Raw genomic sequence first — 118,898 nt, 5'->3', positions numbered from 1 at the left:
TCTCTTTAAAATTGCCTGAAATAAAGCAGATTGAAAATTCCAGTTGCACGATATCCTTTAACAAAAGCGTGCAGGTCTCTGGAACACTCAAATGCCAAATTCATTATCACTATGAATGGTCTGTTCTTCAGATATAAGCAGTGCATTCCCTGTCAATAATTTACACTATTTCCACCAACCTTCATTTTGGACTAACTTTCAGAAAAGGACTGAAATATCATTTAGGGACCAACTTCTGTTTTTTTTTTTTCCACCAGAAGTATTTTTCTAGCAAAAGGTAAATATTTTAACTCAATAGCTCTCATAAAAGATACGTGAAAAAATGGAAGTTTAATTACATTCCCATTATTTATTCCTAAACAATAATGAGAATTTAGTATATTGGTATAGTTCAAAGGTGATTATTACATTATCTTTAAAAATCTCCCATATATAACATAATAATCATTAAAAAAATATAAGAAGGAAAAAAAAAAAAATGTTTCAATAATCTACAAATGTGCATATGGGAGCTACTAACTACTGTGAAAATGTTTTATAGAACTTAATAATTAAATACGCTGTGTATTAATAATTAAATAACGCCATTTTCAGTGGAAGGTGTTCTGCATTTTGGACTTGAAATATTGGAATTTAACTCCCTTAGAGTGCCTGCGTGTCTCTGTTCCATTTGTATCTTTGTTAACAATGCCTGTACAGTAGGAGAGATAAGTAAGGGATTAGTAATAGATTAAAGGAAAGCCTTTGATTTATACACACTGTGAACACGGCCTCTGCAGTTAATTTTTTGAATTTTTACATTTTGGCAGAAAGATAACAAAATACCATACCTGTTTCTTATTTCCTCCATCTAAACTAGAATTCTGCTTGTCTTATATCTTCTTTGGAAATGCTCTTTGGTTGCCTAGAAATATTAGTAGTAGTAGTAGTAGTAGTAGTAATAATAATAACAGTAATAATAATAATAATAATAATAATAACAACAATAATAAAGTATGAATACTCCTGATTTTTTCTGAGCAGTCTCTCTGATGCTAAAGAATTATGTTATTTCATTTTCCATCTTGGGGTTTGTTTGTTTTTTTGCTTTGAAAATTTTGAAGTCACCCAGACCTGTGAGATTTTCTTGTTTTGAGGAAATAGATTGTCATCTTCTGGCCAAATACCTCGCACCCAGTGAGTGTGTAAGTGCAGAGATAAAGGCAGGAAAAAAAAAAAAAAAAGTAAAACTGTAGTTGTGAGTAGGGACTCCACATGGGACAGGGAGGCTGCTGGTCTCTTAACCCGGAAATACCAGTTCACAGCTTAGGTGGGAACTGCACTTTCTCATGCTCCCTTTTCTCTGGCAAAGTTTGTTTCTAAAAATAGGTTCACTTTTTCTCCCCAACAAATATGTGAAGTGCGTTAAACGTATAAGCACACCTTATACCAACATTGCACTAAACAGTCTGCATGCCCCTCAAAGCTCTTTGAAATCAACAAACCAGCCCCAGCTTCCCAAGTTATTTCAGACTCATGTACTTGCTCCCTTTCAGGAGAGGTAATTTCATTCTTTTCTTTATATTAATGCAAATTCCCAATTATATCATGCTGACATATTTGTATGTTACACAAACCATATTTATACTAAATACTTGAGGTCATAATTAGAGACTGAAGGCTTCAGCTCATAAATTAATATAGTGGGTGAATTTTTGTCTTGTAGAGAAGCCAGTTTGATTTTTGCTATTGCCAGAAACAGAACTGTGAATTCAGAGGTACAAAACTGAACAGCACCAATCTGGCAGAGTGTTTGTGCCTCTGTAAGAACGCAGGAAGGCTGCCTGCGTGTACTGCATCCATCATCATACAAAAGCTGGGGACTCAGGGTGATTTTATGAATGGCTATCTGTTTCAGCAGAATTAGTTCCAATAAAATGGAATATGTTTAATATGATTTTTTTTTCTTTTAAGCATTGGGTACCCTCACAAGATTCTTTGCTCTACTTCCTACAATAGCAACCCATTTGTCACTGCATTACCATGTTTTTTGGAGAGTTCATAGTAAACCATATGTTTCACAGGTCTAAAGCATATTTTATTTCATTTCAGTAAGTGCTTGTTCTTAGTGTTTTTCCCAGATAAAAACCTAATTTAACAGTCATTAAAGAGCTTTTAAAATTACGTATACCATGAAATGCTAAATCTGATAGCATAGAAAGAGATCAGTCGGAGTACCTGCATCCTCATCTCACTAGGAGATATTAAGGACCACAATAAAGTTATTTTTCTACACTCAGTCTTTGTCATATATGCACAGTGCCTTGACCACTCAGCATGTGTGCCATCCCCTTTTCCTCCACCAACCCAAAGTGACGAAATCCCACGAAAATGACCAAGTTCCCCCAGCCTGCATATGCAGTCTGCTGGCGGGGAAAGACAACAGCCACGCTTTCCCTGTGCTCGGTCCCGATACGGCTGGGAAGGTGAGGAGGAAATGCGGTGCAGCAAAGACAGAGCATATGACTCCACTATTAGGAGAGAGAAGGGAAAAGTACAAAGGCTCGAAAGGAAAAAAGGAATTTTCATTTTGTGCTCATTAATCATGTAGACAACTGTACAGATCCACAAACACATGCAAGCAAACCCACAGAGTGCTGATTGCAGCATTTGTTCTTTACATATAACCAACCATTGCTTTCCAAATTGGTTCCTCTGATATGTTTCTCTATAAATAACGCTTAAAACACACATTACATATACTCTGTGGGTTGTTCTCCAGTGTCATTTTTTTTTTTTTTGGTACATCACTGTTGCACAAAGATATTGTGATTGACAAAATAACACACTGATATAAAACAAACAGAAATTCCATCTCATAAATCACAAGAGAAAGTAAAAAGAGATTATCAAACAACTAAATAATGCAGCTCACAGCAAAACATGCCAGTAAATCATACAAACCAGGGTAAATTAGATAACACTGTCCATATACAATTACACTGTTTGGCTCCCATGGCAGCCTTTAAATGTGATGTGTTATTTGACATGTATGCAATTAGGGCTTAAAATCAATTTTTTTCTATTCCATTTAAAATAAAAAATGTACCTTTTCCAAATCAAATGCTACCGTTTTAGTCAAGGTGTACAAGAAGTAGTATCAGGTTAGCAGCACCTCAGCAGTATAATGCAAGCCAGTAAGTGCTGGTTTTCTGGGTTAATATGGAAGACCAGGTCCCCAGGAATAATCATTACTGCACATTATTTATGCTCAATTATTATTCCTATTATTATTTTCAGAAGACTTATTGTAAAACCAAGATCCAGCAAGAAGCAACAGCACTAATGCATAATGATAGAAGTGACACAGTAAACACCAAGGCAGACTTGGATCTCTCCAGGTAGACCTGCACTATAACAGGGACCTAGCACCTCCAGCCAGTGGTCCCATGGGAATGTGACAGCGCTGTGCTGAGCCACAAACTGGGAGGAGGCACAGTGTTGATGTGATGCTTCCAGGTGGTGAGAGCTGTGTAACTACTCTGCCCCTGCTCAGCAGGAAGCCATGAAGAGCCGTGCTTCCTTGCCCAGCTGAGGGAAGCAGTGACTGCTCGTAGTGAAAGCTCCCTGAAGGTCCATAGAAATGTGCTCAGTGCTGCAGCATCACTGGGTGATAACTGCTAGCCCAGGTGCCAGCCTCCTCGTGCTTTTGGCTACCCATGAGCAGGTGTGGACATCAGACAGCTCCAAGGCTCTCAGCTGGCGTCAGGGTGGCACAAGTTCATGGAGGTGTGCAGGTGCCCTCAGACTGACCTGGTGATTGGTCCCAAGCAAGCCCAGTTTGGTGCTACCTTGTGATGCCTTTGCCGAGGCACACATGCTGCATAGCTGTTGAAAGGATGGGCTGCTTTTGTTTCAAATTCTCAAGTTGTTGCCCATTTTCCACACTTTTTCTACACTTTTCTTCCTGACTATTTAAAAACAACATGAAGGAAAATTATGTTCTCCTTTATGCATGAAAACTCTAATCCAGTATTAAAATCAGAGTATGTAACTTAATGCTTTTATCTCTTTATTCCCCATCTCAGGCTGTCTTCCTGTCCAGACACTTTAAAAAAAAAAAGAAAACAACAATGGTGAAGTTCTTTACAATTTCTACACAAATTCTTTGCCAGATAATCATAAAAAATTTGCCCATTTGAGGACTCAAACATTTCATTTTCTTCCATAAGGTCCCCATAGACCAGCTGTTGAGTATGAGTTTAACCTGGCTGCTATGGTAAAAGATAACAAAAAATGTTTTTACAAATATCTTAACAGTAAGAGGAGGGCCAAGGAGAATCTCCATGACTACTGAGAATAAGGGAAAGGCTGAGGTTCTTAATGCCTTCTTTACATCTGTCTTTACTAACCAGACCACTTATCCTCAGGGTACTCAGCCTCCTGACCTGGAAGTCTGGGATGGGGAGCAGAAGAAATCCCTCACAGTTCAGGTGGAAACAGTTAGAGAGCTGCTGCTCCACCTGGACTGTGACAAGTTCATGAGGCCAGATGGGATCCATCTGAAGGTGCTGAGGGAGTTGGTGGATGTGATTGCTGGGCCGCTCTCCATCATCCATCAGCAGTCATGGTCATCCAGAGAGATCCCAGATGACTGGAGACTTGCTAATGTGACACCCATCTATAAGAAGGGTCGTAAGGAGGACCTGGGAAACTACAGGCCTGTCAGAAAAGAGCAGTCAGGCACTGGAACAGGTTGCCAAGGAAGTGACGGAGCCACCGTCCCTGGGGGTGTTCAAGGAAAGGCTGGACATGGTGCTTAAGGACATGATTTAGTGGGTGACATTGGTGGTAGGGGGATGGTTGGACCAGATGATCTTGGAGGTCTTTTCCAACCTTAATGATTCTGTGATTCTATGTCTCGCTGAGACGGGCTGAAAACTGGCTGAATGGCCCAGAGGGCCCAGAGGGTGGTGATCAGTGGCATAAAGTCTAGTTGGAACCAGTAACTAACAGTGTATCCCAGGGGTCCAGTACCGGCTCAAATCCTGTTTAACATCTCCGTTAACAACCCGGACAATCGGACAGAATGCACCCTCAGCAACATTGCTCATGACACAAAACTAGAAGGTGTGGCTGATATGCCAGAGAGCCATGCTGCCATCTAAAGTGACCTTGACGGGCTGGAGAAATGGGCTGACAGGAACCTCATGCAGTTCATCAAGGGGACATGCAGCATCCTGCACTTGGGGAGAAACAACCAGTATGGGTGGAGGGGGAGCCAGACAGAAAGCAGCTCTGCAGGAAAGGACCTGGAATCTTGGTGGATGTCAAGGTGAACATGAGACAGCAACATGCCCTTGTCACAAGAAGGACAATGGTAACTTGGGCTGTATTAGGAGCAGAGTTGCCATCAGGTGGAGGGAGGTGATCCTGCCCCTCTACTCAGCCCTGTTGAGGCTACACCAGAGAGCTGGGTCCAGTTCTCGGCTTTCTAATATGATAGGGGCATGGACATCCTGGGGAGAGCCCAGGGGAAGGACCATGAATACGATGAAGGGACTGGAGCATCTCTTCTGTGAGGAAAGGCTGAGATCAGGGATTGTTCAGCCTGGAGAAGAGAAGGCAGAAGGGGATTTTACCAACACGTATAAATACCTGAAGGGAGGCTGAAAGATGGAGCCAGGCTCTTGTCAGTGGTGCCTAGTGCCAGGAGAAGAGGCTCTGTGCACAAACTGGACACAGGAGGCTCCCTCTGAACACCAGGAGCGCGGCTTTGCTGTGCAGGTGAGGAGCAGTGGCACAGAAGCCTGGAGTTGTTTTTGAGTCTCCCTCCTTAGGGACCTCCAAAATCTGCCTGGGCACAGTCCTGGGCACCCTGCTCTTGGTGGCCCTGCTGGACCAGGGGTTGGAGCAGGTGCCTCCAGAGGTCCCTGCCAGCCTCAGCCCTTCTGTGATTCTAAAAAAGTGTATTTTTATTGTACTGTTCTTTTTCCTTCTATTTCTGTCTTCTGTCTAAATTGTAGGCTGGTGCAGCATAGATTGGTTGCCTTTTATGCTGAGGTACATAATTCTTGCTTAATAAACACTAATGGTATAAAAGTGAATCATATGTGACAATTCTTCACTCTTATTCCTGTAGAGAACAAGAACCCTCAGGAAACAGCATTTACCAAAACAAACCTTTCTGCAGTGATAGCTGCTGTCACAGTTACACTTTGTGAGGACAGGGTCTCACAAGCAGGTTCCATCATGAATATTTCTGTGTACTGCCCCATCGCCACTAGTGCTGCGTCGTTGGCTCAGGCACAGAGATAAGATGAAATCTGGTGATGGGTGAGTGCTACATCACAATCTGTTCTTCACAATCTGTTCTTTAATTCTGTACATGATTTAAAAATTGAAGCCTTTTTAGGGAAAACTCACTCCATACTTTTAATGAGTTTCATACAATGCTCTTGATACACAGGGAAAATAAGCTGGAAAATTCTCTCCTTGCGGACTGTCTGTCGTTCTTGTCTCATGAGGTGCAAATGTGTGCTGTTCACAGTTACTTTCACAGAAAGTCAAATAGGACTGTGTGCCACACTTAGTGGCTGATTTTCCTGAAAAAGAAGGGAACACTTCACTCTCACTAGATTTCTCTTTTCTTTAGAAGCCTACCCATGCCCAAAACACCCATGCCCACGCTGGTGCCTCAGTGAGGGGGCGCAAACATCCGAACCCTGCACTGGGTGGTGATGGGGAAGAGCATTTTCTCGGGTTGCCCCTTGCAGGAAAAGGCGTTTGGAGCAGGGAACAGCAAAAGGACACGGCTGCCCACCCTCCCTAGTGCCCCTGCTGGGCATTAACTAAACTCGGGCTCTAGTTCCCCGAGTGGGAGCAGGGTCCCGGTTTCCTCCCTCCCCTCCGGCAGCGCCGGTGCCGCACGGCAGGGCAAGAGCCCCCTCTGCTGCTCTCCTCCAGGAAACGAGTTTCCGGAGAAAAACAGGCTTTTTCAGCTGCCGCCGGCGTTCTTGGGCTCAGCCGTTTTTGTTTTTGGGGGGAATATTAGAGCCCAGCATCCCTCCTGTGGGAGGGATGGCGAGCGGGTTTGGCCGCCCCTCTCCCCGAGGAGATGGGCGAGGGGCCATACGACCACCCTAAAAACGCTTTTTTCCGCTGTGCCCGCTGCTGCCCGGCCGTGCCACAGCTTCTTGTCCCCTCACAGGGGTCAAGTGGCAATTTTCTGCCCCTGCCTTGCTGCTGCCAGCGGTGCCAGGATGGGAGCAGTGGCAGGGCGCACTGTGTGTGGATAGCCCCTCGCGCCAGCCTGTGCTGCTGTGAAAGGTGGGCAGATCGACAGCCCTAATTTAGGGTGTTAGCGGGAAGCCAAGGTGCCATTCAATCAGAACACAATCAATTTTCACATCTGGGGGCGGACAAAAGGGCAAAACTCAACAGCCATTGTCCCAGCCCTATGGTGGCAAAGGACTGCAGCAGTTCTGCTTATGGAGGATCACTTAAAAGATCGGGTCACTTACTTCATGCATGGGCAGGGACACCCATCTCCACCATCATCACTGTGCTCTTGCCCTTCATAGGCAGTACAAGGAGAGAAAAGATATTTCAGTTTGGGTGAGCTTGGTTCTCATGTGCTAGTGTACAAAGTCACTCCAGGGTGATTCCTCTGGCAAGTGGACGTGCGCTGATGAGTCCGGCAAGCAGAAGAGGTCAAACCAGGAAATACACTTTCTCCTCTGCCTCCCTGAACAAGCTGCAGTCCTGCCTCAGAGGAAAATGTTTTTGTTTTGTTTTGTTTTTGTTTTTTAAATATTTTCTTTCCCAGTCATGAACAGTAAAAACAATCTGTTCTTACTGAGCTTCTTTGTCATTTTGTAATAGCTTTGGTTCTTTATCTTGATGCATTTTGATGCAAGTGACAAATTTGGGTAGCACTTGTCCCTGAAATAGACTAAAATCAGAAAGACAAGTGTTTCATTTATCTCCAGCAGAGGCCAGTGGATGTTTCAGATTAGGACCCCTTCCCAAATCATGTCCCACATGCTGCCTGGAGCCCTGGGGGAGCCCACCCATGGTGGCACCTGGCACAGGTTTTCAGCCGGTCCCACCCCATTGTGCTGCAAAGGCCTCCTCTCTTTCACAGCCCTCTCCGCAGATGTGTTTCTTTTCCTGCAGTTCTGCTTTGCACTTTCCTTTCTGACACCGAGTTTTGCATTTGTCAGTGCATAAATAGACCCGGGATTGTAAAAATATTCTGCTTGGCAGCTGGGCTTGGCAGTTCCAATCAATTAGGACCATTAGTCATGATGGGATGGAGAAAGCGTCCCAGGCCCGAGGCGTATAAATGTTCTCAGGGCCCAAAAATTCCCTTGGCAGCCCAAGCCCTGAGCAATTCAGTCTGCTTAAATTTCTCTGTTTTTCAGTGTGCCTGTGCTGGTCTGGTGTGGTTTGCCTCACATGTCTAGGGCAAGTGGGACCTCAAGAGCTGTTTCTGCGGTGCTGAGAAGGCATTTATGAACCTTGGGACCTGAGGATTGAAAAGGTGAGCAGCAGGGACAGGAGAGAGGAGGTTGAGCTGTTCTGTGGGCATGAATGAGCAGCCTGATGTGTGATGCAGAGGCACCCCCACCGTGGTCATGGGCAGTCTTCATGACTGTAACAAAAGTGGCACTTTTACCTCAACGTCACCTGCTGGTCTTCTGCAATGATGTAAGGTCCAGCTCAGACAGGCCAAGGATGGAAAGCACCATAGGAAACACAGCAACATGAAGAAACATGGGTGGCAATCCATGAGAGCTCACCTGTTCCCTCTGGCTAATCACTGATCCCTAGCACTGGTTTTAGAAGCACTTAGCGTGCCAGTGCGACACATGGCAAACAAATACAAGCTGTTTCTCAGGACTCTGCTGACAGCAACCTCACGAGTAAATAACAACCAAGATAACTCGCTGTTTACTCACACGCCTTTCACAGCCTCAGGCACAAGGAGAAGAGGTGCTACCCACAGCTATCTGCCCACCCAGAGCTGAGCAGCACAAGCATGGCACCACCACCTTGTGTTAGTCCATCTCAGCTGCTGCATGGTATGCAGGGAGAGACCAGCACAGAAATAAATGCATCACCCAGCAGCCACGGGTGCCTTGGTTTCACTTGGCAGCAGAGGCAGCCTGTGAAGCCCTGGCTTGGTTTCCCCCAGCTGGGCTGCCTGACCTGGCACCAGCTCTGGCACCAGCCTTCAGAAACAGCCCTGGGCACAGCAGGCTGCAGCGGTGATTAAGACGAGGACAGAACAGCTCAAAGTTGTCAGCTGGCTCCATGCAGGGTGTAGCTCTGAATTTAACACATACAAGGGTCAACAAGAAAAAATAAAGCTTTCTTTGTCCCAGATCTGCCTGCACTGCTGTGTGTGGGTGCCTGACCAGCACAGACAGCGCACTGTGCACTCAGGTCTGTCTGCATTACATACACGTACTGAGAGCTGATCTTTGCTAACAGACCTTAAAACATTACTTTGAGAAGACCACTCTGCTGGGGATGGTGTTCTGGACCAGCAGCTGTCTTACTGCTCTGCTGAATAGGTGGTTCAATGCCATCTTGCAGCCAGGTTAGCGTCCAGCTAGGAGGACACGCAGGCATGGCTGCACCCTGATCTCTGCTGCATTTCCCAGTTTGGTCACTGCACGAACCCCTTCTCCTGTTCCCAAGACAGATCCTACAGTTCCTGTGTCTTAGAAAGCCCAAGCCCAAAATTTTATTCATGGGATTCAGACAACTGTTTCTGATCACTTAGCAGATTAATCTGAATGGGATCCACCCTCCTGGTTGCTAACAGCAGGCTACCTTATAAGCATCTTCAGCTAAAATTCATAACAGATTTATTCACTGGAGTTAGGTGCTTTCCCAGCTCTGCTTCTTGCCCAAAAAGCATGCTTAAAATAAACATTTTTCTCTCTGTCATTGTGAGATATATTTGACCTACCCTTACTTCTTTCCCCCAACAAGGATTTCTACTTTGTGTTCCTGTATTGTGAGCATTTGTGTTCTTTGTTAGCTCCTGCTTCAGCTTCACTAACCCCTGGATTGCTTACTTGCCCAACAAATATATGGGTCTCATTTACCTTTTACGGTAACCAAAAATGAAATTATTGATTACCTGTTTCCTTCAGGACACATTGTTAAACTGCTTCACTTCCAAACCAGAGAAACTGCGCAGAGCAGAAAATCCCCCTGAAAATGTAAAAAGGTCAATGGTGCATTTGATGACATGAGTGCTTATGAAGCCACATAATTCATCATTTGTTACTACAGAACTCGTTCCTATGGGGATTAGCATTTGCCAATAAATATACCATATGCTGGATGCTGTATGGAGATTTTTTAAGCTACCTTACTAAGTCATTAAGGCTCTCCCATGACAACTATGACTAAAATGGGCCAAGCCCACCAGGGTTCCCTAGACCAGTGAAGCATGTGGGTTAAAGGATGAAGTCATGTCTCACTCGTGTACCAATCCTTCAGTGAGACATTTACAATTAAATAGTTTGCTTGTGACTTGTCTGTTGGGAAGAACTATTACCCCTCTGTGAGGACATGGATTTAACCTTTCCTTCCCTCCAGAATTTGGGGAAAGGAGAAAGAGCACAGAGGAAGGTACAGAGGAGTTTGAGCAGCAATCAGTGGCCGTGGCAGCTCAGGCTCCAACACGATCCATGCAGATCTAAGGGGGGTTATTAGCAGTTTCTATCAAAATGTATATTAGTTTTCAAATCAAAAGACTAAATTAATTAATTAATTAATTAATATAATTCTCTAAAGTTGGCCTCTCATAGGAAGGGCTCGTGAGTTCCACCTTCACGCTGCCAGAGGTCTTTCCTCACCAAAGTTGCCTGAAGGTCTGGAGAAGAAACAGCCTTTCCAGCAGCAGGGAGCTGTGAGACAGACACACACACGCCCCCAGCAGGCTACGCCAACCTGCTGAGAACATGTTTTTGCAGATGATGAGAAAGAATTGAACTGCTTCTTTGGATCTCAGCTGTCTCCCTGGCTCCTAAGGAGCTCAGTGCCTCCGTCACCTCCGGCCAGCCTCTGCTGGTCAAAGCTCACAGCCTGCCCAAGCATATGCAGACACAAGCACCTTTGCAAAACTGTTTGCTTTTGATATAAAAACATTAAATATATGCACACCCAACACCCGGGGGGCTGAACGACAGCCTGGAGCCCATAACTGGAAACGAGCTCCCTGAAGGAGCAGGGATCCTGGGGGCAGGTCTGCGGCAAGTGGGAAGCACTGAGGGTCTCTGGAAATGCAAGGCATTACTTAATTGCAGAACACTGGGAAAAATTCCCAGTGTAGCTGAAAATTAATGACAAAATTCCCATGGACTTCATTTGAAGGAGTATTTGGCTCACACGACATAGTACAGATGGCTAAATTTCTTCAGGATGGATACAGTGTAAATGACTAAATAAGAGAGCAAAATAGCAAAATAAAATAATAATAACAATAATAAAAAGTAAAAGTAATAGTAATGTATATTTTCTAAAGAAATCTTGGAATGGGTGCTCAAAAGAGGTATAAAGTTAAGCTTTTGCCTTCTTCAGAAACTTTTTGTCCTCAGTTTAACTTCCTGTTTGCTCTAACACAGAGATTTCCTAAAGCAAATTAAGCTAACACTGACACACAAACATCCAGCTCACATCATATCGAGGTGAATACATGAACTTCCTGCAAAATCACATACAGCTGCTTCTCCTTACCCGCTAAGTAGAATCCATGTAAAAACTAGCAGAAGCTTAGCTATATTAGAAAAAATATTAGAAATAATTTTATTTCTTTTATTTTTATTAGAAATAGAGTTAGAAACAGAAAAAAAAAAAAAGAAATATTCTTAGAAATTTGGAATCTGAGAGAAAATAAAGTAACAAAAGAATAGTATGTGCCTGCTGTGTAGGCTTATTCTTAAACACGAAAAACTTCCATGAAAGCCAAACCCAACCAATTAACAACCAGGTAACCCCGTTGGCCTGAATGATCCAGAAATAGCATTCACTTCAATGCTGCAAAATAAATGGTTCATAAAACCAGCATATGGAACACTTTTTCCAAACTCAAACTAAAGGAGTTGCAATAGCCAAAATGGATCAAAGCCAGAGCCATACACAAAGACACTTTTCTGAACAGAACAAAATTCCTGATTAAATGATATTTGTTACCTTACAGAACAATTGTATGCTGTGAGAGCTGGGTCTTTCTCCCCCATATTTTGAAGACCTCTTCATATCTCTGTGTTTGAATAGCCAAAAACTGTACTGCACCTGCTAATTTAAAGTGAGCGCAAAGCAATCTATTCCTCCCACAATCACAGGCAGGCACAGGCAAGAAATGACAGATTTTCTGCATGTGTTTTGTAGTACAGAGTACTTGAGCCTCCACGTTATCTTGGCTATTAAAGGATGGTTCTGCTCTGAGAGATGTCAGAGAAACCACACTGAATGGGCTTGCAGTGAAAAACAATGTCTGACAGCCCAGCTACTCTCAAATCAATAAGCTGCCAATTTTTCCTTTCCTATCAATAAGGTGTGATAGAAACCAGAGCAGAGACATTCAGCCAGCTAGGCAGTTAGCAAATCTCGCTTCCTGAGAGCAGAAGATGTTGATTAGCTTTGGTAGCTGTGAGAACCCATCTTATCCAGGTAATTATGACACCTCTGAGATCTGCAGGTCTATTGCCTGGAGCAACACCATGATTTTTAAATTAATAATGACAGATTATTTTTTATTATTATTATTTTTTTTCCTCCAGAAGTCATTGCCACTGTGGACCACTAAATCATTATTTTGGCTGATTATTTTGGCAGGGGAGGTTTGAGTTCATCGTTCACAGGCAGGTCTCACAGCTGGGGAGGTGTCAGGCCCTGGAGGTGATCCCTGCTGTCTCCCCAGCTCCGCTGTAGCGCGCACTAATTGCAAGAATCACGGTTATAAAAGGGAACGTGCAGTTCTCTGTCCCCCAGAATTTATGTTGTTATTAGATAAAAAGGTATCGAGGCAACTAAATATTAAGGCAGACGTGCCCTTTTTAGTTGCAACAGTTTCCCCCTGCCTTGAGGCAAGGCCCCTAGCATCGTGCCGTGCCCTGCTCTGTCTCCACCTGGTGGCTGCACGGCCCGGAGCAGCCCCGGCCGCCGCCTGCAGCTGCAGTTTCACTGCCTCCTACGCTCTACACGCAGGACACAGCTCATTTGCAGCTTAAAAAACGCGTGGCCGAATGCAAACGGTGCCTGCCTTCTCGCCTGCAAGCACTGCGTGCTGACAGCTCAGCCCCTGCAATTACCATTTTGTCAGCAGGTTGCTGAAGGTTGCTCCCATAACACCACAGTGCCAGGCTCTGGAGACCACGTGAGAGCTATGCTCTAAATCCTGGGCCTGGCTGCCCTGGAAGTGGCACACAAAAAGTGCCTGGAAAGGGAAATGAATGCACTAAGGATAGGTGATAATTGGGTGCTCATACCGCTGACATGATTTTGTGAATACTGAGTTTCAAATGTCGTTTGAACTTAACTTTTAAAAAGTTTGTAAATAAATTCTTTCCAAACTGATATTGAATCAAGACCTAAACATGTCATCAGGAAAATTCTGGCTCCTAAGAAGGCTTTTATCTGAAATATTTCCTGTACAGATCACTTGTGTCTTGCACAGCAGATCTTCACCGCTTTGAAGGTGCCATCGCTCTGAACACGCAGCAGCTGGCTGACACAAGCTGTGCTACACAAATGTATGTAATGAGCACAAAATGCCAGAGAACACCTGTTAGTTTAGCAGGTAACTGCCAAGTTGTGTCTTAGACATATGCAACATCTTGAATTCTTTTGGTATATACAGATTTATATATACATATGGAAGAATGCCCACCTTCCTACCAACCTATCCATCTGTAGGACAAGGATGGAGGCACAAAAATCTCTCTCTGTCAGAAGTGGAGTTCCCCTGTTCCTGGATGCTTGTGCTCTCTCTGTTCCCAGAATAAATTTGTTCTGTTCCCATGTCTGACTTACCTGCCCAAGAAATGGTGACTTCCAGAAGCTTCAATAGGTACTGTTACAGGAGAAGCATGAAGTGGTCTCTTGACAGCCCAGCACTTCTCTAACAGGGGGCAACAGAGATCTCCAAGTGGCATAGCTTCTTTGGTTTCAATCAACACCAAGCTCTCTCCTACTTAGTCTCTGCTGCATATGGTCTGGGCGTATTTTAAAGCCTGTTCAGAGCAGATAACACATCTGTTAAGCACACACAACTTCTCCCCTGAAAATTCTATGTTGAGGTAGAAATCTTTCCTCTCTTTCCATTGAAAAAGGCTGAGAAGGGATGAATAACACCTCATTAAAGATGACAATTTTTTTCCTCCCGAAGTGTGGCAAATTTCTGCACCAAAAGAAATCTAATTCAAAAAAAAGAGAATTACTCATTTTCTAGTAGCAGACTTTTATAAATAAAACTCCAAAACAAATTGGAGCACAGATAAGCATTTGATCTCCATATGGATGTTTTGCCGATTTAACATTGCCTGAAGTATGTGCTTCTTTGATGTTTGTTGTAGAAGTATAATAAAATGCAAAGAAGGAGAATGCTTTTTCTTTTCATTCCTTTTATTTTTTTTCCTACAGAATGAAAATGATTTGCTCCTTGTTTCTTCTACTGTGTCATCTGTTGCTGCATTTGCTCAGCTTTATGAGTTTTCTTTGTACTTGTTGTCTTTTAAAGGTTTGACGTGTACTTTATAGTATCTACCTTCACCACCATTACATTTACAAAGAAAGCACAGTTCTACTGAAAATGGTGAATTTTCCATCAGATAATTAGTGTTGCCCATAAATATGTTTGTCCGTCTCCTAAGTACTTCAGAGTACGGTGGGAAAAAATCTTCAGAGACAAAGCTTAGAAGGGGATGCCTGGGAACATGCTAGGCAAACACTTTCAAGAAATTGAGACTTCTAAGTGCCTTTTAGTTGAGAACAGTCAGAACATTGCACCCAGAAGCACTTGCACTTTATTTAAAAGCTGTGCATTGAAAAATACTTTCTTACAAAATCATTGACAAGGAAAAAGTTAGGCTAAGTATTTTGAGGATACTTCTTATTTCTGGTAAGATTTTATAAAGTTCAAGGACAATTGTGAACTGAAACATCATCTAAAAAGAGTGGCCTAAAGCATATGCTCATTATTAAGCACCTGAGAAAGTATTTTGTACAAATGCAGCTGCCTCAGCCGCTGTCCTGGGGAGCAAATCTTCACCCCAAGGTGAAGTTCATCGTTTCTCCTAGGGGAACCACCACGCATCCTGCTTCAGAAAACAAAAGAACTTGGATGGTTTGCCCACGTAAATAAAAGGCCTGGAGTGACATGTGCAGCCAGCAATCTCGTGTGTAATGCCAAGTGGGTCCTTGAGCAATGCCATTGAGTCAGCCCCGACTATGGCAGCAGGCAGTGAGAGGTGCAGCGTGTGCCACAACACCAGGTCCCAAGGGAGCTGGCAGTACCTGTAATGGACTTACCCAACAGCATCCCACAGGCATTTTCCTCTGAAGCAGAGGGAGAGGCTCACCACCAGCCTGGTTTGCACACACTTTCTCTGTCAGTGCAGCTCTCATCCTCTGCACAAGCCATGCTCCCATCACAGGCAGAGCAGACAGCCGTGTGGGCACCAGGACAGCAGTGTGACTGCCCTGATGCTGTTTTGCAGGTGTCCAGGCAGCAGAAGCAATAGTGGCTATGGCTAGGGGAGAGGCAGGAGTGCTCAGGGCAGCAGCTGTGGCTGAGGATGCAGCCCACCTCTCCTCTTTTCCTCCCAGAACCTGGCAGCAGCAGCAGCAGCCCCAGCAAGTCTGCCTTTCAAGGGCCCTTTGCCATTGCAACCTTTCCATGCCAATAGCCCAACCGTTTCTCACCAGAATGGAAAAAGTAACTTTTTCCCTTGCTGCTGGTAGAAGCCACATTTATCTTCTTGATATCTCTGGCTTGCTTTTTGATGGGTACCTCCAGCAAGGAAGAGACAGAAAACGCACTTCAGCAACAGGGATGAGAGCTGAAGGAAATGGGCACCATACAGGGCCAGGATCACTCTCAGCTCTGCCACTTTGCCATCCCACACTTGCTCCTATGGCAATGGCAAATTCTCTTCACCAAACTGGGCAACTTTAGTTGCTGCTGGAGGCCCTTTCACTAAATGTGGACCACTCTCAGTGAGCGATCTCTCTCCTCTTTTCTCCTGCACCACCACTGTGTGTACAGCAAAACCTGAGGATGCTGGAAAACAACATTTTCTTATGGCTCAGAAACCTGGTACCCAGCGAAAACCGGCCTTGCACTGAAGAGAAGGAATTTATCCGGTCTCCTAATGGACCAGAAACACATTTTAGAAGCTGCCACAGTTCAGACAGACATTCTCAAGGAAGTCTAAATGTATGCCACCTATTAGATTCCTTAGCAAACCCATATGTGGATATTATTTGATCAGTGCTCTCAGATAATAAATGCCATATCACAGACCTCTGGCAGAACTGCTGGTTGTCTTGACAGTGCTATAAAAGACACGAGTTGTAACGACCATAACAGCTTTCTCCTCTCTTAGGCTGATTCTGCCACAGCTGAATCACAGACCCATTAAAAGAGAGCAGCTTGAAAAGGATCTCAGGAGGTCATCGAAGTTCAGCTGCCTGCCCCATCACATTTCTGACAGTTTTTTCTCCCACTTGTTCTTAAAATTCTCCAATTATGACTCTCACACATCTTCCCTCAGACTATTGATTATGGTGCTATCATTACTGTGGAAAGTTTTACTAACACATTACCTCTCTCCCTTTTATTACAGTTCTATATTCACTGCTGCTTGGTCTACACATAGCAGACAATGTGTAGAGCAACAAAGAGGGGCAATTTATTCCCAACCTCTTTTTTAGTTATGTCCTGGAAGACAGTTGTTTTGCCTTTGTCACTCTTTTTATTATTAATTTATTTATGTATTTATTTTCCCCAGTAAATTACTGGTTTTCATTGCTTTCTTAGGGCTTCACATGTGCTTCTTTGTTAAATATATTTTTTAAGGTTGGCTGTCCATATCCACAGCTGTGACAAAAAGTGCAAAGATTGTCTTATTCTACTAATAGCACTTCCATATAGATATCTAATCTATCTGCATGCATGCACAGACACACATAAGCATAGCAGGACCATAGTCATTGCCAAACCTGTGACTTGATCTCCACACCGCAGTTTTTTGAGATACAACAGAAATCTCTACACCATCAACATTTATGTTCACATCTATACTTGAAGCAGGTTAAATTCATTCCAGGCCTCTTTGCTTCCCTTGCAGACCCACATGATTTTATTTCATCTTTTCTTGGAGCAGTACTACTGACTCTGACAAAAGAGATACATAAAAGCTAGCTCTGTGTTCTAACGGCCTCTGGATTTCTTATCAGTTTCCCAAATATACCCAGAATAAATCCTTTCCTTCCTGCCGTACACTGCTTGCTGGTAAGCACAATACCAAAACACCTAGCAGTCAGAGTGGGAAAGGAAGTGGCTGTGCAGATGTCAAAGACAAAGAGTAATGTTCTCTTCAGGAAACAGATGGCTTGAGCTGGTATTTATAGCAGTCCATATATGTTAGACAAAAACAGCCCATGGTACAAAAGCTGGAGTATCTGGAGAGCTGGCAAAGCATTAATAAATGTGTGCTAGGGGGATGGATGGTGGATGCTGTTTATGTACTACCCCTTCTGTATTTTGAAGAGGTTATGTGGCATATTAAGGATCTACCTTGTTTCTCCTGGCTGCAGTCTCTGATACTTGGGTCAAAGTTATGCATTCACTGGTCAATATAATGAAGAAAAGATGGGTAAATACAGTGGTAATATGTCTGGTGTATGCAAGGAGGTGATTTAACCGTGATACTGTGCAGAAACAGTGGATGACAACTGCAGGTTAGCCAGTGCTCATCTATGTTACTTGGTCCTCATGCACAATTACCTACTTACTTGCAACTTAGTATTTGTACCTCAATTTGTACCTGTATAAACAATGAAACAAGATTTCTCAAAATCCAGTTAGGTAACAAGTTATACCTGGTCACAGTTGATGTACGGTCAGACATTTCTGATGTTACAATAGGAAATGCACTATAATTTGAGAAATTATTCCCACTATGTCATTGAGAAACCACTTCATGACAGAAAATTAAGCCTACTAGTATGATACTATGAATGCAGAGACCATATTTTTTCACAGTCCGTTCTGTCAGATTTTCATTAAGTAGGTTTTTAAAAGGCAAAAGAATATTTCTGTGGTACTAGGGAGCTGAATCTCACTCCACAAGCAGACAAAAGTTATGGCGCCACAAGATCCATTCACTAATGTATTAATTCATGCCGAGCAGATGATGTGCTGTCATTTTACTTTCAACTGTGTTGCACGGCCATATTCTGATGTTGTTGTAATGGTAGGTGATAAAACATGCAGTGGATTGCCTCTCAGACAACACATTCTGAGACAGTTGCCATTTTATTATAAATAAGTGGATTTTTGAGTATTTTTTTATGGCTATGCTGTCAATCATATTTTGTCATAATATTGATCTTATGTCAGCTTGATGCTAGAAGAAGGTTTCTGAATGACAGTCTCAGTGAAGTGAATATTAAATCTGAACTGTTTGCTTGTCTCCATCTCCTTCATACACCAACTTTGCTGAACATAGTTATTTTATTCACTTGTAACCTAGTAAACCAACATATGTACCACCTAGCCTGGAGACTGAAAGGGAAATAAATAAAATATTACTAAAATGCTGCTTTATTATTACAGGACAAAGCATAGCCCACCATTCTACTGATGACAGAAAGTGTCACACTCACATCCTAATACTGCACGTATCTGGGTGTTGTCCATCCCAAATACCCGCAACAAAAAAAACAATCAGACAAGCACAAAAAACAAAGCTCCCAGCAAATGACTTTCGCTCATTTTGAAGAATGGTATCATTCTTCAAAAATTAGGAGAGCCATGCAATATGAAACTGTGAATTCAGGGCTCTCAAATGCCGTATCAATTGGCTTTGATACAGATCTACAGGACATACACAGAAAGGTCTTATTCTGCAGTCTTTGCGAGACAGTGAACATGAAAAGCCATTCTTTATGTCCACAGTGCCCACAGATAGAGCATTACTAGGACACAGGGAGGTTCACTAGCAAATGACTCCACTCCCTCCTTTTGACCAGAAATTTCCCAGTAGAACAGGGGAAGACCTTTTCTGGCAAGGGCTGTAATTTAAAACCTTTTGTGCTGCTGTTGAAAGCTGTAGTCAAATGATATTTTCTGAAGATGTTTGTTGGAAAATCCCTGATCAGCTCTTCTGGGAAATGCTTATACTTCGTTGACAGAGGCCTGACTTAGACCCATGCCAAGGGGATCTGCCTGGAGGATTATAAACCAAACAGAAGGAGTTATGGCACCTGGATTCTATAGCTACTAAGGATACAAATATACAGAGCACACGCTTTAGCCAGACGAAGATCACAGAATCAGCATTTCTCTAAGAGGAATGACATCAGAGTGTACCACGTGTAGGCTTTGGGGCCCTAGGTAGGAGACAAACTACAAATTAGGAACAATAAAACCAGCAGTTTATACATGAGTTCACCTTCTCCAGGGATAAAACCCTCCAGACACTACTTTTCATGCTTGCATCAAGTTGGCAACTGCTTTCTGCCCCACTGTGCTCAGAACAGTGGGGAGTCATAGGAGCAGCATGTGCAGCTCTCACTGAAAACACCCAGGCTTTCCAGCTGTATGCAATTATCCAATTATCCAGGACACAACTTTGATTACCTAGCAGATATCTTTAACCACAAACCCTGAATGTCTTCTGGCATCCCAATCCTATGTCATTTAGTAATCTCCTATTGCCCTACAATTTCTTGTGTAATTTGTTTTAATGTGTGCTGTATAAGAATACACTGTACAGAAACTGAAACCCAGCAAAAAGCAGGTGACTTTTGAATCCTCATTCTCCACATCTGGTAATTTATTTATTCCAGGATTTGACAATATTTACACCTTAACCTGTTTTAGATCCTTTCACAGTTGTTCAGATTTATTCCCTGCTGCAGCTAGAGCTACGGTGATAGCTATGGTGGACTTCACAAATTTCCAGTAACTCAAGATCACCAGGCATGCTTTTATCTTTTTGTCTGCACAGTATCCCTTAAGATTGAAACTGTGTCCTTCAAGCCTTTGTTCACTGCTCTCACACAAGAAAAAAAGAAAAACAAAACAAGTCAGGTGAGTCATTTTAAGGGTGATTTGTGAGGGTTAAGACCTTTCAAACTGTATATTTGCTTTTTCAAATTGAATATTTGTCCTTCACAAATCTTTATTCAGCTCATGCTTCTGCCATGACCACAGTCAATGATCTTCATGTTCTCAAAAATGCAGATTACAAATTTGTTCTGAGCCCATCCACTGACACCAGATTTCTCTTTCTTATGCTCTATTTCAGCACACAGGCAATTGCAGCACATGTGTCTCTTCTCACTTTGCATTTAGATTTTTCATGCACACACAGACGATGGGAGGCCCAGTTAGAGGTACTGCTGTTCCTGGCTGACAGATATTTTTGGAGGTTTGGTTGTTTCTTTAAACAACACAGCTCAGGTCAGCTACAGTGCTAAGTTTATTACTTTAGCTCAAAAACCAAAGCGTTGCCAAGTGACAGATAAGAACTGTGGAAAGAAACTCAGAATTTCATTTCTGTTAAGTGGATGCTTTTCTTATTTCAAGTTGTATTTTTTTCTGATCTCTGAATTGGCTCCATTTTATCCAGTAGTACTCTGTGCTTATCCAAAGCCTCTAAGTAGGGTGTCTGGGGCATTCAGTCATCTTGGTGTATGGCAGCTGTATGGCCAAACATGACATCACTCTGAAGAGTGAACCAAGTAAGTACATTCACATCACTTAATTATAGTTATCCAACTACTAAGTAACTCTTCCAACAGCTCTACTACCTCCACTTCCCCTGCAGTAAGTAGGAAGGTGCTGGCATCTAAAAAAGGTCAGATGAGTCATATTCAGGATGCCCCTGAAAACTATTTTCATGGAATGGAAGCCCAGAGGTTAAGGTGTGCACAGCAAAAAACAGGCAAGAAAAACTGCAAAAAAAAAAAAAAAAGTAACTCCCATCATCAAAATCCTCTTGGGTGCCCACATTATTCACTGACAAGTTATGAAATTGTAGGAAATTAATTTGCATAATTTCAGCATCGTGGTACATCTTCTGTGGAACATTTTTGAAAAAATGTCTTTGGCAAGCTTCCTCTGTCTTCCCTATGTTTTATTACAACAATCATTAAAAGAAATCCTCATGTATCTGGATCTTTCTCATCAAACCATAGCAGTCTTCAAATGGAAATGGCTCAATATAAATAAAACAAATACATACGTAATTGTTTGGTCTAAATAAATGCTTCAGGTGAAGATTGCCTCCTAGTCTGCTTTTGGATGTCATGCTGTATGTGACACACCTACAGAATGTACTGTAATTTATGAGAAACACAGTGAATTCAGTAAGCCACTGAAGATTCACTTTCTCTCAAAGGTTCCAAGTGCATTCAGTACAAGGATAATAACAACTTTGAAAAACTATGGTCGGGGTCTTAGCAGGTCACTTGGTGATTTGAACAGACCTGAGCACATTGCCAGTGTTTGGCAAGTTAACAGTAAATGATAACTTAAAATTTCATTAAAAAAAAAAAAAAAACTATGTCTTTTAAAACTGAAAAGAACCATTGAACATTCAAGCAATTCTTGACTCAACTGATTGTACCAAAATTCTGATATTGGACATTGCGTCCTTATCAAATAAACACGGAAAAGAGAAACAAAACACTTGAAGCTTAAAAGAGTTAAATATGAGAAGTATTTGCACTCAGTGTGTCCTATTAACACAGTTTTATTTCCTTTTTACAAAAGTAGAAATAACAACAGACAAAACTTACTTGAAAAAAATCAATGCTTTTGCCTCAGTCGCATTGAAGAGCTGAGTAGGCAGAGTCCTGGTTGAAACTTTGATAGTATATTTCATTGACAAAGGGAACTAAAGTTATATGACAATATATCCATGCAAAAGACAAAGTAAAAAACGTGTTCTGTGGCCCAACAAACATTTTGGAGGTTGCCTGTGTCATAACAATTTTCAAATTGTTACTTTTGCTCACCCATGCCTTTACACAGTACAGCTTACAAACAAGTTACATATACACACATATCATAAAAAAAGTCTTGTATATGGTCTAACTGCTACGAATTAAGGCATCCTAACAGCTGCTGTTTTGCTGGTGAGGGATATGTCTCGTATTAGTGTTTCAAAAGGATTTATTTCAGGCATTTCAAACAAAGTGAGACATCATGAGATGTGGTTTAGAGGAAAAATTCCTGCAGCTCTGGCTCTTCAGAACTCTTTTGACTGTAGGATTTCTGTCTTTTCTTACTGATGTCATCATGCCTGGAGAGAAAAAGAAGAAAATTACTCATGGTAACACTGACAATTAGAGGGATTTGTCTTGTGTTTATTTACCGTTTTATCTGATTTGCAAGTTTTGAACTCTCAATTACTCTTTTTCTTTGGACTTATTTCTCTACACAGATATTACATACATTACTTCTTAATACTGTAGATTGTTACTGACTTTCCCATAGCTCCTATTCTGCAATCATAACTGGAAAGCAATAAAAAGATGAGAAACCTTTTAAAAATAGAGCAATAATTAATAAAGTGTCAAAATGTTCTGGTAATAATGGATAGACTGTTCCAAATGCCCTAAATCCTTTAGGGAACAGTACTGCACTGATAAAAAGATCAACTACAACAACTATCACATGTATCCTGCTTGTTCCTGACTCTACCTGAAAGGGAATCTTCTAGATTCCATCAATAATCGTCAGAGAGAAATAAGCACTTTCACAAGGTGGTTCACTGGACCTCCTTTATGTGTCTACTTCAGGAGAAGATGGTGGCACATGCAATAGGAAAAAATGATAAGGACTATACTTCTTTCTAAGACAGGCACTATACCTTATTTAACATTGTAATTAGGTAATATCTTAATTGTAATGGTTAAGACTTTTACCAAATGCATAGATAAGGATCGTTTCTCTATAATGTCTTCATTTCCACATTATGTAAAATTTAATTAAAAAAATCTGTCTATTGTGTATTTGACCCAAATGTTACTTTCCAATTGAAGGTAGAAAAACTAAACATTAAACATTTGCAATGTTAAGTTTCTTCAGTTCCTTTCATATGCCCTTATTCTGAATCCCCAGATGGTTCCCCTTCCTGTCAAGTAACCTTTAAGATGAAGGATTTTGGATTAAGCATCCAGCCCACAGCAACTTTCATAGAAAGCTTTCATTTTTAGTTACTACTGCTGAATGGTGAAACTCCTACAATACAATCATGACTAGCTGGTTGGTGGCTGCAAACAACAGATCCTGATGGTTAAAAATCCACAGCAAAGGGCAAGAGTGTGTATAAAACTTTTGTCTTAGGCTTACAAATCTGTGAGTCTGATTCTTGCAAACCAGAATTTCACTCTAATTTATTCCAGTCTACAATCACTACAAAGAACCAAACATCACCAAAAGGCTGATTCTTAGTACGCTTAGATATCCTTGTGGTTACTTCAGGATTTAGCAGTGGCTGACCTTCTCAGGGACTATCCTTGCAGATGCTGGTAAGAGGGTAGGAGGGGGCATTTTACTTAATTAATACTTACTTAATACTTACTTAATACTTACTTAAGTCCCCTGCATTCATCTCACGTACTGTGGCTTACATACCCAACATTAGAGCAAAAGACATAGAACCGAGCTAGGGGAGGCAGAATCTGCAGGACTGAGTGGAGGAGGTAAAACAGGAGCACTTAACTTTTTGCCATAAAGTCTTGGCACTTAGCATATGTTGCACTTGTCAGAAATATGTTTAGTGTTAAATATGGAGCTTTATGAAGAGATGCTTTCTAAGGCTAAGATAATTTGGATCAATTAACTACTGAATTAGCTCAGGTTTGCAGTGGTGAAAGGCACTGTGTCCTCACATTTAGAGGCAGCCAGGCATTTCAAAGACCTCATTCTGTCATTCTACAGTTGCACTGTGATCTTAAAGAGGGTCACTTTTATATTACTAACTACTAATATTACTAATATTACTATTACTAATATTACTATATTACTAACTAGTAATATTACTAAGTAACCAAATTTCTAGTATCTTCTGGTGCCTGTAGGAACAGAACTATCCCCAGAACTACCCAACGACCCCTCATGCAACAGGCACCAATATACCATCATAACAGTTCACAAGAGAACAACAGTAAATTCTGTAGAACAAGAGCTAGATTATTTCTATATTGATTTTATATTGTATTAGTTTGAATCAAAACTGTTTTATTAGACATACAGATAAACATCCTTTTTCTAGAGCACATATTTGGGATGAAGCTGCAATTTATCCCGTACTATATCTGGCAGTGGGAAATCTGTTAGGTTAGATCCACTTACTATTTTAGAGGCATACCCAGTTTACTATCTGACAGAAACCTGATGGTAGATTCTGCTGATTGCCCCTGATGCATGAAGCAATTTTAGCTGTTGATAGCTGCAGCTAATACAGGGCTTTGTATTGATATGGTGAGTTAGTGCTTACTTTAATGTTCTGCAGATCTCAGATGAGTTAAAGTGTGGGAAAGAACAGTTCATTGGCCTACATGAAAGATGGATAAAACTACAAGCATTTGCTTGGAATTGTAATACACAGGAAACGAGCCGATCCTTCCAACAGGGGGAAAAATATCCCAGGATATCCCACACATCTGAAATTTATGCTAGAACCTTCAGAAAAATAATGAGTCTGAAATTTTATAAGGATCCTACGAAATTTAATAAGGTTCTCTATGATTAAGCTGTAACCAACCTGAAAAAATAAACTACACAGCCCAGATGTACCCGGGTATTTTAATGAAACAATAAAAAATGCAATAGAAGCTGAAGAAAAATCACCGAAAATGGGCTGAAAAGAACATCATTTGATTCCAGGTAGATTTTGTATAATGATTTCAGATTTCAGAAGATGCTAATACTATCCCTTATATAAAGGTCCAAAGTTAAAATGGGTTTGGGACTATGCCCCTGAATGAAACTGTCTACACAGGTTTAAAACACCAAAGACTGCACTGTTTCCAGAAAGGTTATTTTTTGAAAACTGCTCTGAAATTGTAATTACACAGCCTCCCCAGAACACCCATGGAAGAGTTCAGACTACATACAGAGACGCACAGCACACCTGATGGTGATGATTTTCCATTATTTAAGTTTCACAGGCTAGACAGCAGCATGCAGTGGACTAATGATAGGCACCCATTGTGCCCTTTCAAAAATCACAACACATGCTGAAAAGTACAACAAGGGTTGGCTTAGAAATTCTGAGAGGCCGGAGATCTGTGTTCTGGTTTGTGAAAAGCACAATATATTGCATAAAATTTGTAACTCTCATAAAACTTAATCTGGCACACAATTTGCCCACTTCTGTCCTACTCTGTTGGTACAGTAACAGCCCATTCAAGCTCTGCTCTAAGTGCACTCTGTTCCTTGTTTCCTGCTCTGATTTTCTACATGCTCCACTGCCATGAGAGCATGAAAAAGGACAGCAGCTTCAGGACACGATGCATGGATCAGCATTGCCCATGTGGATGGCAAGACGTGGGAGCTCAGTCCTCATGAGACTCCAGTAGCTGCAGCCAGACCTACACCATCTTTTACTGCCTCAGGGGAAATGCCACCCTGCCAGGGACTTCTCACACAAGAGCATTTACACAAGGCAACAGCGAATTACAGCAACTAGCTAAAATCTATGAGATGGCTCTAACATAAAGGTGAGATTAACAGCTGTTTTATTACTCCAGGACTGGACACACAGCTGGGCATTTTGACTGGAGACTGCCCGCTGATGTTACCTCAAACCGCTGCTGTACAGGCAGCCTTCTACACTGGAATTTCCCTGTTTTCAAGACAGAATGAAACTTCCTGGAACTTTACAGCTCTTTGTTTCACATACACTTTGCCAATGATTTCAGAAAAAAAGGCTTTCCTTTGCGTTACTGGAATTGATATTTTAAATATGGGAAGATCCTGGCATTAGCAAACAAGTGAACAAAAAAAAATATTAAACATTTTTAAAAAAGTAATTTGAAAGAAATTTAGGCTCCTGAACTGCAGGATGACTAATGTATAGTTTTTCCAGAAGTATCTTCAAATGTGTAACTTTGGTATGAATAACAAACATTTCCAGGCCTAATGAAAGGATTTGTATCAGGAATAGTGTAGCCAGCAGAACCAGGGAGGTGATCGTCCCCCTGTACTCTGCTCTGGTGAGGCTGCACCTCGAGTACTGTGTTCAGTTTTGGGCCCCTCAGTACAAGAAGGACACCAAGGCCCTGGAGCATGTCCAGAGAAGGACTACAAAGCTGGTGAAGGGCCTGGAACACAAGTCCTATGAGGAGCGGCTGAGGGAACTGGGGTTGTTTAGTCTGGAGAAGAGGAGGCTCAGGGGAGACCTTATTGTTCTCTACAACTACCTGAAAGGAAGGTGTGGGGAGCTGGGGGTCAGCCTTTTCTCATAGATAACCAGTGATAGGACAAGAGGGAATGGCCTCAAGCTGCGCCAGGGTACGTTTAGGTTGGAAATGAGGAGACATTTCTTCTCAGAAAGAGCAGTCAGGCACTGGAACGGGTTGCCCAGGGAGGTGGTGCTGTCACCGTCCCCGGGGGGTGTTCAAGGAGAGGCTGGACGTGGTGCTTAGGGACATGGTTTAGTGGGTGACATTGGTGGTAGGGGGATGGTTGGACCAGATTATCTTGGAGGTCTTTTCCAACCTTAATGATTCTATGATTTACATCTCAGTTTAACAAAAACAAAACAAAACAAACAACAACAAAAAAAACAGATAATCACATTAATTTAAAATTTACCAGTTGAAAAACAATGACAGGTAAATTTTACAAAGCATTTGCTTCTACAATGAACATACATCTTATAAAATGTTTTTTTCCACATTGTCTTTACAGACCTTGAGGGACTTGTCTCTACCTGCCTGAATAGTCCTTCCGGAATACATCTTCATTAAGCAGTTTAAATGAGTCAAAGTTATCTTAACAAACTTAACTTCAAAGTTTGAGGGACAGTAAGAAAAATCTGCAAAAACAGGAGAGCACTAGACTTGAAGTGCAGTATTCTGCCTCGTGTTCTCTGTACTCTCCATTTAGAGATGAACTGTGGTGTTTCTGGTCTTCTCGTGAGAGGAAATTTAATTTCCATTCTCATCTGGTACTTCACTTCCATTCAACAGAGGCTGAATACTCAGCCAAAGTGAACTATACTCCCTGGTGGATTTATGACTACTTTTTATACTCACTTGGAATTGAAATCCTGTAGCCAGTTCAATGGTGACATCAGCAAAAATCCATCATAAATTTCTGCTTTTCTAGGAATTGAGATGTTCATCTACTCATCTATTTCCCTGCTTCTGCATCAAACAATTCTATTATTTCAGTGATGAATAATGTTAGCAAATACATGCAATTTGAGAAGACAAAGCGACAGACCATGCACATACCAAGCATAGTTACACAGATGTTCTTCATTCAATGTGCTAGAGGAAAAACTGGTGTGGCTGCAGTAAGGCCCCTAAGGAAGTACAACATCAAATCAGTTAAAAACATGCACTGAGCTTATCACATGCATAACATGAAACACTATCAAAATAGCCATGGTAACATTTTAACAGATTTCTTTTTAAGTTAGTAAAAGATCTGAATCTATTACCTCTTCAAGATACAAGCTGTGGCCCTTTGGGCTGGTATCAAAATGTATACCTTCTGTGTTCTGATGTTCATAACATCATGCAAACATGCATGTCATAACGACATGCAAACATGATCTTTTCACAGATAACATGCATGTTACAGTGCAAGCGACAATACTGTTAGAATTACCTCATCTAAATCCTTAAATTTGTTCGGGAACTATAAAAAACACTCATAAGCTTGCAATCTATCAGAACATCTTTGAAGAAAGACCGTCTTTTCCTCTATCACTACAAAATCTGAACCACCCTTTTGAAAAAAAAAAATTGCCATTGGGTTATGAAAATGTTTCTATGGTAAATCAGCACTTTGATTAGACACTGTGTCTTTAAAGGCTGAAATCAGCAGTTCATACTGTGATTCTGACTAAACTTTAATAAATCAACTTCCACTTTAATTTGGCCCATTAGATCTTCTTAATTTCATTTCATGTTCTAATATCACACTGTTCTAGCAGTACCCATTAATATGGACTGCTTACTATTTCCCAGTTCTCTGATTTTTCCATACTCATTTTGCCTACTCTGTGCTTAAGAGTTTCCTGTGTTTTTCTTCCAATACCTCGTCATACTTTTTGCAGTATATAATTCACTGTTCCTCCTCCTACACATAGCCTGTTTTATGTTCTTTCTCTTTTTTTATCTTGAAATTATTCTTTTGCCTCATGTCTTTCCATCCACCCCTCCCCTTTCAGCCTGTCTTTCACAGAAGATGAAATGATCTACCGTTCTTTTTCACTCAATCCTTTATTATATCTCCAGACACCCAAACTTCTTTCTGTTCCACACACACACCATGCTCACACTATTTTCTACCTGTCTCTCCCATTCAATACGTCTTTCTCTTGGAAGACACATTAGTTCAAAGCATATTTCTCCCTTCTTTTGAACAAGAGAGCCAGCCTTCTAGATGGACATGTTCCTTTTTCTGTTGTGATTGCCAAAAGGGAGCTCTGTTCTTCGCAGAGAGGGGATGATCTGGACTCAGTACATTTTGCTACAGATCAAACATACACTCTGCAAAGAGAAGACCGTGTGCTCTGAGAAGAGGGTGGGTACTGGCAACTTAGATACTTAAGGGATGGCAGTAGATGCCACAGAAGCATGGAGAACCCCTTCTGCTATTTTTACTCTTTATATTTTGACACTTACTTTTATCCTGTTGGCCTCGTCAGTCATGCCTACAGGACAAAAAGGGACTAGCCCTTCAGGTATTTACTCCTCAGAAAATACCATGGATTCAAGTATGAAATTCTCTTTTTATGACTTGTCACTCAAGAGAAACATTAAACATCATTTCCAGATGAGTCATGTCTCTGTGGAGAGCTTTCAACACAGAACACATGCACTAAAAGGATGGACTAGCAATGCCTACCATTCCTCGAGAAAGCCTTCAAAGATTAAAACAGTGGACTGGCTTTCTTTTGCTCAAATAAATTACTTGTGTACATCCTTTTGCTATAGAAAAATAGGAAGAAGCAGATGTCAAACATTCATTACTTTAAAAGAAAAGAGAAAAAAAAAAAAAGGGCCCTTCCTCCTTTCAGTGCACTCACTGGCTTGTTTCTTCCTTTTGTGAGAGCTGCTGGATTTCCCTTGCTGTCTGCTGTCTTCCTTCCTAATGACGTAAAAGGCAGCGTCGATGAGGTTTTGATCAGGTTTGCTGTTTGGCAGTTGTTGTTGTTATTTTGGTTACCACTGAGCGTCTCCATTATGGATCGAAAGGTTCCAAAAGGCCTTTTTAGCTGGTCTCCTGCTGGTTCCCCAGTGCTGGGTGGAGCCCGCAAAAGTGCTTTGCCCCGATCTTTGTCCTTTTCCTCATTTAGTTCTGACTCTGCTAGCTCCACCTGCACCACAGGCTCCTCGAAAGTTACTCTGAGTTTCAAATTTTGGGAGGTTCTGCGTTTTGAAGATGGAGACTTGAGAGCACTCTTAGGGCTTGTGGCAACCTTTTGAGCAGTGGCACTGTCTGTGCTGGACGGAGAGCTGTCTCCACAAAACTGGCTCTGAGGTACAGTACCAGACTGATACTGGGCTTCGTTATCTGGATCACTACTCTCTGAAGTAGGGGAAGGGCTGTGGCCATCCACTGACTTAGAAGCTCTGGTACCAAAAGGGAAGCGGCGCCCTGCTGCTGAAGTGTGTTTCTTAATCATCAGGTGCAAACTCTCTGTGCTCTCAACACTTTCCACTATGGGCTGAGGCCTTGGTTTGTCAGTTCTTTTCACAGGGGTGTTCTTATGGTCCTCAGAATTAGCTGAGTCTGTGTCAGACTCACTGAGAGACCTCTGCATAAGCTGCCTCAGTCTGGCTAACTTCAGCTCCCTTTTCTCTGGCAAAATCTTCTTCACGTTCTTGGAGGATGCATGAGCATCCTGAAATTCCAAAGTCAGCTTTTCCTGCATACAGACATTTTCAGAGATTTCCTTTCCCAACAACTGGCGCAAGATTTTATCTGAGTCCTCATCTTTTATCTTGGCTCGAGTGCGACTAGAAGTTCCCAAGCTGCCAAGAATCTGAATCCCTTCTTGGGTGTTCAATTTACTTTTTGGTGGAGACAATTCATCTGCTTCAGATGGTTTCCACTGGGGTTTGCCAGAGGCAGGGGATGATGGCGAGCTTAAAGAAAAAAAGAGGAAGAAATACCACGGCCAAATTAATGCACATATAAAATGCAAAACTGCCATTTCCAGTTTACAAGTCTGTCTCAGCTTATTGTTACTTATCCTCTTTTTTGCTACTCACGTGGAATTCATTACTATGATGCTACAGTGAAGAACACAAAGAGAAGGATGCAACTCTGCTTCCATTCCTAATTAGGATTTGAGCCTCTTTACTTTCTTTTACAAAGAAAACTCCTTAAAACAAAAACTTAGGATCATCATTTCAATGCCAAAGATGAGTTTCTCAGGAAAACGTTTGAGAAACTACTCTTTGTGGGAGCTGACATGGTTTAGAAGGTGAAAAAAAGCCACAAGGACAAATGCCTACTGGGCAAGTCATATCATAATACAAAAGTAGGTTATTCTAAATACTGATAAGGTATCAGCCCTCTGCATAGCTATGATTTCATAAATCTAAACTTCATCTGGTACTAGTAATAGCTATGTAAGACATCATAAAAAATCAGATCCATTCACACTCAAAACCTTCTCAGATATGAAATACTGAAAAGCATGTGAACAGTGACATTAATTTATTTCAGAACAATTAGATTGATAAATTAAATTTAAAACTCCAAATATTATATAGTGATGAAACAGTTATCTTAAGTCTGATTTGCAAAGAACATAAATTACAGAGGCCATTTCTTTCCCCATGACATATGTCAGAGCTCTTGATAATCCAAGTTCTTTTTTTAAGCCACTTTTTCTCTAAGCAATGGTAAAGTGACAAAATTGAGGTTGGTGTAAGGCAGTGACTCTATAAATCTTATTTCTTTTTTGCAGGCGACTTCTACCCTGCTGAATTCATAAGCAGTGTACAAAATCCACGTGTATATACTATCCATTTCATCTTCAATCCATTTTGAGTTCTTCTCCCTGCCAGAAGACAGGCAAACCAAAACAGTCACTGAAGAATATGCATATGTCTAAAATAGAAAATCCTATCAAGATGGTTAGATTCTCTTAGATCAGCTTCTGGCTGCTTGGAAGATGATAAAATCCACTAGGGATTTATAGCTGGAAGAAAAAGTAGTAGCCAACTATGAAATCAAATTTAAAATAATAGTTTATCATTTTCAGGCTTGTGTATTTAACTAAAATGATGTTGAAACCTACTCTTTTACAGCAATAATGAATGATGAGAGGTCTGCTCTCACCTGATCTTATCTGACACTGAAAGTGAAATGGTCCTGGTGCTCACAAGTACACAGATGAAAGACCACTTGGAAAGTCCAGTCAGCAAAAATCACAGAAACCAAATGAGCTGGAAGACAGCGTTTGGTCCCACTGCCCCTGCTGAGCTGGCAGACATGGAATACAAAGACCATGGGTCTATTAAAAAAAAAAAAAAAAGGACAGAACAACTCTTTCCAGTGTGGTTTTCTACTTCAGAAGGAGTTCAGATTTTTCAGCCCTTTCCTAGCCAAAATTCTTTGAAAGAAATGCATCACCAATCCCAATGTCTTTATCTACTGCTATAACTGTTTGCACTTGTCTGAAACACTGACATGAACTTCATGGACGTGGTGCACTTGTTCAGAACAGTGCATGAGATTCTGTAAAAACAGAACAGAAAGCAGTCACTGCTCCTACACATGATGTCCCAAAGTTCAGGCCACCGATGCCAGTGGAAGAAGATTTTATGCTGGCTTTCTATTTTAACATATATTTAATTCCCTAAAAACTTTGTGAAACACTGCATTTATCTTCCAGAGAGGAAACTGAATTAGAAGGTCATGATACACCATGCTCTATTTGCACCTGAGTTACTTAATTTATTTCAATGTCATCTTGAGATTGCTATTGGAGGGAAGTTGTGTGCTTACCTGATTACCATGCACCATATTGGAAATCTATGGCAAAAGTCAGAGAGAAATGTCAGGAGACTCTAGGCTCCAGACATGGGCCTCTACTGGAAGGATTCCTTTCCTCTTCTTTAAGGCTGCTCATTTTGTGTCTATTTCTGGGACTTGCACTGACAGAGTATAAACAATACATAAAATTTCTGGAGTTTTGACTTTTTATACAAGCTACTGCAGGCAAAAGATTTAATGAGTGTAAGGAGTCTTATTAACCTGAAAGCAGGTTTTGTTGGTAACTGGCTTTATGAATCACAGCTGGCAGTAATGTTTGGTGGACCAACATAAGGTCAAACTTTACAACTTTCCTAGGGGTTTCTGGGATTCACTGCAATTCATCTAATACAAAATATATTCTATTCCACTATAAATCTGATTTTTACTCTGGTGGGAAACTGGGACTATTAATACCATATTCAAAATGTCAAACATTTATACAGTATTATACACTGTCAAGTTCTAAAAGCTCAGCTTCAAGCCCATAAGGTAAAAGAAATACATTTGCTTTGACAAAACACATCTACTATTTGACAGGTCACAGCTTTTCCTGATAAGCATTACACCATGAAACTGTAAATCCATGCTACAGTAGAATTGCAGTCACATTACCTTGAGGACATGGGCAGTGACTTGCCCTCTGACCGCTGGGCTTCTAAAAGCTGCTGGAGTTGGTTCTGTAATGTCACACGTTCTACTGTCTGCCTGCAAGAAAATGTAAGACTGTTTACCTTGAATTTTAGAACTGTCAGCATTAGTAAGCTACAGGATAAATGATACTATTTGTTCAACTTTGTATTCCACAGAGAAACTTTGTTAACTTATAATTTAGATAGTAAATAAAGACGGAGATTTTAAATAATGACATATGCAGAGTCCGTACTTCTACAAATTGTCTCTGAAATCCTGAGGGCATTTTGTGATCACTGTACAATACCAACATAAAGATGCTCCTTTATCAAAGATTATTTATTTTACTTCATATAAGGACAAAAGTGGGATCATAAGCAGCAGTTCACTGGATTTGAGTCACTCACAGAAAGTAATATTCCAGAAACAAAGATATGTCAGAGCAAAATTAGGGCCACTTGGTTCTTGCTTGTTTGTGGAAAGGAAGAGGAAAAGGACAGAGTAAGAAGTCACTTGCCATGTTTGGTGGATGGCTTTTGCTGTGCAAACAATGGCTCAGACAACCGCTCTCTCCTTTTCTCCCTGCAAATGAACTCAGGGAGGAATCTTTGACTACTGGGAAGGGCAAGTCCAAGTTTCCTCAGCTGCAGGATGGAGCTATGTATTCCAAGGGAGTACAATAAAAGCATATCTACTTACTACCCAACCTTGCTGAAAGTCCTACCTGTGCTCTGCACCCACATTATATTCAGTACTGCTGCACATCCTGCAGTCTATTACTTTCAGTGTGGTGTTGTGATCTACATTACTCTGTAAATAATTTTAGAGTCCAATGTTAAAAAAATTAGAGTAGTAGATATAAATTACCAGTGGTATGAAAGTGACATCCATACTGGAAACTCCATTTACCACAGAACTGTAAGAACATTCTCTGTTGTCTTGCTAACTTTTCCATAGGACTTAGTTTAATAAGTAATTTGCAAATCTTCAAGAAGTTCAACCAAAATGAAGGATTTTACTACAAAAGTTCTTATCCCTGTCCCTGCCCCAATCTAATTTTGACCCTCCGTTCTAACATCAAAACAGCTTTTTAGCTTGTTATCAAAACAGATAATATTCGATCTTGTTTAGTGACATATGTAGGATTCAGTGCCTCTAAACTCTGCACAAACAGAATTATCGGGAAACTACTGGAAAAGAAGAGACTTCCAGCTTTTCATTAGTGTATATACATTGTCTTTCACCTGGAATATAATCAGCACATTCGGTTTTATTCCCTGGTCCTGATCAGAAAAAAATGAACATGTGAAAGTGACTTCTTATCTTTTTCTTCCAAGCCATACCTCTCTTGCTGGAGAAGTAATATGTTTTCACTACTTTTATTCTTATTAGACCTGCAGAACTAACGCAGTTCTCCAACACTGAGCTGGATTCTTTCCTAGCTCACATACCAACAGCAGAAGAGCTAACCATGTTCCAAATGCAGTCTTTATAACTGGCAATGTCAAAGCCAGAAAGAATCCAGATGACTTTTCAGACTAGGGGCTTGTACTTGCAGGGCTGACAAAATTAAATGTTTTACTTGTAACATATCAACGTGGATCTGAAATGTAATAGAGAAATAAAGATGGGATCTTGACATACTGCCTTGCCATTACGTTTTACAGCACAATTATGCCTTAGGTAGATCTTGGCTTCCTTTAATTTCCTTCCTCTTGCCTACATATTTCCTTACACTATTTTAAAATCACTCCTACCATCTGTCGACACTGGCTTACCTTGCAACTCTTTGCAGAGAGACTCTCTTTTGACAGATAGGGAAATTTTGATTTGAGATTTGATTGTGATGCAGTTTAGCTGTTTACTTGTCCTTTATATTTTTTCAACTTCTATTTTCTGAATATCTAAATAATGTAATTAATGTCTTAAGCCTTTAGCTTTAATGGAAATGTCTCACAGCTCTTCTGCAGAGTTAAAATCCTCATTGCATTTAAAAATTTTATTTTGCTAAAAGAATTATAGTTTCCTCTATTTCTCCTCTATTTCCTCTATTTTCACAGTTCAACTAGTAAATAATTACCTCACAGTACAGAAACCCACACATCTTTTCAGCAGTATCCCTAAGGATATATAACATACACATATATCTATGATAACATTGAAAATAAGGGATCTCAGCTCCTTGGAACAGCAATATTGCTAAGTATTAAAAACAGGCTGATTCAGGAGACAAGACCACTGTAACATTATAGGTAATGTGAGAAAAATCTCAAATAATTTTCCTCAGACAGGATCTTCTGTGAAGCTATTTTATGCACGATTGCAATGGCAGGCATCCTGTCAATTAAGAGTGCATTTTAGTAAACAAATCATAACCTTTTATTCCCTATTACCCGACACCTGATCACCTCCCCTATTTCCTCATTGGCTGAGTACTACAGGTTCACAAGCTACTTGATGCTCCTCTATACCATATATGTACAATTTTTCTTTTTTTTTTTTTTTAACCTTTAATTTCTCCCTTTTCCCTTTTTTTCCCCCTTTCTTATGTTTTGAGAACTTGTGATCTTTGTTTTACTGTTCTCACACTGCTCATCCTGTTTTTCTCAAGCTTCCACCTCATTTTGGAACAGTGAGGCCTTCTACTGTCCACTTATTTACTTAGCATTTCTCCTTGTTATGACTACACAATTACCTTGGAATACAGAAAATTAGTTCTCTACTGCAAAAACGCAACTTAGTTTCTCACAGTAAGAGGCTCTATTTACTTTAGGATACCTAAATAACTGTGGACCACATCTACCTCCAAACGAAATCAAGGGTATTCAGTAACTAAACAGGGAAAAGGCTAAGGAATTAGGCTCTAGTGAAGTTTCCATGGTTTGTTGCCTTACTCCTTTGTTTTGTTTCAAATAAAACAAACAAGGACAACCCTATATAGCAAAACCAAAACATCTTAACTAAGTTAAAAAAACTAACAAACAAAAACAACAACCAAAGAAAACAAACAAAAACAGAAAAAGACAACCATTTTGAAGTTTATATTGTCTGTTATTATACTTCTATACAACACATATTACCACAAAAAAATCTCCCAGCAACTTGTACACACCTTACTTTACCACCACTACAATAATCTTTTGTCAGTCATTTTTACAACTATCCCTATGAAGTTTCAGGAAAAGCATGGCTTTTGTCTACAGAACACAGAAAAGTATTGTCAACAGAGAACATTCGACCATTTCTCACCTTTTTTTGCCTCATGGTCTGCTTTGACCTTTGCTTTGCAAGAGATTTTGGCTTGATAGTGTATCAATAAGTTATTAGTAAGTGTCTGATTCATTATTTGATTTGTAAATCCAGGTCCACAAGCATAGGACAGAGCGACCCCTCAGGAATCCAGGTCTGTCATCTAACAGCATTGTAAAAGAAGCCTAGGCAAGCATTAATTTTATGTCATTGGTTCTGACCTGGTCTCTTCAGGCCAAACAATACAAGTCATTACAGCTAACGTCATCAGTGATGGAAACCATACACTTGTGCAGGCAGAAATTTTCTACTTTGGCACCTAACATTTTCGTAGACACATGAAATCAGTGAGAGAATAAGTAAGATTGTAAGGCCTGCAGAGATTCGGAAAGCAAAATGAAAACCACTATTTTGATAGGCTCTGTGAAAAACTTTTGTGACTACATTGGGTATTCTCATTCAGAAAATCCTACTGGTTTGACCAAACCTCTACAGTTAACAAAAGATGCAGATAAAAGATTTTATTTTCAATCCAGTAACAGCATTTCATTTATTTATTTATTTGTTTGTTTATTATTGTTATTTATTATTGTTATTATTATTTTTGTGGGCTGCTTTCCTTTTTTAGCTATGGAATGGACTTCTTGGTTGCTTCGCTCTTTGGCGGCAATCTCAGTTAATCCCCTTGTGACGGGTTGATGGACAATTTCTAGTTACAACTTATTTCCTTCTTTCAAATATCAAGGCTTTTCTTTCTGAATGGAGACTTCGATCCAACTCAGAAGGTTTTGTAATCTTCTTACGTTTGTATCTTTAATCTGAACTGCTTTGGATCAAAGAGCTGCAAGATGTGAAAACTCTGGCACACTGTGATATTATTTTATTTTCTGCCTTCTTTTCAGGAATGGCTCCAAGGCTTGTGATGGATTGGGATAATTTCTCTCTAGAACTACTCTGTGTTGTCTTGATGACTGGAACAGCTCAGAAGAGAATGAAAGAAGGTTTATTCTTTGGATTCAGACTTTTGAAGACGGGTCTTGCTAGGTGCCAGTCTACAACAGTTTCTGTACTGCTGTTCTTGCACAATGTCAACCATTCCAGTCTTCCTGTGGTTGAGCACATAGCAGAGAGAGGCTCTGGTTGATAAGAAGCCCAGAATAAAAGCAGCTTTCATGATCAGCTCATGTTTACAGCAGCTGAGAGAAAGTTGCAGAGCAGCAGATAAGCGCTTGGTGTGTTGATACTACTACCCTTCCGTTCAAGTGATCCATCATGATCCAGCTGTATCTAAAACAATTAACACCAGCGGAAGTAGGTGGAGAAAATATAGCAAAGCCAGCACAGCTGACCAAGTGGGACCCTTTCCCACGTAAAAGAAGTTTAAAGTGACTTAGACTACAAACTGGACTTTAATCTGATGCTTTTGCTTTCTCCAGAGTTGTTGCAACCACTGAATTCCTTTGCTATGTTACAGACAAGGTTCCTTGAGAACCTGGAGAAGCTGCCCCAGCCACATGCTTCATGCTGTACTTGGATTTTTAAGCAGCCTCTACCGATGGTAAAAGTCTTCTTCCATCATCTCCCCTGACTCCTGAGAACAGGCCTCTAAATATGGTGCAGTGCTTTTTTAGGAGCTTACTCACAGCTTGAAGAATGCAGACCAAATAGCCATGCAGTAACTATTCTTTCAGGCAGAAAATACAGTGTTTCACTGCCTCAGTAAACTGTAGCAGGGTAGCACAGGAGATTCATGTCTCTTTGTAGAAGAGGAAGAAAAAGCTGCTGTGGCACTTACTGGATATAAATAAGAAGCCTGAAAAAATATGCTGCTGAAGGGAAGCAGATTTAACTCCAGCTGAGACAAGCAAAGGAACACATCAGGAGTCAGATAATCATTTAAATGACTTCCTGTGCATGTAGACTGTGAGAGGACAGAGGGGATGCTTGGAAAAATGATAATGCTTTTGTCAGGAAAGTCAGAACCACACTGTTTCTATGGGGGTAAATAGCCTGCTATCTGACATAAGAGGTTTCTTTTCCACATGAGAGGTAACATGTATCAAGTACTGAGTGAGCACTGAAGAGACTGAAGCATGGAGAATCCATGGTTGCCATTTCTACTTCCTGTGCTTGTTGTTTGTTTTCCTACTGAGTTATGGGGAAAACAAATCATTAGATATTGAGATGAGTCAAGGGTTGATGCAGGCTATTCAGGAAATACATTTTTTTCTTCTTCTTTATATCACTTGATCGGTATATTTTAGTGTTCCTTAGCAAATGAACAAACAACAAAACACCTGTTATTTCAAAAAGCCTAGTGAACACAGTGCCAGAAAGTAAAATTATGAAAATTATGATAATCCTGAATTCACTGTTTGTATTTACAAGAGTATAAATGTAAAAGAGACTGATGATTTCTTGAAGAGAAAATGCCTTTATAGCATAAAAGCTTTGAGGCATAAACATAAAAAGCATACTTCAAGTGCAGTAAGTTATTCTGCAAAGACAAAGTACTACTACTACACATTCTTTCTCTAAAAACAGTATAAAACAGAGAGTCGATTATAATAAAATACTTTTATCTAGTTTGTTTTATATTATATTTTATTATTCTAATAAAAACTGTATCACAGTGGTGGGTTGGCTCTGGCTGGCAGCTAAGCACCCACACACCCAGTCCCTCATTCCCTTCCCCCTCACCTCCTCAGTAGGACAAGGGTAGAAAATAGGAAGAACAAAAGTGAAAAAGTTCATGGGTTGAGAGAAACTCAGGGAGATCACTTACCAGTTACCATCACAGCTCAGACAGACTGGACTTTGGAAATTTATTGCCAATCAGCATGTATTTTTAATTATTGATTCAGGTATTGGGAAACAAATAAACAAACAAACAAAAAAGACAAACATTTAAAACTCCTATCCTCTCCCTTTCAAGGTTCAACTTCACTCCCAGGTTCATCTACACTCCAAGTCCCTCTCCTGCCTCATTGCCAGGCTTCCCTCCAGGCAGCTCTCCTATCCCCTTGCTATTGTTGCAGGTTATACCAGCCTCTTCAGTGATGTAATTATTGACACAGGTCAGGGTCAATGAGTATCAGTTTCTTTCTGCTGCTTCTTCCTTCTCACTCTTTCCTTTGCTCTGGTGTGGGTCCTCTACATGGGCTAAAGTTGCACCAGGGGAGGTTTAGGTTGGATATTAGGAAGAACTTCTTTACTGAAAGGGTTGTTAGGCATTGGAATGGGCTGCCCAGGGAAGTGGTGGAGTCACCATCCCTGGAGGACTTTAAAAGACGTTTAGATGTAGAGCTTAGTGATATGGTTTAGTGGAGGACTTGGTAGCGTTAGGTCAGAGGCTGAACTAGGTGATCTTGGAGGTCTCTTCCAACCTAGATGATTCTGTGATTCTGTGATTCTGTAACTGATATGGCATAAGCTTATGCATGGGCTCCAGTCCCTTCAGGAGTGTACCTGCTCCAGCGTGCGTGCTCCATGGGTCACAGTCCCTTTGGGGGTGTGCCTGCTCCACTGGGGAGCACCTGCTCTCCTCTGACCTTGCTGTTCCCTCTTTTTGTCCCTCTTTTGTTCTCTCCTCCTCTCTCTCTGTCATCTTCTGCCCTTATTAAAATGTTTCCACTGAGGCACCATCAACTTGGCTGATAGACTCAGCCATGTCCTCCAGTTGATTTGTTGTGGAGCTGGCTGAAACCATCCATATCTGCTGCCAGGCAGCCCCTAGCCTCTTCTCGCAGAGGCCTACTCTGCAGATCACATGCTAATAAAACCTTGTAGATTACACCTAGTACTATTGTCCACATGCTGTTTGCATAATATGATATGGTCCCATTAAACGTTATTTTCAACCAGCATTTTCATGGCTTGTTGTAGGTGAGAAGCTCTTGGCCATGTATCTAAGTTGGAACTAAGCTAGATCAGTGCTGGTGTTTTCTAAGAGTCTTGAGGCTATTTACACGCTAAATCACAGTTACTGCACCTATAATAAAAGCAAGCAATTGCATAAATTAATGTTTCAGTATAATATGTTCTTTACAGAGCACTTGTAAAAAACATACTAAAATATTCATGCCAGTTTCTGTGAAGAAACAGCAGAACACAGATATATCCTGTGTGGTCGCTGTAGGCTTAGTTATCTTCCAAGTCGAAAAAACACCCTGCAACTACTATTTTCATTTTTCCTCACAACATCAAAAATCAACACTGTAACTGTGAAGAGACACCTGCTATATAGAAAATCATGCTGTGTGAAATGAAATTATGATCAGCAAAGATGTTAACTCAATGGAAAAGGGACAGTACTGCTTACATATAGATATATGTATCTCATGCTTACCTTTTTTCACTCCCACTCCCTTCGTCTATGCTCACAGCAAACTGCCTGAAAAACTAGCTGCTAAAGGTGAAGGGGCAAGAAAGTGTGTTGAAATAAGGGAGAAACATGATTTGAAAAGATCACATATGAGAAGCAGAAAATGGACACACAAACTGAAGACAACAGTATTGTTTTAAGAATGAACCCTCTGTTAAGAATTAAACACTTACTCCTTTAGTTGCTTAGTTAGCTTCACAACCTGAGAGGCCAATGACATACATGTCTCCACGACCACTAAGTAGCGGGAACACATGGTGTGCCCGTGTCGCTCAGCACTTTGTGAAGGTTTCTCTCCTACATGGTTTTGCATGGTAACATTTGCTCCGTATTCAACCAATGTCTGTAAAAACACAAACGAAAACATTGACATCTGTAAACATAAATCTCTGCTGTGATTTCTCATCAACAACAAGAACTTCTGGGTGCAAACCACTCCTGAATAAAATGTTTGAAAAATTTGAAAAACCAATCACTTTGACAAGTCTGTATGCACTTTGAACTCAAAATACATACTACTAAAATCTATTATTCAGGGGCAAGGGTAACAGAATAGTATTCTGTGGTTCAGACGAATTATACTACACTCATTGCTGCAGTTTCAATGGCCTTTAGACATGTAATATATGTATCTGAAAGCTACAGTAGATACTTTCCAAAAAAATCCTTCAGATTAAGCAGGCACAAATTTCTTTTTGCAGAAAGAAATCTGTTTGATGACAATTTCAATCTTTTTTTTTTTCTTTTTTAATGCTGAAAAAAGTCTCATTTTATAGTTGCTTGGTTACCCTCTATTATCTTTTTAAGATACTGAAATAGTTGTCAGCTCCTAGTCTTTAGAAAAAACAATGCCTCTTATTCTGATGGATACTGATGTGCTACTCACTATAATAGCTGAGAACACTAGCTTGTTGCTGGAGAACTGTCCAGGTTGTGAGTATGGTCTCTCAGTTACCCCTGGAACTTGAATCCAGAGCATTGTAAAGTCAAAAGAAGTTATGTCAGGCTGACTTCAAGACATCCAATAACTGAAGCAAGAACTGAAACCCAACCTTCACTCTTTGTCGTTTGTTTGTGATAATCAGTGCTATACACTATTCATGCCTACAGTAAGACCTAAGTGCCTGCAGCAGTGTTCAGATACACACTACATACAGCAGTCTGGAAAAAGTGCTGAACAAAGCCATAAAGTGTCTAAAAACTACAGCATCATCAGATGCAGAGGAAGTGGGTGGCTGAGCTCTTGGCTGATTTATTCAGGCAGAGCTGGTAAGCCAACTAGGGTTTAGAGTGGCCTTGTTGATGCAGAATAACAGGCACAGAGACCTTTACATCTGCTGACAGAAAAGAGGAATGGTAGGCTATCTTATTTGCTAAACCTATAAATAAAAGAAACTATGAACAGTCTTGCACTGCATTTTATGTCAAAAATTTGGGGTTAACTTACCAATAATAAGGAGTTATGAACCTGCAAAAGGCAATCATATAGTCTGGAAAGTGATAGGCATGTTGCAAGAGCAAGGGAATGACTGACTCCCTGTTACACTCCATTTTCTGTACTGGTACTCATACTCCCTCTGCTTTCTTTATCGCTTCTTTCTTTTTACCAAATCATACATTGCACCCTGTTTAAAACCAGACTGTTATCTCACTGGGCAGGGGGCTTATTTGATTTCACAGCACAGCAAAACATGAACTGCACTTAGCACTGTGAGGTGTTAATAAAGTGATATATACTAAAATTGTTTATTTTTGTTGTCATTAGATATTTTCATGATTTATTCGTTGTGGCTTCACATCAACAGAAATCACTATTTGATTTTCATATTTATCTAAAATAAAATAGTTTTAAAAATTCTAAGCCATTTATTAAGGTTCATTTTTCATAGAGGAAGCAGGGCAATTCTCTTTCTTGTTCAGCTTTATCCATGAAAACAGCCTGCAGATGTCACCACTCTGTTCAAAATAACTTACTTCCATTTCTCCCCTAAGTACATTGTACATCTTGATGAGGAACTGTTGAGGTTAACAACAGTAAGCCCAGATCTACAACAACAGCTTCCCATTAGTAAATCATAAACATCTATTCTATCAACTTTTTTTCCAACCAATCATAGCAATTGTCTAGAATACAATAACAAAAACACTAAATTTTGCATGGGTGTTATGACTTATTTATTAGATTCTTATAAGAGTCTGTATAGGGTCCACTCCTGACACCTTTAAAAGAAAAAACATGTTCCATCAATAAGAAAATGCAGAGGTGGTCATGTCCTCTAAATTTACTTGACTGTTTTTTTTTCCCAAGTCTATTCATTCAGCTCAATTGCTACCTTGTTTTCTCCCTCTCTCTTTTTTTTTTAAATTGTGTCAGATTCTCAAACTGGCTTGTATGTAGTTAGGACTTCTCTGAGCCCAGATATATAAATAAACTGCTATAATAATAATAAGCAGCTATGCATCTGTAGCTTCAATGTTATAGTGTACACAAATATTTTTAGCTCCCTGAGAGATTAGCTAACAAGAATTAACTAGGTGTATTTCTTTTAGGGTTGAACTATTATAAATCCTCTGTGTTTGCAGTGGTCTAAGAGGTGCTGTGGGTCAGTTCACCTGTGGTAACAGGACTAACATGTTTATTGGTATAAGCTGAGGGCTTAGACTCTGAGAAATACTCTTCCTCCTTAGACGTTTTCTTCCCCATGTTGACTTGATCACCTTGATTTCTATTTCTATTGATTTCTATTTCTTGGCTTCATCTACTCTTTTAGCTGTTCTTTCCCAATGACTTATTCGTTCGTGAAACACCTTTCTGCAATCATCTGAAATAATTTTACTTTTATTTCTTCTCCAAACAGCTTTCACTCAAAGTTATCACAAATCCCAAATACTAGAATGTACTCCCGTGACTAATGGTTCTAGCGACTCTGATGAACAAAGGGTATATCTGTGTTCTTCAACTCGAGGTATAGTCTAGATACTTGCACCTAGCCATCAAGTTCAACCGTAGAGCTTTTTTGTTATGTCTACACTGACCACCGGTACTGTACAGAGGTATCTAAACTGGTTTATTTAGATCTGACTCTCAAAAGCACTATAGCTGTGTAAGCCTTCTCAGCAGGCCAAACTATCCTTTATAGCAGCTCTGTACAACAGAACTGTATGTTGGCCACTCAGTGGCCAACCTGATTCACTGAGAGCTGGTTAAGAAATCACCATCACACTATTTCGTTTAGCATAGATAGATTTAAAGATTAGAAGTCTGGAAGGGATGGTTTGCTAAAGGTGTAAGTCCTTCAATGCAAAACAAACTGCAACTGTTAGACTTCCATAAGGAAAAGATGAAGAGCTACAGCTCTTCAATGGAAAAAGAAACAAAGAAAATATAACAGTAAGAAGAGCAGGATTATCTACACTGGCCTCTCTTTTTTAACATAAAAACATATTAGGTATTTTTGTGTATATACTATATACTGTATAATCATGCTTTCTTCTTGGAGCATGATTACTTTAGATTTATAATAGCATCAATACAATAGCATCCAACAGAATAGAATATAGAAAGTAGAACTTTCTGGTATTTTAGTCTGAGTCCTACTTGTTTAAAAGTTCTTTCTTGCAGCATATTTTAGGGTATCAATAATTATTCCTACTTGTAAGACCTCCTGTAAATGTTTTAATAGTTGTTATTATTCAAATTTGATTTAAATTAGGTTTCTGATGTAGCTATTACTCTACCTGTATGCATCCTAGATAGCCATGTTGAGCAGCTATATGAACAGCAGTATTTCCATCCTGGTCAACTTCATCCAGTGAAATCCCTTGTTCTTGCATAAACTGAAGAAGCCACAGAAGTATTTTCTCCTAAGAGAAGGGAGAAACAGATGCCACAAAAGATAAGAAATGATGAAAAGCTACAGGTACAGGAGGAATACTGGTACTGCCATCTGGTGCCAATACTGATCAATAATTCCTTTCATAAGACCTTGCTTTCAGCCTCTCTGAACTTTGTAGGACTTAGTATATCAGGAGTTTGTCTCTGACTGCTTTTTTTTAAGGAAATATACCAAAATATTTTTATCTGCCTTATAAAAAGACGTTACATTGCTGTAACACATTCTGACAAATTGTACACTGAAAAGCATGCATGCCTATGTCATGTAGAGGACACCTGAAGCACAACAGCTTGTGTGTCAGTCTGAAGATCTTTTTTTGACACTTCGTGAAACTTCACAAGCTTCTTTGGAAAATTACAACAGGAATATGTACAGATCACAGAGATGAGCAGTTAGATTCTTCAAATCTATCATCATGCTCCAGTTGTTGTGCAAGAAGAGAAGCAAGGCAACTAAACCCAGGACATCTGTCCATCCTGAGCTCTCAGTGCACTGACTTTTCAAGGAAAAGGAGATGGAACCTCAGATTCTTTAGGTCTCCTCCAGAATATTCCATCCATTCAGGCACCTGGATCTCTGCTTTCTACTTCAGAGGGACAAATTGTCTGGAACTTATCTTCTTTGCGTTTCCATTTTAACAGCAATTTTGTTTTTTGTTACAGGGTGAAGGAATAGGTATTTACACTTCCTGGCTGAATGCCAAATATAGATGACAGCCAGCATGGAGGAATTACTTAAGATCACATATCCCTTTTAAAATACTTTCGAGCAATTTCTGGAGATGCCTGTAGTGTTGGCAAGCAGTGGAGAAGGATTGCACTACTCCTGTGAATTTCCCTTATGTTTTAATAATAAAAAGAAAAATATTTTAGAGACATTCCTCTGCGGAACTGGAACGGTTATAGCTATGAAATTATATATATCTTCAAAATGTAACAGTGACCAAAACATCGAGCATGGCCTATAATTTTATGATCACAATCATCATGGAGCAAATTAGGCTTTCCAGTCATTATGTTATCAACATAGAAATCAAGCACCTGGATGACTAAAATCCATCATCTCTACTTAGAAGTGTCTGTGTATTAACTCATCACAGGCACAACACTAAAAGCCTACTGAAACAGTTTGTGTTTCTCTCAAAAGACTACATTTTTTAACAGATGTATCCTTGACATGACAAATACAGGTAAAATAACTTCATTTTTCTTCACTTACATACAGAAAAACAAAAAATCATTTATCAAAATATACAATACATCCCTTTTGTAAAACTCCTATTATGTACCTGGAAGAAAATTTTTCTTAGGAAAAGGTTTATAATCATCAATTTACTCAGACAAAATGAAGAATAATAAAATTTATTTATAAGATTAAGATAATGTAAAATAGTCACATACTTGTTATGTAACAGAACCTGATATATACTGACAAATTATTCAGTACAGCTGGTAATTTTAAGACCTTCAATGGACGTATGTTGTAGCAGTGGTTATCATCCCTCTGGCATATTCCACACCTACACCAATGCAAACCTCTCTAAAAAAAAGATTCTGGGAAAACGTCATAATACATAATTTCTGTTTTGGGACAGGCTGCAGACTGGCTCCATCAGCTGGCTTTTGAAACAGAAAGAGCAGTTAGCAAAGACCATTTAAATGATTAAATATACTACAAATGAAAGCATTAGCATGGTGAAGAGTACAGACTCAACAGTCAATCTTTGCCCCATTACTTGAAATTGATTAAAAAAAAATCAGTAGATACTAGGTTTTCTGAATAAAAGACTGAGGTGTGTGAAAGGAACACAAAAATGACATTACAAAGGAAAAACCAATCATCTTGAGGTGCATAAATGTGCATTTGCATATCTGAATGCCACACACTGTGCCCACATTGTGGTCTCTTGCACTACACCACTGCCGAGAGGCACACGGAAACCCCTTGAGGCTCTCAGTCATGCTCTGGTTCCCCGAAGTCCCTCTTGACTCTCTTGAGCCTGCAGGTAACAAACACTTGGCATTCCCCAACCTCCGTCTCTTACCAGTGTGGTCAATGCTATCACGGACAGTATCCATGTTGGAAAGAAGCTACAGCCCTTTGAAGCTCTTAGTCAGGACCTAATATGTGCACCTGGGATTGCACCATCACTCCTTCCCGTTGTGTGCTGTCAGGAACAGCTGGTATGTGATCTACCATGCACCAACAACCTGGCGTGAAGAGCCCTGCCCACCATGGTTACTTCTTGCAAAAGCTCATGGTTAAAGAAGCCCTAGGTAGGAGGTAAGCAGACCAGGCTACCAGTTGGCTATAAGCTCTTCTTCTCTTTCATCAGACGAATTTATGTGGTTCCTCTCTCATTTGACAAAATACAGTATTGTTGAGATGTTTTTGGAGTCTGGTCATGACTGTGGCTTGATGACCTTTAACATAGGAGCTTTGCTATGAAATCACTTTTGTTACCCATTCCAAATGATATTTATTGAAGAAAAATATGGTATGCATGCCTAATGCCTAGGGAAACAATGGATGGGCTGACTCTGATAGAAAATGATTCAATTACAGGTCTTCCTTGTAATAATATTACTCTTGTAATTCTGCCAAGACCAGTGTTTACACGGATTATCTCTCATGTAAGTAATGGTAAAATAAATTAAAACTTTGAGGATAGTGCCAATTACGCTTTGGAATATCTCAACTCTTTTTTTCTTCCTAACACAGTTGGGCAAGATAGTCTGGCTTCCCTTCAGCCTCAACATTCCTTCATGTTTGTAAGACATTTATAGTTTATAAAAAAAAAGATAGTTGACCTTACATATGAACTTTCTTTGACGTTCAGCTAACTAAGAAAATTTGGCAGTAATTTTTATATCACCTTTGTAAAATTCATGCATGGTTGACTGTAGCTGGTGTTTCTTAACTGGTGGAGCTTCCGTCCTGAGCTGAAAAGAATATCTAGATAAACTGTGCCAGATCTGCTCCTGGCAGTAGACAGCAGAGCTTGAAAAAAAAAAGGACTTGACTGGATTCAGTTTGTATAAACATCTTTAGAGATTTAGAGATGAGGACAAAATTAGGCTAATGAAAAGAAGACATGAACATAAGTTCATATGAAGCTTTCTCTTCCAAAGTTTCTTCTCAGTAGTAAACATTTCTTTCTCAAATCCAGTACTGATTGGGCTCCCAGCTTCCTTACATCAGTTGTAAGTTTACAAGCCTATATTGTTACAGAAAGCAGGATAAAATCAATCAGTATATACGGCAGATTCCTAATTTGCACCAGTAATATCTGCATAGCAGGTGAGCAAAGAGTAATGGAGGTGTTTGCACAGCCAAGAACAAAGTGTCTGTGTTGCCTTAGGAAACAGCAAGAGAAAGGGTAGACTTCCAGCTCCATAGCTTTCCAGATCTGCCCCTCTCTTTCCACCCCCCTATAGTAAATCCACCCTTGCAAAGAATCAACTAACAGCCAAAACACGCCACAATATTTGTAAGGCACTGAATAAGATAACCATGTTTGTACAGGAAAGAAAAAGCACATTTTCTTAGGGAATACGTTTTGCTTGTCCTCTCTTTTACTAAGGAAGAGAGAAAACAGCATTAGCACAAAAATAGTATTTTTTCTGCATTTATCCTTAATGTCTGTTGAAGAAACTGGATGATACAACTGGTCCATCTGCCAAAGGCATTAGAGAAGAATAACCAATCACTATTACTTGTATAGTAAATCCTGGAGAAGGTCCTTTGAAGAGGGGTTACCGCAAGGTCTATTTAGGAAAAACAGACTGTGGGAGGAGAATGTGGTCCAATCAAGCTATATGTTTCCCCAGACATAAGCAAAACACCAAAATGCTGTACTTCTGTGGTTTCCCATGATTAGATTTATAGATAAGTTAGGTGTGGAACAGGATTGGTTTACAACGTATTTTTATATGTAATTCTCAATAAGACTGGCTAGAGTTAGGCAGATGATTAAGTTCTGTCACACTTCATTTTACTGCCAATATACTGAATTCATAAATTGCCACAATTGGCCATTTTTTTTTTTTTTGAGATTAGTCCCTCCTGGAAAAGGAATGTGAACTATTCAAAATGTTTGATGATTTTCTAATATCCAAGGGGACTCCCAAGGGATCATAAAGACTAAATTTAGTAGACGCTCCTGGGATTGATAGGCTGGCGTAATATGGCATCTAATCTTCCTCGAGACATTATTTAAAGCTTAAAAAAAGGACTTAAGAGGGAGAACACAGAAAAAATACACAGATTAAATGGGAAAAAGATCTTTCAATATTTAAACTATTTATGAACACCCATGTTTAAAAGCCATAAAATAATAAAGATGCTTTAAATTGAAATTCCTGTATAAGCATCTCAATAATCTCTTTGAAAAGTAAATGAAAACCATACCTGACCATAGCAACCTGCATAATGAATAAGGCTCGGATGATCTTTGGAGCAACTTAATTCTGCAATAGCTTCTGTTTCGCTCACCATCCACCGAACACATTCCAGCTGACCATTCTAAACAAACAACAAAAAAAAATTATTTAAATTCCAGCTGTTTCATTCCAAACACATCTACTAAACAGGGAAAAGTGTATCAGAAATGTAGTATGTCACAAAATTCCTTTTTTTTTTTTGAAGTTTTTCTTTTATTTTTCCTCATGTATTGCACTTGTTTATCTTGCTGTCCTGGATCGAATATAATTTGACTACTTATAATTTGCAGTCACTTACTTTGTGATTTCCATCTTTTCCCTCCTAAAACTACAGCTGAGCAAATGTGTTGGCACAAAATGTTTGCTGAATGGCATCACAGCAGACACCAGCTCAAGAGGCAGTGAAAGAGTACTACATACACAATCTGATCCCTATTGTTCAATTGTTTAGACCAAAGCCATAGCTCTGCTTTTATCACTCACACAACAAGGCTCCATGTTTAATAAGATCATTTACTGGAGCAGAGTGAGCAATCTATCTCCCTACAAACTCAATAATTAAGTGTATGTTTCCTAAGTTATTATTAAGTATTTAGTATCTGAACACCTAAACCTCTTGGATTAGGACCTGCGATCAATACTGTACAAATAAAAACAAGGAGAGGGCTCTTGCCCTGAACACCTTTTACAGCCCATTCTCAAGTGTTCCAAATTACTATGCATGCTCAGGGAGGTTTACAAGTTTCTATGAAGTGAGATGTAGATGCTGCAAAGACCTTGATCCAAGTACAAGGTCTTGCATCTGGTCTGGGACAATCCCAAGCACAAATACAGGCTGGACAAAGAATGGATTGAGAGCAGACCTAAGGAGAAGACCTGGGAGTGCTGGTTGACGAGAAGCTCAACATGAGCCAGCAATGTGTGCTTGCAGCCCAGGACACCAACCGTATCCTGGGCTGCATCAAAAGAAGTGTAGCCAGCAGGGTGAGGGAGGGGATTCTCCCCCTCTTGTGAGACCCCACCTGGAGCACTGCATTCAGCTCTGGGGCCCCCAGAAAAAGAAGGATGTGGACCTGTTAGAATGGGTCCAGGGGAGGGCCATGAAGATGATCAGAGGGCTGGACCACCTCTCCTATGAAGACAGGCTGAGGGAGTTGGGGTTGTTAAGCCTGGAGAAGACAAGGCTTGTAGGGGCGGGCCTTCCAGTACCTAAAGGCGGCCTACAGGAGAGCAAGAGAGGGACTCTGTCAGGTAGTGCAGTGATAGAACAAGGAGTAATGGCTTTAAACTAAAAGAGGGGAGACTTAGATTAGACACTAGGAAGAAATTCTTCCCTCAGAGGGTGGTGAGGCACTGGCACAGGTTGCCCAGAGAAGCTGTGGATGCCCCACCCCTGGAGGTGTTCAAGGCCAGGCTGGATGGGGCTTTGAGCAACCTGGTCTGGCAGGAGGTGTCCCTGCACATGGCAGGAGGTTGGAATCAGATGGTCTTTAAGGTCCCGTCCAACCCAAACCATTCTATGATTCTATGAAAGACAGACGAACATCTTCTTCAGAGCATGTTTGTGACCCAGTGTAAAAGCAACAGCTTTTAGCAGCGTCTCTTGCTGCAGTGTCCTCTCTTTCAACGATTATATTTATCACAATTATCACTAAATGCAGGTATGATCTGCTATTATTTCACTATTCAACTGTCATTTTCATAACCGTTATTATAGTCTTTATAGCTAAATCATTTCAAGCCCTCAGTTAAAACCTCATACAGGACAACACAGAAAACATAAAATACCATCTGCATTCATAGAAAGGAAAAGCTATTTTGGAAAGGAAAGAAATATCAATTTCAAGTTTCAGATTTGTTTTTATACAAAGAGAGGAATGCAAACCTGCAGATTGGAGCCCACCACTTCTCTGCCAGTTTCTAAAGTTTTCCCAAGAAGCAATTAACAACTGAAAAAAATGTATCTGAAAAATCAGAAACCCTTGTCACCCTGTCATTGTTCCGTCTTAAGGTACTCCGTGACTAAGATGAATAGCATTCGACCATCCTATCTTACTGAAGACCCAGAATTAGTTTGGCTAAATTATCCTTCCTATACACCTCTAGGTTTTACTTTAGGGTAGCAACACCAATTATCCTCACATTTCCCTACATAATAGTTGTTTCTGTAAGTTTTGACATTAATTATCACATTTTCTGACTGGTTGCTCTGTAATATGTACATTTTAACTTCGATGCAATTGTTCTAGATAACCAAGATAACCAAGTTTCAACTCCAGATGTGGATCAGAGTTATTTCACGCTTTGTAAACATGGTCTCACACCTTTTTTTTCTAACTCTCTTACACTTTCTGAAGACACAACTGAGTCTGATTGAATGAATGTTCCTCAGAATATAGCAATTTTTTAGACAGTTAACAGATTTAAAAATGAACATATATTCATTGACAGCAATGTATAAAAATGTCAGTAGTATACAGCTGACAGAATATCCTGCATAGTAATCCATTTTTATCTGCATATGAGGTACCAGACAACTGGTTTTTTTTGTTCCCATTTAACAAAAGGCTTGAAAATGACATCCTGCTGGATGTAATGCCTACTGCTGTCAGAGAAAGAAACTAAAACACCTTTATGTTACATTACAGTAGAGACAGAGACTAAATTACCTTTATTGCTAATCCAGCTGGAGTTAGCTGCTCAATGTTTCTTTCATTCAAACAGTCTTCACCCATCAAAGAAGTGAGATGCTGCAGGCATTCTGCATGTCCCTTTGATGCTGCTACATGCAACAGATTGTTGTCACATTCATCGTGAATCTTATCCAGATTATCTGCTGCTAAATGTGGCTGTTAAAGAAGGCGTTATGTTAGTTACAACTAGGGATAAGAAAGATACACAGAACTCTAAGCCTCAGAACCCAAGATACAAGACAAAAGACATTTTCCCATAGTCACATTCTTTTACCACTCACAACCAGCAGCTTTTAATTTCCTGGTACAGCAACTGGCTACCATTAGTGAAAGGATAGAGGCAGTATGCTCATTGAGTTCATTCACTGCTTAATTTCTCTCCATCTAAGGTAAATGCCATAAAGAAGTGCAAGGTTCTTGAATAGCTTTGTCTTTGTACTAGTTTGTTCTACAATGCAGTTGTAAGAAAATACATTTTCATAATTTCTGTCAATTTTGCAATTGGTTTCTCTTCTTTTTTTTTTGGGAGGGGTGGGGGTGAGGACAGGGAGGGGAGGAGGGACAGAAGGCATTATAATTATGTGTAATTGAAGAGAAATCATCCACGACTCTTAAAAATCTTCCTGTTTAATTTTCCTCACCACAAAGCAGTAGCTTGTATTGTTAAGCATAATCTAAATTGTAGTTAAAACATGAGGCAGAAGACTCTTATTTAGTAGCTTGTTTCCATTAAAAAATAATTTGCTGGAATATTTACCCAGAGTAATTCACAACCATGACTTAATACATTATTCCTGCCCGAGTCTAATTTTCAGACAAAACAATTAGACTGATAAACCCCAGAAGGAAAATGGAAGAAAGAACACAGAGTTAAGCAGTAACAATGACAAGTTTCTAGTGTTGTGCAGACTTGTCAGAGTACTGTTTGATGAACATACTTTACTTACAGATTTCGATCTGTTTGGAAAAAAATACATATTTTCTGCCCACCTGCCTACCTATTATGACCTTGTTTTGTTTGTTTGTTTGTATTATTTTTACCAATTCCTGTTTTGGGTGAATTCCATCTACTTTTATTTCTTATTGAACATTCTAATATACTGTTCTGCCTCTGTCTAGTCTTTGAATGTCTGTCTTTGTTTTTACTGCTACGTTAATAGCATGCCTTTGTGCTTGAGCTAGACTGGTAAACAGAGAAGCTAAACAAAAATCTAACAAAAACAGTTCTTATACATACACAGGGCCTCCACCAGCCATTCTGACTGCAGATCACATGCTCTGCATCATTGTGTTCACTTGTGTTTAGTTACTTTGGAAAACATCATTGATAGTGTCTGATCACTGTGCTAGAATTTACTGAAAACTTCATATGGGTCAGAGGCCATTGAGGCTTTAGAGAATGGCCCTGCCTGAGAATGCTGCTGCAACAAGCCAGCATAAACACTCCTGAATAATAATCAGAATACAACAGAAGCCCCTCTGTTCCCACTGTCAGCTTCTAAATAACAACTGAGGTAAACCACTGGTGACTGAACAAAACAACCCACAAATGTTGTGAAAAGCAAAGCCCATTTAAGATTTAAATTTGATATTCAAATGATCTCAAGAGTTAAAATGCCTACCTTCTATATGATTTCAGTTTACGGTATAAACTAGCAATCTTGTCCATGCTCGCTTAAAACTAGTATCCTGGTTTTGGTATATATTTGTTTTAAAGATGAAAACTTCCTATCTGGAAGCCAATTTGCCCAATTTCTAAGGAGCATACACGATAAAAAGGGTGGTGATGCAAAATATGCACTTCATAAATTTTGCTGATGTAATGAATCACACCACAGAACCCTCTTATTCTACATGGTTTATGAAAAAGATGATACTTACCAGTAATGATATTTGCCCTTCCTTTACAATGTTTAAGATGCTTTTAAATTTTTTCACCTCTTCACTCCTTTCTTCTGGGCCCCCTGCACTGCTCCAGTTCATATTCAGTTCCTCAAGTTGCTTGTTTTCTGCCACTGCTGTCTGCAGGTGAAAAGTCCTCAGGTGGCAGTTTGGCATAGTCTTCTCAGTTTTGTGAGCCTGAGGATCAACAAATGTCCTACAGAGGAAACCCTTGCCCTGGGCTTCAGATTCATGGACTGAGCTACACTTAACTAAAGGCTGGGAAAGCTCTAATTCTTCTGTTACATGCTTGTGCTGATCAAGGACAATGGGCTGCGTTTTTCTCAGCTGAGAGCCTTTCACAGGAGAGAGAACACAGAACTGTGTCACCCCACAAGGCGAGTTCTCTGTGCTCCCTGTAGGGCAGGTCTTGCCACTGACACCATTGACTGTTGAACATACACCCAAAATTTTTTTCTCTGGAGCTACCTTTGTGAAAGGAACGAGTTGCTGGCTTGATTTAATATAAGGCACATCCAAAATTTCATCCATATCCAGGTCGTAGTGCTCCAGCTCCCCGAGCACAACAGTAGGCTCAATGTTTTTACTTTTAAGGTTCTCTCCTTCTCCTGGGCTCTGGTCATCATTTGGAGGTGCAGGCTGTGATTCGCTGCCTTTCTGGTATTCTCCCTTCTGGTTCTTTTGGTCATCACTTTCACTGTTCTCAGAGCTCTCTGGCTGGTGCTTTAGTGGGGAAACCCTCTTCACTGGTCTGAATTTATTGCACACATCTGCAATGCCTGTTGGTTTCTGTGCATTTCCGATAAGAGTTGAGACTCCACAGTTCCAGCTGCTGCTGGAAACTGAAGAAATAGAGGAATATGATTTAGAACTGCTGATCACTGCCAGATGTATGACATGATATATATAGCATGCTTCAAAGATATACCTGGCTAAGCACTGGAAGCCAGAATTATATGATACCATGCCAGATTCATATCTAAACAGATTTAATTGCATCTCTAAGAAAACAGCTGAAGAAATTCACACTCTAGAAGAGAAATCTTCAGACAGGACATACGTTGTAATCATTTACAAAGAAAGTAGTTTTAATCAAGTAATAGGAACCTGTAAGAGTCCAGTGGCATTCACAGTGGCCTTACCCAGCTATGCTAGTTTGCACTCCCCTTTTTGCACATCTCTAGTTGAACAGAGATACATAAGAAGAGTAGGACAACCTCCTTGGTTAAAATTATTTTAAGTGAATTTGTTTTAGTTACAGCAATACTTTATTCTTTTAAGGCTTTTTACCTCTAGAAGATGTATTTTTTGACACAGGAATTGGAAATCCTGTTTTTATTAAAACAGCAAGTCAAGAGAGGTGAGGTCTCTGCTCAGCTCTGGCAAGACCACACCTGGGTACTGGGTCCAGTCCTGGCTCCCCAGTGCAAGAAGAACACAGACTTCCTAGAGCAAGTCTAGCACAGAGACACAAAGACAACTAAGAGACTGGAGCCTCTTTCATACGAAGAGAGGCCGAGAGAGCTGGGACTGTTCAGCCTGCAGAAGAGAAGGTTCAGGAGAATCTTACCCACAGGTAAGAAGACATGGTGGGAGGTAAGGAAGAAGAGGGAGCTGGGCTCTTCTCAGTGGTACCCACTGATCAGATAAGAGGCAATGGGCACAAACTGGAACACATGAAATTCCAGCTGAAGGGAAGTGTAAGGTTATATAGAAGCAGAGTATCTGCTACTTTAAGGGCATTTGGTGAAGAACCTTTTCCAATGCAACAAGGGATAAGGGAGGAAGTGATGGGAACCAAAACTTGGTCAGTTTTACCAGCTGATAAAGAAAGATGGAATGTGGGAATGTTATTTAACAAGGTTGTCTGAGTGAGGCTTTCTGGGCTGGGTTGGTAAGAAGTAAAGAACCATGAGCAAAATGCTGAGACACAGATCTGACAAAACAAAAATGGGGACACTGGCAAGAAATAAATCTCCCAGTCACACTAGTGGATGGGCCATCTAACTACAGGTGCAGCTTCCAGGAAGATCAACCTGGATTTTGCAGATGATAATACTGTGAACCGGAGGGCTGGGGGAGCCTGGACTAGGAGGCTGCAAAAACTGCAGACCTCTGCAAATCCATGGGGGTGTGTAAGAGGAAAGGGGAGCAAGAGGAACAAAAGGAATATGTAGAAAAGAGTATAAAAGGCTCAGTACAAATTAAGAAGGTCAGTGTGCTTGTCTAGCTGGGCTGTGCACCTGATCTCCTGGTGTGCCCAGGGTGTGCACGTGCTTTCGCCTGCTAGCTTTCAGCTGGACTAGCTGACAAGTAGCAGGGCCCTCAGGTCCTTGCCAGGGTATCAGGCATGCAGGGGGTCCATGCTGGTGTGCCACAGGGACTTGAGAGTGTGGTGTGTGTGACGGCAAGTGTGTGAGTACTGCCTGTCTGCAGTGAGCTTCAAGCTGGACCAGCCAGTGAGTAGGTGACCCACGAAGCGGGTAAGGGGCCTGCGATCTGGGCAGGGTGCTGGGTGGACAAAGGGGCCATGCCAGGCATTTGAAGGATCCACAAATGTGTGTGTGCTTGTGAAGCTGCAGAGTGCTGTGTGCAGGCCTGTACCAGTAAACTTGTACCTCTACCACCAGGAGATACAAATGTGTCTATGTGTCTTGGACACCTGCTCAGCTTTGGCACTATCTGACCCTGCAAAAGGGAAACAGCAGCTCTATCCCCCAGCCTAGGCAGAAACCCTGGGTCCCTGGGGGCACAGGGCTGGGCCCCAGCAGCTGGGCAGGAGTGGTCCTGGGCTGGAAGATCTAGACCAGGTTGCCCATAGAAGCTGTTGATGCCCCATCCCTGGAGGTGTTCAAAGCCAGGCTGAATGGGGCTTTGGGCAACGTGGTCTGGTGGAAGGTGCCCCTGCCCATGGCAGGGGGTTGGAATTAGATGGTCTTTAAGGTCCTTTCCAACTCAAAACACTATGATTCTGTAAATTCTATGTCTGTGAAGATACTCAGAACTCACCTGGACACAGTCCTGGGTAACCAGCTCTAGCTGACTCCGCATGAGTGGAGAGGTTGGGCCAGATTTCAAGAGGTCCCTGCCAACCTAAACTATTCTCTGATCTGAAAATTAAGCCTACTTATTCAACTGCAATGTTTCTTTTTCCATTTCTCCTCCGTATGCTGGGCTTCTCAGTCCAACTTTCCATCTGTTAATGTGCATAGATTTACACACACACACACACATACACACATACCTATAGCTCTGGAACTTCCAGAGAATTATTTCAGCACATTGGAGCTTGACCAGTGAGTCTGACTTGCAGAGAAGAAAGGGAGCTAAAGATACCTGAGCTCTTAGTCCTACTGGACCTGCATTCTTTCCTACAGTCCCAGTTGGTGATATTTATGTTCTCATTAATCAGTGAACTCTGGTAAAGAATTTTATTTTTTTTTTTTATTAGAGAGACAATACTAAAAACACTAAAGCCTTTAGGCAGTTTCTCCTTCTATGCTCCTCTTACTGTACATTAAGAGTTAATACATTCTCAAACTCAAGAATGCAGTTTAAACATAGCAGATTTATTACACATGCTAACTGCATATCAGGGAGATCTAATTTGTGGTCAAAACACATAATTTGCCACGAACACCTTCCTAAGGAAACAGATATATACACTTTCAGTGCAACATTAATGTTTGAAGTGAAAGATTAGTATAGCTTAGTAGTTACGGATGTCTGAAAATTACCTTAATACTTTTGGAAGTGCTTAAGAATACATTTCCGAAAAAGAAATAAAAATAATAATAATCAGAAGGCATGTAACTTAGTGGGCCAATACAAAGAACGCACTGTACTGACTTATTTATGTGTTGTATAAGATTCTAGGTTCAAAGGCCTACACTTTTATGTTGGTTTTATTTACATGTGAAATTTTTTCCAAGTGATACAGGGAAATGGATACCATATGTTTCCCAGCTGTTTTGTTCTGACAGGAACTATTAAGCACTCAGTATGGAAATGAATTCTGTCTGCGTTTTATGAAAACACTGCTTTCAACACAGGGGTCTAGACAGAGGAAAAGGCATCAACATTTTGTTTGTCGTCACTTTCTTTAAGCTTTCATTTATTTTGTTGCTTTGCTTTTTCTACTTTCTAACCTTAATAACAAGTATTTACAGAAACCACTGATGATAATATTGTAAAATCGGACACCAGAAAGAAGCAATGACCTTTGTTACAAATCTGTCTCGGATCATTGCACAGTCATATATTTCTCTTTCATTACAGCTAGAGTGGAGTAAGGCAATCACATTCTTCATTGTTTTCCTTCCCAACATACTGGTGGAGCATCTCTTTACAAATACTAGCTCCAGAAAAACAAACTGGGACACTAAGAACAATTAGCAACATTTTTACTGACTTATGAACATATTCTTTACTTAATAGGGATGATGAATTCACACTGCATTTAATAAAGGATTAGAATATGGCATTTAACCACATAAGCACTACGGAGGAAAGCTAATTAAACTGCTAGATGCAATCCTTGGTGCAATTATTCGCTTGGATGCTGTATAGACTGCATTACTGCTTAGGCAGTTACAGCATGGTTTCCTCCTACAAAACACCGAGAACATTGGACAGAATGGACCAGGGCATTGCTTGAATCTCCTCTCTTCTGTTTTCAGATGTTTGTTCTCTGAAAAAGTAAAGGCAAGCAATGCCTATGTCCTCCAAAATACCACCACAGCAGGAGTTATGCAAGTAGTCTTCAACAGCTGCTCCAGGGGATAAGTGTCTTGCTCATATCTCCATATTTATGAACGCAGGCAGGGGCCATTAAAAGTCTGGATCAAATAAATACCACTTTATTCTCTTATAAACAACAATAAAGGATGGTTTAAGCTTAAGGCAGTGGACTAGAATGTGGAACAGCTAAAATAATTCCAGAATCTGAAAAATAAGTCTGGTATAATCTTGGATAAAACAGATCTCTTCTGTGCACCAGTATTTACAAAATCATAGAGTGGTTTGGGTTGGAACGGACCTTAAAGACCATCTGATTCCAACCCCTCTGCCATGGGCAGGGACACCTCCTGCCAGACCAGGTTGCTCAAAGCCCCATCCAGCCTGGCCTTGAACACCTCCAGGGATGGGGCATCCACAGCTTCTCTGGGCAGCCTGTGCCAGTGCCTCACCTCTCTCATAGTGAAGAATTTCTTCTTAATATCTAATCTAAATCTCCCCTCTTTTCGTTTAAAGCCATTACTCCTTGTCCTATCACTACATTACCTGGTAAATACTCACTCCCCAGCTTTCCTGTAGGCCCCTTTTATGTACTGGAAGGCCACTATAAGGTCTCCCCAGAGTCTTCTCTCCTCCAGGCTTTACAACCCCAACTCCTTCAGCCTGTCTACATAGGAGAGGTGGTCCAGCCCTCTGATCATCTTCATGGCCTTCCTCTGGACCCATTCTAACAGGTCCACATCCTTCTCTTTCTGGGGGCCCCAGAGCTGAATGCAGTGCTCCAGGTGGGGTCTCACAAGAGGGGGAGAATCCCCTCCCTCACCCTGCTGGCTACACTTCTTTTGATGCAGCCCAGGATACGGTTGGTGTCCTGGGCTGCAAGCACACATTGCTGGCTCATGTTGAGCTTCTCGTCAACCAGCACTCCCAGGTCCTTCTCCTTAGGGCTGCTTTCATTCCATCCTCACCCAGCCTGTATTTGTGCTTGGGATTGCCCTGGCCCGGGTGCAGGACCTTGCATTTGGCCTTATTGAACTTCATGAGGTTCTCATAGGCCCACCTCTCAAGCCTATCCAGGTCGCTCTGGATGGTATCCCTTCCCTCTAGCACATCAACCGCACCACACATCTTGGTGTCATTGGCAAACCTGCTGACGGTGCACTCAATCCCACTGTCCATGTCACCAACAAAGGTGTTGAACAGCACTGGTCCCAGTACTGACTGCTGAGGAACACCACTCATCACTGACCTCCACCTGGATATTGAGCTGTTGACCACAATTCCTTGAGAGCAGCCATCCAGCCAATTCCTTACCCACCAAGTGGTCCAACCATCACATCCACATACCTCCAATTTAGAGATAAGGATATCACGGAGGACAGTGTCAAATGCTTTGCACAAGTCAAGGTAGATGACATCAGTTGCTCTTCCCCTATACACCAATGCTGTAACTCCAGTGTAGAAGGCTTCCAGATTTGTCAGGCACGATCTGCCCTTAGCGAAGCCATGTTGGCTGTCACCAATCACCTCTTTATTTTCCATGTGCCCCAGCACAGTTTCCAGGAGGATCTGCTCCATGATTTTGCCAGGCACAGAGGTGAGACTGACTGGCCTGTAGTTCTCTGGGTCTTCCTTTTTTCCCTTTCTAAAAGTGGGGGTTATGTTTCTCCTCTTCCAGTCAGTGTGAACTCACCAGACTGCCACAACTTCTCAGCTATGGTGAACAGTGACTTAGCAACTACATCTGCCAGTTTTCTCAGGACCTGTGAATGAATCTGATCAGGTCCTATGAACTTGTTCACCTTTAGGTCCCTTAGCTGGTCTTGAACCTGATCTTCTCCTACAGTGTGTGGTTCTTCATTCTCCCAGACCCTTCTGGAGCCTTCTGGGTCTTGGGCTATGTGGCTAGAATATTTCAAATATTAAAAGGGGATGACTTTTTTTTTTTCCTTAACTTTTAATCACAAATACGAGAGGCTTGGGTAATCTCACTGTTGTGATGCTTAAGTACTAAGAAAGAATGACAAAAAAACTGGGAAGACTTTTCATTGCTTTCAGTAAAGATGTGTAGGTCTGATACACCTGAAGTAGCAAAGCATTTCCTTGGCAGAAAATATTACCTGAAGAAAATCTGCAAAAGTCAGATTTGCAAAAGTAGTTCTTTACCATATATTATGCTCTGTGCCCTTTGTGAGGAAGAAGCACAAAACTTGATTAAAGAGGCCTGTGGACATATTTACAGTTTTATTAATTTATAGGTCAATTCAATTACTTTGTCATATTTGATTTTAAGAATCAAAATTTATCTTGAACTTTGAGAGAGAGACAGAGAGAGAGAGAGATCTTTAAAACATGTTTCCAATTTGAAGCATCTGTTGACTTCAGGGCATTTTTTCAATGTTATCTAAGTATCTAGGGCAGGGAGAAGTGTGTGAGAGAGTCTTATCTGGTATAGGAGCATCTGTGGAAATATATAGTAATTATATGAGTTTTGTCCAGCCATTGAGACTACCCTACGCACAGATGAATTCTGACAGGCAATTTCTATGATTCTTGCAACCCAATACCAGACATTGGAATATGTTTAAATTGTCCTGACTACAATGAAAATAAAAAGCTCAGCTTTTATTTTCAGGAAACTACTGCTGAAATTCATTTCTGATGTTCATGCAAGAGTTCGTCTCCCTGGCACAAGGGTACAATAACATTCTGTAACTGCTGGTGGCTTCATGAAGTTTACAGCACTTGGAACACAAGAAGGAGGTGACAAAGAGCTGTATATCAAGCATTAGTACCATGACAAAGTGGACTGAATGTACTGCAGAGTGTAATTTGTAGATGCTGCCATGCAAGATCTTCATGGATCCACCTAACAAAGAACCCAGAACAATTCACATTTGCAGAGCACTGACTGGCTGCGGATCTGAGGGAACGGCCAAACTTCTAAAAGTGTGTTTCTGTCACCATCACCACAGTCTCATTTAGTTTATGCTTTGACTGATTTCTGTAGCCATGACTGCTGCTCTTGAACAGCTGGGACATACAACAGGCAGTAGTACAAGCAAGCAGGAAACAGCTGTAAAGATATGAGTCAGTTGCAGATCAGTTGGCATTCAGTCCATGTTGTTCTAGCAGATCACTTGACAGATAAACCTCTGTTTAACAGGAATGAAAAAGAGTATTAGTTCATTCCTGTTCTGTGGGTGGAAAGTGGTGACCCTCATCATTGTTATATCACTATGTAGCATTTTTAGCCTGCCGTCCCTGTTCTTTCTCAGGATAGACAGCAACACCTTAATGGTCAACTGTGTTGAACCATTGTCCAGAAGAAAAACTGCCTGACATCCCTTTATGCAAATAATTATCAATCATAAATGCTATTAATGCTACTTCTGTCCAGTGACCTGATCCAGACTGTGCTAACTCTAAATTCACTGTATTTCAACCTTTGTTTTCTATAAAATCTATACCTGCACAGTCACAAAACACAGGAAAATTATGAGTAGTGGAGAACAATATTTTGCTTGAGCAATGAAGCCCATAGTCCTACAGTATGGCAGGTCCATCTGCTAATTTTATCATGCCTAGTAGATCTCCTAAAGGCCTATGAATCTTTGAGGTTAAATATGGTTATTATTTGCTGACAATGAGCCAGGAGTACTATGGTTGCTCCTTAAATAACACCTTCTCAAAGTGAGCTGGTTGCAATGTTCTCTGTTGTAGCAGTCATTTAGAGAACAGATCCTTGAGCAATCTGGTGTAACTAGACCTGCTCTGAGCAGGGAGTTGGACGAGACAGATTCAGATGTGCCTTCTGACTTCAGTTATTCTATGATGAAGATGTAACCACCCTGAAAGAACACAATCTGTTTGCACATAGCAGCAAGACTGGAATCAATGTGAAAAACTGTCAAAGAGACAAGAGAAGAGACGGTTTGTGGGCTTTTGCCTCAACAACTTGTCACTACATATTTGGAAGTCTTCCAGTACAAAATACAGGAAGGTACTCTCTGCCCTTGCTGAGAACATAACAGCAAGCTTTTTACCATGTAGGCTCTGATTATTTATGAGAACAAACTCTGTTAGGTTGGCTCTATTGCCACCAAAGGATGAATGCATTCTAATGCCTTATCCAAAACACTTCCTCCATGTTTTACAAACTCCGTGACTATGCACTTTACTTTCCATCATTGTCATTAAGGAAGTCTGGCATTACTATTGACAAATGCCCATACCTATATTTTTTAAAATGCAATATTTCACCATATTGTTCAAGAACTATGTAATTATTTGGGATCACTAAGTATGTATAAAGATTCACATCTGGAGTTTTACTTTCTTTAACCTCTGAAAAAAACACCTGATCATCTTCTTTGTTATAGAACTTCAGTAAAGAGTCTTAAATCACTAAAGACTCATCGCAGATCCATTTACAGAACTGTAATTCTGGCTTTGTATACAAGCAACAAGGTGTTGTCTACACTAGAAAAATTTTTTGAAAATTTCTCACACTTTTTAACACTGATTTGTCTCCAGAACAGGCAGCAATACTGAAGCTCCAAAGAAGGGAGGAAGGGATGTCCCTTACATATCAATGGATAATAAAAAGCAATTATGAATAACTTTCTATTTATTGTTTTATTAATATAACTGAAATAATATTTAGCAATTGTAACTGAAGGTGGCACTGTTTTACAGTTTTAATATATTAATAACTTCCAAGAGTACATGTTACGGTTCTTAATGTGAGTGCTATGGATGACAGTCTGAATTAAAGATCAACCCTGCACAGACAAAATCGGAGTGGGTTTGTTCCCACTTAAGTGAATTTGAAGCTACTGTAAAGAAGAAAGAAAGAGTCTGGAAATGGCAGAAAGAAGGAAAAGTAATAATTCGTCCTTTTAAATAAGGATACATTATTTCCAGGTAATCCAAACCTTAATATGAGCATCAGTAAATGAATAATTTTTCATATCTTGTCTTGAGGAAGAACACTATAAAAGCTGTCATTTCTAAAGTAAAAAATATAGAAGAGGCAAGGAAATTTTCAAAATGAACAAATTGGTTTTACCCTTGTCCAGACAGATCTAAGGAGGTAAAAGGGAGGTAGCAAGTCAAGTTCTACTGAAAAATCAGAAGAGCTTCTCCCGGCACAAATATGTAAAACAGGAAGAGGAAGGATGTGAAAATGAGGTAGGAAAAGAAATTGAATAGCTATCACCAGCGTCAATGTATAGTCATCATTCTAATTTTGTTTTCCTTTTTTTATTATTTTTTTTTATTTGAGATAATTCTTCAGTATTCTACCAAGGAATTATCCAACCAATTTAGTACTATTTCAGACATATTTACCTGGGAGGTATTTGGAACTCTGTGGACACTTCGAAATAAATGCCATATGACACTGCCTCCAGATCAAATTTTAATTTCAGTTATAGCTAAAAAATTACAAAGAGCTTGAGATAAAAATTGTGCGCAATTTTATATTTCCTGACATTTTACACTCATTAATTTAGTTTTCTCAAATAAAAAATTGATCTTCTGAATTCTTTCATGGGTAACGGTTATGTGGGGAATTAATAAAGCACTGCAAAAGGATGCTAAAAATAAACTTGCTTTTATCAACATGTAAATAAAGATCTAAAGCAGAATATTTTTCTTATTTGAGACAAACATTTAAGGACAACCAAAAGTCATTGTAGCTGGCAGATATACTTCAGCACAATGATAAGGTTTAGAGAAGCCTGTTGAACACAGATGTGAGACTCGAAGATCCTTGCAGGTCCCTTCCAGCTAAGGATATTCCATGATCCTATGAGGTGTCTTGAACCATTTACTCAAGTGGCCTTAGAAAACCTGCACAGAAAGAAAGTAACCAATTTCATGCTTAATAACAAAAGCATAAAGGACTGATTTCTGACGCCAGAATTCAGTGGGCAGGCTGGCTAACACTTCTTTTCTGAAAAATTAGTTTGCTAGATCCATATTTAAACTATGTTCTTTAATTCTCCATCTCTGAAGAAGAACAATGCACTTCTTAGTGGTTATTATACTACCTAAAAAGATTGTTCTCTTGAAAGATGATGGAAGAAAAAATGATTATCCTTAATCTCACATTATTGTGGGTAAAACAGGATTTGGCCTACACCTTCTCTCTAGTCCTGTAAATATTTTACCTTGTAACCCATGGCTGCTGACAGATATACTTTGGTTCCAGGAATCCCCTGGAATTTTCCCCAGTGAGAATTCCCTCAATCTGAGTCAAAACATGGAGGAGTCACAGTGAGACTGTATTAACTGCATGACTTTCAGACACATCTTGCAAGATACTGAGGAAAAAAAACCAACACCTTGCCATAGTGACAGATCATGGGCACTGCAGTTTAAGGAAGGGAGTAGGCAGTGTGGAGTTGATCAATTCAGGGAGGAAGAACTATAAGCAGTTCAATTTCTCAGACTTTCTAATTTCTCCTCATGCAAAAGAACAATTTGAGCAAAAGTTATAGGCAGAAAGAAATAGTTAAAAAAATAAATCTTGTGAAAGGTTTATGAGAAATGTGTGAGAAAGTGTGCTGACTGGTAAACACTGGTATGTTTGCCTAGGGTTGAAAGTGTTTAGAGCAATTTGAAACAATGTAACCAAACACTTCCACACATTACTAACATATTGTTCAACATTTAGATGAAATGTGGAAAGAAAATGGGACTTACAAGGCAATTTACTAAACTTATCTGTGAACAACGAACAGAAAGACCAGCCATGTAATTAAAAAATGTAATTCCAGAAAAAGGAACTGTGGTTTAAATCTGTTCTAACAATCTCATGGTGAAAATGTTTGCCAGCGTATTTATATGTATATTAAAGTTGAAACTTTTTTTCTCTATACCTCTGTCTTAATTGTCTTAGTGAACTAAATATTTTTTCTGAGACAGGGCTGAAAGAGACAATTCGTTCTTTAGATTATTAGGGTCCTGACATATCTAGTCTGACAGCTAACTTTTAACTTTTAGGGTTTGTTTGTTTGTTTGTTTGTTTGTTTGTGTTTGTTTTGTTTTAATTCTTGTAGGGTTCTAATTCCACATTCTCTGTTTTAGAGAAAAAATGTTACCTCAACTAAAAAGGAGTCAGTATGAGGCAAAAAGCTGTACCAGCTCTTTGAAAGACTTCTGAATTTTTCTATGCATAATTACTTAAATTGCTACTGGAATACAGATACAACATAGCAGGAACATCATTCACACTAATAACTTATGATATCATAGAATCACAGAATGGTTTAGGTTGGAAGGAACCTTAAGGACCATCCAGTTCCAAGCCCCCTGCCATGTGCAGGGACACCTCCCACCAGACCAGGTTGCTCAGAGCCCCATCCAGCCTGGCCTTGAACATTCCCAGGGATGGGGCATCCACAGCTTCTCTGGGCAGCCTGTGCCAGGGCCTCACCACCTTCAGTGAATTATTCTTCCTAGTGTCTAATCTAACCCCCCCCCCCCCCTCTTTTAGTTTAAAACCATTACCCCATGTCCTATCACTGCACTCCCTGAAAGAGTCCCTCCCCAGCTTTCCTGCAGGCCCCCTTTAGGTACTGGAAGGCTGCTGTAAGGTCTCCCCAGAGCCTTCTCTTCTCCAGGCTGAACAACCCCAATTCCTTCAGCCTGTCTTTAATGGAGAGATGCTCCAGCCCCTTGATCATCCTTGTTGCCCTCCTCAGGACTCACTCCAATAGGTCCATGCACCTTTTGTTTTGGGGACCCCAGAGATGAACACAGTTCTCCAGGTGGGGTCTTGAAATATATACATATATATATATAGGTGCAGATACATATATATATGTTTATATATCTTTCAGTGCAGGATATAATATATCCTCATCAAAAATAGCACACAACAACAGTAATTTGGGCAACTATTTTTAATGTTCTATGGTATGAGGAAGGCAGAAGACCACAGCAGAAGCAACTATGAACAATCAGCAGATGGGGCCTTACACAGCATTGACTGATGCAACTCCATTGATATCTCAGCAAAGTCTGTGCAGGGATGTAAAGTGATACTTTTCTGTACAACACTATGTATGTGTATTCACCGGGTAAAAAGAAAATACAGAAAAAAAAAAGAAAATAAATAGATTTTAGTACTATTTTCAACTCACCAAAACTTTTAAATGATAAATAGAGTGAAAAAAACAGATTTTAGTACTGTTTCCAGCTTGCTGATATTATTATCAGTACTAAAGACCTATTTTCTGACTCAAGAATTTTAAACAAAGCTCTGAATTAACTTCCACTGGCAGACTCCCCAGTGCTGCTACTGTCTTCCAGCAATGCCTGTATTTACTTCTGTCAACTCCTTTTCAAGGCAATGGATGAGTGGAGATGTAATTAAAGTCATCACTGAAAAATGGTTGATTGCAGAGGCGATCATGAGACATGACTATACAATAAGCTGTCAGTATCCTAGGGTCTTAAAGAAGAACTCATGACCAATGCCCCATCCTCGCCATTTGTGGGCATTTTCCTTTAAGACTACTATCTGTATTTTTAAATGAATACTCTCTTCTTCCTGAGAGCAGACATTGATTCTGTCACTCTGGCTAAGTAGTACTCATGAATAGACCTAAGAGTACAATATGTCTTATGTGCAATTCTTGCTTTCTTTCTCTGGCTCACCTTGCTCATGGAGCAAAGAAGTGAATGAACGACTATCTATTTCTGTGAAAATATGAGGCAATGCTCTGCTGCCACGTAATCACCTGTTAATACTGATAGGCAGAGGGAGGGAGGCAAATAGCACTGTGGGAGAAAATGAAGGGGGGAAATGAGGGGTGGGTAAAGGGAAAGTGCATTGAAGATGGAATTAAGAGAGCAAGAATGAGTGGTGAATAGTGGGGAGGAGAATGGTGGAGACAATGGTGAGAAGAATGGGAAAAAGAATGGTCTAGAAGTACAGTGGGAAGAATATTGGGAAAGACTTGGTGGGATGATGGTGGGCATGACAGGGGGAGGAATGGGAGGGAAAAAGAGTGGGGAGGAAATGTGAGTTAGAAAGGAAAATATTTGGGAAAGAAGTGGGGAAAGAGGGAGGAAAGGGGAGGAAAGAGACGGGAGTATAGGGGCAAAAATACGAGGGAGAATGTGGGGCTGAAATTGGAGGAGAACAGGGAGGAGACAACAGCAGAGACAAAACAAGGTGAGAAAGGCATGGGGTAGAGGATGGATTGGGCATGAGGATAGGACGGAGGACAGGGGCCAAGGACACGGGCAAGGGGTGGCAAAGATGGAGGGTGTAAAGGCGGAGAATGAGAGAGAACAGAGAGAGGAAGGGACACAGAAAACTGAGGTGGTGGGGAGACTGGGGACCCTCTCCCTTTCCTCTTATTCCCTGCCTTTCTGCTTGCAGTAGGTAACGCTGGTTGCACAATAACCACTGTGCCTTGTGTGGGTAAAAATACTGCAAGAACATATGGTAAGGAAAGCTTCACTTCCCTTTTCATCAAGGGCAGTGGCACAGGGCTATGGTGACCTGGTCTTTAATGACTCTGGCAGAAGCACTAGCTCATATAAAGTTTCAACTTAGTTACGCACCTTGGAAATTTACAATTCTCTGAAAGGAAATACAGAAATGAAAGTTGCCAAAGTATAGCACAGTTCCTAAACCCTTCTATCATCCCACAAATTCCAGGTCTGCCGTTTCTGTTATAAAAGTCTTTGATTCAACAACATTAATGAAAATTCAATTAAAGGATCAGATGAAAGCACAATAAACTTTTCGTAGCTCAACAAAAATGCTCCTCTCACCAATTCATTTCTCCTCCATCAGGAAGAGAAAAACAAAAAGGGATTAATCTGATTTACAGAGTGAAAAACAACACTGAATGCACTTTTTGTTGGGGGGGGTAGGGAGAGAAGGGGGAAGGTCCCCAGCTGGTTCTCATCTGTATGCCATGATTCTTCATTTAGTTTACACTATTAAACTCAAAAACTCTGCTTTAATCTTAACTAGTACAGTATGCCTTAGAGTGGATTCTATCATGTAGCATCCTTGATACAGTTTCAGACTCTGGCAAAACATCATCCCTCAAACTGGTCGTGGCCATATGGGTAGTAAATGTATCCAACATTTTTTCATTGGCGCCTACATTATTACGTCTTGTCACCAATGGTTTCTCGGGTTTTCAAGTAAATTGTTGCATATACTGTGGTTTGGAGCTGCTGAGATGAAGCCCTACATTTATCTGTATACAGCCAAATCCTTTTTTGGAACTTTTTTTTTTTCCTTCTAATGAACTAACATCTGTTGAAAAAAAAAAAAAAAGTCATGTTTCCAGAAAGCTGTACAAAAATGAGAGAAAACAAAACAGAACACTGCCAAGAAGCAATTGTTGCCAAGTTGTACATGATAAAAAGCAGTCTAGAAAATGATGGTGGACAGAAGTAGGAATCATACCTGATCTGTCTTCATTTTGTGAATCACACCTTCTACATAATTCTGGGATGGTCTTGAGAGAAGTTATAGAATACTGTAAAAAAAAATGAAAAAATATAAATGAAATGATTTCTTTAAAAAGACAAAATGTAAGACTTTCCAAGAGGTCCTGATACCATTGGCATTGTCTAGATCTACCAAGCTGAGGGTACTTCGGGTGGCCTGATGGTTTTCATCTTTGCATGAAAAAAGCAGATGATGTTTGCTTTTGTATCCCACCTCAAGAGATCTCAAAGAGATTTTCAAAGCCATAGCAAAGCATCTCCCAACCTCAGAGTTCTCCTTCCTGTACATCATCATTATTCAAGTCACAAATATACTTTACACATTTTTTCCATGGAATGCACAGATACATCAAAGGTAAGAATAAATCTAGACTTCACAGTGAAGATGTAGGGTCTCACTTTGCCCATCTTGGTATGTATTATGGAATTTATACTGCAAGATGCTACATAATTAAAAACTAGAATTCAAGTTTTCACAAAGAAATATGTAAAACTAATGAAGAATATTTACAGCTAAGACATCTGTTTTCAGAGATGGATACATATACATGCATATTATCAGACAGCAAACTGATTTCTGTAATTCAGGTTTTATTGAAAAAATCTTGCATTGTTACTGCGATGTGACAGTATATGACTGATAATGATCAGTATGTTTTTCTCTGAATTCAGCATTAAAAGGGTATCTTACAAAACAGAATTTTTTATTTTTATTTTTTTAATAAATTTGTGGAATACATACGATCATTACTCAGTACTACATACAATCCAGAGTTATAAAACTATAAACTCTGGAAAAAAAATAAAAAAATAAAAATAAAACAAATTAAGTTACTTAATATGAAGCCTTCTTTAACCTAATGTTTAAATGTTACAGGAATCTTCACTTAAGCAAATGAAAATCATTAAGCCTGTGAAAGATCAATGGCTTTGCCCATTAAAAAAACTATTAAAAACAGTATTTTGGAAACTAAGACATAAAAAAGCACTTAGAATAAGCACAACTGAAAAAAATTAAAGAATACATAAACACCATATGTTTTCAAGGAAACAGATATTTTTTGCTGGTATGTGATTGACCAATGAAGCAAAACAACTACTTATACAACTACAACCCCACCAGCTTTTTGCACAAAATATAAATGGTCATACATTGTCCTAGTTTTTGCTGACAGTTTGTCATTCAGAGTTTGATTTTCACCTAATGCACAGCTGGCACTCTACTTCAAAATAATCTAAAGCCAACCCCATTATCAATTGCAGAAGTTATTTACTTTTCTGGTGCAAGTTTAAGTAAGACTGTTGTTCACTTGACTGTAGTTACTTTATTAAGCCTCAAAAACCTCCCATGCCTCACTTTTTCCTTTTCTGGCCTGATTCAGAGATGTATTGATAAACCTCACCTACAACAAGAATCTCTCATAACTATTCCCAGGATGAACACTGAACTTATAAATTAGTATGTGTAGCAGAGCACTGAACTTATTAATTAGTATGTGTAGCAGAGCTACCCAGTGACTCCAATCCCCATTAAACAAGGGGTTGATTATAAGGCTGTGACTGCTCTAGGATCTGACAACTTAAAGCAACAAACAGCAGAAGAACTGAGACAAAGATGCTACTAAATACAAATTAATACAAGTTAAACACACACATGCACAAACACCATGTGCTTTGCTTCACTGTAGTTATTGTTTAATAAAGATTGAGCTGTTAAGCTATACATCTTGCTATTTCAGCACAAAGATTCAGAAGGCAATGTTGAACTGGTCTAGTAAGATTCTTAAGAGAATCCAAGGAACATGTCTCCAAGGAATATGGTAGCTTCATAAGACCAGCTGGTGCAGTTTAAACTATTACACAGTTTGTAATTCAATTAGAATGAGGCCTTTTGTATTCCATTGCTATGTGTTTTGTCAGGCACCCTCAAAAAAAAAAAAAAAAAAAAAAAGAAAACCTCTTCTCTTTCTATCTTTTTTTCCCGTTCTTTCCTGGAAAAACGTTTTTTTTTTCTGCTTCAATACTGCACTAAAATGTATTCAATTATGTTTGACCCTCCCCACTACTAAAAATTAATTTAATGTTATAAATTTGATTATGCATTTTAATCATGTTGGTTTCATTTCATTAACAGATTTCCTCCCACTCACCTCTGTCCTCACAGACTTTGCACACTTACATTTCTGCCATCTGTATTTTGTGGCCAAGTTGTGAAAAACCGGCTTTCAGTCTAGCAAGCAACTAAAATTGCTCTTTAAAATGGACCTTTCCCAACCATAACATTGCCAGCTCTTCCTTCTATAACTGCTTTCTCACATATTCTAGTTCCAGCTCTGATCTATCAGTGATGTTTGTTAGCTTTTCTTCAGCCAGAATTTCAAGGTTATTAGGGGTACCAGAGTGACAGAAAAAGAGGCTGAGACTGCAGCTCTCCCCCAGAAATTCACTGAGATTCACTGCCTATTCAATGGCTTTTAATACTCATCATTTCCCACTTCTTGTTCTATAATCTTAAATTGTTTTACATACAAAAATAAACCCCATTTCTCACAGTTCCCCATCAAAGTAACCAAGTCAACCAAGAGCTGAGGACCATGACTAAAGGCATAGGTGACAGTGTGAGAGGTCAGCACATCAGACTGCTTTGCCAGTTAATGTATCACAGTATCACAGTATCACAGATTTCTAGGTTGGAAGAGACCTCAAGATCATCGAGTCCAACCTCCGACCTAACACTAAGTACTCCACTAAACCATATCGCTAAGCTCTACATCTAAACGTCTTTTAAAGACCTCCAGGGATGGTGACTCCACCACCTCCCTGGGCAGCCCGTTCCAATGCTTAATAACCCTTTCGGTAAAGAAGTACTTCCTAACATCCAACCTAAAACTCCCCTGTCGCAACTTTCGCCCATTCCCCCTCGTCCTGTCACCAGGCACGTAGGAGAACAGACCAACCCCCACCTCTTTACAGCCTCCTTTAAGGTAACTGTAGAGAGCGATAAGGTCGCCCCTGAGCCTCCTCTTCTCCAGGCTGAACAAGCCCAGCTCCCTCAGCCGCTCCTCGTAAGACTTGTTCTCCAGACCCCTCACCAGCGTCGTTGCCCTTCTCTGGACTCTCTCGAGCACCTCCATGTCCTTCTTGTAGCGAGGGGCCCCAAACTGAACACAGTACTCAAGGTGCGGCCTCACCAGAGCCAAGTACAGGGGCACAATCACTTCCCTAGACCTGATGGCCACACTGCTTCTTATGCAAGCCAGGATGCTGTTGGCCTTCTTGGCCACCTGGGCACACTGCTGGCTCATATTCAGCCGACTATCCACCAATACTCCCAGGTCCTTCTCGGCCAGGCAGCTTTTCAGCCACTCATCTCCCAGCCTGTAGCGCTGCTTGGGGTTGTTGCGCCCCAGGTGCAGGACCCGGCACTTGGCCTTGTTGAACTTCATACAGTTGACCTCAGCCCATCGGTCCAGCCTATCCAGATCCTCCTGCAGAGCCTTCCTTCCCTCGAGCAGATCGACACACGCACCTAACTTGGTGTCATCTGCAAACTTACTGAGGGTGCACTGGACGCCCTCATCCAGATCATCGATAAAGATATTAAAGAGGGCAGGCCCCAGTACCGAGCCCTGGGGGACACCACTAGTGACCGGCCTCCAACCAGATTTGACTCCATTCACCACAACTCTCTGGGCCCGGCTATCCAGCCAGTTTCTAACCCAGCGAAGCGTACGCCAGTCCAAGCCATGATCAGCCAGTTTCTTGAGGAGAATGTTGTGGGGAACGGTGTCAAAAGCCTTACTGAGGTCAAGGTAAACCACATCCACAGCCTTTAAGTATCTGCGCTCTTTGCAATTTTACAAAAGTGTGTTGTGGTTCACAGTGAAATTCAGTAACAGGCTTCTTCCCAGGTTAATGCACGTAACGGTCTTTTTGACTGCTGTGTGAAGGTTGTTTGTTTTTCCCCTGCTTTTAAGGCATTCCTATGGCCAACCTGACATAGTTAATTTTAGAAAACCCTTAATAACTTTGCAAGATGGAGGAAAAGTATTAACAGGAAATAAAAGTCAAGAGGCAGTAACAACTATTCCGTGTAAATGTAAGATATTCCCATATTCCCAATTTTCTTCAACAGACACTACCAATTCAGGGGAAAACAGAACCTCCCTTGTCATACAAACATTTATAAGTCACGTAAAACTGGGCTACAGAATTTGAATGAATGGAAAATGTCAACATTTTACATTTCACTTGGTTCTCAAATTTTAATGCAAAGAATTTTAACACAAGACATGAGAAAGAAAACTTCAATCTCTAGCAAGGCTGTTCTGGCTGTGCAACTTGTATGCCACTTGCAGACTCACTTATACCTGTGAAGCAGCAGAAAGAAGAAATACCGGATCACGAATTGTGGCACAGAAATGTATGTATGAGAGTTAAAAAAAAAGTGAAAATGACATTTTAAGTTTCTGTTGTCAAGATCACCTTTAATATTTCCTGAAACAGCGTCAAATGGCAAAGTTGGACAGCTAGCATGACTCTCAGACCATGTCATCAGAACAATGACAACCCCAAAATACTAAGCGCTATGTCCTGGTTCAGCTGGAGTCAGTACCCAAGCTCATCTAATTTACATCCACTGGATCAAGACCCTTGTGATTATGTCCTCATCTGAAATTCACAGCTCCTTGTTTTTGTTTAGATAGAGAAAACAGACACCCTCCTTCTTCATAACGTTCCCAGGTGTTGTTACTGCTGTATGCCATCCAATAGCCTCATGTCAGTTTATTTGCTATAGTGGAAAATAAAGCACTTCATTACTAGGGAAGCGATTGCCCTCTGTTGAGGCTGCACCTTGAACACTGTGTTCAGTTTGGGGCTTCCCACTACAAGAAGGACATCGAGGTGCTGAAGCATGTCCAAAGATGAGCAAACAAAGCCAGTGAAGGGTCTACAGAACAAATCTAATGAGGAGTGGCTGAGGGAACTGGGGTTGTTTGGTATGGAGAAAAGGAAGCTCAGGGGAAACCTTATCGCGCTCTACAACAACCTTAAAGAAGGCTATAGTGGGGTGGGGATCGGGCTCTTCTCCCAAGCACCAAGTGATAAGACGAAGGGAAATGAACTCAAGTTGCACCAGGGGAGGGTTAGTTTGGATGTTAGGAGAAATGTATTTAACGAAAGTGTTTTGCAGCACTGGAACAGGCTGACCATGGAAGTGGTTGAGTCACCATACATGAAGGTATTCAAGAAACGTGCAGATGTAGAGCTTAGTAGCATGGTTTAGTGGTGGACTTGGTAGTGCTAGGTCAATGGTTGAGATAGATGATCCTAGAGGTATTTTCCAACCTAATTGATTCTATGATTAATATTCAAATCCCCTTAAGTTAATATCTTTATATTACTTTTGCTTAATCATTTATAACTCTGTAATGCTACCTTTTGTCCTAGATGCTTATTTGGGAGCAGCTAGCTACATCAAGAACAAGTGAGGCAAGAGTAGTTGGTCTCTCCCCTGCAAAAAGTTTATTACTTAATGTCTGCGATCAGCATCTTCAGAATACCAGTTCGGTTATTTGGGCTATGCATTGTTTATACAATTTTATATACACATTTAATGCTATTCTTGCTTTAGTTTCAAAGGATACCTATATTGACACTAATTCTGTTAAAGGTACAAAATGTCTGTCTGAATCTAATATCTTCTAAGTATATTTTAGTTGCTATCTGCATTTTTTAAATTCTGAGAAGGGAGAGAGCGGAAAAAAGACAGTTATGTAGGTGTTAATCACATGGGTGGGAAACAAATCAAGCCATTGCAGTCAGTGACTAGTGACTGTCTCTGCACAGCTGTGTAGGACTCTCCATGCTGAGCCCTGAAGTCCTGATTGCTGGGTAGAGAAAGTCTGGCTGTGCCTCATTTGCACATCTGTGGAAGCCCGAGAGGTGCACCAACTCTGTCCATAGCCAAGGTGGGGCTACAGCAAGTTCAGGAGGTGTCCTGCACCTGGTAAGTGGGGGGTCAGGAGATAGGCCATAATCCTGACTACCGATGCCCTGCCAAGTGATGATGGACGTGAAGTTGTTTTTTAAAGTATTTTGAAATATTTGGCTACTAAGCAGCTTCTTCATTGTGTTTTAACCCATTCACTGTTTTCGCTGCTTTCACATTTCACAAACTTTAGACCCAGTCCTGCACTGGCTCCACAGAGCAAGGCTTTTTTTCTTACAAAGCTATTTGAATGATCTACAAACTGAGCTTCAGTTAGCTTACAAATATCTAGCAGCAGGAGATATGGTTTATATATATTGTGTATAGTCATTTAGTATTATTTCTGTAAACCAATAAATTATTATTATAGTTTCAATTTGCTTAATTTGCCAGTGCAATAGAAATTCTGCCTTTTAATTAAAGGATGAGGAAAACTTCAAGTAGCCATAACAATGGTATACAACCTAGAAGCAGGGATAAATTTATGCGGAAAATCAGGAGTAGTAAAGGGAAAAAGGGAAAGTTTAAAACATACTGTCATTTAATGCAACAAAGGTCTTAGCTTTTTTTTTCTTTTTTTTCTGAATAGTTATTCATGAAGTAATAAATGAAAATAGTAAGTTTGTTTTTTAATGTCACTGTGAACAGAATATTATTTTTGTTTAATGTAAGCTAGAGTCCCATAAAACTATTCTGTTGTCTAAATTACACTCAAATATACTATACCAGGTGGATCTGCAAATGTTATCATCTTAGTTTTCCAAAGAAACATGTTATTTTGGATAAATGTAGTTTCATTTACTTACTTACAATGTTAATCAAAAAACAAAGCAAGAACACTTACAAGTCCATTTGCCTTTTAAAACAAATCCTAGTCCATTTTCTATGCCCATTACATTCTGATTGTTTTTGCTGAAATGGTCTACAAGGACCTTCGCTAACACAGTGGCTTTCTAACTCAGGTACTTTTACAAGTGCATCATTTAACAGCCTTCTTGCTGCCCTTATTTTTAGCCAGTATTTTCTGCACTGGATTAAAACCAGAGGGCTAAAAGGAGCAATTTAAATTGCTAACTCTAGTGCTGTGCAGCTGCTATTTCCATGGCAGGCTAATGGTAAAGTGTGAAGGTCGGGTATCTCTAAATTGTACACAGTAACAGGCAAGTAGAGCATTACAATAACCAGGAATTCTCTTATTAATCCGGCTCCTGGCAACAAATCCTTTGTTCCTTTACCTGCTGAAGTGGGAATAACACCACTACCTCTATAATTTGTGCTGTTTTTTAATTCATTGTTCAGCATCCAATGAGAGAACAGTGTATTAAAGCAGGCAGCCTGAGCTGTTCAGTGGAAAAGTGAGTAACCTAACCCAGCAGTATGCAGCAACAGTCACAACGGGAGAGACATGGAGAGGTTACCTCTATTATGCTTTACAGTTCTGCAAAACTGAGCATAGAAACAGATACCAGGACATGATCTACTATATAACAGTAATAAAAAGAAAGTTGCCCTGAATAAGGTATTCTTTCGAGACTGGCTTATTGTCTTGTAATATTTTGGGCATTTGCCATATTCCTCTTTAATAAATTTCAATGTTACAATAGGTAAAAGTAAAATCCTCTCCAAAAGGAATCTGTCTGTGAATAAAGCATCTGGAATGTTTTAAAATGAATCAAGAGTCCCCAATACTAAAGGAAAAAAACAGGCCTTTTCTTTTGTTTTGTTTTAAAAAACAACAACAATTCAAACAAAACACAACAACACTATCCCAAACTAAGTTTATGAAGAATGTTGAAGGAGATAGGAGCATATTTTCTTTGACCTGAAAACTGAATTAATAAATTCTTCTTATGGTGGATTTAATTTGTGTATTCAAGTCCTTTGTTTATCAGATATTCAGCATACTGGCAACTCAAAAAAGCAGGAATATTGGCAGGAGCAACATTATTATGAGTAACAGAATACACTGTATCAGTGCTCTCTGTAAGAACCCCTAACAATATAATTTAGAACAACAGCCTTTTTGCTTGCAATTACAGTTGAAGTTATTTTAGGTGTGACATTAAAGATCAGTACTTCAAATCCATGGAAGTCTTTCTGCCTCTTCCTGCACTCTCCCATGTCACAAGAAGCTGTATTACTCTTACTGATAAAATCTTGCTGGACTGGAGCTGGCTTCTGTCAGTAAGGGCAAAACAACAACTCACATGAAGAAGGAGCAATTCACAGGTCAGAGGTAGGAGTTTTTGTTTGTTTGTTTGTTTTGTTTTTTCAAATGAAATGTATTTTATTAAAAAATAAATAAATAAAACATCATTTTGGTGTCTATGGCTAGCCTTAGCATGTAATTCATTCAAGACAATTAGAGAACATAAGCAACCCAGAAATAAAACTCATTTATTCATTTGACTTGCAAATCATTTTTACCACCTCAAGGAGAGGGCCTTAAGCTGATTAGAGATTTTCCTTACAAAATACCTTATTTTATTCAAAAATCAACCTGTTTAAACATTCCCATGTATGAAGTATAAGCAAATGTGACTTGCAACAGTAGTTTTGTTTGTTATATCAGGACTGAGATATCTAAAAATCTCTCAATTTATATTAAATTTTAAATATAAATAAATAAAAAGGCATGTACTTACTGATATATCATCAGTAAAATCTATTTCATCCAAATCAAGGTATTCAGGGGCTTCCATTATTCTTCTATGGACATTTTGCGTGCCTCAGCGTAGTAGTAAAGACCTAGTTAAGAAAAGAAAAATAGATTGTCTACTAAATAGTCAAAAACACACAGAAATAGTTTAATATAGTTACTAGACTGTTGAAAACATATAGGGTGCATGGACAAGTCTTCCATAAATTAATACTAAAAGCTAAACATTTTTTCAACTCTAGTCCGCGTATCATGTAGAAGTCATTTGATTTTTTAGAAAGGATAGCTAAGTGCTACTTGAAATGGAAGTCATAAATACTTTATCCAGCATCACTCTGTCTTCCTAGAAGTTCAATATAAGCATAAACACCTAAGCTGTTGAGCACCCTCACCACCCTTTAACCACAGACCTTAATGACCTATCTTCTCTTAAGGATGATATTACCTTACTGGCCAGAACACAACAACTTCTGCTACTACAATTTTCCTCTGCTCAAGAAGGCAGAAAAGAACTGAGCAGCATGCTGCGCACAGAAACCACAATCCTATCACACCTTATCTCCACTTCTCCATACAGACACACAATGCAGACAGTGCTTTACAAATTGGTAGTTTATCTGTCCTCAGTCTGAAACATCACTTCCTCCTGAACAATAACCAAGGCAAAAGCAGTATATCTATGTGCACTGATTTTCAGGGCTCCTCAACATTTTCTCACAGCAAGGGGAAAAGGAAGCAAAAATTCTCTTCCAAAACAAGAAATTTGGTTGGAAAATTCAATACATATTTATGAACAAATCACAGCTTAAACATTCAGAAGATCAAAGATAAAACACTCATAACCTTTTTAATCCCAAGTAGAATGAAGTCTTGCATTGTCAATAAAGACAAGTATAACAGAAATAAAAGTGGAAGAGGAAGCTATTTTAGAAGAAGCTGAAAAAAAGTGATGATCTCTTTTACATGATGTGAGACACTACATAAGCGTTAAGTATTATTATGGAAGGAAATTAATCCTGCTAGCACTTGTACATAACAAAAGGAAATGCCTGAAGGAAGAAAAAAAAATGTAAGCCCAGATTATCCATATGGCAATTGCCAAGAAATACATTTATGAATAATGACAAGTCAGCTGTGTAGGTCTAAATAAAATCACTGTATGAGTCACTTACATGTGGGTAAGACTGTCCACTTTTCCGCAGGTGCTAAACTTACTGGCAGACAAAATCTTAATCATGAGTCTCCTTCTCCTTGATAACAACCCAGACAAGCACAAAGCTGATCCTAAGACAGGTGTTGTTGAAAAGTTATTGAAAGAAGAACCAAGAAGCACATTTATAGTTTTAAGCTGAAAGAGCTGGAAAACTTTTTTTTTATTATTTTTCACTGAACTACTGAAGGCAATGTATTCAGTATAATTTTATAATTGTGAAAGAACAACTTCAGCTACCTATTTTTGTCTCTCACTCTGGCTATTAGCCTTGAGTGAAGCAAGGGAAATGAGATAGCTACAAAAAGGTAAGCACAATACAAAGCCCTCATTCCAAATTTATGTAAGAAAATGGAGCTATAAAGTAAAACTAATCAGAAAATGTTCATTTTTCAAACTTCCTAAATACTCAGTTTATTCTTGGAGGGAATCACTAAAATCAGATAAAATCCTTGCAATGAAAGGAATTATCTGTGAATAAGGGTAACATTCAAGTCTACAGATTATTCTTCTCATTACCAATTTTGCTTTCTTAACAGAAGCATAGAATTTCAAATACTTCTTTTTTTAAGGTTTGTGCTTTAGCATGTTGTATTTGGGCAACATTAGAGCTTACTTGTGGCAAAGTGCTCTGTCACCTATACCATCATGACACTAACAACCAAGTTGCTTTTACAAGTGCAAGACCCCAGAAAAACCAATTTCTGTATTGTTTGTATATATATATGGACACTTGGTGATCACTGTTGCATAGGCACAGTTTATATTTGGCCAAATGATGCAAAATCTCCACTGTCAACCATTTTTAGAGTGAGCAATTTAAGAGCCAAAATAGCTTCTGTGGAGCTACTAGAATCTCCTTTATACTGTAATAGGGCAGAAGAAGACAAAGAAATGAGGCAAAACAATTAGTATGGAACAAGGCTACAATGATGTGGTATGGAGCACAGAACAAAGTTGCAAGTTTTCACTAATATTAAATGGATTTTAAAAAAAATAAAATCCCAGTATGTTTAAAAAATAATGGAAGAGATAAATAAAGCAACTCTAAACACGCCACATAATAAACCATCCTAATGTGTAACCTCAACATTGTGGGGTTTTTTTTGCTATTAAAACTGATTTATTTTGGAAAATCATACCAGCCCAAATAAGAAAAAAATATAACTGACAAAATAACTATAATCCTGGTTACCACATATCTCCAGACTCTCAAATGAAAAGATCTCATCCTTTGGAAATTTTTAAATTCTAAATTGCAAGAAGCCATAGAGGAAAAAAAAATACTGCCTCCATATGTGCTGATGAAAAGGCTGTATTTCAGCTGGAGATGTATAAACCTCATCATGTCTGTCCACAGTCTTGTAACATTATTTTGCCCACATAGTGTCTTCTGTCTCCTCAAAAGAAAAAGACTATGAGACACAAAAGGGTTGAAGAGAAAGTCAGTAACCAAAACAAGCAGATTTTCTCTATTGAAAGATTCTCTTTCTGAAGATGGTGCTTGGTTATGTGTAAAGAAAGGGTACAAAACTTATGCTCGTTTGCTATAATTACAGATTTTCAGGTTTTTCTCAATGCAGTGAAACTGGACATCAACTCAGTGAACAAATACTATTACTAAATAAGATTTTCCATGACGGTACCTACAGTGTTATTCAGGAGGTGCACTTTCTGAAACAATTTCACAGGGTGGAACTACACCATATATAATGCAAACCATATGGTAAGGACAGTACCCAGGGTTGTGACCGTTTTGAGACCTTTGCCATGGCTGAATCCAGCATATCATCAGAGGTAGACACAATTTGAATAGCATTCACAAGCAGACAATAAGCAAACTGGTGAAATTCAAGGTAAAAATAATTACAATCAAAGTTGCAACTGCCAACAATGGATGACTATAGATGAATAATTTATTTCCAAATCAATTTTCCTAATTGTATTTTGGAAGCTGTACATTAAACATTTTATAAAAGTTTAACCCCCAAAAGGCATTTCCTGTCTGGCAATTTGGCTTGCAGAGAGAGACACACATATACATACACACTTATACAAGTAAAAGAAATCCTGTCTGCCCAAAGAATTCAAAGCAAATAGGAGAAAACTGCATAAAACATCATCTACAGGTACTCAACAAAAAGTGTTTTTATTGTTGCATGACACATTTCCATTAGGAGAAGTCATAAAGCTGAAAATTACCACACAGAAATGTGGCAATAGTAGTATTGGCATAATAATATCTTGCATATGTTGCATTGCAACAGATACTGAACAGTGATTAAGTTGCAAAATAGAACAAAATAGAAAAAACACCATCCTTCTCCTTTTCAAACAACAATTGTCACTGTTTTTCCAAAACAGAGGATTTCCTCAGATGTTGTCCTTCTATGCTAAAATTATTTGTCTGAACCCAAATCCTGTTACAAACATTCAATACAATTAGGTGAATCAGGAAAATAAATTAAATAAATAAATAAATAAATAAACAAATAAGTAAATAAAACAGACAAAGAAAGCAATTCACAGTAAAAATGAAACAAAACAAAACAAAAAAAGCAATGACGTATTAGATAATGGAAACAAATCTGATAATTTTCTGTGAACACTAAAACTCCACTCTACGCTGATGGCAGGCATTGCCAACAGGTGAAAAATTTACATTGTTCGCATTTCTTTTTGAACCTAGATCAAGTCTTGGATTTGTCTCACCTCACAGACTCAGAAAACAGCCACACCAACAGCAGTCCCAAGGGACTGGTATGGACTGCCACATGAGGATGAAGAAGACTCAATGTGGGAACACTGGGAATGCTTTAAAAGCCAGTCCTGCCACTGATTTTGCATTGTAAAGTCAATGGCCATTGTCTTACCCATGCTCATACACATCAAGCAAGAATAAGGCTACACAGATGAACATTTCACACAGAATCACAGAATCGTCTAGGTTGGAAGAGACCTCCAAGATCATCTAGTCCAACCTCAGCCCTAACACTAACAAGTCCTACACTAAACCATACCACTAAGGGCTACATCTAAACGTCTTTTAAAGACCTCCAGGGATGGTGACTCAACCACCTCCCTGGGCAGCCCATTCCAATGCCTAACAACCCTTTCAGTAAAGAAGTTCTTCCTAACATCCAACCTAAACCTCCCCTGTCGCAACTTTAGCCCATTCCCCCTCGTCCTGTCACCAGGCACGTGGGAGAATAGACCAACCCTCACCTCTCTACAGCCTCCTTTAAGGTACCTGCAGAGACCGATGAGGTCTCCCCTGAGCCTCCTCTTCTTGAGGCTAAACAACCCCAGTTTCCTCAGCCACTCCTCATAAGACTTGTTCTCCAGACCCCTCACCAGCTTCGTTGCCCTTCTCTGGACTCTCTCGAGCACCTCCATGTCCTTCTTGTAGCGAGGGGCCCAAAACTGAACACCGTACTCGAGGTGCGGCCTCACCAGAGCTGAGTACAGGGGGACAATCACCTCCTTAGACCTGCTGGCCACACTGCTTCTTATGCAAGCCAGGATGCTGTTGGCCTTCTTGGCCACCTGAGCACACTGCTGGCTCATATTCAGACGACTATCAACCAATACTCCCAGGTCCTTCTCTGCCAGGCAGTTTTCCAACCACTCATCTCCCAGCCTGTAGCGCTGCTTGGGGTTGTTGTGCCCCAGGTGCAGGACCCGGCACTTGGCCTTGTTGAACTTCATACAGTTGGCCTCAGCCCATCGCTCCAGCCTATCCAGATCCTCCTGCAGAGCCTTCCTTCCCTCGAGCAGATCAACACACCTGATTTGTCAGTTTGCCTGATTGTCAGTTAACATCAATGAAACGATGTTCATTTAACAAATGAAAATTTGCCTGATTGTCAGTTAACTGTGAGTGAATGAAAACACTGGTATGGAGGCAGAAAGTAAATAAGCATCAGGTTCAGTTTCTTCTTCTGTTTGTTCAATGCAAAACTGTGGAGTAACAAGGTTGTAGTGAATTCAGTAGCTTCTGAAAGGAATCTGAACCAGCACCTCAGCCAAGAACAGTCTCAGTGTTGCTCGTGAAAGACTAAATCCAAGAGGGTGCACAAGGGAAATGTCTTTTATTGAACCAAAACAAAACAACTGATCACTGGTAACTGAGAATGTATCATTTTAATTATTTGTGGATATATAAATAGCAAGAACAAATAGCAATAAAGATTTGCTGTCGATTAAATGTCTACTTCAGCTGTAACCAAGAAATCCTGCTGAATGCCACTTGGGATTTTATTTTCCACATCTCAGGACAACTATACCAAAATATTTGGGGATTTACTTAAATTTTCAATCAAATGTAAAGTAAATCAGATGTAAATACTTCTATAGTGGTTGGAAAAGGCTGTTTCCTTAAGCACAGTTAATATTAAAGACTTAGAACTTTAAATCTCAGAATGCCATGATGGTTGCTTTTTAATTAGGGGATACTGTTACATTTTACAATTATATGTTTGAGATAAAGAAATAAACATATTGCCCTTTCATAAGCATCAGATGCTATAGTAGCTCAAGATGAACAAGCTTCACGGGCAGGAAAATGAAGGCTTTACATGTTTAAAATAAGGACACAATACATGTTTCAAATAACACTCGAAATCTGTTAACTGTCTGAATTTTATTCTCTAGCATTAAGAAATGTCAGGAGAACTTAAAAAAAAAAAGACAGGAAAAAATATTTTTTTTCACTGTCAAACAAGTAGAATGGTGTAAATTTGCATTATGTTGAATGACAGTGAAAAGCTTAGCACCCAATTAAAACCCACAGTTCAGGAAAGCACATCATCTTTCAGCAGTAGAAAATACCAAGAACTTTGAATTCAGTTCCTCCACCTTTGTATTTCACTGTAACAGTGAAGTTCTACCCAAATGAATTTGGCCTTGTATTAGCTATTTTACTACAAAGCACAAGGAAAGCACTATAACACATTTAGAAGCACCGCCATAATTAAGGAACATGGGAGCTGCACTACTGAATGAAAGCAAAAAAGCTTGGTCGTTGAGTCCTAGCACAGCTAGTCTTGGCTGAGACCACTGCCTCTCCAGCCATCACACCTGTCTTACTGCTTTATGCTACTGTTGTCTGCTGTGTGCTGTCTTATGTTAAAGACTATATGCTCTTTGGGACAGGTATTGGGTCTATCTCTCTGTGTCTGTCTGGCTTTTTGCATAGTCTGTGTCCTTGTCAATTAACAGAGCCCCTCAGTACAAGAGTAATTCAATTAGATAAAGAACATGATGCAAACACAGTGCAATGGACTTTGGCGGAGGTTCTATATGAAGTTGTGTAGGAGCTCCCCAGAACAACTGAAAATCATTATTCACTAAATACAGATGGCACCTCTGCAGGTAATAAACGCAGAACGTAAGAGGAAAGCATCAAAGACACGAAAAGCTTGCAGCTTCATCTTTATGTCACATGTGTGAGCAAAACCTTAAATACTATACAAACATGCACTTTTAGAAAACCCCTCATTTATATCAACATTCTCTTCAATAACACTAAGGGGGAAATTACTTGAATATGATCAGTAAAAATTCAAGCAGACTTAAGAATGTAAAGGGAAACACTGTAGCACAAACAGGGATTTATTTGTTTCTGAAGGTATCACTTCAGGTTCATGCATTGAAATAAAATGACAACTTGGCATGGTTAGACTGTGTTAACACTATTAAGTCATTCAAAGGTTTGTGACACTACAATGCAGTCTGAAGTGTTAACCACTTTTTGTAACCTTCTAGGGCTCCCAAAGTGTTCCTTTCTAATTATGTGAAATAACATTTTTTCTATTACTTGTTCTGCTCAGTGTCTGGATTGTCTCTCACTGACTGAGCACCTCTTTTGTACTAGTTTGTTTTATTTACTTTTCTTCCTTCTATGTAAGCCAAGAAAAAATATATCATGCAAAGGAAATTTTATGTCTAGTCAACTTTAAAATATAAAAGATATATAGGGGAAAGCTTAATAGGAGCAGGAGGAGATTTTAAAAAATAAAGATGAATTTTAAAGAACTTCTTGTTGTAAGAAAAATGAGAAGTTAACAGTGAGGCTGAAAATGATGTGATTTATTTCAGTGAAGGAATGAATTCTGAGGCTGGGATTACCTTATCCCTTATCACGTTTATTCAGAAGTTTTCCTGAGTTTAAAAGTTCACAGCAGCAATTTATAACAGTATGGTACTTCTACAGCAAGTCAAAGTAAAAGCACTGCTTTTAATCAGCATGCAAGTACCATTATTGCACAAGCTACGCTGATAGTACAGGAAGAAGGAATGCAGCAAAGTACAATGATTTTCCAACAAGCAAAAGATGCTATTTTTAAAATATAACTTCAGAAAAACCATGCATTCGAGACATGCAGAAACAATGCACCCGCAGCCCTAAAGAGGCACAGATACTGTGCCCAGTCCTGTTCCTAATGCAGTCAATGCATATTCAGCACAGATTTTAGATGAGAACAAATGTATTTTTTTCTAGTCAAATGTAAACAGACTTCTAGATCTCAAAATTTATCCAACCATGCATATAAAGCAATTTTATGGAGTTTCAGAGGAACCTATTTTAAAGAAGTCATGTGAAGACAGGTAATAGTGTGTGGTTCACTTGCTTTATCTTCTTATGAATTGAATAGAAAATTCTTCACAACTTGAGGTATTTTAACATCAAGTATTTTTAACGGTTACAATGACTGGCACTGTACCAGGCACATACGTATCAGGATCTGCAGCGTGTCGAAAAAGTAAACAGCAGTTTAACAAATATGAGGTCAATATTCAGGCTACTGAGCAACATGACTTACTGAAGAGTTTTGTTTGTACTCTAATAAAACTTGGAAGGCATCTCTTCACTAAGAAACACTCTAGATTTCTCATAATAAAACCATCCTTTGCACCGTACAGTTTTATATTTCCTTCAAGATTCAAGCAGAAAGAAAAATGGACTCCAGGCATTAAGCAAGAATGCATGCACTTGAGTTTTCTGGAATGAGGCCTAGAAAAATAAGTATGTTTGTTTCAATTAGCCTTGAAGAAGAAACCTTTGGAGTTGGAAATTAATATTTGTTATTTTAAAACTGAAACAGCATACGTGATTCAAGCACTGTACAAAAGCTAATGCACTGTCTGCTTAATCTTAATAGAAAGATCAAAATAAATAAGAGGTCAACTAATCTTTTTAAAAAGAGATGTTATTTTGCCGTATTTGATTGTTGTTGGTTTTTTTCCCCTTTGAACTACTACAAGCCTATTTACTCGTAATATGAGATATCCTGCAGTTGTTCAATATTAATATGTTTACTTCATTGTACTCTAGCTCATATGGCAACTGCTTCAGATATTTCCCACTAGCTAACTCTATTGTCTTTAAGATTCACTGATATGCAGATCAAAACTAGATCCAACAACTCACCTCTTTATATGACATCTGTACATGTATGTACAAAGGGAGGGAACGACCAGACAGAAACCTCTCTAGAGCACACAGCAATATTACATGCTACACTATTCCATGTCCATTACTATAACTTATTTCTATAATGCCACTGTTAGCAGTGATCAAGTAAAAACAAAGGCCACAGTAGGACAATGGATGTACTGAACTCCGAGTGCATTTGGATTAGAACGTACTGTTGCTGCCTTTGATGCAGTCCAAAGCCAATCTGCAAGAAATGCAGGTGGTGTGATTTACTTCAGCTTCTAACAACCTTAACTTTTGCACTAGAAATTGAACTTGGCCTGGCTCTGCCACTTATCCACCTGACGACTTGTGCTAGTAAGAAAAGCAGTGCTTTCCCAGATGTGCCAAGCACAGAGGTATAATTTCTACTGAGCACACTGCAGCAGCATACTTTCCTCTCTCCGTTACATACTGTTACATGTTTTGCATACAGGGACCACAAAGTAATTATAACTAATAATCATGTTCCTTCCTTCCTTAGTAATTCTCCATATTAATAAGTGGGGGGGGTGGGGGGGGAAGAATGAGATTTTACCTCTGATGGGGGATAGAACAAAACAATGCACTGTTCATTCATCTCAGTCAATTTTTTGTCAAAGGCTATTAAACTAGTCAAGTGTAGAAATCATCTTGTAGTTCTACCTAGCTTATTTGCAGTGCTACTTTCATTCCATTCACCTAAGCTACAGAAAACTACTTCCTGCCAGTCACTGACCCTATTTGGGCACAACATCTGTTCCCTTCACTTGTTTAGAAAGCGGCTTTAAATGGTAATGAGCTTCTACTTCTTCCTTTAAACTGTTCTACGAATATATATTTAACCTCATGTTGTCCTCAGTTATGACTCGTTCTCAAAACTTCTCTCGAGGGTCTTTCAACTAAACATTTTGTGACAGCATGACTCTAAAATGCTGAAGCGTTTCTAATCGATGAATGGGGAACTTGTTATCAAATGTAGGCTAGAGGTGAAATACTGCTATCAACTTAAAATGATCTACTTGTAAATATAAAATCCAGTCATGTAGAGGTACATGAAATAATATTATTAAAAAAAAAAAAAAAAAGGTATTCTACTCAAAGTATGAAGTTCTTATCATTCAAGTATGAAAGGGAAAGGGTCACTTTTTCCTCACAAAGAGATCAGCCTCTTCACCATAAAATATACTTGATTTTCTCAAATGAAATGTTCCACTGTTGTTCCATTTTTTTTCCTTTTTTTTTTTTTTTTTTACCTGTGGGTAAGATTCTCCTGAACCTTTTCTTCTGCAGGCTGAACAGTCCCAGCTCTCTCAGCCTCTCTTCATATGAAAGAGGCTCCAGTCCCTTAATTGTCTTTTTGTTTCTGTGCTAGACTTGTTCTAGGAAGTCCGTGTTCTTCTTGCACTGGGCAGACTAGAATAGGACCCAGTACCCCAGGTGTGGCTTTGCCAGGGCTGAGCAGAGAGGATCACCTTTCCTGACTTATTGGTAATGGTTGTCCCAATGCATTTCAGAAGGCTTCTGCCCCCATAAGGGCATGTTGCTGGCTCATGGCCAGCTTGGTGTCCACAAGGTCCTTCCCTGCAGAGCTTGTTTCCTGCTGGTCAGCTCACAGCATGTACTGGTGCATAGGGTTATACCTCCCAAGATGTGGGACTTTGCATTTCTGTTTGCTGAACTTCAGGAGATTCCTATCTGCTCTGTCTTCAAGTACGCCCAAGTCCCTTAGTCCCTTTTAATAGCAGCACAATCATCTAGTGAGTCTTTCACTCTTCCTAGTTTCTACCATCTGCAAACTTAGTACTAGCACAAGTACTAGCCCTGATGACACACCAATAATGACTTGCCTCCAGCTAGACTTTGCATAGCTGATCACAACCCTCTGGACCAAGCCATTGAGCCAGTTTTGAATCCACTTGCCTGTCCACTTATTTAACACACCCTCTGTAAGTTTTTCTGTGCAGATGTTATGGGAGACAATGCCAATAAGCCTCAGTAAACAACATCCACTGCTCTCCCATCATCCACAAACCAGTCCCCTTGCTGTAGGTGACAACACTATCAGGTTGATAAGCATGGTTTCTCCTTCATAAATCCATGCTGACTACTCTAGATCACCTGCTTGTCCTTCATCTCTCTGGAAGTGCTTTGCAGGAAGATTTTCTCCATTGACTTCCTAGTCGTTGAGGTGAGGCTGACCAGTACCACTTCCTAGATTTTCCTTGTTGCCATTCCTGGAGACAAGAGTGACATTTGCTCTCTTCCAGTCTTCAGGAGCCTCTCTCAACTGCCATAACCTTTCAAAGATAATAGAGAGTGGCCTCACACTGAGATCAACCAGTTCACTCAGCACTCACTGGTGCAAACCATCGGACTCTGTAGGCTTATGTGTTTCCAGTTTAAGTGCTCCCTAACCTGGTCCTGCTCCACCAAGGGCAAGTCTTCCTTGCTCCAGACTTTCACTCTGGTCTCTGTAGCCAGGGATTCCTGCAGCCAGCCAGAGTGGTGAAGACTGAGATAAAGAAGGCACTGAGTACCTTGGCATTGTCCATGTCACTTGTCACCAGTTCTCCATCTCATTCAGACATGGCCTCACATTTTCCCTATCCTTCCTTTTGCTGTTTATTTCTTTGCAGAAACCTTTCTTCTTGCCTTTCACATCGTTTGTCAGATTAACCCCAAGTCAGCCTTGGCTTTCCTAACCCTACCCCTGCAATTTCAGACAGCAGCTCAGCATTTCTCCTGGGTTATTTGCCCCTGCTTCCACCTCCTGTACATTTCTTTGTCATGTCAGAATTCACTCAGGAGCTCCTGGTTCATCCATGCACTGTGTAGGCCTCCTGCCACCTTTTCCTGAACTCCTGCTTGTTGGGATGGATGTTACTTGAGCATGGAGGTAATCCTTTTATATTGACCAGTACTCTTGGACCCCTCTCCTCTCCAGAGCCATAACACTAGATTCTTCCAAACAGATCTCTGAAGAGATGTACAAATTAGTATTGGAGGCTGTTCTGTTAACAATTACTTCTTCCTTTAAGCATTTATTTTCCATTATTTTGCTAGTATATAAATTTGTGTGAAATTAAATAAAAGGCAGTATCATTTATCAGCTGTCCTGCCTACCAGGGGAGGCCCCAGTTGACTGGCAGCTAGCTAAGGTGATGCCAATCTATAAGAAGGGCCAGAAGGAGGGTCTGGGAAACTACAGTCCTGTCAGTCTGACTTCGGTGCTGGGAAAGCTCATGGAGCAGATTATCTTGAGTACCATTACGCAGCACCTACAGGACAAACAGGTGATCAGGCCCAGTCAGCATGGCTTTATCAAAGGCACATCCTGCTAGACGAACCTGATCTCCCTCTATGACAAGGTGATGTGCTCAGTGGATGAGGGAAAGGCTATAGATGTGGTCTACCTAGACTTCGGTAAGGCTTTTGATACCATTTCCCGCAGCACTCTCCTGAAAAAGCTGGCTGCTCAAGGCTTGGATGGGTGTAGGCTTCATTGGGTTAAAAATTGGCTGTGTGGTCAGGTCCAACGAGTTGTGGTGAATGGAGTTAAATCCAGTTGGAAGCCAGTCACTAGTGGTGTCTCCCAGACCTCAGTACTGGGGCCAGTTCTCTTCAATATCTTCATCAGTGATCTGGAGGAGGGGATCAAGTGCACTCTCAGTAAGTTTGCAGATGGCATTAAGTTAGGAGCAAGTGTTGATCTACTTGAGGGTAGAAAAACTCTACAGAGGGTCCTGGATAGGCTGGACCAATGGGTCAACGCCAACTGTATGAGGTTCAACAAGGCCAAGAGCCAGGTCCTGCACTTGGGGCACAACAACCCCAGGCAACGCTACTGGCTGGGGAAAGGGTAGCTAGAAATGGACCTGGCAGAAAGGAACCTGAGGGTATGGTCAATAGCCAGCTGAACATGTGCCAGCAGTGTGCTCAGGTGGCTAGAAGGCCAACAGCATCCTGGCTTGTATCAGGAATAGTGTGGCCAGCAGAACTTACGAAGTGATTGTCCCTCTGTACTGAGCTCTAGTGAGGATGCACCTTGAACACTCTGTTCAGTTTTGGGATACAAGGACATCAGGGTGCTGGAGCATGTCCGAAAATGAGCAACAAAGCTGGTGAAGGGTCTACAGAACAAATCTAATGAGGAGTGGCTGAGGGAACTGGGGGTGTTTAGTGTGGACAAAAGGAGGCTCAGGGGAGATCTTATTGTGCTCTACAACAACCACAAAGGAGGCTATAGCAGGGTAGGGATCAGGCTCTTCTCCCAACCACCAAGTGGTAAGACTAAGGGAAATGACTTCAGTTTGTGCCAGGGGAGGTTTAGATTGGATATTAGGAGAAAATTCTTTACTGAAACAGTTGTGTGGCATTGGAACAAGCTGCCCAGCAAAATGGTTGAGTCACCAACCCTGGATGTCTTCAAGGAGCATGTAGATGTAGAACTTAGGAGCATGATTTAGTGGTAGACTTTAGTACTGGGTTAATGGTTGGACTAAATGATCTTAGAGGTCTTTTCCAACATGAATGATTCTACGATTTCAGATGCTTACTGGATATCATAATGCTAGTAATGTAGGATATCCAACACTGACAACTAAAACCAAGGCAGAGATAAACAATTTTTCATTCCATATACATTTTTACACATTGGCATGGTTTCAATACTTCTAATTTTAGTGTCCTTCTCATAGATGGACTTCTCAAGTCTCCAACTGAAAAAAAAAAAAAAAAAGAACAAAAAAGAGACAATAGTGCTTAAAAACTTCTTAGGGTGTGTAGAAACAGGAATACCCATTGAAATAATTGTGGGCATAATCATTATATAAACAAGATGCAATTAGGATGCACTTATCATTACATTATGCTGCTCATTATGACCAAGATATCCTGTTTGTTCTGCCTGTTCAAAAAGAAACAAAACCACCACCACTCCACCCTACCCCCTATCCCCCCCATCCCTCTATCCCCCCCACCCCCCCCCCCCAAAAAAAAAAAAGAAAAAGTCATGAAAGCAATTCTTTATAGTGTTTCAAAAGGAAGCTGGAGCTGGTAAACACATGTTCTTATGGGAAATTGCCATAATCTCAACTATATCCCAGCAGGCTCTGAAAATATTTCTCACAAAGTCTCTTCTATAAAATCTAGAACATATGTATAACAGACTATGTTTTGTGTCCTTTTAAGGAACTTGCTAGATTAATACAGAGGACCTTGCTCTTGCATTTCCTCTGAAATGTCTGCCTTTTCCTACAGGTATACTGCAATATTTTTTTCTCCTTTTTACATGATTTCTGCATTTCTATAAGCCTTGAAAGAGGCCACTAAAGTTCACATCCAGACCCCCTATTTCTAATGTAGTATATCCAATACGTAGTCTATTGATAAATGCATTTCAATACATTCATATCGTTAAACTCCTACCATTTTTCCACGACAATTATCAGAGAAATCAATAGAGACGTCATTTTTTATGTGGTTGGAAGGAAGAGGTTTTGAAATTAATCGTACTTTTTTTTTTTTATTATTACTATTGACCTATACATCAAAAAGAACACACACAGATCAGTTCCCTTACTAATTGTCATTCAGCTAAATATCTATAAGCCATTAGGGACATATAAAATTCACAAATTTCTGGATGGGAAATGATAACATCAATGAAGATTTTTAAAAAGTCACCATCTGAACAATGCAGATCACTCTTTATAATCTAAAATGGACAGCATGATTCTCTCAGCTGTTCTTCTCTTTGCTACTTCTTTTCTGAGTTTTCATCCTCTCACATCAAACAAAACAATTCAGTTAAAGAAAGAAAACAACAATCACACAGGACATGGAAACATTCTGAATGCAACTGGAGAAAAATTAATATGCAGAAAATATATTGATTTTTTTTATTCTCAATGCGTTCCTTTCATATCTCAAATTACACACCTAGTAATTAGTCTTCCTGAAGAGCTCTGTCACTATCATCATTGGCATCCACTATCATCTACTGTAATTACCTATTTTCACCCAAAACTAGAACCACTATCAGTCAGAACTCTGCTAGGACTACTGTGTATACACTGTCTGAAAGAATATATCAACTCCTCTCTCAACTGTCATTTTTTCAGAATTGTTCATCAGACAGATAAACAAGCATACCTTGTTATTTTCCACTCACTGGAGCAACGCTGACCATTTCAATTTGTGCATGTTTCAATCATGTGTTTGAAAGACTATACAGATAATACAGGTAGCTGGAGGGTGAGCACTTCTGTCTTGAGTAACTTACTACATTTGTACATGGATTTAGAACTCCTACATTCTGATTTACCAGTATTTTACTCTTACTTACACTTACTCTATGTTGATGGAAATAACTGCAGAAAATGCAGGGGAAAAAAAAAAAAAAAAAAAACGACATTTAATGAATGTACAGAAATTTGTAACCTATGCCCTCCATGTTGAAATACCACAGATGGTAAGATTAGTTTTTAAACCGCGGTGCTTTCCTTTACCACAGGCAAAAATATTGCAGCAGTATTTTTAACTTTTTGGATGTCAGTTGGCCACAATGACTTGCTACTACAGTTGGAAACTAGACCACAGACGTTCTACTGCTAAATTTTAAATCTATCTCTTGGGTTTGACTCCACACTATAAATTACTTAAACAAACAGAAAAACTTTTCATTTGCACTTTTGTTACTTTCCATACAGGATTTTACTCTCCAAACTAATATGCAGACTCCCCTGCTCCATTACATGTGACTCTCTTAAAGCTCATGATTTTAAGTGCTCTGCCTAAAGGACTCCAACTACTTCAGTGGGTGTCACTGTTAATTAAGGACACATGGAAAGGAAATGAAGGAGCCAAAAAGCAGCCTTGTTGTCTGGAAAAATCACCAGCATACATGGATATGGGTGACAACAGTAGGAAAAACTGGTGCTAGATAAGGAAACAATTGCAGCTGAGAAAAACAGTCAAGTTTCTCTTACTGAAGCATATGAAGAAGCTGAATGACTCAAAAGTCATCCTCAAATGGATCAAAAATTGGGGCAATGATGTCAGACTTTCAAAGGTAATGAAGAAAAAAACCTAAAAATATTAAAAATGATGATCCTTTCAAAACTGTTGAAACACGTTTTACTTTCTTTTTATATACTCTATTCAAACTTAACTGAAAAAGGTGTAAATCATTCATAAAGCTATCAAACTATGTAGTGAGACAGACAGTGAGAACTAGGGAGTTTAATAAAAATCAGCAGACACGGCCTAGTGATAAAACAGATTGGGAAAACAATCAGTACTGATTTGTAACTAAGTTTTTTACTCACTGGTAGCTTTCACTTTTGCTCCACACCAACTACATTTCTGTTTAATGCAACAAGAAAGGAAGCTAAAAAGACGGCTCTAATCTCTGATTGCTGTTAACAAATTTCCAGTTCTGACTCCTAGCCACCAGCCTTCACAAGTCAAATTACACAACCATATCACTTAGGAGGACCTCTGAAAGAGACTGTAGTGTAAGATCCTGCTCTAAGGAACCTGCTTTGGCAGAGGGGTTGGACCCAATGATCTTTCGAGGTCCCTTCCAACCCCCTCGATTCTGTGATTCTGTGATACAGGAACTATGTGCCTGAGTTGCTTATCATATAAAGAGTAGGATTTAGCTATCACTATTGAACTACCATTTCCTGTTCCCCCAGCTCCTCCACCTCCACTGAGATAATCCATACTGGACTCGAACTCATCTGTGGTAATGACCATTGGGCCTACCAAAACAACTATTATGTTTAGTATAATCTGTTAACAGTGATTATTGAAAGCATGTCCAGAGAAGGGCTACAGAAGGGCCTGGACACGAGTCCTGTGAGGAGCAGCTGAGGGACCTGGGGTTGTTTAGTCTGAAGGGAAGGCTCAGGGGAGACTTTACTGCTCTCTACAGCTACCTGAAAGGAAGGTGTGGGGAGCTGGGGGTTGGCCTCTTCTCACAGGGAACTAGTGATAGGACTAGAGGGAATGGCCTCAAGTTGTGCCAGGGTAGGTTTAGGTTGGAAAGTAGGAGACATTTCTTCTCAGAAAGAGCAGTCAGGCATTGGAACGGGTTGCCCAGGGAGGTGGTAGAGTCACCGTCCCAGGGGGTGTTCAAGGAAAGGTTGGACGTGGTGCTTAGGGACATGGCTTTGTGGTTGACATTGGTGGTAGGGTGATGGTTGGACCAGATGATCTTGAAGGTCTTTTCCAACCTTAATGGTTCTATGATTCTATGTATGTCCAAATACTACAATCTTTGTTTTTTCACCAAAAATTAGAGCAAGCAACATTTCTAATTCTAGTTCTACGAGGGTGTAAAAGAATAAGACAAGAAACTGGGAATACATCTATTTACTGAGGGGAAAAAAAATCTAACTCAGAATGTTTGGCAGACAGCAGATTAGCTTCATAAGCAAATATGTAGTTATCCGCAACTGACAAGTAAGCAGAAACACTGATTGGTTAGATTTGGTTAAAAATCTGGGCAAGTGATTTGCAAAAAAAAAGCACTAATGTTATAATATTTAGTTTTTAGGTAAACAATATTGTCATAGGAAAGTCTGTGCTTGTGGATAGTAGCACTATAATTTCTAGTTTTATTAACATAACTTTCTGCATCTATAAAGCACATCATCAGCCTTGGCATGTGACCAATCTGCAAGTGTAGTCACTTCACTGGAAATACATACAGTTGGCTAGGCAATGTTGTAAGACAGTTATTCCAGTTTTCCAGAAAAGAAAAATTTCTTTTACTACATCTTTTTCCCACATATACATACACTGAAACAAGCAACAATGCTCCAGATAGGATCTGTCCCAGTTCCAGGAAAGACAGCTTTAATACCGTTCAGAACAAATCAGTGCCAGTTGCAACTGTTTTAAGAGATTATTCATTTTACACCAGCTCCAATTTCTTCCATTCACTTGTTACAAGGTAAAGGTATATTACCATTATATCTGGAAAGCAGGGAGAAACATGGATTTCCTGTTTCATACACCCTACTACACAAATGGAAGTGTTGCCAATCCCATAATTTGCATTGTGGAGTACTGTAGAGTTTGGGAATCTTATGTGGCTAGAATATTCATACGGTGTTTCAATTACACAGATGATTCATTGTTTTTTTATCATAGCTGTATAGTCTGAAAGAGAACTCTGCATCACAATGTCAATTCAGCATTTAACTGCCACTGATGAATATGATCTTAGGTTGCTTGCTATCTAGAAAATCTGTCTTCCAAGAAGGATACTCTTGTTACTCAGAAGTCAATTGTAACTCTTACAAGTACTTTTAGGAGATGAAAGATGATGCCTTTAAAATTGCAGAAGAACCCCTGCTGGGCAAATAAAATAAATAAATAAATAAATAAATAAAAGACATTGCCTGCAGCTGTCAGACTCTTCTTGTCAGTGATTCAAACTCACGTAAAATATGAAAGTCCTTTATGTTACAACCATCTTTTTTTTTTTCTTTTTTTTTTGGTGAACGGCCACAGCATTATAATATTGCATGTGAACTACAGTACAGATTCTGGGCTGAGTATGCAGTTATGCAGATGTTTACATTTTGTACCTTTACTGCCTTAAAATGATACTGAATTTGTAGAAGGTAGAATAACAGAAGCAAGTGAACCCTAAATCATAGAATAATTTATGTTGGTAAAGACCCTTAAGATCATCCAGTCCAACCATCCACCTAACACTATCAACCCACCACTAAACCATGTTGTTAAGCACCATGTCCATATGTCTCTTAATACCTCCAGGGATCGCAACTCTACCACTTCCCTGGGAAGCCTAACTGCTCTTTCTGTGAAGAAATTCTTCATGATATTCAGCCTAAACCTCCCCTGGTGAAACTTGAGGATGTTTCCTCATCTTCTATCACTTACGACCTGACAGAAGAAACCAAAACCCCCCTGGCTGCAGCCTCCTTTCAGATAGTTGTAGAGAGTGACGTTGTCTTCCCTCAGCCTCCTCTTCTCCAGACTAAACAACCCCAGTTCCCTCAGCCACTCCTCTTAACTCTTGTTGTCTTGTCCCTTCACCAGCTTCATTGTCTTTCTCTGTATATGCTTGAACAACTCAATGTCCTTGTAGTGAGGGGTCCAAAACTGAACACAGTACTCCACGTGAAGTCTCACCAGTGCCGAGCACAGAGCAACAATCACCTCCCTGTTCCTGCTGACCACACTATTTCTGATGCAGGGCAGGATGCTCTTGGCCTTCTTGGCCACCTGGGCTCACTGCTGGCTCACGTTCAGCTGTCTGTCATCGACCAGCACTCCAAGGTCCTTTTCTCCTGGGCAATTTTCCAACCACTCTTCCCCAAGCCTATACCACTGCTTGGGGTTGTTATGAACCAAGTGCAGGACTCAACACTTAACCTTGTTGAATATGTGATTGGACTCTTGCCTAGCCAGATCCTTCTGCAGAACCTTCCTAAGTTTAAGCAAATTGACACTCCTGCAGTTCTTATCATCCACAACCTTACTGTGAATACCCTTGATGCCCTCATCCAGACCACTGATTAAAATGTTAAACAAAGCTGGCCCCAAGACTGAGCCCTAGGGGGTGCCATTGGTGACCGGCCGCCAAGTGGATTGAACTCCCTTCACTAGCACCCTTTGAGTCCAGCTATCCAGACAGTTCTTCACCCAGCAAACTGTGCACCCGTCCAAGCCATGAGCAGCAAGGTTCTCCAGGAGAATACTGTGGGAAATAGTATAAAATGTTTTGCTAAAGTACAAGTAAACAACATCCACTAGCTTTCCCTTATCTACTAAGTGGGTCATCTTGTCACAGAAGAAGATCTTCAGAGGTCCCTTCCAACCTCAGCCATTCTGTGAGATCAGGTTAGTCAAGCAGGACCTGCCTTCCATAAACCCATGCTGGCTGCATCTGATCGCTCAGTTGTCCCATGCATGCTGGATGATGACATCCAAGATGATCTACTCCATAACCTTCCCCGCTACCAAGGTCAGACTGCCAGGCCCACCATTTCCTGAATCCTCCTTCCTGCCCTTCTTGTAGACTGGTGTCACATTAGCTAACCTCCAGTCAGTGGGATAGCTGGTAAATTACTGGAAGTGGTGAGCACTTCTGCCAGCTCCTTCAGCACCCTTGGATGAATCCCATCCAGATCCACAGACATATGAACATTCAAATGATGCAATAGGTCACTTACATTTTCGCACTAGATTATAGGAGTTTCATCTCACTCCCTGTCACTGTCTTTCAACTCTGGGGGCTGGGTACCCTGAGAACAACTGGCCTTACTAATAAAGACAGAGGCAAAAAAGTCATTAAGGACCTCAGCCTTCTCACCTTCCATCACTGTTTCCGCTCACATCCAATAAAGGATGGACATTCACCTTAATCTCTCCTTTGCTGTTGATGTATTTATAAATGCATTTTTTGTTGTCTTTTATTGCACTAGCCAAACTGAGTTCTAGGTGGGCTTTGGCCCTTCTCGTTTTCTCCCCACACAACTTCTCAACAACTCTATCGTCCTCCTGAGTTACCTGCCCCTTTTTCTACAGTTCATAAACTCTTTTTCTTCATGAGCTCCTCAAGAAGCTCTCTGTTCATCCAGGCTGGTCTGCTCCCCTGCCAGCTTGACTTTCAGTGCACTGTGATAGCCTACTCCTTTACCATTAAGGCTTTGTTGCTGAAGAAGGTCTGGCCCTCCTGAACTCCTGAACCACCTCACAAATGGACTCTGTTAACCAGGTCTGTAAATAGGCCAAAGTCTGCCCTCCAGAAATCTGAGGTAGTAGTTCTGCTAACCACCTTCCTTACTTCACCAAAGAGTGAAAACTCTATCATTTCAGGATTGCCATGCCCGAGACAACCTCCAGCTATCACAACACCCAAAAGTCCTTCACTAATTGCCAATAACAGGTCGGGTGGGAGAATTTCCCTAGTTAGCTCACTCACCACCCGTGTCAGGAAGTCATCCTCCACACACTACAGAAATTCTGGTCCCAAAATAGAGTTCATCTCTAACAGCCAAGTTCTCAACGTTCTGACCATTTATGAAGAATTTCACCCTCTTCAGCTGTTCAAACACTCGAAGATCCAACACAATTGCAAGTGCAGATGAGAAACTGACCTTTGCACACATGTAGAACCATAGGGCATGCTGGAGATTCACACAAAGAAATTACTAAGCTTATGACTTGTGGAACAGTTTCAATAAGAGGCCACTTCTGTAAAACTGTAACTGCTAAAGATAGTAACATCCCCTGTCACCATTCAAATGGTGACAGAGACCATCACCAAAAACACTTACTAAACCACATTTTTTCCTGCAAGATGACTGAACGTCCTATTTGACTGCAAGTTAGTTAAAGCTTGTGCAAATTCTCTAAAAATGTAGCAGAACCTTTTAAGCAGTTATTTCCACGATGAGGAAACTGAATCTAAATAAGATCCATGTGCTCTTTCAGAATCAGCTGGCAGGCCCACTAGGACAGAAAACACACTGTTGTGTACTTATGTATATGTGGAAACCAAGAGTGCACATGATAAGCATTTTACTTAATATCATGCACTATCTGATGTACTAGAGAGCCTAGAATTCAGATTTACAGTGAACAACCAGTAAGGATTTGCCGCTAATATAACCGAGATTCGCCTACCAGCCTGCAAAACAGAAATGCCAAATCAACCAGTCTCAAAAGTTGAACTCAGGAGAAGGTAACTGAGACCCTAGAAGTAGTGATATATGTCCACTTTCCAGTTCAGAACTTTGAAAAGCTCCCTCTGAGTATAGAAAAGAGCAGATGCTGATTATCCTCATGCTTCAACCAGTGAAGGACACAGCAGCTCTGGCATTGGCTGACAGTTCAGCTTCGCCACCTCTCCCAGCCAGGACAAGGCACCTAAGAGTATTCCACAAGGCAAGAATGATGGATGCAATAAAAAAGATGACTATTGCTTTCTTAATATAAACTAAATTTAGACTTCAAAGCAAGAAAGAGAATAACTTCCTTCTCTCTGCAGAATTATGGTGATGTAAATACAGTACTGGCAATTTGTTTTTCACTTTCTCAATTTTATGGAAGTAATTTCCCTCAAAGCCAATAATTTATTATGCTGCCATCCAGGAGGCTCATGTCTTGGAAAATTTGTGATCTGCAAATATTTTTAAAAGATTTTGCAAGTACTACAATTTTTCAAGCATACTGTTTGTTTTAAACCTCTCCATATAGGGCAAAAGAATTTTTGAGTCTGTTGGTCCTAGTGAAACTTGCATTTTTCATGTTGCAGTTGGAAATCTAAAATACACTTAGGGAACATTGTATTACATGATACCTGTAGTTAAAACATTGTTTCACATTCTTCCTCATCACAGCCATCAATCTCAACATGTTTTTAAAATTATAAAAGAAGGATTTATTTTTTTCCTAGATCCTGACCTCTTGCTTAAAGAGCCAAAATTACAGCAACGGGTTGATACTGCAATATTTTCTTTTGCAGGTTCTCGTAAGATTAAATTTATGATTAATCACACTGCACTATCCCTACAAGCAAAACAACCTCTGAAATTGCAAGATTTCAATAACATGTAAAAAAGCAGTTCTGTTAAGGAGGCCTGCAGAACGGCTTTTTCTTTTCTTATTGAAGTGGTGAATAAAAACAGTAAGGTCAATGAATGGAGCAAAACTAAACAAAAACAACTGAACCAAAGGAAAAAAATACATTTCCTGACAAGCTATGAATAATTTAGACCAGAAGCAAAATCTGGACCAATCAGTAATAAAGCAGAACACGCATAAGGGTGAGAAATCTGCCACTGATACATTTAGGAGCACTGAACATACAAAATCTCACATTTTAATTGGGCAACTAGTAACTAGTTCATTGTATATCCTCTCTGCTTTAAAAATATTTTTGTAAGCAGAACTACCCAAAGTAATCTTCAAGTATGTTTGTTCTGAATATCAGTAATTTAATGCTAACAATAAACCCAGGTTAAAATCACATATTCGCATACAGATTGGATGATTGCATACAATGAAGCTTTCCCTGAAAAATTTTGATTGAGCAGAAATAGCAGGAATTAACAATTCAATTCTTCTGTCATTTTAGAAATGTGAAATTTGAAGAAAAAAAAAAAGCTTAACAAAGTAAGCTTAAAAGATATTCCATCTGTTTTTTTTTTTCTTCAATTCCTGCACAATTTTGGGGGAAAAAAAAAAAAGAAGCCACTTTCTCCTCCAAAGCATGACTCCTTTGGGGAGGGGGGGGAGCCAACACATTTGCGATTACTACAAAAAGCCCACTAAAAATTTAATTTATTACTTTACAAGTGAAAATATAGCTGCTGAACTAACAACCTCTTATATCAGTAAATTCTATGGCACAAATAAATTTTATTTCACGTTACCTATCTGCTCTACTTTAAATATCAATGACAATGCAGGAAGTTCATAAATGTGAATACTCTAGAGGCTTACATGCATCACTGAGAACAGTAAAATGAATGGTTACACATCTGCAGTCTGAACTTTGAGATGAATACAAGCAAATTGTGAATGCGCATTTTTCAAATGATTGCGCTCATTATTTTCCACTGACTCATGGCTGTTGGCAGAAATGAATAATACATTTTAATATAGTATAGGGGTTCAACAATCAAATACAAAGAGTATGTATGGGTATTTATCCATCTTCTATGCATACATAATACTAAAGCTATAGGTTGTCATCTGTTTTTAATACTAAAACACCAAATAATTTATAATACAGAACTGTAAAATATATATAGAACACTGCATCAATCATGTACAAGTACTAGTGCTGTTCAACATTTCTGTAAATCCTCCATTAAACATAGATTTGAGACTGAACCAAAGACCTATATGAATCAAGTCATGGTTGCTTGGAACACTGGAACAGAGACATAAAATGTTGTTCTATTTCAGGTCAAGATTATTTGCAGTTCACTTCATCATTTCAAAGAATACTAGTGACTGAAATACAGCATACTCCACATTAAAGATAATGCTTATTTCTTTTCCTTAATTCAGGAAGCGAACTACTAAATGGCAACTGGGGTATCAGCTGACAGAACTCCTGGGTTGTTTGATGCCATTGGTACTCTCCTAATGTAAGCAAAGAAACGGCAGAGCTTTGTGCAGCTATTTAGTAACACTGTCAAATAAGAGGGAGTTAACTATCTGAATGCCAACACAGTCTTGCTTTGCTCCTCTTACACATTCCAATTCAAGTCCCATAATGCACCATAGACCTTTAGTCAAGACAACAAACGTGACTTCTTTCTATGGAAAACACACAGGAAAATGAAAATTCAACCACTACACCCTCAAAGGCTGCTGAAAGTGCATAGCCCATGTATCACCTTATACCATTTCACAACAACATAAAACTTTACCAAAGTAAAAAAATACAACATGAGAAAGCATGTGTGAGCATGGTGGTATTTCCTTGAGCAAAACTTCAGAAGCATGAATTTTCAGGAAAATTGAACCAAACACTGAGAAAATTAATGGTGACATATCATTCCCATCAACTCCAGAAGAAAGGGATACATAGAAATATGCATGACATTTTGTTTTAACAATAGTCAAATAGTACTCCAGGTACAATTTGAAAAGTACTGTGCTGTAAAAACGTTCACAACTTCTAAAGTATTTGGCAAAGGTAATGAATATCCACCATCTGCAGAGCTGTTGCAAGTTCATGAGCTACAGAAATAAAAAGGATGCCTTCTTTCGGTAGCCTAGCTCTCGTGCAAAAATCCAAAAATAATACACCCTAGCAATGGCATCCACCAGGAATCAGATACTTGGCCCCAAAATAAGATGGAGCAGCAAAGGGCTTATTTCAAGTACCACGGCTAATGTAGGCTCCAGTGCTCATGTTAGGATGAAATCAACCATAGCAGAGCTCAGTCTTTCCAAACCATGTGTTGGTCTGGGGGGAGGTGGGGAATTCTGTGTCAACGGCTTTATAGAGCAGATGTGACTCATTGCACTCTCATTTAAAATCAGAAATTCAGGTCTCTCCTTTTTCCACTGAATCAATGGCAGCAGCGCTGGGGGCTCTAGCACTGCAGTAGCAACTGTACAGAAGATATTTCTACAGTCAGTAAAATCAGTTCAATAAATCACAGTATCTGACACTGCCATTTCATGACATGATATTCACATCCTGACTTTTGTTTATCTCCTTAGTGCCATGCAACACCCTTATTCAACTTACCTTCCACAGTGGCCCCGATCACAGAAAAATATGGAACTAATTGAATCAATACACCATCCCCATAAATCTTCCTAAGCTTCTTTTTTCACTGAAGAACACATTTCATCTATAACTGTTGTTTCAATAAACCAAGTAATGTGAGATATCATTGCTCAACATATTTTGAATACTGACAGCATCTTTAGGTTATGTTTTTTTCATTACTATTATTATTATGTTTAAGATCAGAAAAAGGCCTTTTTTTTTTTTTTTCAAACACTTCCCTATGTCCTTCATTTTCTCATTTAAATTCCTCAGCTCAATTCAATAATCATCCATTAGAATTTCAACACCCTGTAGTCCCACAGTGGTCTGTTCAATTACTTTTAGAAATATCTTGGGAAAGTACTAATGCCAAATAGTACCCTCTTAAGTTTATAACATTCAAATGCTGTATTAAAAATCAGTAATTTAGAGCTTGCCTCATTTATATTTGCCTGCCAAAATATATATCCTGAATTTAGTTCCATGACATTTTTTTTGCTTCATATAAGCTTTAATTATAAATTCAAGGGAAAACTCCTATGTAAGTAACATTCCATTCAACGGTCACAGTATGTGGAGTGTATCCATCATTTGTGTATCTAAGTATACTGTGGCCAGATCCAAAAAAAAAAAAAAAAAAAAAAAAAAAACCAAACCCTGAAGTTAAAAGCTTTTCCACAAAAACTCACTTTTCTAGTTACTTAGACCACCCCACTTTCATTTGAGACTACAGAATGAATTACACAAATTTGGTTGTATGCATATATTACTACAGGCACATACTTTTAAAACATACTATTAAAAACATTTAACAATTTTACCACAAATAAAGACATTCATTTCTGACAATTAACCCTGGAACTTGACCATTAACATCTATGCAAATGTCTTCATTTTGATAAAATTAAAATGGACAAACGACAAAAAATGTGAAAATTTTTCACATTCTACTCCCTAAACAGAGCCTATGATGTTGCAGATTAAATTATTAGAAGTTTAACCAGTAGTTTCATAGAAATTGGCAAATTCAGAGATGAACAACCAAATTATTCTTGAGAGATATTTGTGCCCCTGAGATCAGACACTTCTTAAAGTGTCATGACTCTTTTTTAATTAAAATAATTGGAAATAGACTGCCACTGCACTTCTGCAATTATACAGTGCTGTGTTATGATAAAGTACTGCTACACGGCTATGAATACTATTTGTTTTAAACCATATGGGCAGCAGATACAACACAATATTAACACTCAGAGGTACAGACATTAGAACTATAACAAAACTAAATTCTAACTGTAGAGTATTGCTATTATTTTAAGCTGTATTTTAGTAGTGTCTTCTTTTATGGATTCTTAAAATCCTTTAAAAATTTAACATAGCTTAAAAATTGAAATTTAATTAATAAATGTCACTACATAAAAACCTACCATATTATATAATGTGTGCATTTGGGACATTCCTTTACTCATATTGACTTTGATACAGTCTAACAGAATTATCACACTTTAGTGTTTTTCAGAGGGATACCTGCCTCATACAGGGCACAACCAAAGCTATTCAGAAAATCAGGAAGCTGTTTTCATTTCTTCTTTCCCCCTTCCAGCATTTACCTAGCCATGTCTTGTTTATTTTAGTTTGTCTAAGCCCTAAACTGAATGGAAGATCATTTACATCCTCACAGCATTTTCAAGTATGCACACCAGTACTGTCCAATTATCCCACCTGCAGTTGTTAATTCATCCACAGTCTCCATTAAAAAATAATAAAGCATTATTGACCCCAACTAGAAACTGGAAACAGAGACAAGGGGACTTACAGGAAGCCACAGAACAGTGCACTAGAAGGGAAAGGATCAGAAATGGCATATAACATTACCTGTGTATCTGTATCTCCAGACCGTGTTGATCACTGCCAGAAATGGGAGACAGCTCTCACTGCAGTTCATTTCCTTTACATAGCAAACAACCAAGAGACTTAATTTAGGCAACCTGAGTGTGACAGCATAAAGGTTTTGTGGCCACCTGCCACATAATAAATTGGGTTTCTTGCTTAGCATCATACAAGACTGCCACCACAGAGGCAGGGACACGGACTGGTCAATGTTGCCTTGTCTGTATTAATTACAATGACATCTCTTTATTCCACAGTGTTTCCTTGCCCATTATCTATGCGCTTTCCAGATCCCCTGTCAAATGAGTCAAGATATCTGTTAAACATCCCTGACCACTATGCAACCTGCCAAAAGGAGGGAGAGTGAGGGCAGCACAAACTGGCACAGTAAACCCTCTCTCATGTTTTTATTTAATTTGAGAGCACCTGATTTTGTAACCATCACAACATCTTCTAACTATTTATATGATTTCCAGTGATGGCTGTTTTTTTCCTCAGGAGCTTCACCTGCAATGAAACACTGAGTTCTCTACCAGTATATAGCCAGCTTTTTGTGTAGAGCACAGTCCTGCAGGAGGGCTCCTGTAGCTTTACGCAGGATGAGTAAGGGGAATGAAGAAGACTAAGCACCCCATAGGTGATGTACTCAAACTCTAGCACCTTCAAACCTTGAAGGTCCTGGTGCTGTTCAGGAAAGGGCTAAATCTTTTTCATAATGAAAAGTAATAGGTAATGTTAGATTTCCATATTACAAAATGATACCGCCATTAACAATTCTATTACCCCGGTTCCCAAATACAGTTTCTCCTCATTTGACAGAAGGATAAATGAAAAGCTTAAGATAACTCATTCAAGGTCCCCTGGTGCTAGAATCAGCCTTAGCAGGTACATGCTTACATCTTGTGCTCCATCCAATGTACCAAAGCATTTTCCTCTGGAGGGCATCAAGTACAACCATAATACTTTTTTATTTTTTATGGAAAAAGATAAGTATTAAGGAAAATACTTAAGGAAAGTATATCCACTTAAGGAAAGATGAGTATTTATTTCAGTACAATCATTTATCCAGAGACAAAATATTTTCTTGGCAGATAAGTGCAACATTCCACCAGGCTGAAACGCTCAACTTCACCTTACAACATGCCTCATGTCACAGAAACATATGCCTTGTTAGAGTCTATTTTGTACTCCTCTTTGTCTGACAATACTCACTTTTATGTGAAATATTTTCATGGCATGAAAAAATTTGCATGAAAACATCTTTTTATGTCCTAACCTCAATTTCCAACCCATCTTTTCTAAGGGTCTTAGTTAAATAATATGGAAATTACACAGTAAAAAGAAACTGACAGTCAGCAGATCGTTTCAGACTATACCCCTAGATACAGATCATTTTTGTTGTTTTCTGTTGCTTTTTGTTGTCACTGTTTGTTTGTTTATTTGCTTTTAAGTCAGAAGGACAGTATATTTCTGAATAAAAATTACTAAAATCTAATGTGGAAGTACGCTTGCTGCTGTCAAACTTTGCTCTCTCTACCTTAAGTGGAAGCACATTTCATTGAGAAGGCTGTGGATTAACTTAATAATTAATCTGACAAAGTAAAGAAATAATCGTTATTACACCCATAATAAAATAAAATAAAATTCCCAAGGAAATCTCAGCAAGGCAGGGCTCTTCCTTGAAATATATATTAAAAAAAAAAAAAAAGATACTTACACAACACCTTCTGTTGAATATGCAAGTCCTTTCAAAAGAGACATACAGTGTTTTATATATGGTAACAAATGTGTGTTATGTAGCTTCACAAGTAGCCACATTACTGTAGTAACTGGTATTTTTCACAATTTTTTTTTTCATATAACTCTACTCTAAATTCAATGTTTTCATGTAGAATATTATAAAATGATAACTTTCTGACATTGCTCTGTCAATCCGGTCTCTTGTATTGATTTTACTTCTTGCAAAAACTTGTGGCCTGCGCCTGGAGGTTAAGGCTGAGCTAAATAATCTAACTTGGAAAACGGACTATAACATGAATTTTGTAGTGGAACATTGCCAGAAGTCTCTCCTGTCTTTTGGAGCCCTCCCTATAATTCCCTACAAAGGAATTCCAAAATAAACAACTAAAATCAGTGGAAAAGAAAATTAGACAGTATCAGTGCAAAGACTAAGGGACACACACGCAGATGCAAAGCATCCGCAGACAACATAGCAGAGCAGTAGTGGGCATGAAGTCATGAATTGATTTCAACATGTGTAGGAGTATCCATGATAGTGCTAATCTAGACAGCAAAGTTAAAAATAGCAGTGAAGACAGACGAAAGCAGCCATCAGCATGGCTTAACGATCTGTCTGGAAGGGCTGGACAGCCCGCCCTTACATCTAGGCTGGCATGTCTTCAAATCATTTATACATTAAAGGTAGAATCACAAAATCATCTAGTTTGGAAAAGACCATCAAGTCCAACCATCAGTGTGACCTATCAAGTCCCACCACTAAACTATGTCGCTTAGTGCCGTGTCCACATGCCTCTCGAATACTGCCAGGGATGGAGACTCCACCACTCCCTTGGGCAGTACCTTGCAATGCTTGACAACCCTCTCCTTGAAGAAATTCCTCTTAGTTTCCAATCTAAACTTCCTCAGTGGAGGAGGACCTTTTTTGGACCTTGGACCTTTTCAGCTTGTTTTGCTTTTTTCCTCTTTTGAGAACTCTTGTAGTCACTGTCAGCTTTGTCATCATCTGCTCCTAAGTAGTACAGATTTGTCCACATGAAGCTGCAGTCACGCTACTCAGTTGCTGCGTAGACACATCCAGAAAATGTGCTACTGTAGATACATTCATCTAAAAACTGCATTTGCAAAAACAAAGGCCTGGGAACACAGTGTAAAGCATATGGGACCTGATGAGGAACACATGCTTGAGAGAGTGTCCATTTTACTAAATTGTATCAGCAGGGCACGATCTCTCTCGACACAACTTGCTTTCCTTGAACTCCTGGAGAACACGAGAAGTTGCTGGTTGGGCTTTCTTGTGGGGATTGGCAGAGTCAGGACAGATTAATCCGAATGTTCAGGTACAGTGACTCACCGAGTTTTAGTGTGTAATGCAGAGATACGATTATACTCTCCAGGCAGCTGGAGGCAACTGTATTATGTGTAAATGGCACTCACTCATCTTCATAAAGGACTAATGCCAGATGCCTAAATCCTAATCCAAGGAGGCACTTTAGTTATCTGCTCTTTCAAGGCCAGTTATTTCAGAAGAATATCAAGACATCAATAACGCCTTCAACCATAACCACTGTTAACAGAGGCAGAACTTACTGCAATGCAGAAACCCAGCAGTTGATAAAGTCCTTTAAATTCAGGACGTTATCCTCTCAAATGGTGGTTTGTCATACAGGGAGCTGCAAACACTAAGAAGACGGAGGCCACTCAAGGATGGCTCATGACAGTTTGTCCAGCTAGTGACCAGAAGGATTTACACGCATTCGTAACCTGTATACTGAGTGATACACTCCAGGGAGATTTTGTGCCCATTTTGCTAAATCACAGCCAGAACACAAGTTAAGGAGGAACACTTTTAAGTGTTAAGTCGTAAGGCATACTTAGCTGCCTTAAGAGGGGAGTGCAAAGACAAACAAGCTAGTTTTGTCTCAGATAATAGCAGTTCTGGTTGGAATCAAATCACAGCAGCAGGGATTACATCAGGGCTAATTTACCACGGGAAGAAGTGAGGTAGTGAGAAGCAGAAAGTTCTGGGCACACGGATAAGAATCCAGTGCTGCTGTCTGTCTGCAGAAGCCCTGAGCACATGCACAGCCACGCTCTACTTCGCTGTTCAGACCCAGACACCGCAGCATATGGGCACAACTAAAACTCCAGACGCTTGGGCAGCACTGCTCAAGCCATTGCATCTAAGGATTGTTCTGTGAGGTAACTTTAATAAGAAGTACAGAGAGGCAGTGAGTTAACTCCTCCACAATGGGAGCACCACAGTAAAGAGCAGAGATACAGTTCCCATTGCGTTATTTGCTCATGTGCTTCAACTGTGACCTTCATGAACAACTGTGAGGAAGCGGATGAGGGTTTAATTCCTATCTCTCTTCAGTCTTGGAGATGACACCTTAAGTTGGCACATGCGGTATGGACAGAAACACATTATTAAAGCTTTTCAAACTGCTAAATTTGTGTCACATATGCCTGCAGCACATTCATAATGCTGATCAATAAGTAATGATTTCATGTTAATTTCTGAGATAACGGTGCTCCCAAAACACTTCTCAAGAATTGTTGTATTGAGCTGTTTGTAAACAAGGCCTTCCTGAACCTAGAACTAAAGAGTGAATTTAATGCCCAAAGTAGCATCATTACCATTCACCAAAGATACAACACGATATACTAACACAAATGAACACTAACAGGAGCATATTGAACTACATGCACAGATTTCAACATTTAATTTTTGGAACAGCACCACATGCTCTGTAACAGCGCATCACAAATTTGATTCTATTTTACCTTGTGACTAATTGCTTTACCAGCATATATATATTTTTTTTTTCTCCAAGATCTGGCCTGTTCAATCAAAACAGAAACTACTGTTAACATAATTAGACTTTAAGAGGTGGTTCTCCCTTTCCTAAGGGTGCCCTAAGATGCCATACACAAATAATTAACACAAGCATGTATATGGAGCAATGAAAAACAAACTCAGCCTTCTGAGAATTATGCTATCAAATTCCTGTAAGGAAGTACTGCATCAAGATGTTATAGAGTGTATCATATTCAAATGTGCAGTGAACAGCTGAATCCTCCTTTGTCTAACCTATTGCTCGTTTCTTGGGTACATTGCCCCTCTTTGTTCACATCTACCACAAGACTGCCCATTAATTTAGACACCAATGATGTTAGCCAGGGGGTCCAGGTAACTACGGTTCTACAGATATAAAGCTAAAAAACATTGACAAAGCTCAAGATTGCAAAATGTATTCACATTTGCTTGTATTTATCCACCATAAAAATCCTTCACCTCTAATTTATAACCTGGTTTAGGTTAATCAAAAGCAAATAACTAATTTTGTAAGTATAACTCCATTTCGTAGTGATACCATTCTGTAATTAAAGATAAATTTATGCCCATGTCCTAGCAACAAGCACAAATATTGTGCTCTATCCAGCGCTCAACATGTGAGTTACTAGAATGACAATTTCCTAATATTCAATGCAATTAGTACATATATCTTAGGACTATCTGAATGCACAAATGGGGGAAAAAAATAATCAAATGTCTAGCCTAAGCACAATGGAATTGTGGGTCAAAGAGTATGACATGCAGCCTATTTACCTTGCTAGTAGTCTTCTGCTTCTGAGTGCACTGTATTTCCCAGTTGTGCTTTGTTCTTTTTTTTTTTTTTAATTAAATCTGGGACATTGCACTTACAAACATTCACATAAATCTCTCATCATGATGACAGCTTTAATATTCAAAATCTTGGGCCAAATCAAAAGCAATTCTTAGTCTTCTTATAAATTTACTACTGTGACTACAACTGGAACTGACAGTGCAGCATACAAAAGGCAGAATATTTACGTTTGTATTTTACTAAAGAGAACATGAGATACGTACATGCATGTTGAAACATGCCAGCAGTTTTATGTTGTTAGTCTGGATAGTTAAAGGTTTTTCCCATTTTTAAGAAAAATGCCTGCCATTACAGCCAGATCCCACAAAAGATCTTATGGATGAATAACCAACAGGGCCGTATAACTCCAAATTATAATCATGTGCATAGTGTTGTCATGCACATGCGAGAAAGCTATGCAGCACAGATGTAAACACAGATTGCTAAAATGGTAGAGTTGAAGGGAAGTGTTATGTTCCTGACTATAATTTCATTTTAAAGGACAAGTTCCAAATTGATAGAGTAACAATAGAACAGATGGGGAGGGAGGGATTTATACACAAGGAGAGGTCATGCAATACATTTCATTGAGTTTAAAAGATAAGTGAGACAATGCCTTTTTCTGCGGTATAAACAAAGAAAAATAATGCCAGCATTTCAACTGCAATCAAAAACTGGGGAGGAAACAGAACTGGAAAGGAAATGCTTAGGGCAAACCTTACAAAGCTAATGCTGCATTTTAACCAGAAAAATACATTTTCAAGTGTTACTCAATAATTCTATATGAAGTGCAAATACACCAAGTTCATATTCAAAATAAGCTTTCATAAATACTCCTTAATATACAAGGAAATATACCTAATGAATGACTGTCCCAGCCGCCAAGCTATGACACCTAATTTGTACTTCTCTTTAATAACTGAGAGATTTCCACACCTCAGAATCACTTATAACTTTAGAAGATGAGCTTACAGTTCCACCTCAGACAGGTAAGCAGCAGGTGATATTTCTACTAGAACAATTAATTAATTATTTTTTCCCCATCAGTTAAAAACTCCCTTGGGACCTTAAATCAATAAGGTATGTGATGTATGTGTTTTATTCTCATGGTTCCCCAGTTCCTTCCATTGAGCACACAAATCTATTGCACAGCTACATTTGCACTGAAAGAGATATTCCCTTGTGTTACTATGCACCTGCCCCATGTAAGCCTATCTTCTCTGCCTCCTTTGAGAAGCAGATATATCTGCCAGAAAAAGAGCAAGCCTGGACACAACCTTCTTACAAGTCCTCTTGCCAATTATCTCAGGATTATTTCCCTTGGTTTAGTTATGAGCCTATACTGATGAGTGAAAAGAATGGCTACACACCCTTCCAAAATCTATTGATTCCCAATGCTTTCTTACCATATTTTTCATCTTGACAGTGAAAATATACATCAATTGTATAAAATCTCTATTTTCTAAGTAAAACACAGTGAAGCATTGGCAAACTGGCTTCTTACAAAAAACTTTAACTCCCCCAAAATAGAAGTTTTCTTTTACTTAACAGCAATTAACAGGACTTTGTAAGGGAATAGGAGAAGATTCCCATTCTGCCAGTTTCAACTGTAACCCAGAAAAGATACAGACTTTCTCTCGGTAAATAAATCGAAAATTATTTATTTAATGTGGATTTAAAACCAAGCTGTAAATAAAACTGAAATCAAAATGGTAGGTTTTCCTCTCTCTTTCCCTCCTCCTTCCTGTAACCATGCTAGTGATTCACGGATGTCTTCTGGAGCTTCAGGCAGGTAATCAGAGACAGCCAGCCATGGGAATAGAGCTCTGCTGCACATCCCTTCTAGTCAGCTGAAATACCTAAAAACAGAGTGAGGGGAGATAACACGCTGCATTCCCCAAGGGCTGCTGGAACTACTGGTCTTTGTGCTTCTGCACTGAGAGGTGCAGTACGCCCACACTGGTGTCACCGCTCCAAGTATACGCGACACCAAATGATGCCACCACTATGAGTGCCAGCACCCTTGCACTATTCCCAACACATCTTCTGTGCTGTTCTCCACCACAGTTGTGTGTTCCATGCGGGGCTGCTTCTGCCTCTGCACTCCTGCAACTTGCTGGCATCTCACCACAGCAGCAAGACAGTGCTACTCAAACATCCCTGCTACAGAGGACACAAACTAAAGCAGCTGCACAAGGCTGTCATGCTTTCCCTTTCCTGCTTCTAATCAAGCAAACGTACACACAGGATGGAGCTGCTGTGAGTGTAGACAGAACAGGGATGTCCTGTGTGAGATGGTGAACAGTACCACCGCGGGCAGTATCCCACATCAGATATGCTTGGGAAGAAGTGATCCCAAAATACCGCAGCCACCTTGTACTACAGAGTTTTGTGTGGGGACAGGTTTCAGCTCCCAGTAAGGCTGGACAGCTGGGAAGCAGAGGGGCAGTGGGAGAGACTTCATAGCTCCTTGAAGTTCTGCTGACGCCTTGCCAAAAATGATTACAAAGTATGTAGATATTTGGAATTCTCGTTCCCCAATCATGAAAAAAATGAGAAGTTACCCATCACTTCTTCACAGCACCCAGGGGAGGTTCTGCATCTCCAAAGACACCATTCAGTCACTTCGTCCAACTGGTCTACCTTTTACATGCGGCTCCTTGTAACCTCAGAATTGGGTCCCAAAGAAATCAAGTCATACTTACATCATTTTCTGTCCTCAGAGAAAAAACGCTGCTAAGGACAGGAGCCACTTCTATCTAGTTTATCACCTTCTACATGACTTCCTTACCTGAAAGACTTTCTCCCTACGCCAAAATACTAATCACAGTATTTTGAGTAGCCCACACTGGGCTACCCACTGTCTGACAGGATGGTCCCTTGGAGGCTTCTCAGACTGGGAGAGAACTGTTCACTGGCCCCTTCCTCTGAAACATGCCTATTTTACCCACCCTCTCAGCAAGATACAAGCCACATCCCCTTTTGCTGCACACTGAGCCAATGGCATAGATCAGAAATCACAAAGACCCGAACAACCTCACGGATCTGCTGGCTTACGATATCACCAGCGACTGGGCGAAACGTAGCAGCCTGTTCGCATAAGCCAGTTTTTGACACCGGAGAATGTGCAGATGAGAAACATACCACGCCTTACGAGGAGCGCTGAAAACTATTCCTTTTCGCACTAGGCACGGATGCTACACATTAACCGGAGGAATCTGTAAAGGGAAAATCGCTATTTAATTTTGGAACTGTAACTAGAGTGGCGAGACAAGTTTCTTCTTGACAACCGGGCAGGTCAAACCCTGATTGATCTGCACCGAAGGTCTTTGTAAGGCACTTATTGAGGTGTCCCTCGGGACCAGGTGTCCGGCTGAGGTGGAGAAGCCCCAGACACGCCTGCAGCACGGGAAGCCGGGCGGCTCTCCGCGCTCACCGGGCGCCGAGGAGCTGGGCGCGGAGGGCTGCGGGCTGCAGGGCGGCGCAGCGGGCGGCCGGTCCCGCTACTCACGGCCCGCCAGGAGCACATGCAGGCAGCGCGGCGTACACGGCTCTCCCGGTGGGATTTCTGGGGACGGGGGGGGCTTTTTGAGTAGCGCCCGTGACAACGACGCCGGAGCCCGCCGGGGAGCGGGTCTGCAGGGCCGCGGCCCGGCCGCCGCCGCCTCCTTCCCCCGCGTCGCGGGCGCCCCGCGACAGCAGCTCCCGGCCCCGGCCCCGGCCCCGGTCCCGCACCGAGCCGAGCCGCGGGGAGCGGTGCTCGCCCCCCGTCCACCCCCGTCCCCTCCCCGGTGCCCCCACGCCCGCTGCGGCCGCCACAACGCGGTCCCGCCTGGCCTCACCTCGCCGCGCCGTTACACGGCCGCTCAACGCCCGCCGCCGGGTGATGGAGACGCGGACGGGCCCAGGTGCCGCCGCCCCGCACGGCGCGGGGGGACCCGGCCACGCCCCCTCCGGGGCTGCCCACGCCCCCCGCCGGTGGCCACGCCCCTCCCCGCGGCTCCAGGGGCGGTGGCGGCTGCGTCACGGTGCGGGCGGGAGCGGGAGCGGGAGCGGGAGCGGGAGCGGGAGCGGGAGCGGGAGCGGGAGCGGGAGCGGGAGCGGGAGCGGGAGCGGGAGCGGGAGCGGGAGCGGGAGCGGGAGCGCCCGCACGTGACCGGCGCCCGGGGGGGGGGCGCGGCCCCGAGCGAGAGGCGCTGCGGGAATGGGGGGGGCTTGGGGGGGGTCTATGTTTTAATTATGTGTTTATTGTTGTCACTGTTATGTCCTTTTTTTGGCCTTTTTTAACACCTTTTTAGGTGTCTTTACGTTTTGTAAGCTTTTTAGGCTTTTGTTTATTTTTTTTTAGCGTTTTTAGCTTCTTTTAGCTTTTTCTTAGCTTTTTTTTAAGTTTCTTTTAGCGTTTTTTTAATCTTCTTTTGGCATTTTTTAGCTTCTTTAGATTTTCTTTAGCTTCTTTCAGCATTTTTTTTTAGCTTTTTACATTTTCAGCTGCTTTACCTTTCTTAGTTTCATTTAGCTTTTTAGCTTTGTTTTTAGCTTTTAGCTTTTTTTAGCTTTTTTTCCATCTTTTTTTTACCTTTTTTCTTTTAGCTTTTTAGGTTTTTTTAGCTTTTTCCTTTTTATCTTTTTTCTTTTTATTTCTTACTTTTTCTCTTTTTAGCTGTTTTTTTTAGCTTTTTTCTTTTTATCTTTTTTCTTTTCACTTTTTTTTCCTTTAACTTTTTTCCTTTAGCTTTTTTTTTTGTAATCCATCTCCCTCCCTCCCCTCCCACCATTTTTTTTTTTTTCCGGTCCCCTCCAACCCCTGCCCCCCTCGTACCACCTCCACTGCGGCCCCAGTGCCCTCGGTGCCTTGGGGGGGGGGTCCTGGCGGTGCGCAGGACTCCAGCGGTGGCGCATTGCACCAGCATCATGCGGAGCAGCCCTAAAACACCCCAAAACCACCCAGGGTGGGAAAAGAGGGGGGGAAAGTCAGGACAACAGACCTTAAAATCGCTGGTTTTGGCATAAGGACACCCTCGGGGCTGCCCGTTCAATGCCTGCAGACACAAGGCCTGCAGAAAAAAAAGGAAACTTCTCCCCACCGGTCACTCTGTTCCCAAAGGAGTAAGATGGATTGGAAATGTGTTGCATGTTGTTTTTTCTAGCACGTTTCTGCAGGATCGTTTCACGGTTTGCTGAGCCTCGGTATTCCCTACGCCGTGAGGCGGAGGCTGGTGTTTGGGTAAGAGCTGTGCAGCATGCAGCTGGGTGCACGCAGGAAAGGCTGGATCTGTGTGGGATGGCAGCATCTTGAAAAGCTGAATCCTGTGGCCTTCGTCACGGGTCTGTGCAAGTCCATGATGATCACAGCATCCATCACTGATCACATCCAGTGATGTCAGTGACTCTGCTCTTGTGAGGCCCCACCTGCAGCCCTGCGTTCAGCTCGGGGGCCCCCAGCACCAGAAGAACATGGGCCTGTTAGACTGGGTCCAGAGGAGGGCCACAAGGATGGTCAGAGGACTGGAGCACCTCTCCTATGGAGACAGGCTGAGGGAGTTGGGGTTGTTCAGCCTGGAGAAGACAAGGCTCCACGAAGACCTCATAGTGGCTTTCCAGTGCCTAAAGGGGGCCTACAGGCCAACTGAGCCCAAGCCATTCTGTGGTTCTATGTTTCTATGATGGTATGAGAAAAACTCTCCATAAGTTTTGAAACTTCTGTGAGAGGTGACCTCAAGCCAGCTTTAGAAGTGTGCTGTTTGATAATACTGCTCACGAAGACGTGGCCGTGTTCCAGTTAAAGCATGAAGCCCATAGAGACGTGTCCTGCACGAGCCTTGTTGCCCTGTGCAGGACCAGCTCTGGTGCCCCTGTGTTTGTTCAGGAAATGTGCAGCACTCCTGAGATGGGAACAGTGGGCAGGAACAGGACGGAGGCAGCAGGAACCTGGGAGAGACAGGCCCAGGAAGGCGAAGTACATCCCTGTTTTTCTCCAGTGCAGCAAGGCGGGGAATCAGTGTTCTGCTGTACAAAATGTTTTAACAGTTGCTGAAGCTCTAGGGTTTTTTTAAGTACTTCATATGTAAAGGCAGCCGGTGGACTCCCAGATGGTGACCTAGGACTGCTGGCGTGTGATATCCCCACCACAGAACATCGCAGACGGTATCATATTAAGGAAAAACTAGCAATTACAGAGTAAGTGCATCTCCTGAAATAACAAAAAACAAGCTTTAAGTTGGTCGTAGGATGACTCATAATGAATCACAATCATTCAGAGCAGTCATTGTGGCATTTAAATGTTCTCTTAAAAAACAGATATATATATCTGTGTGTGTGTATATATATATATATATACATACAAGAGGCTTAGCAAGGGTAACGACCATTTTTAGAGCTTGACAGAATTTATGTACTCATTTCAAAAGAGTGAGCCCAGACCAGGTGCTTTATTCCTACCTTTGTTCCTACTGAGTGGAGATAAATGGGACACCAGACAAGCCAACCTTGCTTCTAACATTCCAAAAATCATTCTTGGGTTTCCCATCTTCAGTTTGCCCTACAATATATCTTACATTTTACTCAAATTGTGAAAATATTTTCATTCTGAAAACCGCGTAAACTTGTAGCAAATATAAGCATAGGCATAATTCCCTTTGAGAGGATGATGACAACATTTCATAAACTGTTAGAAGTACTGAGTTACTGTTTAGCTTAGATTACAACAAAGAGTACCATATATACCACCTTAGATTTATGAAATTGCTACATCTGAAGAAATCATGACACTCTGTACCTGGTACCCTCTTCCCTTCCCTTCCCTTCCCTTCCCTTCCCTTCCCTTCCCTTCCCTTCCCTTCCCTTCCCTTCCCTTCCCTTCCCTTCCCTTCCCTTCCCTTCCCTTCCCTTCCCTTCCCTTCCCTTCCCTTCCCTTCCCTTCCCTTCCCTTCCCTTCCCTTCCCTTCCCTTCCCTTCCCTTCCCTTCCCTTCCCTTCCCTTCCCTTCCCTTCCCTTCCCTTCCCTTCCCTTCCCTTCCCTTCCCTTCCCTTCCCTTCCCTTCCCTTCCCTTCCCTTCCCTTCCCTTCCCTTCCCTTCCCTTCCCTTCCCTTCCCTTCCCTTCCCTTCCCTTCCCTTCCGTCTCCTCAGTGTTCAGATGTCTGAACCTGATCTGTTAGCCCACAATGGATCACTTTGCTGTCAATGAATTTCAGAAAGCAAAACGTTGCCTTGAAAAGAAAGCAGATGGGATCCTCACCCATAAGACAAGAAGAGATTAAGAAAACTTTAATAATTAATTTGAAGACATTTTCAGCTCTGTTTCTGGGATTGTGCATGCAGGTATTTTCTGCAATCTCCAGAGGCCATTTACTTGGCAGCTATTACGAGGGGAGAAAAGTCTCAAGCCTGGGCTTTATTAAACGCTTACTGATTTGGTCTGTTCTGTTGGGTGAATCAGTCAGATTATTCACAATGGGACATCCAAGGTCCTAAATTCACAAATTCAGCAGAACTGTGCAGAATAATTCAATATAACACATATGGATGTAAAGCTAGTACATGGCATTACAGATTAAAAGGTCAGAAAAAAATTACCATAATCAGCTACTCTAGCTTCTGGCATAAAAACCCATCATTCCTGGTTGAGCTGGAGAATATTTTTCAGAAAGTGATCTAATCCCCATCATCACACTCCTTGCAACATTGTTGTAATAGATAATTAGCTTCACTGTTAAATTATGCGTGCTTTGTCCAGCTTCTCATTTGTCTATTTGTGTTTTCAAATTCTGATTCTGGCTTTAGTTTTACCTTTGCATGCTGTTAAAAAAAAACAAAAACTCTCCCCTCTCACAGGTTTTCTTACCATCCATGTTTTTCCAGTATCTTCTTAACCCCCCTTTCAAAATATTCAAGTATTTACTTGAATTTCCTGAGACTTGGATAATAATCGGAGCTTGCTTGTGGGATTGCTCGGCTACTGTGTCATACCAGGAATACACGTGTAGCTGGCTGTCCAGAGTTACGTTCTGCTTTCCTCCCTTCTTGTGTGTGAGATATGCATTCTTTGATGTGACCTCACTGGAGAAGAAAGAAAAAAGAAAAAAGAAAAAAAGGAAAAAAAAAAGAGGAGATATTTTTTGTATGATTAGAATACACAGATAGATATTGTGTGTTGCCAATTTAGACATAAGACAAAAAGTCAAAAGTCTTGGAGTTTAAGTTTAATGTTGATTTACACATGTATCCTTTTCAATTCAGTAGGGGTATGAATGAGTCATTGGAGGAAATCCTGACTGTGCAGCACTATGAATTGGATTATGGCCAAATATTATGTTTCACTTGAGCCTTAAGCAAGTACTCCCATAAACTTCTTGTAAGAGCTGTAAGTGAATTCCGATCACAGCAATTCTACAAATTAATGAGATTTTTTACAGCTATAACCAATACATTGTTACTAATTAAGCTGTTTTGAAGACGCCCCCATTAATAACATGACTCTGAGAAATTTAAACCTATGCTTACTGTCAGTCTATTGGCAGAAGGTTCCATCTCCTGTGTTAGGTCAAAGTAAGACATTTCACTTTTAAGTAACTGCTAAAATAATGACATGAAAAACATTTCTGGAGAAATCTCTGGAAATCAGCTGACTGTGTAAAAAAGGCACAAAAGGAAAACAAAGTAAGACTTACAGACCAAATCACAATGATGCTTTACATGAGAAAGAAGGTGCATTTCTTATAAAAATCTAAGGGTGGAAAAGCTTCAGCTCTGGGAGTTGACCAAATGCCTGCATTGGGGTCTGGTACTTCCCTACTACAATGAGGAGTTCTGCAATAGTTCTGGGAGGAAGCAACTTGGGGGGCACAGAGATAATATAAGGAGTTTCTAAACAGTCAGAGGGGTGGCTGTTTTTTTTTTTTCTTTGTCCAGCTGGATCTCAGACAACATACACACACACACATCTGCCTATCTATCTATGTGTATGAAAGGAACTTGTCAAGATGATATCTAAAACTAGCCCTGAAAATTGATTCCTGGAAGAGAACACCAATTCTTTCTTTCTCTTGCTTCTCCGTGTATCACGTAGGACGCAGTAAGATTCATCTGTCGAG

General features: G+C 40.2%; 1 protein-coding gene across 4 annotated transcripts; it reads right to left on the bottom strand.

The window, feature by feature from the left end:
• Window positions 1–21,973: 21,973 nt before the first annotated feature.
• On the bottom strand, window positions 21,974–113,930 carry SNCAIP (synuclein alpha interacting protein). Of its 4 annotated transcripts, none has more exons than XM_048048807.2 (13): window positions 113,649–113,930; window positions 112,951–113,024; window positions 77,541–77,643; window positions 68,860–68,932; window positions 53,655–54,517; window positions 51,750–51,929; window positions 49,049–49,162; window positions 44,481–44,606; window positions 40,916–41,085; window positions 33,092–33,184; window positions 29,514–30,576; window positions 27,709–27,779; window positions 21,974–22,541 (listed from the first exon to the last, which is right to left on the bottom strand). In XM_048048807.2, the coding sequence occupies exons 3-13, from the start codon at window positions 77,595–77,597 to the stop codon at window positions 22,457–22,459; spliced, it is 2,895 nt and encodes a 964-aa protein (XP_047904764.1). In that variant the 5' UTR covers window positions 77,598–77,643; window positions 112,951–113,024; window positions 113,649–113,930; the 3' UTR covers window positions 21,974–22,456. The 4 variants fall into 4 exon arrangements, with proteins under 4 accessions (XP_047904764.1, XP_066844138.1, XP_066844139.1 ...); XM_066988037.1 differs by lacking the exon at window positions 113,649–113,930 and adding an exon at window positions 113,243–113,474; XM_066988038.1 differs by lacking the exon at window positions 27,709–27,779 and having other exon boundaries at window positions 113,649–113,928.
• Window positions 113,931–118,898: the final 4,968 nt, after the last annotated feature.

Source organism: Anser cygnoides, chromosome Z (assembly GCF_040182565.1).
Source record: "Anser cygnoides isolate HZ-2024a breed goose chromosome Z, Taihu_goose_T2T_genome, whole genome shotgun sequence".
Lineage (NCBI taxonomy): Eukaryota > Metazoa > Chordata > Aves > Anseriformes > Anatidae > Anser > Anser cygnoides.
Note: the sequence above shows the minus strand (reverse complement) of the source record. Positions and strands in the feature narration are given on the sequence as shown.

Coding starts and splice junctions, on each gene's coding strand:
- SNCAIP (XM_048048807.2), bottom strand. CDS start 77,597: ATGGAAGCCCCTGAATACCTTGATTTGGATGAAATAGATTTTACTGAT. Junction 68,933..77,540: donor ATTTTACTGATGATATATCA/GTAAGTACATGC, acceptor TTTTTTTTACAG/TATTCTATAACTTCTCTCAA. Junction 54,518..68,859: donor ACAAAATGAAGACAGATCAG/GTATGATTCCTA, acceptor CTATTTCTTCAG/TTTCCAGCAGCAGCTGGAAC.